General features: G+C 41.0%; 1 protein-coding gene across 1 annotated transcript; it reads left to right on the top strand.

Annotated features, from left to right (window-relative positions):
• The first annotated feature begins 78,735 nt into the window (after positions 1 to 78,735).
• Positions 78,736 to 142,150, top strand: NUDT14 (nudix hydrolase 14). Its single transcript, XM_050897548.1, has 5 exons — positions 78,736 to 78,816; positions 110,043 to 110,086; positions 124,789 to 124,853; positions 129,701 to 129,938; positions 141,521 to 142,150. Exons 1-5 carry the CDS (start codon positions 78,736 to 78,738, stop codon positions 141,780 to 141,782), a joined length of 690 nt encoding a protein of 229 aa, XP_050753505.1. The 3' UTR covers positions 141,783 to 142,150.
• The last annotated feature ends 2,029 nt before the right edge of the window (positions 142,151 to 144,179 follow it).

The following is a 144,179-nucleotide window of genomic DNA, read 5'->3' as shown; positions in this document are numbered from 1 at the left end:
GTATAGAAGCTGTGTGATTTATTGTGCACAGCACAGCATGAAATACTCGCAGCAAACTGTTTGCCTGGGGAAGAACTGGGCCTCTTTCTGTCTTAGGGGACCTGTGATCTAGCTAGCATTTCCTGGGGTTTGTTGCTTGAATTACACTTCATGACCCTGTCTCCCAAACATGTTTTTACCTTTCAAAAGTGTGTGTACGGTGAGACTACCTAACACCCCAGGCTCAAGCTTTAAACTGAATTGCTTAATAGGGAAGATAGGTCAGGTAGTGCTATTTCTGTTCCTCAACTACGTAGTCAAGTGCTTCTAGGACATGGAGTACATCTAGAGCATTCATTCATGTGAATGAATTTTCAAATAATTTTCTGAGAATATTTAATTTTTTCCCTTTGTTGTGTCTTCAGGAGTGATTTCAAACTGGGTTGACTGTATCCCTTCTCTGACAGATAGAGCTTGCGCCATACCTGCTGTATTCACTCAGAGCTGAAGTCAGTCATTTCATTGCTTAAAGAGTCAGGTCTGTTGTGATTACTTGCTCACTAAGTTGGTGTATTAGTGGAGAGTAATTAATATCACCTCAGTTTAAAAACATAAGGCCCCAATAAGGGGTAGACAGCAATCTGATCAGTCTTGTTAAGACTGAGATGCCTCTGAGTATACCACAAGAATGAGGTTTAGGCACCTTCAAAATGTTAATGTCAAAAAAATCGGTGTCTTTGGAGAACAGGCACCTCCAGAGACAAGCAGCAAGCAAGAAGGATTTTCAAGATCCAATTTTGGTCTTACTGGCACTAATTCCAGTGTTAGCTTCTCAGTCCTCTTCTGACCATGGCGACAAGAGCCTTTCCAGGGAATTGTGTGCACTTTAGAGCTGACCTTAAAATACATCTGAAGAAATGAGAGTGGGTAGGAATTGCCAGTGATGGAGGGGAAAGGAAAACAGAAAGGAGCAAGTTTGAAGAAAAATAGAGCAAAGCATAAAATTATCCTGGAAAGGTAGGTCTTTCCAAGGTCCTGCCTTTCATAAAGCTTATCTGGGCAAGGTTATCAGAGGTTGGAGACAAACAGGTTACTACAGCCTGCATGCAACTACATGCAACACAAGGCCTGTGAGGGAAGCACACATCAGCTTGAGTGGATCTGTTCGCACATTGTGTGTTGTCTGTAAGGCGTCAACCGAGCTCTCAGGAGAAGGGGAAGAAGTCACTGGTGCTTCCTCACTTTGGTTGAGGTTATGGAGCCTGCCCATGAGCTCACAGGCTGGCTGGAAGGAGGAGGGAAGAAAGAACCTCAGAAGACAAGATGAGGAAAGTACTGTAGGCTAGATGTAAGTGGGACAAGGTGTTGGTGATGTGGGGTGGTACCTGTCCATCAAGGGCTTCTTGTGTCACTGATAATTTCAGGCTTTGAAGTGAAAAAGTAAAGAAAAAGTTCGCTTAGCACAGGACTTCTGCCTTTGCAATGGCTTCTGCTTGTGACACAGGGCTAGATCTGTTGCCTGCCACATACAATAGGAAGGGACAAATCAAGGACTGTAAAGTAACACTACCCCATCCTAAAAAACACTAGGGGCAACTGCAGGGGCATTGATGGCTGAGAAATATATCCCTCAACTCACATACAACCACCTATCAGTACCTACTGCAATGTCCTGAAAATATAGCACAGCACCCTGGAGACACTCAGCCTGTGGAAGGACCGTTCTCCTAAAGTGGCCTTACCAAACTACTACCTGTATCAGCCGGCAAAACTGTATAACGGCAAAACTTTGGGGCCTCACAGATGCTCCTGAGCAGGTTCTGCATTTCCTCCTGACCACACTGCATTCAAGATGCGTGGACCAGACTCTTGCTGTCTCCATGGGAGACAACCGCAGGATCAATGCCACTCCCACCAAGTTTCTTTCCTTTATGGAGAAATGGATGCCTAAGTTGTCTGTAATTTCCATGTAGGCAGTTCAGTCATTGCAGCAGTTGTTTTCCTCTCCTATCAGGTAAAAACACATAAAATTGGTTATAACTGGCTCTGTCTTTCCCCATACTAAAAATCATTAAAGAAGGGGACCAAGGCAAGAATGACATCCTGATGGCAGAGTAGAACACCCAGACAGTCCTTTCCTTTTCTCTGTGACCTCCCTGTCTGCTTTATTGCAAACACTTGTCTCAGGTTGAAGTGCTCCATTTCCTTCCTAAAATCTCTTTCTTGTGCTAGTAATCAGGGCAATATAAAATGTTCCTTTTAGACCATCTGGAAGCCACAGGAAACATCAATTAACTGCATATATTTGAATCATAAGTACATTAGGCTAGAAATGTCTACATATTCTAAAAATTAAATTGTATAAAGATTTTAAGGCATGCAATATTTAATTAAATGCTGGCCCCACAGCATAGGGATCAGAATCATGTCCCTGGGTCATGGTGCAGGGTTTGCCACAAATCCACGCAAGCCAGTCCCCACCAGAAGTGCAGCTATAAAGTTTTTTTCACATAGTGAGCTCCCTGTCTAGCTGGCGCAGCCACATCACAAGCATTTCATTTATAGCCTCTTTTGAAATGCAGAGGATTTTATTGGATATGTCCAGCAGATCTGCTGAAAAATAAAGGAAGTGTGCTCCCTACTGTCTAGAAAACCCCAAAGCAGAACCTGCCAGTTTGATTCAAGCACACTGGTCTAAAATACCAGCAAGAATTTAAAATTTAAACCAACTCCTTTCTTTGTATGCCTGCAACATGCCAGGATGTGTGTGCATCACAGCCCAGCTCTCAGCTGGGGTAACTCAGCTGCAGTCAACCCGAACACACCTCAGAGTGGAGCCCTTGGGTGGCCTCACGTTGCAGTGAGAAGGTGAAGGAGAAGGAAGCATGCCATTCCCACCCTTCCTGCAGGGAGCATTGGCTTTAGCTTTGATTCTTGCCTTTGCTTGACGACCTCAAGCAAGTCACCGTGCTTCGCTTTCCCCTTCCTTGTGATCAAAGCAGGACTTGAATGCTGTTACTAGTACATGATACTGTAATCAGTATCAGTTGTACAGGAGCAAAGAGATTTCCCTGCCAGTGAGGGTAGCACAGGGCCTAGCACATTAGTTACTGGTTGCTGCTTTCCACAGCTTTCTGGAGAGCTGGAGGGAGCGGCGAGGGAAGGGCTGACCGCTCCACCATCACTTCCCTGGCAAAGCCCTGTGCTGCTTGGAGGGGGACTGTGCTAACAGGAGAAATCGCACAGAAAGCAAAATGGTTTCCCAGAGTGGGGCTGGCCACTTTTAAACCGGCATCAGGCCTGTCACTCTGTAGGGCATCCAGCAATTACCACCCCACAGCCAAGGCCCCTGCTCCCAGCGCAGAGGGGTCTGAGGCATGCAGTCCTGCAGCAGCTGACAAGCTGCACGTGCACCACAGCAGAGGAGGGATGCTGCTCGTTTTCCAGCTGCCCTCTTAGGGAGTGCCAAATAAATCAGAAAAGTCTAATGGTGTGGTTGAGGGCCAGCCATGGATACCTGAATGCGAGTGCACTGTCCTCTACTCTGTGCACTAGTGGAGTTCATCCTAGCCAGGAACAGCATGAGGGCAACTTCACTCTGGGAGCAATTTCATCCTGGGCAACCCTAGCCGAGGGCTCTCCTGTGAATGCTCCTTCTGGGATTTCAAAGAAATGGATAATGAAAGACACTAAAGTGGAGACTGGATTTGCTGAGTCTTGCCCAATTCACCTGATGCTGCCCTAGTCAAAAGTGGGATGACAGGTCACGTCTGTTTGGACTTCATTTCATTTGGGAGCAAGCCACAAGAGACTCTAACAGTAGGGAACTGTATGGTGGATAAGGAGTTGGCTAAGGCGATGTGGCAATGGCTGATGTTAAGGTGGGAAATACCATGTCAGAGAACAGTTGTTAATGGAGATCATCAGAGGTGGTAATGATTAATGTTTGCATTAGTGATCTGAAATAAATATTAAGTGCATTATTAATGGCATCTGTTGATGACACAAAGGTAGGAGGCATCACTCATAGAGAAAAGAATTGGGGATGCAGTCTGAGAAAAACTGAGTGAGCTTGAGCTTATTTTATTAACACTGGAGTATTAATAAAAATAAGATGAAATTCAGTAGTACAATGTTCAGGGTCTGGCAATAAGGAACTGATGACAAAGCCTTTTTCTATAAGCTGGGAACTCATCTGCTAGAATTGAGTGAAGCAGAGAAAGACCTGTGCATATGAGGTGATTACAGGATGATTATATGCTGCCAATGTGATGTAGCTGTGTAAGAAGAAAATGCGGTCTTAAGTGGTGTCAGAAGAGATACTAACTGTTGTACACAGTGACAGTAAAACATCATCCCTGAGGTATACAACAGTCTCTGCTGAAGACAGATGAACTGCACTGGGAAAGATGCAGCGACCAAGCAGGAGGAAAGTCTGTCTTGTAAGGGGAGGCTCTGAGCATTTTGCCTTGTACAGCCAGGTGCAATGAAGGGAATGCGACTCTATCTGTACATAACACAGGCAGCCAGTACAAAAGATGAAGAGGAGCTATTCAGGTCCATGCACAATGTTGTTTCAAGAGAGAACGGGTGCAAAACGTCCATTAGTAAAGTGAAAGTGGAAGTTAGGAGGTCAGAGCTCTGGGAATGAGCTGATCCTGCAGACGTGTCTCCGTGGCAGCAGAAAGAGAGGAAAGGCGATGCTGGAGTGCCATCGTCTGTCCGTTTACAGCATTGCAAGGATCTCAGGAGGAGGATCAGCGCTGCAAGGATGAAGCAGGATTTCTTATGCAATTGGTTAAAAAAAATCCGTGTGTGTTATCTTTTGTACCAAACCAGTGCAACAAATCCTGACTCTCACCTGACAACACAGCTGGACGTGCAGCTCTCCCAGACAGACACACTGATACATGCAAAAGGAGCAGAGGGACGACGCACCAACCTCTGCTGGTTGGAAGTGTCCATATTGCAGTCCAAACACAGCAGAGAGAAATAACAGCAAAATATCTACAACCTCGCCGAGAAGAAATCTAGGAAAAAAAGGGGTGAATAAGCCAAACTCACTTCCTAACTCTAACATCAACTTAAAAAACATGCAGTTTTGTCATGGATGGAGTGATGCACTTCACTCTCAAGAGAGAAGCAACAATACATTTATTGATATAAGACAGCGAATTAACAAAGTTCAATGGTAAATGACAAGTGTCTGAGTTGGTTGGTTTGCAGCAAACCATCACACCACCTGTTACCTTTTGTTGTGATAGTGGGGATAGCTCAGAATGAATGTCTTTCTGCGGCTCATCCCTTTTGTAGCTATCTTACATGAGGCTCCGTGACATGTTAAAGAAAAACTGCAAACATTTTCACTTGAAGTACATGCTTTGGCTCATTAGTTCTCAACAGTATTGATTTTCTGTCTTGTTTTCTCAGTTAATTGTTCCAAACAGAGAGGGGCTGCCAAGGCTGTAGTGCTGATACGTACCCTCCTAATCGCACACCTCAGAAGAGGATGGAAGGTCCATTTTTAAGCTACTAAGTGTAACTGTGGCACAACTCAAAAACAGACGTCTCTGTTTTACATTTGCAAACATTTTGCAATGCAGGCTGGCATCAGGGCCTGCCAGCATCTGCAGCAATGCTGCCAGCCAGCTTATTAACAGGCCAATTGTCTATGCAGTGGTTGCTCAATATTGTCATATTACACCAGAGCCTAGATGGCTCTGCAATTAGAACATCCATTTTCAACATTCTTTGCATACATTTATAATATTTTCTTCTTATGAAGTGCCCTGCTACTCCTCTGTTAAATGCTACATCAACCATTTGGTGGAGAAAAGCATTGAGAATAAACTGTCACTCAGTACCACATTTCTGAAAGCAAATCCATACGTGATTGATTCTTACTTAGCACTGCCACCAAGTTTGTGTGAAAGGAGTGCTATCCTGGTTTCAGCTGGGACAGAGTTAACTTTCTTTTTAGTAGCTGGTACAGTGCTGTGTTTTGGATTTAGTGTGAGAATGATGTTGATAACACACTGATGTTTGAGTTGTTGCTAAGTAGCGCTTATCTTAAGCCAAGGACTTTTCAGTTTCCCATGCTCTTCCAGCCAACAGGTGTGCAAGAAGCTGGGAGGGAGCACAGCCGGGGCAGCTGACCTGAACTAGCCAAAGGGATATTCCATACCATGGAACGTCATGCCAGTATATAAACAGGGGGGAGCTGGCTGGGAGGGGCAGATCGCTGCTCTGGCATCGGTCAGCGGGTGGTGAGCAATTGCATTGTGCATCACTGGGGTTTTTTTTCCTTCCCCCCCTCCTTTTTTTTGTTATATTCCTTTTCATTACTATTATTGTTATTATAGTATTTCATTATTATTATTGTTAATATTATATTTTACTTTAGTTATTAAACTGTTCTTATCTCAACCCACGAGTTCTGCCTTCTTTTCCGATTCTCCTCCCCATCCCACCGGGAGCGGGGCGGGACGGACAGGGAGTGAGGGAGCGGCTGTGTGGTGCTTGGCTGCTGACTGGTGTTAAACCACGACAAGTGCCCATTGCAGGCAGAGCTTTGTGGGATGTGCCAGGTGAGGAGATCAAACCCCTGAGACACCAGGTCCTGTCACATTGCATGCAGCACTGACAGCCCTGGCAAGGATGAAGTGGAGGAGTGGGGAAATATGTCCCTCCTTGCAAAAATTGTTGGAAGCCTGGGCCGTTAAAGAACTCACAACAGCGTGCAGGACCAGGCCAGAAAAAGGCTGGTGTGTGAGGTTCTCCCCCACCAAGTGGCCAGCCGGCAGGAGCAGTGGAAGTGCTCGGACACATCAGTAGGCTTTTGGTACCTTGCACCGACGGTACCTCAGAGTGCCTGGGCCTCACTGCAGCTGGCAAATGAGCGCTGTTTTTCAGAGCAGCAGTGCTATCCGGCAGGTCTGCAGGAGAGAAACTGGAGCATTCCTTAGCTTTTGCTCTGCGTTCATGGCCAGGGCTCCCTTTGAATGTTTCTGGCTCCCTCTGAGCACAGGCAGTGCCTCTACTCCTGCCTGCCCACCGACCCTGCATGCTGATGCTGCTTCTCCTCACCTCCTCAGCCCCTCCTGCCCTGCCCACCAGGCAGGCACCAGTAATGGCAGCAGCACCTGCATGAGCACCTAGGCAGACTTCTGGGGCTCGTGTCAAAAAGTGCGACTTGAAAAAAAAAACAACCAAACACCCCATGAAGTGGCCACCTCATGCTGACGGCACCTAAACTCCCTGAGTGTGAGAGGAGCTGGGCTGCAGCCGGGCTGAGGGGGATGCCCAGATCCTGCAGTACATCAGTAACGTGGCATCCCTAACGCCGACCCCCCAGCCCTGCAGTGAGCAGCCCGTGGCGCCATGCCCACCTCCCAGTGGTGAGGCGAGGGAGAACAGCCCTGGCTGACCTGATGGGAGGGCTGGATGTCTCCAGGAGAAACACGCACCTCCCTTAGACATTAATTAAACATCACCTCCTGCGCCACACGCCACAGGTAATTGCCCTTAATTTTGCATGTTTGTGCAAAGGGGAAGTAATAAAACCGGTGCCTTTGTTACCTGCCAAGAGCCTCATTACTGTCACGGGATGCAGCCCCATGCATTGGTCTGGGAGTGAGGGCGGGTGGCAAGGCCTGTGGTGCAGGCTGCCGGGGCAGGCAAGATGGCCCCAGCTCTGCACGCCCTCCCCCTTCCCCATGGCTGTCGGGGGTCTGTGAGGACTGACGGTATCAAATCACCCCCACAGGGGGGCCCTGAGGTCCCCCTGGGCCAGCAGCCCTGGAAAGAAGGCAAGGCTTTGCCACCAGGCCTCTACCCAGAGCCACAGTGTAGGAGCAGGCCATGTTTTCAGTCAGCGAGCAGAGGACTTTCTCCAAAGCATCAAAACCAAACCACCTTTGATGGTGTAGGAAAGGGTGCTGTAGGACATACCTTCCAAGAATGTGCGCCAAGTGCATGGGAGAAGGGCTCCACATGTTTGTTCACAGTGCTGAAGATGTACGAGCGTACACAGTGGCCCCCTTATCTCACCTGAATGCAAACACCTCACAGACGTGAATCTAAGACATCAGTACTGCTCCACACACCTCGTTCCTTCCGGGTCCCGCATAAGAAGTATAGGGTTTTGTGCACCCCAGCACATACAGAGATGAGAGGAATTCAGATTACCCACAGTTCTTAAATCTTTTTCTCCATCTGTTACTCACCTTTTACACCTAACCATCCTCTCCACCCTACTAGGCATTCCTGTTGATCCCTTCCCTCCACAACAGCTCCATGCTCTCTTCCAACTCTTACCCCCAGTTCTTTGCCTGTTAATCTGCTTTCTTTTCCCTCACCTTCTCATCCATGACAGTTCAGGTCATGACAGACATGAACAAAATGTGTGAACCTTGAATTATGCTTTGGCCATCAGAATGGACCAGCAAACAGGAAGCCAGAAATGTTCCACAGGTACTTTTCTCAAGCTTAGTTTCTCTGTCTAAGCTAGAATGACCAGCTGTTACTGTATTCCTGGCTGATGTGAATAATATCTCCACTGAGGAGAGGCTACACAGGATCACATCCTGCTTTCCTGTGACCTCAGTCTACCTGAAGCTTCCCCAGCCCTTAAGAAAATGGCCTGCACTGGAGGAAAACTACTGAGCAAGACCAAATATATGTTTCTTGATGGTCACCACCAACAGCCCATAATATTGCAGAGTATGTAGAGTTCACCCAACAGCAGCATGGATATAAACAGATGCATTTTACTAATTTTGCTTTGACTACTGAAGGGGACACACACATGCTTATTTTCCAAGTTAAATTTCTGTAGTTCAGTCCTGATGACTTCATCGAACTAAATCTCCCTGGGGCTTTACAGGTCTTTTTCCTCGCTTCCTGGCTCTTACAAGACATCTGCCTCTAGACTAATTAAAATAACCATACCAGAAAAAATATAAATACAGTCTTACCATGCCCAGCCAAATCTCTGTCTTGCCTGGTGTCCTCCTCCTATGGTAGTCAATAGACAATGGTTAGGGAAGGGCGAAAAACAGACCAAGAAGCATGCAGCGATCCTTCCCTGGAGACTGTCCTACTCCCCTCTTGCCTATGATGTCTCAGGTACTTCCTGAGCCAGAGATGGTTTCTTTGTGGTAGGACTCAGCTACCAAGGAGGTAGTTCTACTGAGTCTTGTTTCTTCCATTAATTACTCTGCACTTTTGAGTAGAACAGACACTTCACCTCCATTTTAGTTTTTTAACTGTGTTGCAAAGAATGTGTTGATTTCAGTAAGTTAACATTTTCTGAGATTTGTCCTCTTTACTTGATCTTGGTTACACTTTCAGTTATGCACTCCTTATTTTGAGTTCAATGACTGTCACTTATTTGCTAAGGCTGTGAGAGAGTGGCCAAAGAGGTTAAAAATACAGTGAAAGTACTCTTTAATACGATTTTCTATTATCTTTTGTCTGAAGATGTATCATATTATGCGTTTTAGGAGATAATTGGGTCTTACCTGTCATGAATAACAGAGCAAAAAACTCAATCACAAGGTGAAATAATACACTGAAATTGGCAACCAGACGTGTTCACTACAGAAGGGATCCAGTATTGTAATATCTGGACAGAGAATTGGGATCTTTATGTAGCCCATGTTTACAGCTCAGCCCAACGAGTTGCTGAGATCTGTGGCTCTGATCCAGCAAAGCACATGTTTAACACTAAGCATGTGAGTAATCCCATTCACTTCATTTGTACTACTTACACACTTCAAGATAAACAAATATTTGTGTGACTTGTTGGATGTGACTCTTACTGAGCCAGAAGGAAAGAAAGATAGGTGATTATGCAGTTCCATGGGGAAGAATGTTTTGAGATTTTTTTTTCTTGTTCCTTCCAAAGGATGCTGTATGAATGACAACCCCAGTAAATGCTCACTTAGTGCTTGCGGATACTGCCACTGAGTCTCTTTTGGCTGATAGGGACAGGAGGCTTTAGGGATTGTCTCATCTCTTTTTGTTAATGTTTTCAGGGTTGTGTTTCCTTTAGTTTAATAGCTATCAAGACTGGAAGAAGTTTTCATGGGTGCTTTTCATGGTGCTCTGTCACTCTTATAATTAAGCAAGCCCTTCTTGTGTCTTGTAAGAGTATGCTGAGCTGGTCCTTATATGAGGATTTTTTTTCCCATTAATATAGGTGCTTGTGTCCATATGCGATACAGCTGTAGCTGGTGTGTCTGTGTGTTTATGCACATAGGTATTTTGAGCTGGGAGAAGCCTCTGTTGACTGCACACTTGATCTCCCCACTGAAATGAATGACGTGAGGTGCTGTAAGCCACATTATTCCCATTCTTGCAGCAGCGTGAGCTTGCCAACGTTCACATTACAGGGAGACGACTTGACCCATCTCCACTTACAATGTGCACACAAAATACATTTCATGATTTTACTACAGAGTGTATGATTGCCTCCATGGGTCAACCTATCATCTTTCATAAATTCCAAAAAGAACAACACCTTCTGGGCAGCAGCCAAAATAAGGACTGCTGAGGAATCTGATATTTGTTTCATGTTCATATCAGGAGGATTCAAGCAGTGATAGATCTTCTATCACTTCACTCAAGTTTCTTACTCTGGGTTATGGGACGAGAAGTCAGTTGCTCAAAGCAAAGCTGTGTAAACTTGTAGAAGACAGTAAAGTTAGAACATACCAGAATATAAAGCATTATTATAAATCTCCTTCCGCAATTGGTCTTTCTGCTTAAAACTGAATACCCTCTCTTATACTTGTCCATCTGCTCATTTAAGGGAAAAACAAAAATATATAAAACCAGATTAACATTTTTTGTATTCACTTCTGTGTGACAGAGTTCATTGCAGAGGCTTGTTGGGATCATCTGACTTCTATGTTTCTTCTGGAAAGGTTCTTTACACTCTTTGCAATTTACAATTTACTTTTTCTCCATAGATACACCATGTTTCAGTGTTTGCCCTAAAGACCAAGGAAGAGTGCAAGACAGCTATATCCTGACAATAGCTTTGCTATCTGCTGCAGCTGCAGCTGGCATAATAAGAAGTGATTTCTTTTGGGGTATATAAGATAATTTTTCTCCAAGAGCTCAGTGATGTACAATTAAACTTACAGTTTAATGAGACAGAGAAGGCGGTAAGAAATGTCATATCATTCCCATGAATTAGAAAGGTATAAAGCACTTCCCAATAGGCCAAGTCAAACTTATCAAATTTTAAATTAACCATCATTATACTGCAGAACTTATCACGGATTGTCCTTCCAAGACCTGTTAAAACTAAGATTTGAAAGATCACATAAATAATATCATGTGCACAGTTTTAACCCCCAAATTTTAGGCCAATAGAAGGCCTCAGATGATGTCTAATTAGGCACATGGGCCACAAGTGAAATGCAAAACCCCAACCATTTTCAATGGAGCCAAAATTCCAGTTAGAAACTCTGACACTTTGGTCCTTATAACGAAACTCTCATTTTAATCACAAATTTTCTTTAATTATTCATGGTCCAGTCTAACTGTCTTATATAACCTGGACTGTTCTCTTACTCAAATATGCCTAATTGCCTTAATCATGCCAAGTTCTCGATTCAAGAATGTCTGGTACAGTAAGTACCACAGGCCAATGAAAAATATTTTTACCAACTTGAAACATCTGATCAAATGAAATTTTGCTTATAAAATGTCTTCTGTGTTAATTTTAAAATGTTTGACTGTCTACGTAGAAAGCATAATTGACATGTTAACTGCCAAAGTGGGTAAGAAGAATGGTCATAACAGGGGTTTTTTGTTATTTCATAGAAATTTGTTTGCATTACTCATACTTCAATTTCCTTTTCACTTCTTCTAACAACTCTATTAATCTATTGTTAGTCTTCAGATCTCTTAAACACTCTTTGTAATGCTTTTGTTCAAAGGCAGCCCTACGTCAGTCAGTATAATTCAGTTCACCCTAACCATTACCAACAACTCTGTGGACAATATTCACTTTTAGCTCTTTTCATAGCTGGATAGATATTATCATCATCTTACAGATGGAAAAACTAAGTCTCTGGTATTTCTCTTTGTCTGTTTTGCTTTGCTTTAATCTACTATGTTTTCACATGTACAATCTGGGTTTTAGCTGCCAAAAACTTAATTATTTCAGGAACAGTGAGGGTTAAATAGTGAGTACTATACGGGGAAATTTAACGTAAAGCCTTCTTCCTTGACATCCCACCAGCCTCTGCTTCTCACATGAACTGCTGCTTCTCTCCTATTTATCCCAACGTTACTCATGTCTGACCTGTTCCCCACCCCAGACTCCGTCAGCAGGTAGTTTCCACCACGACCAGGGCAATTTGTGGGCTATGCAACCACCCCATGAAGGAGAGAGTGAGTCAGCCGAGAAGTATCTGAGGGAAAATTAATTTTCAAGATACGGTACTTTTAAAAGGATAGATATGGGTTATCTGAATCACAGGTTATACATATAAAAATATGGCATCAAAGAAGCTCCCTTAACAAACATTCTCTCCACCTCTGCTTGCACCCTTTATCTGACTTGAGAAGTAAATTACGTTGCAGCACCAGGAACAAACAAGAGACCTGTTAGTACAACACTAAGCACCTCTGAATCATGATGAGCCGAAACCCCTGAGGACCACCGCAGTGTAAATGCTCAACAGCAATAGTAAAAATTCCAGATCAGATGTGCTGTGTTTCCCTTTTCAGAGCCTACATAGGAGATCTTCAACAGTCTCTTAAGGTCTCTGGGCTAGCAAATTCCCTGGACCAGATCTGTAGTTGGTGTAATGTGGATCAGCTTTCCTCACGCTAATGGAGATCAGGCACATAGGAGTAATCAGGCCTTCTAGGTTACTTATTCCATTTCCTTGCCATTGCTGGTAACCTTGCCATCCAATCGCCGACATAAGCTTATCACAATCCATTTTAAAAATACTTACCTCATTTGGGAGAATATTCCAATACTTTAAAGAAACTGGATATTTTTTTTCTTTTATAAATTTCCACTATCTCAATTCTTCCCTTCTGAGAGATCCCGTACATGCAGATTATGGTTTCTTAAAATGTTTTCCAACTACTTTCCTTTTTTTTTTAATATAGGAAACATTATCCCTAGCCCTTTAATTAACCACACTGCCCATCTGCTCTGAGCTCTCATCAAATAACACCATTCTCCCGGCTGTGCTCTTCATCTAGTGTTCAGAGCTATCACACTATCTGGCCTCCACGATAGCCAACCTTCTGTTCCAGGCCAAGGAATCATCTCTGCTTCCATTCCCATGACTGTGTTACTCACAGGTGCTTTGCTATTAAAAGCCTGCTTTCTATATTGAATCATTATTTTGATCATTAGCACAGTCAGGATGCAGCCTAGCTCTGAGGACTCTCTTAAGAAGCAGAGGCAGGCAATATCAATGTAATAATAGGTGCAAGTCAGTAGATGGCTCTATTACAAGCCATTGCGACAGTGTTGGGGTCTGTGTAGGGGGGTGAGATCTTGCAGACCTGCATCTTCCTTTTTGGAAACCGGGTTCATACCCAAATCAGTTTCTCCTCTGCATATGTTAGCTGTAGATTAACTGTCCAAAGAATAAAGCCCAAACAAATCCAAAACAAATCAAATATGTCAAAACATGACAATCCCCATATACTTTTAAGTCAAATGCTAAAAGAAAGTGCTGTGGCACCTCTGATTATTTGGTCATCAGGATGACAAAATTAAAATTAATTACCTCCAGCTTCCCTCAGTTTGTCCTTGCGGATGTTGCCTAGAGTTTGAAGGTGTTCAGAGAGGCCATAGCTTTTCAGTATCAAACTGGAGCCACTGATCTTTGTTGCATAATAATGTTTAATTGCACATAACTATAAGAATGGCCATACTGGATTAGATTCATAGTCCATATTGTCTAGTATACTGTTTCCAACAGTGACCAACAGTGAGTGCCTAGGGAGGACTATAGGAACACGTCAAGTAACTATGAGATTCCCTGGGTGTCCCAGCCCTCGCCCATTCATAGTTCAGGGATGTTCTAAATTGGGGTAGTCTTTACCTATTCAGTAATCTTCAACAGATTTCTCTTGCATGACCTTGTGCAGCTTCATCTTGCATCCATTTAAGGCTTTCACACCAACAACCTCCCACACCAAGAAGTTCCACAGCTCGTCTACACAGTCTGAGGTGTGCCTCCTTTCATTTGTTCAGAGCCTTTCCCTGCCATCTTCATATGACGTCCCTAGCTCCTAGATTAGAAGACTGAGTGAACAGGCAGGCTCTGCTCCCCTTCTTTGTGTAGCTCCTCATTTAAGAGACTTCTGTTGCATTTTCTTCAGTCCATGTACTTTCTGTCCATGTCCATGTCACAGGTTCAGTATTATGGCTAGATATATACCCTGGCCAGGCAATTCACATCCCCATGTGCTTTGCTCACTTCCCACAGGTCAGTAATCAGGATATGCTACAGCTTTGCCAAGAGGCTAAGGGGAACTGTGGTGCAGTTCATGACATCTTATAAACCCATTCCCACCAGCACTACTGCACTGTCTAGCCCGAATAACGGGTTTTTCTCATTTTCTGTCTCAAGTACCTGTTCAATTTGATTTTGGCCCATCAGCAAGAGCAACCTTCACCACAAGCTGGACCCAGGTCTTAGACTATATTTCTTTTCAGGCCCAAATGACATTCAGTGCCGTTAAAAGGCAATGGTAGTTCAGGGAGTTCCTGCTGAATAATCATGGGCATCAGGCACTCAGCTGTCTCTTGTACCCTTGGAAATGTCTCTCTAATAGTAACAGGGTGAGGGAAGGAAGAGTGTTCCCTGCGGACCCTGAGGCATCACTAATTCAAGTATGATTATGTCCGCCTATCCATCAGAGCCCTGTTCCCTGCACTGCGTCCTTCTCAGTCCTCTGGCTTTGCCTGCTCCTTCCCTTCTTCAAGTTCGTGCCTGACTCTCCTCCTGGCTGTGGTTCTGTCCTTTGAGACACATGCATCTTTCCTACCTCAAGCCCTCCAGATTTCTTTCCGTGATGTATTGATAAATTACCCACCCACTATCCTACATCTGCCTTTAGCAAGAGAAATAGTTAAGTCCCCGGAGCTAATCTTCTGCATGGTAAAAACCATATCCAGAAAGATACAGTTACTTCAAAATCACTCTGTGAAGTAGTCAAACTTATACTTAAATATCTGGAAGGAGGGGACACTGGCACTGAGCACATCGTAGGCGTTTCAGTTCTTGTCATTGATATGGGAAACATGCAAAAGCTGGCAAGAGACCTTTATTAAAAAGTGGTTCGGCTCCTCTGGCTGTTTTGTTATGTGGACAGGACCTGTAAGGCTTTGTGCTGAACTGCAATAAACAGGAAGCGTTAACAATAGCTCCGAGACAAGAAGGCTCCCCTGAAAGTCCGTGGCCCAGATCTTTGGCTGGTGCTAATCAGAGTCATTCAACTGGGTTTTGGGGAACTGCATTAATTACATCAAAAGTAGTCCCAGCTCACGTCTCTCGTGGAAAGAACAGGTGACAGTAGTAGAAGATGGTGGGGAAGCATTTTATTTTCCAGCTGAATGTTCCTCACAGGTCAGAAAAGAGCTTGCTTTCCAATGTCTTTTCACTCCACACTGTAAATATCCCCTGTTTTGTTGGCATTTTTGGATCACCCAGAGGAGGTGCTAGCCTGGTGCATCCTCTGAAAGGCTGGATCACCCAAATAATCGTTTCACCACAGGAAAATGATTCTTTTCTGTGATAGTTCCCAAGTAACATCTGATTCATAGTCTGCAAAACAAACCAAAGTAGCCTGGTACCCATGGACAGCTTTGGACAGGAGTACAAGTGCAAAAGTGCAAGGCAGAAAAAAACCTAATTACTAAAATAAGTAAATAAACATACATTTCCACTTCCCATGCGTCACCTTGCTCAGGTCAGCCACCACTTGTTCCCACATCTTCGTTTTATCTCCATCTATGTGTCTTAGAGGCAAGGGATTTTTTTTTTCTTTAGGTAGGTGCTGGTACCTATCACAGACTGACTCAGGCTCTTGGCTGCCCTTAGGTGCCGCTACAGCACAAATAAATACATCTGGGTTTAGCTTGGTCTTCCTCATGTGTGAAACCTAGCCTTTGCACAAGCTGTCATGGATGTCAGAGTTATGGGTGGAAAGCACTGAATTCATCACAATTACACCAAACAAGAGTCATAAAACTCTCACAGCTCCCCATGGAACAGGCTGCCATTTGGGGGTTCCAAATTGTTAAATTCCAGTGCCGCTATATTCCTGAGTCTGATCAGTCCCAAGCTACTCCTTTACTAGCTGCTTCTTCCATACTTAACATATTTTGATCACCTCTCCTTCCTAGAAATGGGCCCTTGCAGTTCAGCTGTCCTGTTCCTTGTGTGGACAGCCTCATAGACATCCAGTTGCTCGATCGAACACTTCCCTACCTCCAGCCTTGCAGGTGCAACACTTCCCTGCCTCCAGCTTTTCAGGTGCTGCAGGTTACAGCTTACGCCTTCAGAGAAGTGCCAAAGTGCAGAATACTCCAGACTTTACAAAGGGTGCTAAATGTAGTCATCCTTCACTTTCACCGGTGCAAAAAACACAGATTGAGGCGAAATGGTAAAAGAGCAGTATGGAGCTCTGTGCTGAAGTTCACCACTTCTGAGCCTTCTGTAGGTTTTGGTCAGTGATCCTGAGATGGCCCTCACTGCAGCTCATCGCTTCTCCCATGGATCAGGGGATCTCACTTTCTCCACCCTATATGTAGCCAGCTTCTCTGATCCTCAGCTGTGAAAATAGCTCCTTTGCTATAAAAGCTTGCCCTCCTGTTTCTCTCTTCTGACCCAGTTTCCTCTCCCTCTTCACATTTTTTAAGGTGAGAACATCCTGGTTCCTTTGTTTCTCCATCTGAGGATTCTCCCTTTCTCTTCAGACCGCAGAGTTTCAGATCCCAGGCCAGATTCATCCTCTGAAACTCTGGCATTCAAGCAGAGCCCAGAATAACAGCTTATTTTCCTTGCTGTGTAGCATTTCACAGCGATACGGGCAGGAAGAGTGAAAGTGTCAAGGATACTTCCAGGCTGCAACAGGCTCAACCACAACATTCAGTGATGCAGCAATTTCATGAAAATAACCCAAATTCATCAGTTATGCAGAGCCTCTCCACAGCACTCCAGTGACTAAATTAATGAGGTTAAACCAGAACAAAACTCGGTCCCCGGGATAGGCAGTGACTTGCCCACAGCACCGGAAAGAACAGAGCTAGATTTGTTTCGTGCCCAAGGACATGCAATTTCTGCCTTTGAAATCATTTCCTAGAAGGAAAGAGATAAATTAAAGGCCCTGCTTTCCTCTCACTATGGGAAAAATTCTGATCTTGTTTTGGCTGAGGCACACTTGTGAGCTAGGTCAAAATCATTTACATGGGCATTTCCTGCTCACCTGTAGAACCACTCCAGATCGTAGGTGCTGCCAGCCAGGACCAGGGCAGGGGACAACCTAGGCAGCAGCAGTGGCCAGACACAGACACACCAGAACATAAGACATATATGTCAGAAACCGATCCTATGGAGTGCTTTTTTGCTATGTGTTCAGTTCTCTGGGTTTATCCCTGAGCAACTGATGCCAGAACTAAGGCAATGGGACCTGTGGGTGTGGAAGGAGCCTCTCTAGGGATCCAAGTACGAAGTCTTGGTGCCTAACGTTGTGCACCCAACTCTGTAAACTGTGGCCAAAGTATTTTAACTAGGCTGGGTAAGGGCTTGCTTCTCATATTGCTTCCTGTGCTTTCGTGCATTGTTACTTCTAAAGTTATTCAAAACATCTAAAGGAGGCTGAAGCAATTACATTGCAACTAAAATAAAGTCCTAATTTTGTAATCCACTTCCCCCCTCACCCACACAGAAAAAATCCACAATGAAATATAGTGCATGAGAAAATACAGAATATTCCACCCACCCTTCAACAGTGCATGTATGAGCACAGACAGCACTATCAAAGCCAGCACCAGGCTAGAGTGCTTTTCATTAACTCAGAATATATATGGGCAGAAGCTTGATAAGCAAATAGCAGTGTTCCCAGCACACCAGCCAAGCCCTATGAAAACGAAAAACAATAAATTTATTGAAAGCTTTTTTAAAATAGGAGGAAATTATTACTCATTTGAATTCTGTTCATGTTAAGGTCAATGGTCTTTTTTTCAGATTCTGATTGTTAATATTAGATGAAAGGACATTTCCTTTACATTGTATTTATGAACTCTAATGGCACAAGGAGGATAACAGCCACATACATTGCACACCAGAAACGTTTCTGAATTTTGCATTGTTTAAGAATTAGTTCATTACTCATTTTCCTTTGACCTTTAAGTTAAAGCCAGGGTTATTTAAATACATTGGGCCTGATTCTGGTCTGGGATGCAAAAAAAAAATGATACTTTTATTTTTACCTTCTAGAAGTTTAGTGTGTGTGGGAATACATGGTTTGCATTCAGTCAATGCAACTTAGACTATTCACATGGATAAGACTATGGTTTGAAAAATACTGGTCTGCAGGGATTCAGTTCTCTCACATTCTGTGTGATGGAGACAAAATTTCCAAGTGGTTGTAGGATGGGACTAGAGCTTCAGTAACTTCTGTTGAGTTTAACAGAACAATCCCTGTTTATGGCCCTAAGGTTAAGCACCACAGCATTCAGCTGATTGTGCCTAGCTTTGCATGTTAAAAAATACCTGTATTGCATAATTTTGTGGGTATTCAGAAGTAAATTTTTGATTGCTCATGTGAGAGCTTTCAAAACGTTGCACGAGCACAAAATTATGGTCTTAGATTTGCTGCGGCTTTCTGCTAACAGCAAACATAATTTGACAATTGAAGGAAGCCCCAGAGCCTTTTGTGTGGTCTATATTATGGAATAATTATCCACAAAACAATATACTCCTGGTGACATTTCCATTGCCCAAGAAATTGCCACCTTCCACTCTGCTGGTGTTACTGTCATTTCATATCCTCATTAATGACAGTCAAAAGCTTTCTGTTCATGTGGAGGGAAAAAAAAAAAGCAAAACCCTCAGATTTGCCTGTGTCTAGGTACTGGATATTGCTCAAAATTCATTGTTGCACAAGGTGATTGCTAACAGGGACCAAAGGGTTATAAACGGTGTCAAACCTTCACCCAGTTGTGGAGTCATTTCAGATTTACCCTGCTGTCTGTGAGAACAGGGCTTGGCTGGGGGTATTCCCAAATGCTCCCTCCCTTTGCACCAGCTGCCAACGCTGTATCTTTGTCAGCGAGATAATTGAACTCTGTGCTTAGCTCCAACATTGCCGTCAGCTCTGTGACTTCCACAAAACACCTGTGAGTGGCAGCTTCCTACGCGAGGTTGCGCCCATCTTTTCTTGGGAGTCCAGCGCACCCTCTCCTGACTGGGGGAGGGAAGAGGGGTGGCCAAGGCCTTGGGGCTAGCAGCCCCTGATTCAGCCCCTTGCTGGTGCTTATCTCTGCCCTCCACTCCATCCTCGTGGCTGGTGCCTGATGCAGTTGCACTGTTTGCTCCAGCAGTGGTTGTACCTCTTCACCTGGCTGCTGAGACATTGCTCTTGTTTTTCTGGTGAGAGTGATACCAGAGTATGTCCTCTTCCTCCTGAAGGCACAACAGCCTGCAAGCAGCATGGCTGCAACTCTATAAAACGGGAGTCCAACTCCTTTTCCCTCTCTCTTTTCCTTTTCTTGTAATGACAGGATAAATCGTGGCCTTCTCTTGCCACGGAGGGCAAACTATAGCCTGGCAGCACATCCTCATGTGCACACACCTCCATCACAGCCTTTGTGGTTCTGATGAAAATGGAGAGTATTTTGACATTTGAGAGTCGTTTGGAAAGATTTAGAAGTTTCAGAACTGTACTCCATCATAACTGGTATCAACACAGCAGCAGTTCAGTCTATATTCTCCTGCAGTACTTCTTAAAGGCTTCTAGAAAATACATGAAATTAGTAAAGGCATTTTCTGGTTTGATTCAAAAAACTTCTCTGTTCTCAGATTCAGGGTTCAGCAATAAACTCTATGTTCGGGTACCACTGAGAAACTTTAAAATATGAAAAAAAAATTGTCAGCACTCTAACAGAATGAGACAGACAGCATTCTCCTTTCACTTTCTAATCCCCTCTGCTCACACATGATGTACAACAGTAAAGCCGCACAGCAGTTTTTCAAACAATTCTAGTTTGTGAAGAACTGCACTAAAGTTTTAGTCTCAAGTAAAATTTTAGGACCTCATTCAGATTTCAGAGTTTTGGCCTAAAGAAAACATGGGCTGATACATTACTAGTAATGTTCTGGACACTCACAGCTCATTTCAAACTAGCAATAATATAGCCTTTGTGGTAAACAGTCATAGATTTTGTTTTTGTTAAAATTTGCAGAAAAGGCATTTGGGGGATGCTTTGCAGCCTTTTGAAACAGGGCAAAGAACACTATTTTTCCCGTGAGCCTTCCAAACTCACATATCTAAGGGCAGCTTAAAGTGAAAGACATAGTGAGGGTGTCATGGGGCTGCCTCTGCTCCAAAAAAACAATAATACACAAATAGTTCAGCTATTGAATAGGATTGGGTAATCCTTTGTACTTTTAGTATTTCACCATCTGCCATGTCTAAAAAGAAGTATATGTAGCCAGGAGCACTGTGAAAGATAGGCAGGCGAGGGATCATGACCCCTGCTTTTGACCTTGATGCTGAGAACTCACATCTCAAAAGAGATCTAGGACTGCAAACCTGTCACTAGTCCTGCCCTTCAGAGGCAGACAATTGGCAGGGCACAGATTCATCTCTGTAAAAATGAGAAACTGTTGTGGCGGGCCTAAGGGGAGGGGGGAACGAACACCAGAGAACAACAACTGCGTTTCGAAGTACCCAACTTATTCCTCTCAACCCTCCTATCAGCATTTCCCTTCTCTCATTTCCATACTGAAGGCAGATATAAAGCTGTGAAAGATGTTCAAGATGTGGCATCCATTTGGAAACTTCCCAGGCAGTTGTACTAACATGTTTTTAAAGACTGCCTGTAGGTCTTTCATCTGGATTAGCTGCACATTCTTTCCTTGACTCTTTTTTTGTACTGAAGAGCTCACTCGCTTTTATCCGCTGAAGGACAAAGTTCCCCTTAAATCCCCACCTTAGAACTAGCTAATTTACACAATAGAGGAGGCTTGCTTACCACTGCTTTTGCATCTGTATTTACACACGAGGGGCACCTGGATCCAAGTGAAGCTTCTTTTGGGGATTGACTTCCCTTTGCAAATCAGGAGTACATTCCAGAGCTTCACTCACTTTAAGTTCACACCAAATATTCAAGTTCAGCTGGCTTATTCATGGGAGCAAGGCAAGCAAGAGCTGGCCTCCTACTTGACTTCACATATGAGCAAGGTCTGTCTCTTCTTTTTTTTTTTTTTCTTTTCCTTTTTTAACTGCTAGAACAAGTAAGCAGAGGTTTCTGCTTTCAAAGAAAGGACTGGTGGATACATCACACTGATCTTGTTGTCCTGGGCTACTTCTCTTTCATTAGGTTGTTTTTTTGTTATTGAAGAGGAAAATAACATAGATGGAAAAAAATTCAGGAAGATCTATGCCAGACACATAAAGCTGAGGTGTTCATGTTTTGCAAATTGTTTCTTCTCCTGTCTGCTCGTTGATAATGGAGTTTTTGACACTGAGCCACAGAAAAACAAAAAAAACATTGCCTGCCTTGGCCAACCCATTGAAACAAATCATCTCCTCTTTCCAGTCTGTTTCCATTCCCCTCATTAATCCTTTTTTCCTGCCCAGCTTAACTCTCCCGTCCTGTTATCTTCGCTTCATGTTTCACCCAAGACAAGGGTGATGCCTACCATAATAAATTCCTCCAAGAGACCTGGCAAAAAGAGAACATGACAAGAATCTGCAGGTAGACAGAAAGCTGAATGGCTGGCCTTAAGCTATATTGATATTTCTGTAGTGATATATAAAGGAACTGCAGTAAAAAGCTAGACCTTTGGCTCAGTAGGGCCAGTTACTTGTTTTTAGATGTGGCTGCTAATTAGTCTTTCAAAGGAAGATGAAAAGTCGCTGTATTACATTGAGCCCCAGTGTAATGCTACACAGAGGAAATTTTTCCTCAACCTTACAAAATCAGCAAGATATGTCATGCTTATTCTGGTATTTTCTTAATCCAAATACCTACAAATGTTATCAATCAACATCAAATAACTGAGTCCTACTCAAAATCCAGGTCAACAAATCTGTGTATGAGACTATGTAATTGTGTCATTGATCATGATATGTTGCCCTTTAAAAATTTTAGTTTTCCTTCATTTTGGAAAGGTTGAAATAAATGATCTGATTGTCTTTGACCCAGCAAAGGGAAATGAAATAAGAACAGCTGGGTAGGTCAAGAAGGAGATGAGTCATGTTACAGTTAACTCATCAGGAAGGGCCAGAGATCTGGACTACAGGAATTAGGACAGCTGAGTGGGAGTAAAGCAATTGCAAGTTTATTAGACTCTTATCCAAATTCCTTAAAATGGGCTTTGGTTCTCGCAAAGACAGGGCCAAATAGAAGTCAGCAGAAAACTGGTAATATTTTGTTGGAAATATTTGACAAAAGTGGAAAAGAAATTGCTTTTAACACAATGTTCAGTGGAAAATGCCAATCCTTTATTTGAAAATATGGGCTGCTGTCTGAAAAACTGGAAGGTTTTAGCAGAAGAATTGTTGCAGCAAAATCCAAACTAATTTAGCAGAAACGAAAAATCGATCAGAAATGTCAAAAGATTTCTTACCCTGACTTGATGCAAACTTTTTGGATTTTTTATTCCTGAAGTATATTATGCAGACCTAAATCTGCACTGAAATACTGGCAAGCATTATGAATAATACATATGCTTTCATTTTACTATTAATGGTATTAATGCTAGAAAGAGAAAACTGTGCTCTTTTACATGTGTCTGATTACTTCCACTTACTTACAAATACGGATTTGCTTTAATAGTTATCTTCTAGAACAGGACACACCCTTGAATGCTTCACACTTTTCCCCCTATAAATCATGTGTAAACTCCTTCCCGGGGCCAAAATCATCTTTCTGCAACACTGCTCCTGATCACTTCCACCATTTCTGCTTCTTATCCACTCACTTGGTACTACAGTGTCCACAAGTGATGTCCTAGTGATGTCTCAAATCAAAACAAAGCAATTGTGGATGAGTGAAAAAAGCTTTGAGTCCACAGGACCTCAGGTAACACTCTAAATACAAATGTGCAGCATGCCAGTGGAATAGCTGAAAACTCTTCAGGTCAATGAAGATCAGGTAAAATTGGAGGCAAGCAAAGGCAGGCAAACAGTCTTTGGATTAAGCACACGGGTTTTTTGCTCTATGATTTTGCCTCAGGATCATTTTGAAGTTTATAAGGTTTTTTTAATTACAGCTCCAGTGTTTGAGGTTTTATTGGGATTTTTGGGGTTTCTTTTTTTTCTGGGTAAAAAGAATATCGAAATATGATAAATGCTCAGACAAACTGGCAGGAAATATTTCCTGAAACCAAGAGAAACAAAGATGAAGATGAAAGTACCAGCAACTCACATTGCCCTTACTAGTCACTCCAGTGCTGAGGGTAATTGTTTTTTCCCGAGGAACAAGAAGGAATGCATGTGCAACAGCAACATCTCTGAAGGACCAAGGACTAGCACTGTATTGCCCAGTACATGAACTCCCATCTGCTCACTGATAAATAGCTGCATGGTGGGACGTATTTAAGTATCACACAACTTCAAGAGAGCAATGAGTGCTTCAGATCATTGACTATTGTGGTGTCTCCATCCTTGGAGATACTCCAGACTCAGCTGGATATGACCCTGAGCAATGTGATCTAACTTTGAAGTTGCATCTGACTTTGAAGTTGGCTCTGCTGTGAGTGGGCATTGGACCAGGTGACACTGAGAGTCCCTTCCAACCCAAGTTGTTCTATGATTCTCTCTAAAGCTGCTCAAATTAGTTACTTGTATAGCTAGAGTGACATAAAGAAAGACAGTGATAATGTTTTAGTACAGAAGCTATAGGCAGCAATATGAGTAATGTCTCTTTTTCCAAAGGTGAAGACAAGATGTGAGAGTTGCTAAAGTCATGATGATCTAATGATATAAACAAGGCAGTTGTTTGGAAGGTAAGATAGTATCTTTTTATTAAGCCAACTGATAAGGGTGGAAAAACAAAGATAAGGTTTGGGGCATGTGAGCCTTTTTCAGGTCTGCTTTTTTCATGTCAGGTCATCTTCAGTTGATCTTGTAAATAATCATAATTACTGCAGTGCTAAACTATGAAGAGATGGTGACTTTATGCATGTAATTACTCAAGAAAATGAAGAATGTGAGATTAAGCTTTAAAATGTGTATTAAGGAGATGTACAGCCTGAAGCAAAAGGAGCATTTTGTTTTGAAATAAAATACAGTGTAAAGGCAAATTCTGCAAGTTGGATTTCAAAAGTCATTTTAATTTATAGGTTTATGTTTAATTTCCTTGGGATACTCCAGTTTGCACAGGCTGTAAAACCGCTGTTCAGTTCACTGGAAATGGTGGTGTCTGCTGAAGAGAAGCCGTTGTCTGGGACAGCAGAGGACATTTCAGGTCAGAAGTAAAAAAGTTCTTTGCTAGCAGTGATGGCCTTCAAAGAGCTTCCTAGAGCTGTGCTTACCTCGTGCCAGCCTTATGAGTCACTCTTTTACACAAGCAATAAATGTATCCAGATTATATATACTTAAAGCAAGAAGCCAGGCTTTATACCTTGGTTTTTTAGAGATGTCTTATTTCTTCAACTGTTCAACATTAAGACACCTCCCAAGTGCTGTGTGGCAGCTGTGTATATCCTGCATTCAGAGAGCTGTCTGACCTGGTCAGGGCTGGTCTGTAGCTTGAACAAATCTGAACTTCCTATATTTTTGCCTTTAGATTACCCTCTAGATTATTTGTTAAAAAGTCCCTGGCATACAGCAGCAGAATGAGTTGTTTAGAGTCTGAGGAGAACCCCAAAGCCTCTTTTCCTCTGGTTCCTGACTGTCTCCAACTCCACGCAGCTCAGCATCCCTCTTCTGCTGCCTCTCACTGTGTGGATTAACTAAAGGTGAAGTTATCTTGGTGCGGGGTGTGGAGGGTCTCTTGGGACTTGTTTCCAAATGCTGATATTTTTAAAGAATCCAAGGTTACGTGAGGAGTGGGCTATACACGTGCAAAATAAGGTAGCAATTCTGAGAAAAGTCACGATGTGCTGGTTGGAAAAGGCACAAAGGACCCACATCCAAAGCCCACCGGATCAATGGAAGGATGTGCAACAACCTAATCTGATGAAGCACGGGGCAATGAGACACTCAGAAGCTGAAGCCTTTGATACATGAGCCCTGTAGCAAAGATTCCCTGGATGCCATGAAGGTGAATTGAGGTTAGCAGGGAGCAGATAAACACAGGAGGGCGCAGACTTCCATCCACCTGATGAGGGAGCACAGTTTGCTTTCATCTAAGCGGGGCCCTGTGTTTTCTAAACATTTCAGATGCTGCGTTCTTGTTTTGGTTTGGTTTTCATTATTAAAAACGCAGCAAATGAAACCCCCAGAAAAGAAGCAGGAGGGAGAGCTGCTCCCACATTTTCACCTCTAGGTGGATTGCTTGACCCTGCCGACAGCCCCACCCTGAGTGACTAACAAAAACATAAATCCCTGTGGGACACAGGAAGATACTGGTTTTATGTACCAGCAGAGCATGCCTCAGGAAAAGGTATGAAATCATTGCCAAGGAATCTCAGCATTTGTATGCAGCTCCAAAGTAATCACCATCTTCTGTTTATTGCCTGGGTAAAACTCTTCATTTCTTGGGTGCTGCATATTTGAGTTCCTACCTATCGCAGACAAAACACATTTTGTTCTTCTTGCAGCTGCATCCTGTATACTCAGAGGTGCCCCATGCTCTCTCAGATTTTCCCTTCTTTTCTCTTTATTGGCATCATTTTCCTCATTGAAGAACTATAGCAACATTTTGTTCGCTCAGGAAACAATGACATATACCAGAGCTACCATGAACATCCTGTTATCTGTAAGCAATGCTCCCCATGCTTATTTTTCACAAAGAATATTTCAAAATTTCCAGAATAAAATGGCTTGAAAACTCATTAGTTAACATGAAGCCATCCAGTCTTTATCAAGCCTGATATTTCTCTGAGTACGATAAGACTCTGAAATCCACCCTCAGTGAATTATGTCTACAGGGCATCAAGGGCCCTGTAGGGAGGGAGAAAAGTTCCCCATAACTTGCAGCTCATGATTTAGGCAGGGACACCTGTACCAGGTGCCCTGCCTGGAGAGCAGAGGCCAGTCAGGCAGCATAAACCACTCCATTCCCTGTGTACATCTATTACACGCATAGTTGTTTCAGTGATGCACCAGGTTCAGCACGTTTTCTGCAAAGCAACAGCTGATGGAGAACATCCTTTTGACACCTACACAGACTCCAAATGTTTAAAAACATGGTCTTTTCAGTATGAGATGAGAAACAGCGGATGTATGACTTGGACCTAGCTTCTGGTGACTCAGTCCTTGGGTGCCAAGGCAAGAAGCACGCAGGTCAGGAAGACATGTCCATGTCCAGACCCTACAGACACCCTCAGTCTGGGCAACGGCAGATTAACTGCATTGAGGACACTACAGAGAGAGTATCTGTTCCTGGGAGCTACCCAGAGCAGACCTGAGCAGAGGTCAGCACAAAACACAATCGACCTGAGAGGTTTTCTTCAGCAACAAACCCTAGTCTTTCTTATCACAAGCAAGTTTTGCCCCGGACAGTGCTTTAAAAAACTCAGATCCATCTATGTGGCTAGTGTCTCCTGAACAGCCTAGGTGTAGTCCATCCGCACATGGGCTTGTGCACACCATTGTTATGACTCAAGTTACCCAAGAAGATTATCAATGAATTTTTGCGTGCCAACTAATAAGAAGCCACTGGCTGGGTGCAGGTGATGGGTGCATTTGCTCAGACTATAGCACTGAGAGGGTGACTCAGATCACCCTTTCAGCAGCGTGCTATGATGGGAATACTATAAAGTGCACACTGTGTGAATGTTACAACCACCAAATGTGTTCTGGGTCCCTGTGACTAGCCAGAGCTCTAAGATTTCAGCAGGGATTGAATTTTGTAGCAGGTCCCAGGGAAATGTGGGAAAGTCATCCTTGGTATAATTCCTTAGACCTTGGGGTGAACTGAGACCTGTGTAAGTATTAATCCCAGGTAATTATTCTATAGGATTTTGCTAGAAGAAGGTACAGAGATTTGATACTTGAGCACTCTAGGGCTAAGGAGAGCTGGGTTTAATGTCCAGTCTTCTGCAGACCCTGTCTCATGGGTCACATAGACTGGCTGGGGACTGCTGGGTGACAGACACCATCTCTTCTCTGGTTATATCCCGGGAGACTGGCAGTAATTACATGGCATCCCCTCTCTGCCTGTCCCCTTATGCTTCTCCTCCATCCTCCACCTTTCCAGTCCAGTGCTTGCTGCCTGCAGCCAGCAGACCCAGGAGCTGCGGCACAGCCTGCACACTTCATGGCTGTACTCCTCGACATGCTCCTGTTTTCAGGTGGCACGGCTGCAAAATGCTGCTCTACCAAATTTGTGTCGCTTGCCATCTCCCTCTCTGGCTGTGCCTTTTCCAAGGCACAAAGATAGGTTTGTTAACACTGCACTAACTACTATGATTTTAAAAAATCACACCTTTTGCCTTGTGCTGGGAAATCTGTGGGTGTTGGAGCGAGATATATATATACATACACACATATGTTTGTGTGTATGTATGTTATAGATATTCTGCATATCTATGTATGTATATATATCTGTATCTACTTACATATATGTGTATATGCATAGCTTAAGCCTTATCTGTAGAAGCAGGCTAATATGCCCCTTTTTTTGAAAAACAAACATTTATTGCTGACTTGTCAGGCATATTCCTTTTTGTTGTTTTTTTAACTTGGCCAGTTCTTCGAGTACAATAGTACATTGGCCATCTGTGCAGAAGAGAAGAGGGGTTTAATGAATAGACAAAGCAGGGAATGATTGACTGATTGGGACTGTTTCCCAGTCTCATTCATACCAGCCATACAATGGAATCACTCCCCATTTACACCGCCAGAAGTGAAAGGAGAATCACGTCTGTTTTGAGTTCATTCCTCAGAAGCTAAGATCATCCTCCTGGGCAAAATACTTTAAAGCACGTGCTGCTAAAGCCAGGCTATCTAGTTTATTCAGAACATGCCCAAGCCTTTTATACATGCTAGTAAAATTAGCTTCTCCTCGGCCCCTCTGATGGTGTCACGCAGCAGACGTGGCCTTTGTATAGGGCTAGGACAGTTTGTGTCCGGACAAACTTGTTTATGCAACCCAGTATGCCCCTTCCTTTTTTTGTCCCCATGTATAATGACAAAGTTCTAGGCACGTGGGCAGATCACTTACTTTCTCCTTTTGTCAGAGTACAAATTTACAACAGCCTGTTTGCATACCGTGCGCTGGATTTTAATCAAGTTCACTGTAAGGAGAGATAATAAAAATGAGAACCATGATTACTTCACAGTTGATTTCATTTGAATAAAGAGCTGCTCAATGACAGATGGTTTCTAGAGCTGCTCTATATGTGAGCTGCCATGATGTTGAATAGTAAGAAGAACAAGAAAGTATGCTGCTGTGGTCTTTGGGTCCTTACTTTGTCTTATCTATATTCATGTTTTATTCAGAGAGGAAATTAGATTCCACACCGTTTTTTATTCAGAAGAGAAGGTTGGAAAGGGATAATACACAGTATGCAAACCTGCCAGCTTCTCTCGGATCAGGTCCACATCCCTCTACTCTGCCAATACAGCTTTAACAGTATTCTCCACCAGCAAAACGCCTTATTGTGCATGTAGCTTATATCAGGAACTGCGCTTTTGGCAGTGTGACTGGTTTCACCTCCACCCTCAGCCCAGAGGCAAATGTGTTATCTCAAAAGAGCAAAGCAAAGGTTTTTGTTTGTAAGACCTGTGTGAGGAAGGGATGTCTCTATGCACTGCCTGATATGGCTATACCAGCAGCTCTTTGCAGCGCAGACATAAACTGTGAGTCTGTTTCCACTGGCTTTGCATTTGGTTACTTCTGTTGGTTACTTTTGCCATATCTACTACAGTATTACACAAAATTGTTGAGGACTTTCTTTTCAGAGTTTTATTCCGTGCCAGAAATGTCCCTCTGGCATATATTGAGGGAGTATATAACCTGTCCAAAACAAAGATGCTTGCAAACTCTTCCTTGCCTGAAAAACCAGAGGTCTGCTGGTCACAACTATCATTTCTTACCTCATCTTGCAACATCTTGGTGACATATCCTTGTTGGAATGAGTGGGTTTTCATCAGCAACTTAGAGTAATTTTTTTCTTCTTAAACAGAATATTGTTTGTTCTCTCTCACCTTTTCTGATCTCTCCCTGATTGCATGCTTACCTGATCCCAGCTGCATTATTCTGATTGACTCTTTTCTGAGCTGCAATGGAAAATCATTGACTTGATGAACTAAAATGCTAGGCTTGCTTTGCATTTGGAACAAGTTTTCCAGAAAAGGTGAAAATCTGCAATTTCTGAGCATCCAATTAATAGTTAGGAAGGTCAACATTTGTAGGGAGAAGGAACAGCTGTTGTGCTTGGAAGGGTTAGACAAGTTCTTAAGCACACCACTGAACTTCAGTTCAGAAAGTACCAATCTTCAAAACTAGGTACAGGTTGAAAACTGTTGCTCTGAATTCAGTTAATACATCAGGAAGCAACATAAGCAATATCGCTTGAGATGAAAAGTAGTTGGTGCCCGTGGCTTGTTGGTGTCAGAAGGGATTGCTACTAAAAGTTGAGTCCAAAAGGATATTACCCTGTGTGGTTCAGAGGGAAAGAGACAGGTGATTTATCACCTGAGGAACACAGAGGTATTTGCTGAGAATAGTTACTGAGGGATTAGAACATGCCATAAACCCACTGTCTTTATTGCATTCACAAATTTTGCATCCAATAATGATTAAAATATTTCAGCTCCTCAGGCCTCATTAATGGGAGTCTTTCCAGTGGCTTTAAAATGCTTTGAATTGTGCTCACATAGAGCACATTCATCTTGTAAGCTTTTGGACTAAACTTTTTTGGCTGTTGAATCATGGGTTCAGCTAGCGACCACCTGTGACTCTTGAGATCACTGTGATTATTAGCTTAGGCAAATGCACTTGTCTTCCATTCCTCCTTCCTGCCTCCATTTATCCTACTGGGGTATTCACCTGTTGTGTATTGTCGAAATCCTTGATTAGGAGGTCTCTGGGTCAGGGCCTGTCTTTGTGTCCTTTGTTAGATCTCTTCAATATTAATCCCTTTCACATTGGCAGTATATGAAAGGTGGATTCCTCACAAATTCTTATTAAGTACCCAATTAATAAGAGCAAAAGCGTGTTAAGAGCACAGCACAGAGACAATGCTCCATTCAGATGCTGCATGAAATCTTGATGCTGATACTGTCAGTTGAGTGAAGTCTGTCTAGGGCTGGGGATGAATACCATGATGAGTACTAGGAGAGGATTATTAACAGAGCTGGAAATTTTTTATTTATTTATTTGGAATTAGGTGTGTGTATGATGAAATAAAAATAACAAATGATTCCTTTGTTTTTCACTATGCACCATTTATACAGATTTTATTTTAGAAATTCAGACATAATTTGACCCTGGGAAAAAAGATAAATTGGCCTAAACATTAGCCCCCAAACCTGATCATAATCAAGGGCTTTATTCTGCTTTACACCTTCTCTAGAAGCATACCACAACACAGAGCCTTTTATGGCCATTTGGAGGAACTAGCATCCTCTCCTGGGATATCTCTGTGTTTCTAAGGGACTCATCCGTTCCCATGTGCCAGAGGATTAATGAAGTTCAGACGTCAGACCCAAAATCTGAGTAGAGCAGAATGCCTAAGAGCATCAGCGAGGAACCTTGTGGCAGATAGGCACTGAATAAAAAGGGGGTTGTATTAGTCCGAGAAGAGAGCTGGGAGCGAGATGACTCTTTGGGGTCAGTGACAACAGGGACCTGGCAAGGGCCAGCTGACCATGAGGGCAAGCAAGATGAAGGAAAAGGTTCTGGTAGGCCTGGTTGGCACTGCAGGTTGAGAGAAAACCCTAGGTTTTACCTGAAACGCCAAACTAAATAAGGTGCCAAGCTACAATATTTACTTTCAGAATAGATGGCTCCAAATTTCTGGAAGGAGGCTCATTATCTGAGGCTTCCAGTGGGTCCATAGTGAGAGGTGCCAAGCTGTGAAACCTGGCTCTGCTTCCAGGCTCCTTCCCCTTGCAGGGGTCCAGACTTCCTTCTTCCCTCGCTCCAAGGCTCCACAAATACAAACGTCAGAAAGCACGGGCATGCATGGAGTGCCTTGAGATTCTGACTCTACCATAGCAGTGCCTTGAAAAAATATTCCCACGGTGCACCTCCGGCTGTGGATGCGAGGTGATAAAGGCAGGCCTCTGTGCACTCCCAAAGATGCTGGGTGTTCATTTTGCCATTCATTGCCCTATAGAGCAGCCTTTAGGCTGCTCTGAATGGTAACAGGTGCTTCTGGCCCCATTGTGCTGTCCCAGCTGTCAGGGATTTCTGGGGACCAGTGAGTGAGATTGTGTAGGAGTTGCTTTAGTGGCTCTTTGCCATTCAGGAATTCTTTTGCGCCAAGGGAATCCTCCAACAGCTGTTTGGGCTGGCTTGGTGACAGCTTTGTGCTGCCGGAGCTGGGCAAAGCAGCCCCAGCTGGGCCAAGGATCTGGCTTCTTGCATGTAACTTGCTTATTTAGGCCTGTCGCCCTGTTTTGTAGGTAATCTCTGCTACTGTTAGTGAATGCAGCAAGCTGCTCAAGTTGGTGGCCTTTGCCAAAGAGCAAAATACCAACTGATGTAATTGGAATGTGAGATCTGCAACGCTTGAAAATTCTGCCAGAAACTAGTTAAATGGAGATGGCATCTCATTAAAGGGAAGAATGGGGTCTCTGTGCATGTTTTCTGTCCTTAGTCCGGGCAATGGATCTCCAGCAAGTTTCCTCTGCAAAAGATAAGCTTTTGAAAGAGAGGATGTAGAAGAGCTGGATCTGTGGGTGAAACGTGTAGGTGCAGGCCTACTGTATTCAAGGATGTGACATCCAGGTGCAACAAATGAAGACCTGGCTGAGGGCTACACATCCCTTATAAACAAAGATATGCTTTGCCATGCCATACTTTTGGTTTGTGCATGTGCCCTGAATGTCTTTCCTCATCTCTTTGTGCTATTGCTTATTCAGTAGCCACGAGGAACATATCATAAGGCCAGCTAGCGACAGTGTCTCCATATCTACTGAGTCATGACTGGCAATGCACGCTTCGAGGATCAGCTGTTTGATTATCCAAAGAGCATGTGGCTTTACTCAGCTGCTCCAAGCAAAAAAAGCCAAGAAGGACAACTGACTGATTGTCAAGAAGCGTGGACAATGAGGCAAGAGGGGGAATCCATGTGACTGGTTTCTGAGTATGGCCCTTCAGTATCCAGTCAAAATAGAATGGGCTTGAGCTATCTGATGACCTGCATATGTAAAAATATTTGTCCTTATTCAAAAGGGAGTGGGACACCATATACTGTGAATGGAACAACGCATGCAAGCATTTGGAAATCCAAGATGTGCCTTGTAGCTGATTCATATGAAATGACATTATCTCCCCCAGTGCATTGTTGATGGGCAATCAGGTCCCAACAAAGCTGTGAGGAAAATAAAAGTGGCACAAAACAAACTCCTTGCTAATGAGCAAACCCAGTATTTGTCTGCTGCTAAATATGTAAATACTGAAAGAGGTTAAGCAACAGTAGCTTAAAAAGAGGTATTTTTCAGTTCATTTTTCTGTATTTTGTAGCCTAATGGATTAAAGTGCAAAGCTGACAGGCTGCTTTAAAGAGATGTTCCTTGTGGGACATTAAAAAGTCTTCATATATTACACTAGACAAAACAGACAACCGCATCACTGTCTTTGCTCTGAGCGAAAATGGGGGTGCTTTTTATATTCAGTGCTACTAAAGGATATGCTTTATTCCGGTAACTGCATGGAGGAAGGATACGCAATAGAGATAGACATCATCTAGAAATTACAGTATTTGCCATTATTTGAAATACATCTCCCTCGGGAGGATGGTAAGTGCATTCGCTTCCCTCACCTCTGTTACAAACACAGTTACGGAATTATGTGGCCTGGATTCATCCACAAAAGCAATGCCTTGAAGGGACCTTCCCAAGGGAAGAGAGGTAAATGTGATCCCGTGGTTCCCAACTATTTCCTCCTGGACCTCAGTGAAGATACTGCCTGCAGATGGTGCCCCTACGGGATGCCAGGCTGGATGGGCCAAGGCAGGGCCACCGAGGGGTTCTGTCCCCAGGACAGCCTTCCAAAGCTTATCTGGAAATGCCAGAAAAGACTGGAGCCCCACCACATCTCCTGCGCTGTCTCCAGGCTGTCTGCCGGGGAGCACGGGGGATGCGTGGGGTGTCCAGCCCCTGTGGATGGGCCTGACTTTCCACGGATCCCCTAGGATTTGTGATGTCCCTGGAAACCTCTTGGATGTGAACCACCCACCTCTCTTCTTTCTCCAGCCCCAGTAGTGAGACTTCACCACATTGACCACACGATGGATGAGGGCCTGGGCTTGGATAATGGGCACCCTCCAGACGCTCGCTCGCCCAGGGCCTTTGGCATGCCCCTTGCCTGCTGCGGGGGAAGCCAGTGCCCGCATCCGGGGAGCCGAGCTGGGGGGCAGTTTCCCACAGGAGGCAAGAGAGGCTGGGTGGGTTTGGAGCCAGGGCTTGCAGCTATTCGAATGCAGAGGTAAACTTCATCTGCACCCAGAGCCAGCGCGTGTGGGGGTTGGAGGGAGGGAGGGATGGACTTTCCCTGAGGTGATATCCTCCCTGCGAGGGACTCTCCAGGGTTTTTAAGCGTAGGCTGCAGAAATCGTTTTGATTCGTAGATACATGTTGCTCTTCTTTGAAAGAAAACAATCCCTCCCCCCACCCCCCCCGGGCTACTTTAAAATCTTCTCCCATAAGTACTTTATCCAAAGAGAGAAGACTCCTCGTTGTATTAAAAAGAGCCCTGCTGGGTGTGAGCCATTGCACCAAATTAAAAATAAACCTGGAAAATATTGCCAAAAATAATAAGAATAAAAAAGAGCCTGTGTGGTGTGAGAAAACATTTTGCGAGCAAATTAAAATAGGAAAGCAAGGGGGAGCTTTCCTGAAGTGGAGCCCAGATGATCTCTTAGGGCAAAGCCTGAGTGTTGCTGACCCAGCTTCTGCCCCTCTACTCCTGCTCCAGTGCTACACAGAGTCCTCCCAGGTCTCCTGGCTCTTCCCCATCAAACACGGTGCCTCCTCTGCCACATGAAACAGTGTGCCAGATCCATCCCACTGCCCTCATTGCCCCACACCAGAAAATGTGACAGCTCTGTGCGTGAAGCTTGGTGCAGATTTACCCTGCTCCAAAGCTAGAGCATAGTACAGATTAGGAAGAAAAGCTCCACGTTCCTCTGAAAGTCTAAGTTTATGTCATCGCAACCTGCTAATACAGGAAGAGGGCCAGCTATTATCTTTTCATGCAGTGCTCTTTGTCAGCTTGAGCATGAGTAATGTCAGCTCACTGATATTTTTCATGCTTTTATAAAATGCAATCAACACTTTGGGAACAGCATGCATTTACATTTTCTCCCTCAGTCTCAACCACCTTAAAAATCAGCAGTACCAAATGCTAGGCAGTTACCACAACCGTGGTCAGTCACTGGTGATGATCGACCAGATAGGAGAGAGAATACTGTTTTCTCAACACCACTTTTATCTCATACTTTAAACCTCCATCAAAGAATTTCACACATATTTCTCTACATATTGCAACTTTTTGTAAGGGCTGGACTTGGATTGTCTTTTTAGTTAATTGCTGCTTCTCTTTATATTTTATTTAAAATGCGCCAGTTCTAAGAAGCTCTGCCAGGAGGTCATTGTCTCAGGTACTGCATAAATGTCAGCTATGTTTTGATTTGCTCCTTTATTTCCTTTTTTTTGTTAGGATTTTCCTCCAGGCCATTCCCCTTTGAGGTACAGAGTCCTTGAGCCTCTGTTCCAGCTCCTTTACTTTCCAGCTCAGCACCCTACTATTGTTAGTGATGTAGTTCCAAAATGCACACATTTCTTACAGCTGAGACGATAAGAATTTTGGGGATTTTCTTTGAGTAGTCTCTCTTCCTTGAGGCTCACAGGAAACTGTTGCCCTTCATAGGCAACAAATTTGCACCGCTTTGATTCACAAATTCATCTCCCCTGTCCTTGTGGACCTAATCCTGTAATTGGATCCAGACACAGAAGCTACATGTACACTGGTAAATTAAACATGCCCAGCAGTGTTCCTGGGCACTGCGGCCAGTTGGCATGGAAAAGGCAGTGTCTGTGCTAGCGAACTGTCTAGTTAAAAGTGTTCACATGGTAACCACTTACTGGAAATGGTCCCTGGACTGATCTAAGTGCTGTGCCTAGGAACAGAGTTAGAATGGGCCAAATTCTTGTCAGGGATGCGCTGACAGCCTGCAGGCAGTCACAGCCCAGCACCTGGGGATGCTACTGCCATACTTGAATTTACTAGCATAGCCGTTGCCGCCCGAGTATCTTGCTACAGAGACAGTGCTGTGGGAGCAGGCCATAAGGATCAGCCCACGACTTTATCTGGGCGAGTTGTTAGCACCGTGGTGCAATCCACATCTGCTGTATTTGACCAGCATACCACTGGTGGCTCAATTGCATGTCAAGGTACATTCGTCTTAAGTACTGTAAGATACACCGTGAAGCTTAAGCCATTTCTAAATGACACACATTATCTGGATACATAGGTAGGTAGGTAGATAGATAGATAGATAGATCAGGATTTTTCATCCTTTGGCTCTTCTCCAATGTCTAATTAGAGAAGATGAGGTGGAAGGGACCTCAAAGGGATCTCAACCCTCACTGCAGAGCATTGCCATAAAAATTCTTACACGAGGTCACCCATGAGTCCAGGTGCCCCAGGACCCTGTCTTTGACAGAGACCTGCAGCAAGTTTGTAGAGTCCAAAGCAGGGCATGATATAGTAATCCTTCTGTGGGCATAGCCTCCTCCCAGCTTTTGGCAATCAACAACTTCCTAAGCCTTTGCATTCAATAGACACTAAAGGAATTTTTCGTCATGAATGTTTCTATTCCTTTTCTGAAACCAGTTATATTCTTGGCCTCCATAACACCCTGGGCAAGGAGTTCCACAAATCCATTAGATGTGGTATGAAACAGTATTTCTTCTTGTTTGAGTTTGCTGCTTGATCATTTCTTTGCATGTCTCCCAGTTCTTCTATTGAAGAGCAGCTGCCTTTATTTACTTTTTCTATGCCATTTGGGATTTAAAACATTCTTCTCAGATGTTGCCTTTCATCATCGCTTTTTTCCATAAGGAAGATTCCAGTCTACTTGTTCAGTCTTTGCATAGAAGTTATTCCTCCATAACTATCATACGCTATTCTATCACAGTTACTGATCTAGTCTAGTTCTGCTCTGTGTTTCTGAGATGGGGGGACCAGACCGTTTCAATGTACTTGGATTTATGTAATGGCTTAATAATATTTCCTTTTTTTTTCTGTATTCTTTTTCCAATAATTACTAACATCCCATTTGCCTTTTTGATCACTACTGAGCACTGATGGTGTGATAGTTTCATAGGACTGTCCCCACTGGCTCCAGTTTCCCTTTCCTGATTGGTAATAGGTATAATAGAAGCCTTCATTACATATATAATATTCAGATTGTTTTTCTCTGAAGTGCATTACTTCACACTTTCCAACACTGAACTCCATTTTCTGTTTTATCATCCGGTCACTCAGTAACACCAACCTCTTCTGCAACTCTTTGCTGTCAGCTGTAGTTTTGACAGGCAGGTCCTACCAGATTCATTGGAAACCCCCTATGCTGACTCTTTATTCCACTTTTGATTCCTCTTTTTTAAAAAAAGTCAGTTCGCAGAGGAGCCCATCCATTCCTTTGCAGACTCTCTGCAACCTACACGCTATTGCTGTCGTCCAAACAGGAGCCTTGTCATAGACTTGCCATTCTTCTCCAATTGAGGTTGAACTAATGAATTAAATCTCTTATGCATGTTGCTGGGAATAAGATTGGACTTCTCCTACTCTATAAGCGATATACTGTGCTCCATTGGCCCCCTGCAGCAGTTTTCATCTCCACATATCAAAGTACTTGCAAAGATGGGGGAGTATCAATGTCTCCAGGTGACAGCCAGGGAAACTGATATCCCTTTTAGCAGTAACAGTATGCAGTGTTCTAGAGTGGCCTGAATGCTATTTGTTGAATAAATTAGTTAATGAGTAACAGCAATAGTTGCTAATTAACATACTCAATGAATATTTATGCTGGCATCTTGCCAGTTGTACATCTTATACAATGTGTCTTTCACTCTCACTTTCCCCTTATTTATTTCATACCATGAGCTCCCATCGGAAACGACCTATCTTGGCTCTGCCTCGCCAGCATCTGTCGCAAGGAAAGCCGACTTCTTCTTCCCACCCTGCAACGGCCAATCACGATCAAATGTAAACCTCAAAAATCATCCCCAGCCTCACTGTATCCCTACTTCCCAATGTAGCAGTTGATCAACGGGCCCTCCACAGCACCCCTAGGATTTACAGAGTCAAACTGTACAGGGGAAAGAAGATCTCAGCTTATGGGACGAGACAGAACCGACAAGAAACCTGTGGGATTCAAAGTTACACCTGCACATTTTTTGCCACTGACACAGACCAGCGTCAGAAGAGGTGTGCCTTCAAAATGTAAGTGTCCTGAGATATTTAAAGCTTCATAAAGAAAATCAATAGCTTAATTTCAACCTGGAATCCAATCTGCAGCCTGCATAGCTCCAGGCCCATCACTGTACCCCACAGCCTGGATTAGCTCCAGAGCCTGGAATAGCCCCAAGCGTGTGCGTTACACTCATCTCACTAATCAGGCATTTCAACTCTGTACTCCCTGTAGTATGATGAGGTAAGAATTGGTGTTTGTAATTCAAGAAACGAGGGAGTCTGTTGGTGTCATCTCTCCTTTTGAGATGTCCAACACATCTTTGATCCAGAGAAGAGCATCATACAGGCACAAAACCCAAAGCCTGATGGCTTGTGTCCAATACTACCCTTAGAGATGAGACTCTAAGCATTAGCCCTGTATTAATCTTGCCCAGGTTACTAAAAAGCTAATGCTAGCTGTGAACAGTAAAACAGCTAATGCTGGTTGTGAATAGTTGCAGAAAGTCTCACTCTACCAGTGACTACGATCTCACATTAGTGAACAATAAAATAGCAAATAAAAGTTTCATGATAACAAATGCAAACTCATGCTTACAGGGAAAAAACCCCACCCTAATAATGTCTATCCAGTAATGGACATTAGCTATTACCACTCAGGAAAGACACCGTGCAATCACTGCGGATAGTGCTGTTAAGTACGTAACTTAGGGTCCAGCAGCACTCAGACAGAAAAACTGAACATCAGGAACTATTAGGAAAGAAACTGAGAAAACAAAAAGATGCCTGTCCTCATCCCTGTGTTGCTGTGTACACTGATGGCGTGTGCCCTCTTCACCACTGCAGGCAGGGCTGCTTGCTGTGCCTAGGAAAAACAGAGTAGGACCAGAAAGGTTCACAGATCAACAGGGATGATCAAAGCTACGGAAAGCCTTCAAAATAAAGAAGTATCATATGGGCTGGGACTGTTCAGCTGGAAAAGAGACCACTGGGACGGCAGATGAGAGAGGTATGTGAAATCAGGAATGGCCTGGAGAATGTGATAAAAGTATGTCTCTCTCAGTGCAAGGACTGGGGAGCCTTTACGTGATTAAGTGTCAGGTTTAAAGCAAACACACTCAATGCATAACCACATTGTGACACCCATTGCCGCAGGATGTCGTGGAGGCCAAAAGTATAAATGGGTTCAAAAAGCAATTAGAAAATTCTTGAAAGAAAAGTCCATCAAAGGCTCCTAGACTGCAGAGATGAAGATACAGCCCTGGCTCAGGAAGTCCCTAAACTCCAGATTGCCAGAAACTGGAAGGATGAAGTGGAGGAAATATCGCTGTAGTTGCCCTGCTCTTGCGCTCTTTTGCTGAGCATCCGCTACGGACTGGTCAGAGACAGGATATGGTCTAGGTGACCCCTCAGTCTGACTCAGCACTGCTGTTCCTGCAGTCTGGCTCTTTTCCAGCTGGGCTAATTCACACGGCGGCTGCTTGGAGGCTGTATTTCTTCATGTCCTGCCATCATGTGTTATTCAGGCTATCCAGAAGAGAGGACTGTCTCTGCCAGTGGGGGCAGACCCTCATTGGGATCACGTCAAAGGAGCATAAGTTTTCGGACACAATGACCAGAGCTGAGGAACTTGGTACTATGAGGTCAAGGGTCCTGACATAGATGCAAAGGAAAAGCAATGACAAGGACAAGAGCTAAAACAGACCCTGGGCCTGCCATGGCCAGATCAGCACTGGCTACATCACTCTGGCAGAACCTCATTGGGGTGTAGGAAATCACACTCAGATCCATTTCTTCTGAGGCAGGCCCCGTCTCCAACCTGTGCCACACAGGGTGGGAATATGGATGTGTAAGGGATTTTGGATCCACGCCATGCCCAGCACGCAAACGCTTTCTGCCGACTTCGCCTTCTACCAGGGCATAACAGCTCTGGGTTTTGCACTGCAGTTCTTCGCTAAACAAAAGAGGGGGCGAGTGTTGCTCTGGGCTCCTGCCAGGCTCTTCTCCGAGACTTCCTGGCCTTCCCATGGCAGATGCACAGAGCTGCAGGAGGTTCAGATAAGGCCTCACTCCAAAAAAAACCCAAAAAACCAAACCACTTGAGCACCCAGGTAATGAGCAGCACCTGTGCACCTCTAGGCACATGGCGCTTCCCCGCAGAGCCCGTGGAGCTGCTCCACGTGCTGGAAACTATGCCTGCACTTCAGCATTTTGCTGTATCGGGGCGTAAAATTGTGCAGAAAAGCCCTCCTTTGCCTCACTTTGCAAAGCTACGTTACTTGTGAACATCTGCAGATAAGCAGTTTAAGTGCATTGTAGCAGTGCGGCTGTTTTTGAATTACTAAAAATCTCAGCACTACAAGCTTTGTCTGTGATAAGCCTAATCTTCTCTTCTCATCATTATCATGCTAGAAATCACGCTGGAGGCCTCTATAATCTGACTTCATTTTGCATTAACCATAATTGTGAGAACTTGCTTTCTGCATGCGTGTTTGGGCAGAGATTGTTTGCCAATGACTTTATACAATTATTTTACTCCCAAAAGTATGCCAGAATTAATTTCTTTTGCTTGATTTAAAAAATAAAAAAGGAATTATCTCAGGGGAAAAAGAAAAGGAGAAGAAAAGAACGTCCCTGTTGTACAGCATGACTCTGAAGTGTACAGTAATAGCCTTAGTGGCACAAATTACAAAGTTAGAGATACTGAATAACCAGGCTTTGACAGTCAGCTTGGTGTACGTTGCCTCAGTGAACATTGCTGTGACAGATGAAGTCCCAACACACCAGCTCTCAGGGGGGGAAATATGTAATGACATGTACTGCAGATCTATCTTCACCTTTGTTACTCTCTATTTAATACAGATACAGTGTTGGGTTTGGACATCCTTTTTTTTTTCCTTCCACTTTTACCAAAATCCAGACTGTCTGTTCACTCATTACTTTTTCCTTTACAGACTGTCAGGAGGTTTCCTTAAGTCTTGGGACTGATCCTATTCCTACCAAACCAACAAGAGACCTCACACGAGGTGTGGGACAGGGGCAGGGGTTGGGATGGGAGCTGCAGAGGAAGCTCTGCACTGCAGAGGGTGTGGAGACTGAGCACAGGCTAACAGCTCTCTGGAGTCAGTCAGGAGCTACAGGGCTTAAAGAGCAGAGCCAATATTTGCTGTTGCAAAGCAGACCTAATGCTGATCCCAAGCCTTTTAGATCCCAGTCTGATACGAGAAAAAAATATTTCATAGTCTTTCCATTAAACACCTTATCAGCGATGTTAAAGCATCTGGAGTGACTGAGTGCTAAGGAGGAGACACTCATCATGAGAGAGGTTTATAAAGAGGAACACCTAAGAACATGAAACCAAAGATATTATTATGGCTAATGAAACAAAGGCATTTGATTAATTACTGACATGGTAGAAGTACATTTTTAAAAGTGATTACTATAACTAGAGATGTCGAACGTGATAATATGCACTAAACAACATACAGTAGGGCTGGAGAAGATTTATGAGATTCCCCTGCACCTTGGCTGCAACAGGGTAAGTTCATCGAGTCCCAGGAGTTCACAGGAAGAGACCTAAAGAGCTATGAGTCTTCTCCGAACCCCTGGAGAGCCACATTAACTAACCGAGACTGCCAGTGATACAGATAATACACTGTGAGTCACCTAGGAGGGGGAGAAGGCGGCAAGGCTGCTGGGCTGATGGCCTGTTCCCAGTACAGGGGGTAAGGTGGCTTGGCCCTGACCAGAATGTCCAGGGAATTGTCTAAAGGGGGGCACATGGGGCAATCGCGGTACTCACGCTTTGATGGGTCACTCCTTCCCGGCAGTCCCCATGGAGCGGTTTGGAGGTGGCAGCATGTCCTGTCACGGAGGGGCATAACTGAGTTTTCCTGAAGGGCTTCACCATGGGAAGATCTCCAGCACACGTGAACCTAGATGTCTGCTGGTGCTTTCCACCGCCCTGGTCAAGGCATGGTGGAGTCATATGGCCTCCCTGTTTCCTTTACATTGCCTTCCAGCACTTGGCCCTGCACAGTTTGCTCAGGGAACACCATTACACATGAGCCTCATCCGCTGCAGAGGAGGCAATGCATCCCGCCTCCATTTGCTGCTGCAACCCCAAAGACATGGGGAAAAATTGGCCCAGGGAGGGGAAGCCCTCTGATGAAGGGCTCTTGCAGCCTCCTGCTTCTAGATCAAGATATCTCCAAAAGCTGAGGGCTGTCACTTGCATTAAAGATATAAGTATTGGAAAATGGGTAATTTTTCATCAACATCTTATACATTACCAGTTGCCACACCTGGGTCAGATTAGTCACTGGTGGCTAGCAGAGCAGTCTGGAGAAATACCACTATCTGCTGCCCTGTTATTATCCTCTTCCACAGACACCAGTCCCTGGCTGCTCTCAGAGAGCACCAACACATAGCCTAAACTCAGGTTACATGTTGCATGTTAATTTGTAAGCTAATTTTGCTCTCTTTGCTTTATTTGTGCTCTGGCTCTGAGTTCCCATTCACAGTTAGAACTAGCCATGCATATTTAGACAGTGACAGTAAGGAGGGGAGAGCTCAGGACAGACAGCCGCCGAGTCTTTTAACATTTCCACCTGCATTCAAGTTGAGGACAGTACCTAGAAACACTGCTGCTCTCTGCATTCTGCACGGAAATACAGCTTTATTGATTACAGGTAGAGCTGCAAACAAAGCATTTCTGAAATGGCAAACAAATGGTGATCACAGAAAGAAAAACAAGGTATAAAAAAAAAAGAATCAGATATAAGAAGGCAAGTTGCAACAGTGAACGCTGGGGATTTGTCTAAGGGCCAAAAACTAACCCAGTGATGGTAGGTGCTCTTGGACAACTGCAATGTAAAGATTTGGAGCCAGATTCTCTGTCAGGGTAAGCAAGCAATGAAGTAAATTGCACTAATCTGATTTATAGCAACAGACTCTCTGCCATTAAAAGCATAGATCCCTCCAGAAGAGCAAGGGGCATCTTTTATGAGTTGCTGCATGACAGCAATTCCTTACGCACTGGAGAAATATCTCAATGATTTCACTGGCAGACACATGCCCGTAGGGACGTTTCAAAAGGTGAAAAAAATAACAATATCCTTAAGCTACCTGTAACAATTGCTAATTTCCAGCTACCTTCTTTTTTAATCATCGAGACTGGCGTATGTTGACATTCCTTTATCATTGCTATTAATCAGATTTGACTATCTCTGTTTAACTACCACCTTCATATGCCCCATGGCATTTTTTGCATTTTGTATGACAGCTCCATAACCTTAACTGTGTTGGCCTGCGCTAACGACACCGAGTGTAACGCGATAGGTTCAGATAAAGGTGCTAATAAAATATGCTTGCAGATGCCCTTTAACATAGCGGTGTTGAAGGAAGATTATGGGTCCTGCCCTTGCCAGCAGAGGTCACTGCAGAATGGATGTGTGAACATTCACCTGGAAACCATTTTAAGTCAAACACGCAAAGTGAGTTTCCTTCTTCCTTCTCAGACACCGACGTGTGAACTCACACGCATTAAGCCTTTTTTTAAAAAATTCAGACTTATGGACATCTGAATCCAAACAGTGCCAAAGCCTCCAGGTAGCACAGTGGATCTCCCCAGAGCTCAAGTGACCAAACACAATGTATTTCTAACGCTCACCTCTCCCAGTAGGCCAGATCACACTGGTTTTAGGCAAGGGTACCCACTATAACCAAAGCAATACAACATTTTCTCAAAATAGCAATATATTTTAATATCATTGCTAGCAGATTGGTTACTTTTGATAGCAGACCTACTGTGTAAAAAAAGGGGGGGCTATTTTTTTATTATTATTGTTCTTTATCTCAGTTTCTGAGGCCCTGAGGTTGAATGCTGTAATCTCAGTGAGATTTAATTCTGATTACCCAGTATGGAAACATTTGTCTCATTCATGTCTCTGGGGTATATAAACACAATGTGAATATGGACTGTATGAATTTCCCAGTGCACCCAGGGTCATACAAGGGTTGTCAGAGTAAGGACTAAAGGGGATTGGCATGGAAGATCAACTCTGCTGGACATTCAGTTTTGTCATGGGAGCTTTCATGATGATTATCTGACCTGCTGTATAACCCTGATATAAAATCATCTCCCACGAGCTCTTCTCCATCTTCAGATGTTGCAGAGGAGATTTCGGGAAGTCATCCACCCTTGATTTAAAGAGAAACTGAGAATCCAACTTTACTCTAGTAAGTAGTGGTTAATTACCTTCAATTTTTTTACTTGACTTCTGTTCTGGATGCGTCTAGCATCAACAACCAACCACTGGATTTTATTATGGGTTTATTTTCTGCTTGAAACATCTGTTGTATTTTCCCCATGCTCATACTTGCAGACCGCAAGCAAGTCACCCCTTAGCCTTCTTTCAAATAGACGAATTCCACTGAATTCTCAGTCTCCTACCATAAAGTTTTCCAGGTCTCAAATTGCTCATGTACCTTGCCCTGATGCCTTTCCAACCTGTCAACATCTTTTTTGAAGTGTGGACTTGAAAACGGGACAGAGCGTTCCCACGGTAGCCCCGTGCTTTTGTGCACAGAAATAAATCCAAGTCACGGCTCCTCCTGTGTGTGTTCAGGACATTCTGCACAGCAGCACCGCACAAGAAGCTGACATTTATCTGGTTATTTCCCATCACCCCTACATCTTTACAGCTCCCCTATGGCGCAAGGAATGGAGTCCTTTTTGGAGGGATCTTTGACGCCCCCCCCCCCCCCCCCCCCAGCTCCATACACTGTAATGAAAGGCCGTCCCTGAGCTCAGGGAAGAAAATGGCTCCCCTGATCCTTGGACCATTTGGCTTAGGACCAACCCCAGGTTTAAGTTAGAGCCTCAAGGGAGACTCCCCAGCTGCAGCAGCACAAAAAGGATGGAGCTGGGAGCAAGGGTGGAGCCTGCATTCCTCAATCTAAAAGGAGACTTTTAGTCTCTTCCTCGCCTCCCTTTCTTTGAAATGTCTCTCAAGAGATGGTTAGAGAACAAAGGCAAGGAATGAATAAAACACACATTATCAGCACTTTGCATGAGTCCTGCAGGGAAAGCTCTCTCCTTTTCTCCTCCCTTTCTTGTTCCTCTCTTGCCATAGTGACTCTCCCAGCTCCAGTTGGCTTGGCATCCATCCTCCTTGCAATTCTTTGCAGATCTCCCCTTGGAGTCACAGGAGATGCTGGCTCCCTTCTCTGAGGGCCTCACTGCTTTGCTGCTGCTTATTAGCATCCCAGTTAAAAATGCCTCGATTGGAATGACACAAATGGCAGTAGTGGAGGGAAACACACAAGAATGGGAAAAAAATGCTGCACAATGATAAATGTAAAGCAATAACTGTTTGGGGGGTGGTGCACACCACTGACTCACTGGGGAGCAAAGCAGAGCCATATCACTCACGGCCATCAGGAAAAACTGGAAGGACTCATGTTACATCCTAGAACAATGACATTTTTAAAATTAATATATTCTTTCTTTTCTGTCTCTTGAAGTATACTTTTGAAAACTACATTGTCCAGTGCTGCACCATACTTCTTTTTTTTTACATAGAATTTTAATGGAAATTACTTCCTTTCCAATCCATAGAGCTTTACACACAGTTTCTCCAAGTGTAACTCCATTAGTACCATGCAATGGAAAACCAAGCCCTACATCTTGTCCTAATTGGTCAGAGTTATTTGTATAGGTCAGGAAATCTTTTGAATGCATTCTTTTATTAGCTATTAAGGGGTTTGTGTCTTTTCCAAGCAAGTTCTGCAGAAGATGAGCATTTGCTAGTCTGGAATATGTCAGCATAGCTCCATGAATGATGTAAAGGCAAATCTGAATAATGCCATCGGTGTTAATTTGCATGATTGCTTAATATAATCACAGAAAAGGTAGATAGGGATGGATTGTCCATTGTTTTTTGCTGTACATGAACTGGGTTCAAAACAAACAAGAAGTGGTAGTTTTGCATGCAATAGATGATAGTAGATCTATGGAATTGCTTGCCAAAGGATGTTGTGGATGATAAAAGTTTATAAGGGTTCAAGCAGTGACTGGACAAGTTCACAGCAGAGAAATGCACTGAGGTTACTAAACATACAGAAACCACACCTAGCTCAGGGAGTCCCTGACCTGAGAAGAGCTGGATGCTGGAAGAGTATCAGGGGAACGTATCTTATAGGTTTGCCCTTTCCTTACTCTTCCTAAGGCATCTACTTATGATTACAGTCCAAAACCGGAGGCCGGGCTAGATGGACCTTGGCGTGACCTGGTATGGCTACTTTTCTGGTTTTATGTTTGTGGTACAAATAGTGGTGATAAGGAGGCTGTAGTTGTGTTTGCATTTCCTTAAGTGTTTAGTTCTTATGAGAAAAATGACCTAGATACTTGTATTTATTTCTACCATTACAGTATGTTTGGGGTTATGCATGGCTTTCAAGAAGCAGTGTTGGTTAGTGGCAATATTACTTATATTTTCTGTGGATGAGTTTTGTCTTCTTTATTCACAATCTCACAAGAAAATCAGGACAGTAAAAAAAAAAAAAGGGGGAAAATTAAAAACAAAGAAATTGAGTACACGTGTTATTTTAACCCAAAACAAGTCCATGACAGCTTAGTACACACAGACATTTCAACAGGCATGTTGGCTTTATAATCCCTTTTTTGGCATCAGCATAAGTGATGAAAGGTAGCCATGTGTCCAGATAACTCCATATGAGTGATTAGAAAACCTGGTCATTTTTCCCATGGCACAGGCCCCTACCTGCCTGTTTAAAGACAGCCTTCATCCAAGATGCCTGATGAATGCCAGCTTGTTGCGGTATTATCAGTAATGTCATATACCTGTGAACATGCAGCCCAGCCCTGCAAGAAGCAAGTGCCAGGGAAGAGGATGAAAAGCAGCCCCTAAAAGCTTGAATACTCCAGATGGGCAGACTATCCCCAGGGAATAGCTCTCCTCTTTCTATCAGCAAGCAGAGGGAAACAGTTAAAAGAGACAGGCCTTGTTTGCATTAATATTTAGAGTGTTTTGGCCAAAACGTAGCTAAATAATGAATCTGAAGGTACTAAACACTGTTGTGTGAAGCTGGAGCTCAGACCAAACAGAGCAAGAGAGGTGGCAGGAAGGCATCTTGGGGAAGCAGAGACTCTGCTTGGCCCTGTGTGCCATCAAGGTCTCTCTGGAGGACTCCACAGAGATCAGACTGCGAGACCATGACGAACCTCAGGAGGAAACATTGGTGCCAAATTAATGGCCAGTGGAGAGCTGTTATTGAAGCAGCTAAGGACTGCAGCTTAGCTGAGAAAATCCAGCAAGGGCTTGTCTATCCAGCAAGCCAGAATCACCTTGGCTGAATTAAGCAGTGAAAGCCGGAGAGGCATGGCTTCCCTGAAGGGCCGGAGATCACCTGAACTTCCCCAAAGCCAGTCAACAGGAGCAGCGAAGGAGGAACAGGCACTGAATGAACACCACCGTACGGGATGTTCGAACTACAGGTGGAGAATTGAGCTCAAAAACTACTGCCAAGATGCTGCTGGGGGTGGGAAACAGCGAATCTCACTTAGCAGCTGTAGATTAGATCTAGATGCAGACGCAGATACTGTTGGTTTATTAATGCATCTATTCTCGAACTGGGTGGCATGTCCCCCCCAGGGGCTGGAACGCATAGGGTTGAATAGTTTACTTCTGCGAGGGAGAATGCAAGTCTGAAGCAAATCCCCCACACTGCTTCCCTCTGCTCGGATCAACCAGACTTGCTCTTCCAGGGCGCCAAGACCCACAGGCCACATCCGACATCCACGTGGAGCCCCCACCTCTGCATCGCCTGTCCTCCCCTGGCCGGGGACGTGCCCAGCTGCTCTCACTACGGCCTTGGCACTGGCCTGGCCACGTTCCCGACCCTGCACCAAACAATCCCCAGTGAGTCTTCCTGCTCCCCCAAGTTAGGATATTTTCCCTGGGGACTGCTGTCTGAGTGTCAGTTTTTCCAAGTTGAGGCTATGCCAGCTTTTCATTTCCTTTTCCTTCCTCAAACACTAACTCAAGCTTTGTCCGTGGGAAGCTTTGTCTCATAAAGCACCTGGTGAAGATACTAGTTTTCCTAGGCCTCCAGGCTAGGGCTCAGGCTGGTGGTAGCCATCACACCTGATGAAATCACTAGGCATTTAAACCCATCTCTGCTGCTGCCAGTGGCAGCTGACAGGGGGTTTGCAATATCAGGGTATCCAATAGCAATTTGTAACAAATGAATAATGTATAAAAACTGACCAAAGATTGAGGTACCATGCCTGATGCACATAGTTGGTCCCACTGCCGAGAAAGGCAGTCTACACTGACCAGAAATCCTGACTTCTTCCATTCACTGCCACCCATTTTACTTCTGTTCACGCAAGTATTTGAGTTCATTCCTCTGCTTCTCACACTGTGGTGCAAGAGGTTGGTCCTGGCTCTTGCTCAGGAGGGTGTGCTGCAACAGCCATCTCCTTGTCTTTGCCCAGGGCAGAGCTAGAGAGCTAGTATTCACCGCCTGGGCACTTCGGTCCTGCATGAAGAGCATGGACACCCACCTGCCCATGCTGCTTTAGTCATTGGTGTTCAAAACCGTCCTTCAGTTCCTGGGTCATCTGGGAGCCATGTCAGTACAGAAGAGGTGTGAGGATGGGTCAGAAGAAAGTTCTTTGGTTTCTAGTAATATGATGCTGGCTGAGGTCCTGTCAGAGCCCATGGGTCTTTTATCACAGCCTAATGCTTGGGCAGAAGCTGCCATTGGGATTGTCTGATGGGAAACTGAGGCCAGAGGTGGGTTTAGTAATCAATGACCAGAACAACTCACCAAGGCCACAGTAGTGGAAGTGCATAAGTCATATAATAAGAAAGATCACCCAATGCTGGGTGAAAAAGAGGAAGATATTCTGCCTTAGCCTCTCCTGAGGATCACCACAAGTTTAAGTCCTGAGTGTAGGCTCAAGAAGGCTCTTAATTTTGTGATGAGAAATTGAGAGATCTGATTTGATGCTGGAGAGCTCAACACCGGAGAGCTGGTGACTTTCAATAAACACGCCCTACCAGCAGAGCCTGCCACGGCTTCACAAAGAGCTGAATTTCATTCTAAACACATATATTTGTTTTGGAAAGGTGTCCGTAAAGCCGACCGTGGTGCAAGTATGCTGCTGGCGGTGAATTTTCTGGCAGAGTCCCTCTCTTGGCATGCAGCAAAGTTACTAGTCCAGTCCCGTTGTTCATGCTGGGCCTGAATCACCAGCATGTTGCTGCAGCTTTGTGCTGGTACCATTCCAGAGAAACGAGTGAGCGGCTCCAGAGAGCCCCTGAGCCATGTCGTGCTCCCGTCTGCATGGCAAGGACAGTGGCAAAGCTGCCCGCCAGCGGCTGGCTCTGTGCAGGAATGCCCCTCCGGCCATGTCAGCATCCTCTCAGTGTCGTTTGCCACCTGCCTGTCTGTGCCTTGTGTTCTCTCCTGGTCCTACATCAGGCTGGGTGGGCAGGGAGCAGCCCTGTGAAAGGGAGAAACAGCTGCTATGCCTCCTGCAAACAGTAAGAACTGTGTCCCAACTGTGTTACAGAGTGATGATGACAGGAGTGCTACAGTGGAAATTGGGCGGAGAGACACAAAATGCTGGTGAGGTTTGCATCTGACCTATGCTCAAGGTGAGTAGCGCCCTGCTTTATTGGAGGAAAGAGTCAAGTGGTTTAGAGTCAGATGTATGCCTTGTACATACAGGCAAATAATTATTTTGAAGCTAAGACCCTCAACAAGGACTTGAAATAATACGATTTAGTTCTCACCACTGCCATGACTCTCGTGTGTCTCCAAACAACGTTATTTCTCTGGGTTTCAGTTCCTTCCCTGTGGAATGGGGAATATCATCTTCCTTCTCCCATCCTTTGCTGCTCCTGCCTATTTAAACTGCAAGTTGTTTAGGCCAAGTGTTGTTTCTCATAAGGTGTACGTACAGTGCATATGCCTAGGAATAAAAGTGGAAGCTTAGGACTCCTATAAAACTGACAAGTCCCGATCAGGAACCTGCTCACCCTGCGGGCTGTGTCTACCAAGTGGCAGCATATGTGGTCAGCGCTTTGAGAGGTATTAACCTGATGTTTCCTCATACCTTCAGTCTCTTTAACCCCGTGTGCTGCCAGACATCCATGGCTACAGCAAGTCTCCCTAATCACTAGCTGCTGGCAAATACACAATCAGTCACCAGCCACTTTTGAAGCGTGTCAGACACGTAGTGGATTATGCGCTCCTCTCAACCTGTCTGCACAACAGGCTACAGCTGCCAGCTGCTTTCCTTGGAGTGACACGGATGAGAGAGAAAGAAGGGAAAAGGAGAAAAAAGAGTAACTGAAAACCATATTCTCCACGCTTCTTTTAACTCATTTCCCTCTTGCCTGCATACTATTGTCTTGCTGTTGCCCCAGTTTTTCTCTCCTTTTCATTTTTCCATTGACTAATTAGGCTATCATTGAGTTAATGAGGTTAGTGAGTTTTTATCGCATGACAATAAAATATGTTCCTAAAGTGTCTCCATACTGGTCTTTCAAAATATAGGACTTTTATTCAACATGTCTCCTACTTGATGGTTTGGATCATTTGAATACACTGACAAAAGCACCCAGTTCTGGAACCCCTCAGTGTAATCCACCCTTCCTTCGCGAAGAAAACTGACACTGCAGTTTTCCTTGGGAATATTCCTGATTTAAAAAAGGGTAAGATACAAAAGAGCACCAGGGAAAATAAGCCTAACCTTGTTCTCCTTTATAGTCTCCCAGCACAGCTCTGACACCACTGACCATGATGAAAGTACTCGTGGTTGATGCTGGCCAGCAGCATTTGAAATGGAAGTTGGGTAGTCTGAAATGAAATCTAGCTGGTCTACAGCGGGTACGCATGAAAAGGGAAATGTGCAAGTTCTGAGGCACGCTGGCATGGCAAACTCTTGTGAACAAGGTTACTACGTAAGTAGCTGGACATGTTGCAACAATATTAGCAGGGTAATGGTGTCACCATGACTCTCGTGCAGCATCATACATATTTTGTGCCAATATTTTAGGAAGAAAATTTACTTCTTAAAATTTTTATCCTCCTGGTGCAAATCTACATGCAAATCCTCTTCTTTTAAAATCAATGTAGCTGGGTATGATTTTGAGCACGAAGGCACATGAGCATGGCTGAATAAATTCCAGTTCAATGGGACTGAACTAGTAATACAAAACAAAGTGCATGGGATCGCTTGGATACAGAAAAAAAGAGGAAAGAGATCCTCACTGTGTGCAACTTTTCCTTTTGAAAACAAAACGAATGAAAGCAAGCAAAGGTTAATCATTCCATGTGCCCTCAGACAAAAGGTGGTTGATGAAGACAAGAAGTCATTCTGGGAGTTTGATTTTTTTAGCACACAAATTTTTGCGAAATTCTGAATTTGGTCAGCATCTACCACATCAAGCTCCCCAGCTTATCTGGGAGCCCTACAGCCCCTCCCCGCGTGTGTAATGAATAAATAAAGATTGTGAACAGCAGAAGCCACATTTCTTCTGAGTGAAGTCTGTCTGCACAGACACACCATATGAATGAAACCATTTTCAATTCACAACTCTTATTAATTTGGTAACAAAGGGGGAGAACACAAGATTGGTGGGTACAATGAGCTAATTGGATAAAAGGCATGTGAAGACACTATACCTATAATGTACCTTGTTAGCATATGCAAATGAGATAATTATACAGGCTGATAGCAGTTAGGCACAGTAATACATAGTCCATGTGAACTGTCCACAAATACTTTTGAGATCAAGAAATGAAAGTAAATTCTTTAAACATCCTAATTGGTTGCCAAAAGGAAATTCATTCCAGCTAGAACTTAATTCAGTGTAAAGTAACGTAACTCATTTGATCTCAATGAAGATCAAAAAAACACAACCATATCCAGACAATCTTGGATTAGGACGCATTGTTTGTATATATTTACTACATAAAGTTATTATGCAAAAACAACCTAAATGAGATGAAGGCCCTGTGAAATCATTCATTACTATTTCTCATGTGTTATTAGTGAGCTGAACTCCGTCCTGTTCATGCAAGGAGACACTAGATCTTCCTAAAATCTGGGTTTGCATACAAGATTTCTACAAGTCAATGGATAGTCAGATGTTTCTCATTCCCTCAATTGCACTCAGTGATTTTGCACTTCAAATTTAGGCCAGCCTCTCACCTTTCAAACTATTAATGTACCTCAGAGACATTTTCTAGGGAATTATTCAGGTAGACAACATTTTTTCTACTTGATTTGCTATGAAATGACAAGCACTGTTAAACCAAAGGTTAATCATTGATTAAGTTTAATGACACTAAAAGAAACAGGTCATGTGAGAAAGCAATTGCACTTTCATTTTTGCTGTCACAGGTCATTTATAGCTTTTGATTCAAATTCCACCCCACGCAAAGAGTTGCTAACAACATCCTACTTCAAATTCTAATGTACTACAACTGCAGAGCAAGCATGCGAGCTGGCAGTAATCAGGGCATTTGTAAAGCATACACAGATTCTTTCATTCATCCTGGCCATTAAACTGTTTGAAAAGATTATTTTACTGTTCCGCATTAAGAGGCAGTGCTTTTGACAAGTTGTTTTACAGAGAAGTACCCCATTTTATTTGTACACAAATGTTCTGCCATTTTCGTGCATTTAAGAACCTCAAACTCATCATCACTTGCAGTTCTTCCCACTTTGGTATGGACTCAAAACAAAAAAGCAACACAGCAAATGGAAACCAGCTTGAAAAGACAGCATTTATTTTCTCTGTGACCAATAGCTCTTGTGCCCCAAAATACATGAGGAGCTGAAAAGTCAACTGTCTCTATGATTCTTTCAAGGATGGCTACATCAGCAGGGAGCTGCTCATAGCAGTAATAGAGCTTTCTTCTGATCTCATCCGCCTTTGTACCGTGGTGTATCCATTTGGTTCCAGGATGTGACTCTTCCTTTACACCAGCATCAGGAAGATCAGAATCAAATCTTCCACCTGCTGAGGGGGAGTTAATGGGCATTGTTAATCCAATATGCATCTATGCTTTGGCCTACTAGCCAAAATAATTAGCCCTCTAACAAAGAAAAGAGCCTTTGAAAACTTAGACGTGGGCAGGAAATAAGCAATAGAAGTAGATCATGAGGCTTATAAGGCTATATAAAGCCTCTGTAAGCTTTCTTTTCTTCCTTTTCATCCACGTAATATGAAAAAGAAGGGCCTACTGCTCTAAGCTTTTGGGCACTCACATCAGGACCCACATATTTTATGCACAAATGTCAAAGAATTTTCAAACCTGACCTTGTTTGAAAGAAAAAACATAAAGACAGCGATATTGGCTTGACCTAAAAAGTCAGGGTTTCTGTTACAAAGAGCACTTACAGGCAAAGGGGAATTGTGCTCTCAAAAAACTAATGGTGGGACAGAAGAGATGAGATTGCCTTTATTTGTAGATTGTACATGAATTCAGGGATGAGTCTGGCTCTTTGGAACTAGACCATTGCCAGGTGCACAGCTGCGGAGAACAGCTCATCTCTGAAGCACAGCACTGAATCTTCATGCAACGGGCAAACCACTCCAGATGTGATTTGATGAAAATGGGTTGTTGGTATAGATCAATTCTGGAGTATCACCAGAGTTGATATCAAGAAATCGGCTTTAAAATGGTAGTAGAACTGATTCAACAAAAGGAACGCCTTGAAGTATTAAGATATTTCTCTTTTCAAAGAATGTAGCGAGCATTGGTCAAATATATAAAACATGAAGAGAGCTCTAGTTCTGCAATATTGACACTTTTTTTTCCCCTTTAAATCTAATTCAGGAATGATCATAAAAAAGTCTGCATTAGAAATTCTCATTTTCAGTGCTGCAGCGTTGGAGCACTGCCATGGGCTTTTTGAAGAGTCTCTCCACATCCACATCTATTTTCAACCTTTCAACCCAATTCTATATTGTTACTGCTGAGTGGTGGAGCTGCCTTTGAAAACATACAAAGCAGGTGATTTTCAATTGTGTAAAGCCGTGTTTGGCTTTAGGCATTTGAGTTCATGGGAATAGCCTTTCAAAGTGCCTGGTCCAAAGCATACTGAAGTCAATGGAAAATCTCCAGGTGACTTCACTGGGCCTTGGATCCAGTCCAAACTCTGGAGCCTCGAAGTCTGGAAGTCTCAGCTGGGCTTGAAGTTAGTCCTAATTGTTCAAAAACAGAATAAGAATTTTGCAAGGTCAACCTCCTCCACACATGCTGTGTCCTATCTTGCAATGATTTGAAAGTCTCCTCCAAGGCTGCAGACACTCAGCACCTCGCAGAATGAACTCCCATCTTAGGATAAACCTTCTTACAAAAGTCACAGCAACAGATGTACAGTGGATTCATTACGTTGTCTCAATCCTTCTCTGCCAAAATTCGTCCAGCTGTGCAGTTTAGTCATCTTTAGCCACAAGTTGTGGTTGCGGCTCATCTGCTGAACTTAGAAAGCCACATGGAAATTCACTTCTAGGAGACTATTCCCTCCAGGAATCAGCTAAGAAAAATAAATAAATAAAAACAAAAATACAAAAATTTAAATTAAAAGTGTGATCTGATCTCCGAAACAATTCTTTATCCATAAAGTTCCCACCCAAGGAACCAGTTATATGCGTGTTTCAAGGAACCATATTGTTTAAAGAAACTGTAAATGTCACACAGTTAAAAGAGAGAGATGCAGCTAGATTTAGTTAAACAATTGACTAATAACTCAGTCAACAATATTCTTATCCTAGGTAGTAGTTATCAGCTTAGACAGCTGTTACAGTCTTTCACTGTAATACTTAAAAGGCAAACCACCAAATTCAATACCATATTGTTTGTGTAGTAGTGTTTGTTTAAAGGTAAATCACTCATAAAAGTGTAATTTCCTGCTGATACATAATGGCGGATAGCAGCAGGAAGCCGGTCCGAGCAGACTGAGACCCTGAGATATGCAGTGCTAAATCGCCAGCAGTGCTTTACCCCAGCTCTAAAATGATTGTGTTTTTACACCCAGTCACACCTAAATTAGCACCAGCATATTAGGCCTTCTTGCAGATGCCTCTTTTCTTTTTGTGCAACAGCACAAGATAAGAAAAAGTGCTACAATCGACACAATGAAGTCGTTTCTCCAAATAAAGATTCACTTCCTGCCGGGGAGACCCTGCTGGGCAAAATTCCCTCCCCAGTCTGTTTTTCTTATTGATTTGTTACAGAATCATACTTATATTTTGGGTTTCCTTCTGCTTGCTTTCGGCTGACACACTACCTCATAGGATTTCATCATTTTTGGAACTGCTAATTGAAGCTCCCAAATTCACAGTGTTTCATTCACTCGTTTCTGAGTGTCAGCAGCACAGACAGAGAGCAACTGCTGTTGGCTTTGGAAGAGCTGCTCTAGATTCATGTCAGTATAACCAAAACCCTAATTAACTTGTAAGCATGTACTAACTCTTCACCCAATGGCCCCTCAACTTATGTAGGGGCTGGCAGTACAAAAGCAATGGGGATGCTCCCAGGGATTAAGCCTGAGACACTGACACTATATCAAGCATAGGATGAAACATGCCCCAGGAGGAATCACCTATTCTTCCCCTCTTGGTCCTTCGAGCTGAATGCTTTTTGCCCAACTTTATCTGCCTAAATCTCAGGTTGCTGAGTCCAAGCCAGCTCTCTACGTGATATATTTTCAATTACAATCAATGAAAGGGGAGGCAGAAGGCAATTCATGCTGTGCACTCTGTGTACCTTTTTTGGGCAGAATGAATCAGCATCCATCTCTCTGATGGTCCCTAGTGCCCAGGGCAGGTGGATATGTATTTTACTTTCCTGCATTTCTCTAAAGAGATATCCCGGGATGCCATCAATATGCCTTGATGGCCTGATGCCAGAGCACTCCCCATGTGCCATAAGAATGCACTGGATAAAATCTTACAGCCTATAGCTCAAGCCCATGCAGAGCAGGGAGGAAAGGACTCGCACTGCATCTCTCACCCTTTCTCTGCCAAGAGCCTAATTGCTCAGCCAGCTTAAGAGAGGAAGAACAACTTATGTCCTCTGCTCTCTTACCCGTCTGTACCTGAAAACCTGGACCCAGCCAGACCTGGATCTAAGCCACAGTGTTCAGAGGAAGTTTTGACAGAATGAGGAATGTTGAGCCTCATTTGGTAGGAAGGGCAGTTGCTGTGGAATTTGTACTGGGACTCTCTTGTTGTTTTGGACAGGAGAGACTTCTGATACATGTATATGTAGATATTTTTTACAGAATTCCTTTTAGCAGGAAAGGAAATAGGAGTCCTGCAAAGATCACAGAAAAGTGAACTACTCTGCTAAATTTAAAATCATAAAACATTAATAGAAGACTAAATTGGAAATCAGTTCCATCTTCCCCCATCTGCCAAGCTCTGCTTTCTCAGCAGCAAAGCACATAGCTCAGGGAAACTCTCCCATCTCTCTCCATTAGGGTTTGATGTTATCAGCTTTTTCCTGTCACATACAAAAAATTACCTTTAATTAGCTTGGTTTACAGCTATACTACCCAGCCTTGGAAACTTGTTTTGGGATATGAGGAACCAGTTGTCTTCTCAAGTGTCTTATGAATCATCATCAGCAATAAATACATCAAAGTCCCGCAGCTCAGGAGGGCTGTCTGGCATAACTGAGGCCAATGCCTAGTCCTGGGGATGGAGCTCCATTGAACATGCCATTCCCTGTGCACAGTCCCACATCCAGTCCAGTTCAGCCATCAATGCCCGTAGGCTATCTCAGCACTGAGAGGAACAAGAGCAAAAAGCTACCTTGCCTTCCTATGTCAGCAAGCGTATACCAAATAATGACTTAGATAGAAGACTTGCTTGCCTAAAAATGATTTTTTTTCCCCCAGTTGTTTTGTTTGGGGGTTTTTTTTGACACAAATACATTTAGGAACACGAGTTTCCAGTGCAGTGTGAGCTGCTGACATTCCCTGAAGTTCATGTTGTTAGAAATGAAGGGGGATTCATTTCCTGATAAGTTGGATGAAATCCTTTTGCAGGTTGCATAGTTCACAACTAAATATAGTATTTGTCAATGCTTTCCTTGCCCGGCGGAAGAGAAGATTGTCTATTGGTTTCCTCTTCATTAAACAGTTGCTAAAATAAAATGTCTTTGCCTAATTGAATGCCTCTGCAGACTTAGTCAGGTGCAACTCCTATTTCTTCAAACAAAAGGATAACAAAGGAAACATGCAACTGCCATATAACCTTGTCATTTGCTTTGAGGAGAGGAAGAGTTACATGCCAGTCACACGTTTCCCTCAGTCCTTCAAGGACAGAAGGAACAGCTGTCAGTCTGGGGGCAGCAGGATGGAGGAGGATCACACACTATATAAAAGCAGAATAGGATTTGGAGTTAAATTGCAATCAGCAGGGGAATGGTTTGGAAAAGGCTATGAGGGACACAGTTTTGTCATGGCAATTGTCTCTGCTGGACCATCAGGTTTCTCCTGTAGTAGGTGGTACCTCACCCAAAAAGTTCTCTTGAAGCCAAGTGAGATTTTACAATGACCCTGGTGTGAGTGAAGATGCCTTAATTTGGCATCACTTGTGCAAAATGGACCTCTTTGGTATGAGGATCGAGCTACTGGCCTGAGTCAAGGATGGGTATATGTCTGTCCTTTTTTTAATAAATATTATTTCTTATTATTGTTTGCACTGCAATGCTGACTGAGAACAAGAGCTCTTCATACTTATAGAGGCAGACCCTGCCCCTCCAGACTTGCATTTGAAATCAGTGAGAGAGATATGGTATGGCAAAGATAACAGAAACGGAAAGGAAAGAATTAGGTTGTCAGAAACCACACAAGAGGTTAGTGGCAGTACCTGAATGTTGATTTTAGGATGCTAATGATAGAAAGTAGGAATACAGGTAAATAAATAAGGAAACCTCTCAGTTCATCACTTAGTTGATGATAAAATTCAGGGTTTCTGAATAACACTCTTACTCATAATAACAGAATTCAGAATAACACACTCTGTCAATAACATACATAGACCCATGTTTTTGCAGTCTGCACTCCGAAAAAGCATAGGAATCTCGGGGTTTTCTTTTCTTAATTCATCAGGTCTGAATTTGTTCTCCCTTCAGTCACAGCAGGGGTGACTGTGGAAAACCACTGAGTTATACCAGAATGGCATTCAGCAGAGAGCAGAAAAACAGCAAGTCACCTGCCTTGCAGTCACAGTGAGACTCTGCCTGCATTGCTGTTGTAAGATACCTTTGCTAGCCTGTAAACTACTTCCACGTGAACCTGAATCTGTCCCCTCTTCCCTTTCTCCCTATCTTAAATGGTACAGCACCAGCAAAGCCCCACGCTGATCTCTGGCTGTGGCAGCCCATGCATTCATAGCTCCCCGGGCCTGAATGCCTTCTCTAGCAGTAAAAGAATAAATAGAGACAATGATTGCAATTCACAGATTTGTAATCATACAGTTTTTAAGGCCAGAGAGGCTGTCATGATCTCGTGATCTGATAGTCTGACCTGTGGCATAACGCAGGGCAGAGAAATTAATGCAGAAGCTCCTGCACAACCCTGTGGTCTCAATTTGTGGTTGTTGGTGGTTTAGAAACTATGGCTTGCTCCAGTCTCCTGATGATGGAGAATCACCACATCCCTGGTCAGGTATTGCAGTGGTTTGCTACACTCAGTGAGTCACCTTAACACAAATCCTCTTAAGCCTCACAGGCCTTCTATCCGCTTGCAAACTTGGAAACCAAGACATTTTGCAGATTCTGTTTCAGTACAATACAAATAAAAATCTCGTGTTGGGTCTATTGCTCAGCCTAAAGCATCCAACAGAAATCAGAGCTGGTGCTCAGAATATATGGATATTGTCTATAAAGTGTCACTGAGGAGAGGAAAACCTACTTTCTACCTAGATCACAAATTCACAAGCTGGTGTATTATCCAACCCAGACATTGTTATTTAAGCCAGTCTTGGCCTCAGAGAGAAGGTCTGACTTTGCCAAGAGGCTTCTAAGGACATTGAAACTGAATTTCTCTTCCTATTTGAAAACATCTTTTACTGAAACACTGAGGAAAATCACAAACGCAGGAAACAGCAGCTACAGTGCCGCATGTTTGTCCATATAGAAGGAATGTGATGGTATCGTTTTGGAATGTGCTTTCTTTCTCAGGTTTTTGTTTTGGTGGTAGGAATGTCACTTTCTTAAAAAGTAAAGCACATTCTTGGCTGTTCTCTCCCTCCCTCTCCTTCCAAATTTTGCCTACAAATCAATATTCCCATCTCCTGCCATGTGTTTTTCCCAACCTGTCAGATATCGTTCTCATGTTACTAGTACAACCATCTGATGTCAGGCATCCCAACAGGCAATTATAAATAGTCATTTAATATTAGCTAGAGGGCTTACTTCTATAGATGTAAGTTTCAAGATATTCTTTGCTATTTTAACTTGGAAGTGTTATTTACTTGCGTTTGGCGTAGAGGATTTGACCATTTAAAACATGTCCATTTCCATCATGCTGTGGTAAAACCCCAAGTGAAACCTTAGCCCTCTGAAATGAACCATAAATACTTCATGTTATCCATTTTCAAAGGAACCCAAAGGCATGTGATGTCCTGTTCTCCATGAATCTGACTGGGCACCTCTCTTTTACAGCCCTGCCTGAGAGTGCCCATTTCCCAATGGACATATCACAGAATCATAGAAACATAGAATGGTTTGGGTTGGAAGGGACCTTAAAGATCACCTAGTTCCAACCCCCCTGCCATGGACAGGGACACCTTCCACTAGACCAGGTTGCTCAAAGCCCCATCCAGCCTGGCCTTGAACACTTCCACTTGAATACATCCTTATAGGCGGATAGAATTTGTCAGTGCAGATGAAGCTGGCCAAGACATGGAGATCTCCTTTGCCATGCTTTTCTGTGGAACTGTCACTTTTTTCCCCATTTAAACCTAATCCATGTGTTATGCACTTCTACTACATCCCCTATTACATCATGCTTTTATGCTTTTACTTCCAATTGTTGTTAAGACTAACTTAAGGTTAAGCGATATCCTAAACCAGTCCCTCAAGACCCCCAAGAACTAATGTCCCAAAGGGACTGAGATGCTGGAGAAAGCACCTGCACTTCCAAGAGGCAAACCCTGTCTCATCACGCCAGGTTGCTGTCTCTGGGAGCACCTTCCATCTCATGGAGGAATGAAAATTCAAAATTGTCCAGGAGACAAACCTTCAGACAGAAGAATCTGAGAGTTCAACACTATTTTTCTCATCTGAAGTGGCTTCCCGCTGTGGATCTCAGTGTGCTTTGCAGATGATCAGGACAGAAATGATCCTTCCAGGAAACAACATGGGGGAAACTCTACATGATTGGAAGGTTCCCTTGTCCACACAGGGAAGATGAGTGTGGCTTTCCCAAAAGACAACACTAGTGCCTCAGGAGCTTGTCCTGCAGCAGTCTGGGACCTCTTCAAATGGCAGGTGGATCCCTGCTGGTTGGAAGGACAAAATGAGCTTCTTGTCCACCTAGCAGCCAGATTCACAGTGTTTAAATTTTGATATTGAGAAGGGCAATGTGTATCAAAACAGTGAGTTTCAAAAATCCTACTGATCCCCAAAACCAACATGTTTTCCAAAGTGTGTGCTTCAGCAATGAACACCTGGTAAAGAATACAGTAGAAGAACAGCAGGGCATTGCCAGCATGGGAGGCAATTCAAATGCAAAAATGTTGATTCCTGTGTAAACGTAAGCTGACTCCAGAAAGCTGAGTCTTAAAGTCTTCTTGTCCTAGTATATCTCATGTCTCAGAGATGACATGGTGTGTTTCCTAGGTCTTTATTCTCAGAGAACAGCAATATTAACATCAGTCAAACTGCAATTTCTGATCAGGATCATCATGTCTATAGTAATGAATGCAGTGCTAGTGAAACCCAACTCACTGTCCTTGATCTAATGTTCTGTCTGATCTCCAGGGTCATTTGCAATGAACGCTACTGTGGCCTTTTATCATAAAAGTCTTTCCTTTTATTGAAGAATGTTTGACAAAATGCTAAGGATCTGTAATTGGACAGAGAATCAAAACTATCTAATATAATCAAGGACACTGCAAGATCAAACATTGACTTTGCACTAGCAAAGTCCTGTAATCCTGCAAGCACCAGCTAATACATTTTCTTAAGTCTTCTATACTGGCTACAAAATGATTATGCAAAAACAGAGGCTTCCTACTGACTTAAATCAGGATTGTGTGTGGGTGTAAGGGTGTGCTTTCACTGGAGCAGTTTACATGGCAGAGGCCAGAAACCCAACTCAACACTTCTCTGTATTCTTTAACAACTAGATAAACCAGTAATAAGTTCATAATTGCAATTCCACGAGGTAATTTCATGTGCCTGGGAGATGACAATATGCATACAATTAAAAGAAGAAAGCTTTTCATCCCTGCAAACTATATTACTGAATCTGGTAATTTGTCTGGTCTTTTCTATTTGCAGCACACAAGCAGAAGGGAGGGCAGGGGTCACCCTGCGCAGCGTGGAGGTACCAAGAGGGGAAGAGGGAATCCTCAAGGGTGTAAATTCACTGAGTTCAGTTCAACAGAAAATATGGAAACTCAGCTCTCTCATATGCTACCTCTTCTTAGCAATTTTCAGCTTTTTGGTTGTATGCAAGAGGAAATGTCTTGGGATAAGGTTCTTAGATCTAGTATAACAAACAGGGTATGAAAAATCTCTTTGACCATGAAATAACAAAGCAGCTCAATTTCTGAATTATTACGTTTAAGCTGTCTTTCAACTTTCCTTTTTCCTCCGACAGCTTTAAATCTCTCTGTGGGTGGAGGTCTAATGTCAGCACATGCAATTCTATACTTTAATCATTTTTTAACGACAAGATCAAAGCAAGTAGGTTTTTATTACTCCACTGTCCGATACTTCATAACTTAACTATTGAATGTCAGGCAACAGCTCTTCTCAATGCGCTGCATTAAAGTAAATCTTTCCAGCTACACTCCCCTTCCACCAAGAAATGTATTAAAGAAAAAACAAGAATATTTTATTAATCATATGAAAATTAGTAGTAGTACAATAGAATATAACAAACTTGTTTCTACATTTACTCTGGGACTGTGTGAGCAGTAAGAAGAAACCCTGTAGCAGATATCGTTAACATCTTCATCTTATTTTAATTTCTAACACTTTTCTTCACTTTCCCTGCTCCTACACAGGAACCCAGAGAAATTAATACCTGACCCATAGCCAGACTGTCTGTGTGAGTAGTCCCCTGGGGTATTATTCCCCTGGCCACGGCACTGCAGAGCCATCACACCAGAAGAACGAAGGCATCTTTTACCCCCTGATGTCAATCCCTCCCTAACTGTGCCTGAATCCTGTCTACGTTGCTGCTCACCCTCCGCCACCCTGTCTATGGGATTTCCTCCCATCCATTTGCTAGTGTCTCACTCTCATGGCTGGGTGTCACGGGAATAAAGTTTTCTAGACTGACTGCACCCTTGTTCGTTCTTTTGTTGACACCACTGGCTTCGAGTTTGGGACAATAACCGCAAGACAGGGCAAAATTTTGATCACTCCTTTATACTTCTGGAGAAAAGATTTCACTTACAATTATACATGACTTGTTAACGTGTTCACTACTGCTCACAGGGAAGTGACATACTCTCATTTAGTAGTCCAGAGGAATCTTAACAGTGTCTTACTGTGACTACAGGATAAGCTCTGAGCTAACTTTTCTGCACATGAATCACTTTGGGCACCCAGGCGGTCCCACTGACCCTTGCCATTCAGCTGCTCCACGTGCACGTGGATTTGCCGGGCGGCATTTCCAACCGAGCAGAGCACGCACAACGCTTGCACTTTGTTGTCAGGTTGAAATCCTCCCAAATACTTCTCTGTCACAAGCTGTTCCAATTAAGAAGGCATGCAATAATATCCCTAATTACATTTTACTTTGATGAGAGATCTAGGCATTTTTTTAAAATGCATGTTGTATAGGGTTAGGAGAATCTTCATTTCCATTCTTTGCATATTTTGGCACGAGCCGTGTCTCCGCCCTTCGGCGGGCTCCAGGCCCTGCAGGGGCACGTGCATCTCTTCTGCTACGGCAACCCAGGCTCTGGATGCCAGACACCAGCAGAGCGATGCGGGGTTATTTTTTGCTGACTCACCCTAATGCTAAATCTGCGAGCTCTGACAGCTCCAATGCAAGAAGAAAAAAAGACCCTGAGCAGTCCGGGGGCTTGGATGGAGGGGTCCTGCTGTAAAATGCTCCCTCAGAGCTGTCAGGTTCAATCGAGTGCTTAGAAGGAGATTTATATTTTGTTGATTACAATGGTAATAAGCCACAAACACAAATTCAAAGAGTAAAAGTCAACCAAACCCATGTTCTCTTTGAGTGAGATAAAATCTCTACCTTTTACACACCTATCTATTGATGTGTTCCTGGATAAAATGTGTAATTTTAATTAACTGAAAGTACCTGCCTTTTATATTGAACATGGTGCTAAAAACAAAGAAAATCATAGAGCAAAAATGCCATGTTGGCTGAGTGCATCTTGCTTTTGTGCTGAGAAATTGCTATATGCACTGCTTTCCTCTCAATCAATACACATTAGTGCGTAATTGGGGACTATAAAAATATCCACATCACTTTGCTAATTCTCTTGCCAAACAGGCACAAGCATTTATATGTTAAGCTTCTCTGATGCAGGTTCCACAGATACATTTCTTTCTATTACTGAAGCAGCTACGGGGAATGCAATTATCCCTAAAATAAGGAAGGAAAAGAAGAAAATCTAAAAACAAATGTGTCAATACAGAACTAAAGTTAAGCACAAGGAAATTAGATTCTTCACTGTAATTGTTTAATACTGTTCTAGTATGAAATATTATGTCAAAACGGACTCCATTTGACACACATATTTAAGTACAGATGGACATATACATATTATATTTATCTATGTATATCTCAAGAATGCTGTGTTTTTGTTGGATCTCTCAGGATTATTTGGTCAGTACAGATCCCTTGATCACACTAAAGAAGAATTTTAGGTCAGGAATTTATATTTACACTGAACCAAAAATCTGAGCAAATGGGTATTTCATTAGAGCTAACTTTTAATCTCCATCCAGACCCAGGTCTCAAACACCCCTTCCTGGATATCCTCTGTTGTCTCTGCCCAAGGGTTTTGCCATCTCACTCTCTCGTTCGACACCACCCTGTTGTTTGGCTAGCGAGACACGTCGTTTCTCTAACTAGATCAAGGATTTTGCCAAGTCCTGTTGCTTCCACTTCTGTAGCATATGTAGAATTCCTCCAGCCCTCTCTATCTCAAAATTCTTGGCCCTGCACAACTGTTTTATTTTGGCTGCTAGAAGCCCACACTAACCTAACCAGATTTTGGCTGGCAACACAGATCTTTTTAACCGTGTCTGGTTTTCCCTGGGCACATCCTTGTTTACTGAGTCTGGTGGTGGTGGAATCAGTACAGTAAAACTCAGCATATAAAGACACCGAGGAAAATCCATGCTGAGTCTTTAAAACAAATAAAAGTGCCACAAAACAGAGCTGAGGACACGGCTTAGCCTAAGACTGAGGTTTTCTTTGGTTTGTTTTTTTGAGGATACCTGTATCTGTCTACTGACTACAGCTTCTTTTTAATGTTTCCAAAATGTAAGCATACGATGCACAATTTTAATTTTTCCTGCCGAGTTTGCACACAGGTGAATGCCCACAAGCAACTGTCTCTGGGTAATGGCAAACATGATGCAGAGTCTCTGCAATTCTCCCATTAAAGCTGACTCAATTGGGCTATTACAGCTAATAATGTCTGTTAATATATTAGTGGATTGCTGGTTTAATGTACACTGGTAGATAAATGTAGATCTTGGTATTGGTGATGGCAGTGATAGAAATATAACAGTACAAACACACTGTCTTCTGCCGCAAATCACTTCTTCCTCTATTACCTTCCCCAGTGTTCTAAGTAAAATTCAGCTTCAATTTTAGTAGCAAACCTTTAAGCAAAACTCAGATAACATTTATCCCATGACCATTTTTATCAGTATTATCTTCCTTCTCTGCTAGGTTAGAGCACTAACTTCAACAGTTTTCCTATGCACAAGATGCACAAGATTGCTTTCATTTAAGAGTTGCCTCAGTGGTTTACTAAAAGACAAAAGTTCATCTTTTTTTTTTTTAGAGCTTTTTATAAAACCCATTTTGGCTGAACTTGGAAAATGTGACTATACAATGGGAAAGGGCAGGCCCTGCTTTTTTTTTTTTTTTGTCTGAACACAATGGCAGGATAAGGGAGGCACCCCTCATTACAAGGAATACACTTTAATCAAGTTGCCCAGCACCAAGTATTTGTCTTCCACCACTCTAGATGCCAATGTTTGTTTTCTGTCTGGGAGAAGAAACAGACAACACTTTTCATTTTAACAAAAATCTTTCAGAATAAAGCAAACAGATGACCTAATTTGGAGGATCTACTTCTTTACTTGGTTTGCAAGTGACTTAGGAGGTAAAGATGACTGGAGGTCTCCCATTACAGTGTTGCTGGAGGAGATTTAACACCTTCCTGCTCAGTTTGCTAGCTGAGAAGCGTGAGATCGATTGCTATGATGTTTGACTTGACTCTCTCTGCTTCAACAACATTGCCATTACTATCACATACAGCTTGGCTTGAGTGGGAACTGCAAAATATGCTGCTATGACTAAAACTGCAGTTGGAAAGGTGGAAATCTCGTTTTATTAAACACATGTAGGCACCTGTTAAAATTACTTCTGCAACTAAAACCAGGACTTCATCTTCAGTCTCACAACGCTCTCATTCTCTGGTATGATAGCATCCAGTGTTGCCAGTTTTAAGGATATCATCACAAGTCTTCTGATATGTTTCTTTATCCTACAGTACCGGGTATATGTATATAAGTATATGAAGACAAAAATCATAATCATAAGAAAGACTAATCTTTCACCTAAATAATTCATTTCAAGCCTCCAAGTTTTTGCAGAAAAACACAAAAGCCTTAAAGACTCATAGTGCAGGGAAACTGAATTGATTATTTATTTTGAATCCTCATTATATCATGGCCAATCTCCAGGACTTTGGGGCTACACTTTTTATGTTGTTGGCTGATGATAGCAGATACAAACAACATTGAGGGCTTCAAGCATCTTGTCCTGTCTGGATGTAGCATCTGATAACAGCAGAAACTTACTTTATTATCTGTGACCAGGTAGAAACAACAGCCTGAAGACTCCTATTCTGTTCTAGGATTCATCTCCTTTAAAGCCAGATCTCCCACCCTTTTCTCCAAGCAGCACTTAACTCCTCAAAATCAAGGGAGGAAAGGGTAAGAGGAAGGGTGAAGAGGCAGAAACATGAAACCTAAGTCCTCTGTCCCCTACATCACCTCCCATACCAAGGGAGCAGCCCTGTTGTCAGTGAGCTGCAGGCACAAAAGACGCCAGCACTGCAGGTTGTCCTCCTGAGACTCTCTACTGGGAATACAGGAGGGACACCAGGGAGGAGGAGACAGCAGGTAGTGGAGGACCAGAACCAACGTGTTTTCTGCCATGCACTTCTCCCCAGATAAATCCCTACTTGCCTTGCATCACACAGCCCGTAGCAGCTGAAACTTGGTGGAATCTGTCAACTTGCCTACAAACTACCAAAAAATATCGTATTAACTATCAGCCACCACGAGATGGTTTCCCTTGGAACTTGTGCTCCAGTGGTGAATGATCCCCACTGTTGGAAACACATATCTTATTTCTCATTTAAACTTGCCTCACTGTAGCTTCCTACTGCTAATTCTTGCTATCGCAATGCCATACAGCATGTCCCTGCAAGGGTGAATTAGGCAAAAATGATGCACAGAAAGATACTGCAATTTTTTTTGTGAGCAGAAGCTGGGACCGGCTCTTCTGCCTGCCTGCACTAGAGAACACAGCAGGTATTACTGACAGCATGGAGCTGCTTTTGAGGCCCAGGCTATCTGTGCAATGTAGCTATGTACAAAAATAAATGGTCTGTTGTAAGGATCTTGCAGTAATATCTGGCAAAATATATACTGGACACTATACACATTGAGGGGGCATTGACTGGTGACAAGCATGGGATTCAGTCTTTGTCCCAGAGCCATCCATGAATGGATCAGTCCTCATTTTCATAAAATCCTTGTTTATTCTACTGGCCCACTAATTACTACTATTAAAGCAAAAGGTACCATGTATGGTCTTGCATGTGCATTATTAAAAGCATCAACAACCTACAGCTGCCAGGCACCTAGGTGTGTTGCAAGGTGCTGCATGCAAACTTCTACATCCATCAGATGGGCACTTCTTTGATTATCCCTCTGTTTTACCTTTGCTATCTCTTAGGGCAGTTCCCCTCCATGGGCACTGCCCATACTGATATCGGCTGCCTACCTGTTTTAGCCATCAGTTGCTACCAGCTCTGCGCTATTCATGTGGCAGAGCTCCCATTCCCGAGCAGGTTGGTATGGTTACGGACATTTTCCTGTGTTGGAGGGACCAGGAGTGAAGCTGCTTTCAGGTGCTTTTGGCCCACGTCACCTCTGTGGCCCATGGAATATCCAGCTCCCTGAAACCACATCCCCTGTTCGCTGCTGACATTGGGAATTCATCTGGATTCAAAGGTACGAGATGTAATTTAATATGTACTTTTCCTCCCAAACACTGTAAACCACCTTGGGATTTTTTTTACCATTTCAGAGGTGACATCCAGGAGGATGTAGGATTAATTTTCCTCTACCAAAACCAGCAACACTGTCAGCAGAGAGTTTGTCCCATAAGCGGGACATGCAGCACTCCTGGTGACATGAACAATGGAATAATCTGTAGAAATCCTGCTAAATCTCACCCACAGCGAGGTGTCAGAGATCCTGAGCTGGGGCAAAGGAGTAACCCACTGGCACCCAGAAGAACAGATTCCTGAAGACATCACTACATATAAAGCAGCCACTAAGCTTATCAACTCCAACACAAGAGTTTTTAGATCAAAACAGTTCAAATCAAACATCTCATCATTCATCAGTCATGTTCTTTTCTCTTTTTTTCTTGTTGTGAGAAAATGTTTTTCTTCCACCCAGAGCTTTTAAAACAGTTTTCATTTAGCAGTCTGTTGTCCCTGCTTGGGACGTGCAGAAAACAAGTGCAGAAATACGAATTTATTTTTAATAGATTGGAAATCTTTTTTCTGGTCAGCTACGTTACTGAGTCAGCTATCCGTGTGCACTGCCAAAGGAAGTAATAGAAGTTGTCTTTACAAAACAGAGGGAGCACAAATCAACAAGAGAGAAAATCGGGTTTCTCTTGAGCCACCAGCAAAAACATACCTATCAACGATGTAAAACAAGACAGGGCTCACTGCAGGCTTGCAGATTCCCCGTACTGTATTGATGATATCTAAGTTGCACGACTGCTTCGCAGCTCTTTTTCCTTTAATCCAAGTAGTATCAGCCTTCAGACTGCTTCTCAGCGTATCCGTCTGCTTGCAGACACTACTGCATTGATTTCCATCTGGTGCATGTTTTAAAAGTTTTCCTTGCAACCTTAAGGATTAACTGCCCTTTTTTTTTACACAAGTTTAGATTCTGAAGCACGCTGAAGAAAACAATCACAGCAAAGAAGCACCAAATCTCTTGCAAACTCTCCCCTGATCATTAGGCATTCAAAGATATACCAGCAGCTGTTAATGTAACGTTATGGATGTTTAGCAGGACTTCCTGTATCTAATGAACATAGCTCTTTCAGTGAAGAGACAAAGTGCAATGCTGTCCCAGGAAAATAAAAACGATGTAACATTCAGTCAGGAATGCACTTACTACATGGCCCGGAATCGTGAATTGATCTCATGCGTCTGTACAACAAAGATCTCATCTGTAGTCCCCATGCACTGCAGGCACTGGTGCGGCTTCAGAACGAGCATGATGATCCTGCTCCCAAAAGGAACTGATTAGGAGGGATGTTCCAGGAGCTATTTGATACAGGCAGCACAATCCAGAATGCCATTTATAGAGTAAAAAAAATAAAATACAGCAATCTTAAATATTTTTATGTCTAAGAATGCCAACAGCATCATCTAACTGACTGTGAAAATAAAGTTTTTTTTAAGCACTCCTATAAACATGGTGTTCCTGGATTTGAAGTAGGCAGAGTAGATGGACGGATGTTTTGGTATGAGCATGGCACATAAGAGAAAAAGGTTCAGTCTGTTTTCTGCTGCTTTCCTCTTGATTTTAACAGGAATTATACATGTAGGTCCATTTAAAACCCTACTGCTCATTTCTCTATGCCTTATTGCACACAGAATGTATCCAGGGATACGTGAAGCAAAATGTAAAGTTGTGAGGCGAGCCAGTGCTGTTGGAAACAAGGATGATGCGTAAGAAAGGCTTTCAGCATCTTTTGCCAAATAGCCAACTTGTGGCAACAGTGCAAGCAAGGGAGTGAAAATGTATCCGGAGTTTTGCTTCGTCAATACCATAAAATAAACCCAAGTTAAAATGGGTGTTGCCCAATCCAATTGTCAAACATTGCTGCCGCAATACAAAGACAAACGTTTATTGGCTTAACTTTGAAAGTGCAGTAAATGCTCTTCTATTCAATTAGATAAACAAATACAGTCCTGAGCATATAACAGGGTCCTTTCAAGTAAATTATGCTTCCTAACTCATGTGTAGAAGAAAAATGACTTTTAATGTTTATATTCCTGTAAAATAAGAAACCATCAAGGCTCTCCTTCTGTTATATTCCAAATACAAAAAAAATAAAGAAGGTTTAAATAATGTCCATTTTACGACAATCTGAGCAAAGCAAAGAAGTATAGCCAGGCTGACATTCTAGTTTTTCTTCTCACTATTACGAGACAGAAGGAGAAAAAATTCTCTGTTCTGTTCTCATTTACAGTAGCACAAATCCCCAGGAACTGCACTGACTTCAGTTGGTTATTCTGGATTTAGGGCAGACTGAAAGAGATTACAATTTGGTCACACATGAATGAAGAACAGAACATCCACATTCACTCTAAATATATTTTCCTTTCTTATGTACGCAGAACAGCAATGCTGTCCTTAGCAAGGACAGATTATGTGCTATTGGTTTACCTGATCGCCTAGAGATATTTATACAGGTACCAAGTGGGATGCCTCAGTGAAGGAAGTACGTAGTTACCTTCTCCAGCAAATGCATCCACATCTGTGTCCAGAGAACTGCGTTCTCTACAGGATCAGGGCGTTAGGCAAAAGGCTAAAATGCATACATACAGCATTAGGCATCCAGTGATGAGAACCACCTGTTTGTGAGTCTGTTCTATTGTTTCTGCCAAAGATTGGCTCTAAGTCATGACAATCTCTCATGCAGATATATTAGCATACATGGATTGTATATCTTTAAAATACCAAGTAGAAAACTGTAGTAGTTGTAGAGCACTATGGTTAAAACAATATATAATTCCTGATCTTGATGAAGGAGGGCATTTTCTTCATACAGTCTGCTTAGTTATGGGAATCTCAGATCTAGTTTCAGCAAAAAAGCAATGCAGTGAATAGCTCCCTATCAATTTAAAAGCAATGATACCCCTTGCACAGCACAAACCGACTTCAGATCCTAATACCCCAATGCCTTGTCCATCTTGTTCAGCTGAGGTGCAACATCCTTACGCACAAGCAGGTAGCCAAACTGTCTTTCCTTTGGTCTTGGCACCTATCAACATTAAATACATCCGCCTCTTCCATTCTGCAGGCTTTCTAATGAAGTGGCTGCAGGCAAGGAAGAGGCATTAAGAGAGGGAGCATTGCAAAAGTAAAGTGAAAATAGGCTGCTCCAGGAGATCAACAGAGATTAGGGTTGGATATCCCTGGGCTCAGTTTTACTGTAAGCATACTAATGCTCAAATCTTCAGTTGAAATTCTCCGGAAACCTTCTCTGCAGCATCCAAGAACACAGCGCAAAATAATAAATCCAGCAAGACAGTTCACAAATAGGAAAGTGGGGGAAGGGTTGATTTTTGTGGGTTTTGGGGTTTTTTTGCTGAACTATAACCAAAGAATTGAAAATGTCTAAATATGCAGAACATTTATTAAAAAAAAAAAATTTGTCAATGTTTCAAAGTCAAGCACTCAAAAGTTAGGAAATGTCAATGCCAACAGTTTTGAGAGTCCAATGCAAGATGCCTAGGATTTTATTTTTCAGAACCTTGATTCTTATGGAAACCCAAACTCTAACTTTCCAGCGAGCTCTCAACAATAGATCAGCTCAACTGCTTGCAGGTTACTTGGTAAATCACCTCAACTCTACCAGTCTGACCCCTATATTGCTTCCTGACTTCAACTCTCCTATACTGAAATTCTGCTGCCCCGTAGCTCCAGCCCACGTCCCGCACTGCCGTAGCGCTCCCAGGCTCCATTCTCCATGCTGTCCTTCAATCACACATGCTCTTTGATGAAAAGTTACACCCCCTTGAACTAAGTTGTGGAGAGCTTACCCTGTCCTTCCTCAGAACTCTCCTCCAACTCACTTCTAACCACAAGAATCTCACAAAAGCATTCAGGCTGTTTTGTTCTGTGTTTTGATACCGATGAGCACAATAAAGTTCTGGATTCCTAAGCACTGCTGCAATACAAATATATACAAAAATAATACAGTATGCCTAATGAAGAAGAGGCAGGAAAATGGCCAGTTGTGTCTCCTTCCCTTTCTATCTCATAAATCACATATACATGTATTTATATTTAAATATGTCAAAATAGAAGCCACGTACCTGCTCCCTACATCTGGTGGAAAAAAAACCCCTCTGACTAGTTTTTTTCTTTGGAATGTCTCAATTTACCAAACAGAAATATTTCATACAGAGAAGTATTCAATTAAATTCCTTCAGAAAACAGGCAAGCTTCCACTGGAGCTATGCCAGCCCCGGCTTCTGAGCAGCCCAGCTGGTAGTCTCCTGAGGACCAGGGCTTCCAGCTCCCACAGCTTCAACAAATCTTGCTAGGCAAACTGCCTGAAGATTAAGGACCCTTGGGCTTATAATGCCTGCAGTCCAGGGCAGGCTACCAGGCACAGCACACTGTCATGGTCATTGGAGAGCTCAGAGATACCAGGGTCGTGGCTAGAGTCATGGCCAACATTCAAGTATCCAACAACTCAGGCTCCAGTCCTTTTTACAGACAATTTCAAACTATTGGAACATCAAGGTTCCCTGAGAAATCAAAATACTTTTCTCCTTCCAGCTCTATTGCATACATATGGGGCAAACAAAAGCAGATTCTTCTTATTCCTTTACTCTCCTTCAGCTGTTCCTTATTATTGTATGTTAGTCTTGTTTGTTCCTTTATATGAATTAGTTTGCAGCTCTTTTGGGAAAGACACCATTCTTCTACCTGTATTTGAACAGTTTCTAGCATAATGAGACCCAGATTGTAGCTGTATATGATACTGTAATACAAAAAACAAGGTGTTATCATTTTCTTTTTTCCCTCATTAGAGAGGAGCTTATTGAAAAATCAAAGTCTTCCCTCTAATCATTTTCACGCTGTAGGCAACATTTGTTGGACAGTAATTAAAATAATTTAAACATATCTAAATTTTGCATGCATATTGTTTCTTATTCTTTCACAGACTATGTGTTTGTTCTTCCCCCAGCTGAAAAGCTAGAAATCAGGATTTACTTCCCATGTTCTCACCTCCCTCTCTCTACTTTATACCATATTGCAACTTGTCATATTACATTATGAATATCTTATGAACTGTCTAATTGACATATTAGTTACATATTTATGTCGAAGAAATTTTTTCCTCCACTATTTTTAGAGATTGATTTTACATGTCATGATAGCCATATCTATATTTATACTGAATATATTTAAATAATTTTTTTTCTTACCATATTTAGTGCAAGGATTTTAATGATGATATGCACTGCAAAAAGACCTTTGTATCAGCCCTTCATTTCACAAGGCAGATGAATAAATTTCAGCTCTTCTGGGAAATCACCTACTAGACACAGGTGAGTTTTCCACTACAGCCACGAGATAGTACTTGACTTTGCAAAGTAAAGACCAAGATGGTCCTTTCTCATTAAAAGAGACACACTTTGGTTTTCTGAAAACAAGGAGGAGCTAATGAAAACATCGAAGGGAAACAAACTGAAATATTCCTCTAACTTGGAGTGGTGCACATCAGCAATACCAAACACCATTCCTGTCTTGCTCATGCTGTCAGTCCTTATGAACCAAATTCTGCAAACCCATACATGAATAATTACTCTGAGTTCTTCAGACTGAGGCTATTCATGTGATTAAAGCAGCTCTGAACCAACTGATGGTGAATAAAATTGTTGGAACATAATGTTATGTACTGCAGTGCAGACCTCTAATTTTATATTTGGTAATAGAAATGTAAATTATTTTTAAAAAAAAGTCATCTCTCAGAAATGTTACTACTAAAATAAAAACAAATTTCTCCAGGGCTCTATTTACAATGCCAGAAGAATTGCATAAGCACGATTCCTGGCTTTCATGAATGTAACCAGGGTGGTTATGCCCCAGAACTGAATAATAATTAAAAGCTAGATATTGGCAGCTTCAGGCTTGCTTTTCTGCAGGAGCCTAAGGGGTAAACTTCAGAAGGCAAACTTCACAACAGCCACTTCATTACGGAAAGAACCTGCATCTGATCCCCAGAAAGGCACTCAAAACGAACGTCTCTGTGGCAATGCAAGGATGGCCCACATGAAGAGGACAAGCTTTCATGCTGCCAACTGTAAGGATTCCTAAAATGAGATTAGAAAGTATACTGGATTTTGGACATTTTCATCCATCTCCCTCACTAAGCCTTTACAGCAAAGGTGTCTGACCTGCCTGATACCCTTATGTGACCTTAACAAAAACTGCACGTGGCCTGGGGAGCTGACGAAGAGGAGGAAGTTCTGAAAGCAGTTTCCAGGCAGAAGACAATGGCTCTGTAGGCATCTCAGCCATCTGCTGCTGGATGGGGCTGAACCAGGCATGCAGCTGGATCCGGGGTCAGCCAGCACCCATTGGCCTCAGCAGCCTCTGCTGGCTTTCTTCTGCCCAGAGCTGGGGATTCAGGTTATCTGTCACCCCAACATCAAAGCCTTTCTACTATATATGTGGCATCGCCTTGGCACAGGACCTGTGCTTAACAGCTCACAAACCATAGGTTTGCCATAGTTTACATTTCCTGGCTTTTTTTCTGCAACCATGAGGGTTAGAAATTGTTTTTTAAAAATGAAAGCTGGGAATTGCAAGTCAACGTGCCTCTAGTTGCTGAGGCTTTCATACTCACAGTATCTTAGTAACTACAGTACTCACAAATATCAAAAGAAATATAAGAAAGTAATGATACTCTGCAATATATTAAGGAGCCCTCTGGAGATAAGAAAGGCTCAGGACTTGATGATTTTTGTTCATGAGCAATGGCATGTCAAAGAGCAAAGCAAGCCTGGTAAGGATTGACTGAATTTAAAAGCACATGCAGAAACGCACACACACACAAAAATCACTATGGAAAATGTGCTGCCTAACTGTGCATGAATGAACCCAGGAGCTCAGGCACTTTGCTAAGCTCCAGCAGGAAGAGGGAAGTACTGCAAGGGACATTCCTGGGTGCCCACCCACAGTAAACAGTGGGGCTGCTGCCTGAACAGATGGGCCAGGGCAGGTGGCAAAGGACTGTCCTGACTCCCTGCACACCCATACCCGTGCACACAGGTGGAGGCGAGAGGGTGTGCTTGCCTCCCGGAGCTACCACGAGCAGGAGAAGGGCAGTAGCACCAGGCTTGCACGGCAAACATTCCCCGTTGTGTCCCAAAGCAAACAGCAATAAAACAAACTGCTAATGAGGATGCAACCTGACCCTCTGCAAAGTACATGCCCAAGGACTGTGCGTCTGCCTGTGTTTAAGAGGAAGGGAAGGACCATGTCAGCGGAAACTTGAAGCTCAAGGGGATTTTTTTAAAAGAACAACAAAAAAATTTGTTTGGCTATTTTGCTGGTAATAAAAGTTACTCACAAAGTAACAGAGAGCAAACACTGCTCTGAAGGAAAAAGAAGTCTGTTAAACAAAGTACCTTACCCTGCGGAAAGAATTCCTTTTTAACACTAATGTTAACATTTCATTTTTTATAAGAAATCCCAGTGAATCTTCCCTTAAGACTCTTCAGCTCCAGACAGGACACTTTTTTCCTCTCTGCCTGTTGACCTACTCCGTTGATCTTTCTTTCCAGGAAAGAAACAAACTTTTACTCACGTTTTTTGCTTTTCTTTATTAGGCTGTTTGTCACACTGTTACACAAATGGTTCTCAGACCTGTTAGAGCCTGTGCAGGCAAAACATCTAGATTTTCGTATTTTACAACAGGAGACCAGCAGCTCCAGGAAACTAAAGAACCCATGAGGAAACCACTCATGACAACATCCACAACCTTCTATCTGTCACTTTAAAAGGCAAGAAAACAACATATAATACAGAAGCCACTACTAAGGAAGATAAAGGAATGTAATTAATGTAGTGAAAGGCAACCTGTCATTCTGACACCTTCCTGTTTTTTGGGGAGTCAAATTAACAATAACACTTAACAAGGAAGATGTTACGGCACAAGGCAGTTGGTTTATTGAAGCATATCATTGGCAGCTATTTCAATTAGGAGCGTAATGGTAAACGTGGATAGTGCTCTACAAAGAAACTGTGATGGCAGAGAGTAATCCAGGATCTAAGAAGTTTGGGATGTAAGAAGTTTGGGAACTGATGATCTAGGGACAGTATCATAGAAACGTAAATGATACTTTATAGAGTAGCGCTAATAGAAACCAAAAGATTTTGCAAGCAGTTAAACATAGGCTTAAACTTAAGTATTGGAACCATCTCACTGAAGCTAATAGACATGAACACAGTACTTGAACACCTTGGAATTACGAATGCCTATTTTCACAAGTTTCTGGAGGAACACCACCACTAGTAATTCTGCTTTAAAAAAGGAGCAGACACACAGGGATGTCAAGTAACATAGAACAGAGTAGTTTAGAGATCTGCTAGCTGATCATTATCTGAGGTTATAAATCCATACCGGGCAGCGCTCTGTCTAAGCAAACACGCCTGGTCTCTCAATGTCATTTGGAAGCAAGTTACTCCAGCAGAAGTGGTGAGTGCATGGCGGGCACGTCTGCCCTGGTGGGACTTTATGTGTGAACAGAGCTCTCCCAACCCCCGAGCCGAGCTGCTGAGTAGTGTCTCTGCATTATATCCCTGTCGTAACTTCTTGCTGTGAAGCCAGTGCATTTAGAGCCAGGAGAGAGCCACTGCGCCAGTCAGCACACACAAGTCACAAAAGCAGTGCAAGGGAACAGGAAAGCAGGAGTGCATCTCACCCATCCAAAAGTAAGTTATTCCCCTTCGTTACTGTCCATTGGAGTAAGTGGGAGCTGAGGGCCATTTCCTTCCCAGGAGCGTTCCTGGACTAGCAAAGGCAAAGCCACTTGCTGCACAGGGTATCCTGAAGAATCAAGAATTGTAATGAAATTCAGGTGCAGCTGCTCAACACTAGTCCCACTATGCAGGACACATTCTTCCTATTTATTTTCTCACTCAGATTTCACCTGTAAAACGGTAACACTAAGGCAGCTCCTCAATCTCAGCCTGTTAAATCCTTAGTTCAGCAAGCATATTCACAAAGAACATTTTCCGATAAAGAAGTCTACAACTTTCAATTGCAATTGTAACACTAGAGCACCCTGCAACGTGTTTTCCTGCGACACTGTGCTCAACTGTTCCAGGTACATTGGCGAGATCAGGTCTGTGACACATCACAACCCCAAAAACTTCCCACCTAAGACTAAGAACGGAATAAGCAATCCATCACACGCTATGACACGTTCCCCAAAACACACACACACTCAAAACCTTAAAGTAGTGTCAGAATGTTTATTGAAGAGGGCAATCTAACTGGCTGAACCGACCTGGGTACCCGGTAACTTTTAACATAAGCAAACAGAGATACTGTAAACTTGCTGTGCATGGAAACTGTGTTTATACTTAAGTTGGACTTGGAAGACTGAAATAATTTAATAGAAAAATATAGCTTAAGTTCCTAGGAGCTCTGAATGACCTCAAGATCATTCTGAAAAAACAGAAATATAGTGGCATATCCAATGATGCAAATACAGTTACACAAATATTTTCAGTCAGCTAATAAAATACATTTAGTTGCCTATGATTAGCTTTGCAAATATACTTTTAAAAACATACTCTGCAGTCCCACCAAACATTTTTGTCACTTGCATTATCAGAACTGATGGTAAGCATTCTGCAATGTAAGTGCTGCCTCATTTACTTCTTAGTGAGTTTTGTAATTGCTGGATCTGTTCTTTTTAGCTATACTGCTAAGATTCTTACTACCACATGACAAGATAATAAACTTTCTCAGTGACACACTGGAAGTAGAAGAGAAAAAAAGAAACAGATGCAAGAAATTTCAGATTATTCTCAGCGCGGTTGATATCTTGACAAAATAATTTGATCTACATAGCAACTAAAATAGCTGTACACTGGAACATCTGTGTGGAAAGTGAACACAAATCAGAGATCATGACCACAACAAATTGTGAGCTCTGTTGCTCATGAATCTAGAAAATCATTGTCAGGAATATTAAAACACCAAGGGGAATCTAACCTGATGTTGCATAACGATGATCAAACTCTTATGAAAATCAGGAAATCGTTAAATCTAATAGTGATCTGTTTAAAAAAATGATGTAAAAGGGGAGAGAATAATTATTTTGTAACTTTGTTGCTGAAAACAGCCAGATCAGTCTAATGAAGTGCATTTCTTCTTCTGCCATGGGCTGGGTGCGTGGCCACGACTGGAAGCTGACCAAGAGCGGAAGTCTGAGAAGCACCGAATGACGCATTGCAGGTTACCAATGAATCTGTATTTGTACCTTCATTTTCCACACCACTCATACAACTCCCATTTTGACATGAAAACAGCACACAGGCAGATGTAAGAGATTGTGCTTTTAGGAGCAAGCTCCTCATCCTGCAAAACCTGATGTACTTCCAGGATCGGAACGACCTGTGGCAAAATTTAGCACGTAGGTTACATGGGGCCTTCAGAGGAGGGGGCCTGGTTTGGGTTTAGCGCAGGAGTACCCCATGAATTTTGGTGTAACGTGTGGAAATAACTGACCCCCGGAGAACATTCGCCAATCTTCTGAGGAAACAGCATCACAAATAGGTGTTTTTGCAGAGTAAAGGCGACAAGGTGCCTGCGTGCTGCTGCCGCGTCCCAGTTTTGGGGGTGAAACCCAGCGTTTCGGCTGTCCTCAGAGGGAAGAGGGCAGGAACGCGCCGCAGCCCCGTCCTGTCGCTGCTCCGCGGGCCTGCAAGGGAGGGAGCTGCCGGGCTCCGTACCGCGCCAGGGGCCCGGCCCTGCGCTGCAGCCGGCAGCCGCCCTCCCGGCCGCGGGCACCGCCGCGGGCTCTGTCCGTACCGAGGCCGCGCCGCGCCCTGCCCGGCTAGGCTCGGCCCTGCCCGCCGCCCTCGGCCCGGCCGCCAGCGGCTGCGCGCGCCTCTTCCCTTCCTCCTCCTCCTCCTCCTCCACCTCCTGGCGGCCGCTGCCCGCGGCAAGGATGGAGGCCATCGAGGAGCTGGCGCTCAAACCCTGCACCTCCTCCCTCTACCTGCGGCCTTTCCGCCTCTGTTACCGGCAGGTGAGTGGCGCCGGCGGCTCGCCCTTTAGCGCCCGCCCAGCCCCTTCCCTCACGGCCGGGCCGGGCCGGGCCGGGCCGTCCCGTCCCCCCGCCCCTTCCCTCCGCCGCGGCCGGGCGACGGGGCCTCTCCCGCCTCGTCGCGGCGCAGAAGGGCGGCAGGCCGAAGGAGAAGGGTGGGCGGCCCGCGGGCCCCTCTGGTGTCCTGTCACCCCCCCGCCTCCGCCATTTTGGGACAGTGGCGGTGTCGCTGGAGGAGCGTGCGCCCCAGCCTTATGGCGCCCTCCCGCCCCGCACCGCCCGGAACCGCCCCTCAGGCGGCTGCTCTGCCTCTGCCCGCCCGCCGCAACCTTCCCTGGCCGGCGGGGAAGGTGGGGCTCTAGGTGGACGGTGGAGGTAGCCCGAAAGACCGGTGCCTGTGGAAGGGCAGTGCTGCGGGGTGTGCCACCAACTCCAGCTCCTCCATGGGTGCGCCGTGCCCCCGGGTGCCCGCTTCCTCACTGGCGTCTGGGGCTGTCTCCTTAACCCCGTTCTGGTTTTTTTGGTTCACCTTTGAGCAGGGCACCTCTTGATTTGGGCCTTGCTTTGGTGCTGATAGTTCGCAGATCAAGCCCGTGGCTCACCAGCCCTCAGCGCGGCAGGTTGTTACTTACATCGAGAAGTTATGCCGCTGCTCTGCCAGGCCAGCCTCAGCAGCGGCACGTGGGAAGCGGGGAAGGAAATCCCTTTCCTTATCATGTTTATATCAATGTGAGTCACCTTTCACAGGATCCCTGAGAACTGGTACCTCCAATAGTGGCAGGAATGCAAGGCGTGAAAGGAAAGTCGCTTCTCACAGCATGAAGTGCTGCATGTTCCTTGAACGTTTTCTGTGAGCGAGGTCATGTACCAAACCGGTTGTTTCTCCAGCTGCCGATGCAGTATTGGCCGGTCTAGGGTGAGCTTTTACCCAGGTAGAGGGGTGGAAGCGGAAATGCAGAAGAATTTGGACAACCCTAGAAATGCATGCTGCAGACCACATCTTCTCTTATTCCTTCTTTGCTTTGCTTCTAAACACATCAGCTGAAAAGGCAGAAGAGGGAATGTATATGGAGGAGATGTGTTTAAGTCCACCAGTGAGATAAGATACAGAAAAGGAAAAGCAACGGTTCTAATAGCTTGCGTCAAAGCAGATGAACTGATTTTTTTACCTTTTTCTCATACATTTTGTACATGATTTTCCTAAAGAAAGCTCTCTTCTCATTGGTTGGGATAAGTAAAACATTTTGATTTGTGAACAGCTGAAAGCTTTACACTGAATTATTTCTATCTTTTTAGTTATCAGAAGAAAACCTGAAGAACATTCTTTCATGTTCTGAATTTTTGCTGGCTTAGTTTATAAGTGACAAGTCTTACTTCTTAATTTCATTTTCATTTCTGAGTCATGCTCTACTTACATGAAAAATGGGATTTAATTAAAATGTACAAAACAGTATTACAAAATTACATTTAATTGAATATAAGTGCCTTAAATGTGATGAGTATGGTAAAGACGAAATAAGGATGTGTTTGGTCACGTGTTTTGATTTGACAGAGACCAGCATTGCCACCAAAAGAAGTAGACTTGCCCTTTCTGCAAATCTTGCCACTTCCTCTCCTTGCACAAGTGTTTGTGCAGCAACGTAGTGAGCTGAATCAGGGATCTGGTCCAGGTCAAACCTAATCTGGCCAAAAAAAGTTAGTTTTAACCTAAACAAGGTCTCTGATTCAATTCAAATGCTTATGCTGGCAGAGGGAAAGTGGTAATATGGTGGTTAGGGATGAGTGTTTGGGGGCTGGTTGAGGGCAGAGATTGTTTCTCTTGGCCACAGCACTGTCTTAAAATGAACGTTAAAATGTAGTTTATATGGCATCTGCACGGAAGCTGGCTTGGGTCTGGCCTACTGAGAGTATAAGCTCAATGAGTGCACAACTGTCTGCACCTGACCTGAGAGACAGGCCCTACATTTATTAAAAACACATTTTGCATTTAAAAACTGACTTACTAACCAGAGAAAATACTAAATATTTTTAGTCATTTGACTAATTGTTTCAAAGGCATTTAGGCCTGCTGAAAATCCCATTAAATACCCAAACAGTTAAGTGTCTAAAATCTAAGGGAGTTAGGTGCCTGATCTGCTTAAGAATTTTTGAAAATTCCACAACTCATCTAAAACTGAAAATGATTTCCAAAATTTAGCCCTTGATCTTTATGGTTTTATGCTGAGTAGGTCTTCCCCTTCTCCAACACTACACACCATCCCTCCTGCCCAGACAGACTGTTATGACAGATGGAGCCCAAAGTCATGGACTGAATGAACTCAACAGACATTTGATAGAGATGGCCCATAGACTGCAGGAATGATATCTGTGTCTGTATATTAAAAGACAGGAAAAGTGGTGGATCTGGGCATGACGTAAATGGTATAGAATAAGGGGTGGATATTGTCCTGGTTTTGGCTGGGATAGAGTTAATCTTCTTAGTAGCTGGTACAGTGTGTTTTGGATTTAGTGTGAGAATAATGTTGATAACACACTGATGTTTTAGTTGTTGCTGAGTAGCGCTTATCCTAAGCCAGGGATTGTGGGTTCGTGTCCCATCTGGGGTGCCATGTCGCCATAAGACTTGCTTTTCAAGGCCCAGGATAGTGTTCTGGGCGGTGGCATGGGGCATGGGATATGTTTCCAGCCATCCGGTGGTTGCTTCTACCATTGTAAGCACATGGTGCTTGCCTTGGCGGGTTTGTGGGAGTGTGATATAGTCAATCTGCCATGCCTCCCCATATTTATATTTCAGCCATTGTCCTCCATACCAAAGAGGCTTTAACTGCTTGGCTTGCTTAATTGCAGCGCATGTTTCACATTCATGGATAACCTGTGTGATAGCGTCCATGGTCAGGTCCACCCCTCGATCACGAGCCCATCTATATGTTGCATCTCTTCCCTGATGGCCTGAGGTGTCATGGGCCCACCGAGCCATAAATAATTCACCCTTATGTTGCCAATCCAGATCGACCTGAGCCACTTCAATCTTAGCAACCTTGTCTATCTGTTGGTTGTTTTGATGTTCTTCAGTGGCCTGACTCTTAGGTACATGAGCATCTACACGATGTACTTTCACAACCAGGTTCTCTAGCCGGGCAGCAATATCTTGCCGCAATGCGGCAGCCCAGATGGCTTGCACCTCTGCATTGCCAGTTACTCTGCTTCCATTGCTGCAACCACCCCCACAGAGCATTTGCCACCATCCATGAGTCAGTATAGAGATAAAGTATGGCCATTTTTCTCGTTCAGCAATGTCTAAAGCCAGCTGGATGGCTTGCACCTCTGCAGACTGACTTGATTCACCTTCTTCCGCATTTTCTGCAACTTGTCGTACAGGACTCCATACAGCCGCCTTCCACCTCCAATGCTTTCCTACAATGCGACAGGACCCATCAGTAAATAGGGCATATTGCCTCCCATTTTCTGGCAGTTTATTATACAGTGGGGCCTCTTCAGCACGCGTCACCTCCTCCTCTGGCGGTATTCCAAAATCTTTGCCTTCTGGCCAGTCTGTGATCACTTCTAGAATTCCTGGGTGACTGGGATTTCCTATTTGAGTCCGTTGATAGAAATTTAGCCCTTGATCTTTATGGTTTTATGCTGAGTAGGTCTTCCTCTTGTCCAACTTTTTTTTTATTCACTAGCTGGAAAAAGAAAGGAAACTTTTCTTCTTCTCAGTTCCTAATTGGTGCTGTATCTTAAAGTAAAATTAGTTTCCCCCTTCCACAAATTCCCTGCACCTGCTTGCTGAACTTAACCCAAATCTAATAATAAAGTCTTTCTGAATAACAGAATAATCTAAATGAGGAAAATTTAAATAATAGCATTTGTTGCACTGTGAAAACTGAGACTAGTTTGGATACTGACTTTACGCAATATGTGGCATCATGCTGTAATCAGAAGGCTTGGGGCAGTCTTACAGGTACTTTTTGTGAAGCTATAACGTGTCCCGTGTAATTCACTGCAGTCTGAAGAAGATTCATTGATGCATATTTTTGTGTTTATATAATATTGATGAAGGATAATTTGGGCCTTGAAGACTGAGATTTTGAAATCTATTTTCAAAGAGATACGTTGCTAAAATAGGCATTGATATTTCAACATAACTCTTCTCTCCAAGGACATATATAGAATGAGAGTATTTTATTAGTCTGGTTTTTTACAACTATTGCTTTTCTGTACAAACAGGAAATTGAAAGAATTTTTACATACAATGTGATTTTAAGATTATTTCTAAGCATTCATGAACACTTATTACAGCGTTGATTCCTAGAAACTTCATCATGAATGCGTACATTACAGCATTGATTCTAAGACATTTCATCTAAAAATTATGCTACTTGTGTGGAGGTAATTTTGATCCCGTCGCTATAGCTAAAACAGTTAAGTCTTCAGCAGTTAAACATAAATTTAGATATAGGCGATTTATATCACAGTTTACCCTGCTAGTCTGATTCAACCCACACCCGCTGAGTTGTAAACCACTGTTGTTCTAGCAGGCTTACAGACCACCAGAAATCTGCAGGATATCAGAAAGGGATCTGTTCGGCGGGTGAAATCTAAACAAAATGCTGAGTAAATACTGTTGTAAGCCCACACAGGTTACGCATGTGAACATGATTGCGGTCACACCGGATCAAGAGTGGAGCCAGACTCAGATAGTCTCCTACCTGTTCATCAGAGGCACTTAACACATTCAAAATTGTAGGCCCAAAGACTGGATTAGTGTTTTGGCCATCTGAGTATTTTCCTTGGGTATCTGGATGTTCAGACAGGAAGTTGTGGGCACACAGAGGAACAGAGCTGTATGTACTTAGAATCAAGTCAGGTGGTTACTATCGTGTTAGAGAAAACTCCAGCAGTGTCCTTCTAGGTTTGTGCTCGAGTCCTAAGTTCCCCTGTGTTGTAAGAGCTTGAGTGTCCTTTGGATTGAACCTGTTACATTTGGTTACATATAGAAATACTCTTCCAAAAGACCACGAGAAAAATGTAGGTTTCTGGCTATTTAGCTGTAGTGAGGATTGTCCTAAGTCATAGGAGTTCCTGAAGTTGCAGCAATTTATGCCCACGGTGGATCTGCTCTTCCAATAGAGGGTCATTAGATCTTTTCATATGAGGTCTTTCATCTTCCTCTTCCTCTGCCCCCTCATATTTTAAATGAAAGTGATGAGCTCTGAATGTTTCCTATAGACCATAAAAGTAGGTGTACACCCTTCTGAAAGAATTCTAGGTTTTGAACCATGCAGGTTGAGGCAACATGCAGCTTGGTGTTAGGCATCCAAGCAATGGGGAATAGCCTGGCTCTCCAGACAAATCACCGTACCAACCACTTTTTTAAATGGTTTGTTCTGTCTTCTTATAGTGCAAAGGTAGAAATGGAAGTGCAGTAAAGGAGTGATGGAATTCAGCAAACTGTAGGCAGATTTGGTTAGGGCCAATGTGGAGGGGTAAGGTGCAGTTTAAAACTGTGTTCTTCAAAATAGGCATCTAACAGCTCCTCGAAATGGACCTCACCTTCTGCTTGGGATTTTTAGCTGTCAAACCCTTCCTCAAGATGGGGCCCTCAGTCAAGGAAGCCATATTATTTTGAGCGGGGTGGCCTGAGGGTGAGAAATGGACAAGGTACCTCACGTAGCCTGATGAATATCCTTTTCATTTTGTCAGTAGGAACCCTGTTTACCTATTTTTGTTCTGCTTGGTACTGAAAGAAGGGAATTAATTTATCTCACATATAGGGTAGCATCTGGCTAGTTTTAATGTGTACTTGCCCCCAAAGTGCAAATTGATTTGTTGTCTAAAGTGGCTTTTTTTTTTTTTTAAACATATATCACCTCCTGAAGAATTGGCTTCTTTACCAGGAACTCCATGGTAAATCTCTTTTCACTTTTTCCTATTGAAGTTTTTCTGCTTTTCATAAATAATTTATTCAAGAGACCAGAGGGATGGCTAATGAGAGATTAACTCAATGCCCAAGGGCTAGGGCATTTCCCTGGGATGTGGTAGAGTCAGGCTGCAAGATCTTGCTTCAATTAATATTGCTTCCCACATCACAGGAGTGTGTGCTCACTGCTGGGAAACTTCAGCTCTCTTTTGTGTGTGTTAGCCAGGCGCTGGCCTATATATTAGACAAAGAAAAAAAATACCAAGTTTAAGAATTCTGCTGAAACTAAGTCATGAAGTATACTCTGAGTAGTAACAGTTGAGCAGAGTTGTTAGGATTTTGGGCAGCACTAAGTATCCAAATGGAAATTTGGATTCAAAGTAGTCTTAATCAGCACCTGAGCAGGGATTTCAGTGGTTCTGCATGTTGGATTTAGACCCTAACACAGGGCTTTGACAGACAGAGCTCTGGTGAATCTTGTTGTAGTAATTTAAGAAGTTACTGCATGCAATTGTTTGTCCCCGTGCTAGTGGTTATTACCCTCTGAGAATCAGCAGCAAGGCAAGTAGTTTTGCACCAGCTCTTACTCTGCTGTTCCAGTTCAAACCCACCTCCATCAGCCCTTTAAGCTAAATTACTGAGCTTTCCATAGAACTAAGTGAATTGCCTTTGCATGTTCTTTCTGGTGACCTCTGTGTTGGGGACAGTATCCTTCAAGGGGAGGCAGAGCATCAGCTGCGGGGGAAGCATCTAGCTGGGGGAATAGTATCTTGAGCTGTTACAGAAACTTTTGCCCAGAGCTCACATATCAAAGCCTTTGTGGATCTAGCCCAGACTCCTATAGCTTTGTTTTTGAAGGTTATTCTGGCAAGGGAGCTCCTGCCACTGTTTCCTTGCATTGTATAAACATATATGTGCATTCTGTCCAGGAACGTTTAGAAGTTTGCTGCTAGACTAATATCAACTGTCAGTTATTTTCCCAGTATGTATGTAAGTGAGTTTGTATTTCGAATTTGTGGAATGATGAGTGGGCATCTGTTTAATGATGTGGGATAAACCTCAAAAACTCTGTGCATATCGACTGAACCATACAGTCAGTAGTGGTAAATTGGAACTATTTGCTCTTTTGTGAGGTTCACATTCCTTCCACACTTCAGAGTAGTCCAGTGCCTGAGCATCACATTTCCTCTATTGATTTAATGTTTAGAATCATTCATTTTGAAGTTAAACATGAAAAATGTTCCCTTCAATTTCATTTTAATGTGTGATGTTTTCATTCAGTGTTAAGGGAATTCAGTTATCTCTTTGAGTGTTAAGGGAGAAGCCGCTGCCTGAGCATTCACACACCAATCAAGGAGTCGCACACACACCACCTGAGGCTTTAACTGCTAGGACCGGAGTCCCTTCGCAGCAGGCGACTCCAGTGAGCCAACGGGTGCCCCTTTCGACTCCTCACATGCACACACACTCGCCCTCGGGCGCCGATTCTTCCCTCAGGCTTGACCCTAGGTTCCCCGAAGCAGAATCTCTAATTAAGGCCTTCAAAATAAAAAGCGTAATTTAGTCTGTCTATGGTGCACAAATTCAGACAGCTCAAGCTGGATGCCTCTGGAGAGGGACCCCAAACACTAAAATCCCTGGGCAATTATACCCTTACAGTCTAAATTCCCGCTCCTCGTACCATAGTCTGGTCCAAAAGTAATATTCTGGTCTGGGGTCGCCTTCTCTCTCATTGGGTCCTTTTTCCCATCTCTAGGCAGGTTCTTTCTCTTTCCTGGTTTTTTAGGCTAGTTGTTACTGTGTCTCCCTTTCCTGGCTCCAACTGGCTCTGCGGCTTTCCGAATCTTCTTATTCCTCCAATCAGAGAATAGGTCAACGTTAAGCAAAAGCATTAAGCAAGCTATGAGTTCTGCTTTATCATGACCGACTACTTTTAAGCAGCTAAACAAAGTCCTTAAAGCCCTCCAAAACATATTAACAGCCTCTATAACTTATATACATTCCTGTGCTATTATAGCCTCACGATCTTATCCCATTATTGCCACGTGCTGTTTACGTCTTGTTCTGGTGTGGTCCGCATGCTCATGTAGCTCAGCTTTGCCACCTTCCACAACATGAGTTTTACAGTCATTCTAAAGTAATTTTCAAGACAATTGTAGATTTTAACACATCATGAACTTTATAATGGGTAGAAAATGTACTTCAGGAGTAGTACACAATTCATCAGTGAAGAAGGAATTTCTTATTTCTAATCTTAGATTTGCTACTGCTTTCTTTTGTGACCATGAGCAACCACTCCATTTCTGTGCCTTACAATTTAACTGTCTTGGAGATGTCATGAAGATTAAAATATGTATACATGCAGAAAGAAGTGAGGCCTGTATCATTAATGTCATGAAAACTTTGAAGATGAAAAAAGCAAAGCAGTGCAGTGTTACAATAATATCAACAATCTGATTTTACATTCAGATTTTTTTTTAATATGGTAATAGCAACATGAATGTGCCCAGCTGCCTGAAATATTCTCTGGAACTTCCGTCTGCTTTTTTATAAACATAAAACATTCTTTTCTGTTTTGACAGTTAAAAATGATGCTGTTGAGGGAGTAAACAGATTTTTAAGTTACCTGTTCGAACAAGTAAGTCTTCTGTTGAATCTTCAAAAGGCTCCGGTAGTAGGAAATATGCTACCGAGTAATACATTTATTTGCAGTTCATTTTTTCAAAGCAGTAGTGCAATAAAAGGAGATGCCATTTTTGCTGCAAAATTTATCTCATTTTCTTCAGCTTATCAAGTCTGTTGTGTCAGTATATAGCATTAATCTTAAATGCAAACATACCGCTTCTAGCTCAGGAAGACCCTGAGCTGCAAATTGCAGGAGGCTGAGAGTATTTTAACAATATATTCTTCCTTAGGCATCTTGGCTTCTGTGAGAGGTAGGATCCTGGATGAGGCACATTTTCGATCTGACTGATTGACTGCTGCTGTGTTAACCGGGAATTATGGTTGAAGCGCAGTATAATTCTTTTATATGGGTGAAAGAAAAGAAATGTGAAGTTTTTGCAACGACAGCATTAGGGAGTTAAATACTGAGGGAACATAATTTCCTGTGAGAGAGACTGTTCTTTGCAATTAGAGCACAGGTTTACAAAAAGAAATTAAGGAATCTAGGCGTATCTGCTTCTGGCTCTGCCATACACCTTGAATTCGACTTTGGAAATTTGTACAAGTTATTTTAGTATGAGACATTTATGAAATACTAAAGGGGGAAATGAGAAGAATTAGTTATTAAGAGTACTAGTTGAAAAAAACACTAGTACTTGTTTTTGTTTCAGTGAATATTACATTGTATTAGTCTTAATTTCTTTATCTAGCATGCTTTGACAAGTGAGCGTAGGATTCTTTGAAGTAAATACATGAAAAGTAGTTGGCAGTGACAAAACTTTGTATTTTTAGGTCAGTCATATTATGATTTAACAAACTTATGACAGCAAATGTCACTTATTGGAAAGAATAAGGCTCTGTCGAGCATCTTTTGTAGCATCCTTGCACAGGGGTGAAATGTGTCTACACTTGCATAAATGAACATTAAAATCTCATTTAATGTCATCAATAGCTAGACTACTTGGGTTACTGTGCAATAGCTATGAAGTTAAGACTGAATGTTAGGAGGAGGTACGTAAGTTGTAGTTAGCTTAAACCAGTATTTTTCAAGTTCTGATACGTAGCTCATTGGGGGCCATTGGACTACTTGTAGGTCATCCATGTGATTCAACTAAGAAAAGCAGATCAATTATCAGCAGATTTTAATGTGCTACCACGGTCTGCAGCTTCACTGGAAGATGTTTCCAGGTCTGCAGATGAAGAGGTTGAAAACCATTGGCTTTGACAATACCACTCCAGTAGCCTCATCTGCAAGGGCTTGTCTACACAGGACTTTCCTGATTAACTCCATGTCTCATTCTACAACAAAGAGTCTGGTTCTGTTTACGTTAAACCATTTTCAAAGTACGATTGCACTTTGAATTCATACCCTACCTTAATCCATGTTAACTTTCCAGTGCATGCCCTAAGGGAGCAGTAAACTAAACTGAATGACTGTGTCCACACAGGGGTTTAATGGAGTTTAACTGGCAGAATTCAAGTTCATCAAGGTACTTATTTCAGATTCATTTTCTTGATGTCCTGGTATAGACAAGCCCTAAGAATAACAGTGGTTTAGTTCTAAGTGAATGAACCATGTTATAAAATCCATCACTGAGATTTTGTTATATTTTTTGTGTGTGAAATACAACTACTGTGTGATATAAAGTAGGCTTTTTTGACTTGTCTCTCTTGTAGTAATTGCAGTTAGATCTGAGAAATAAAATAGTGTTCATGTTCTTCAACAACTGAGTGCTTTATTTGTGTTTCAGTTTGGATCAAAATACGTATGTTTGCTTAAATAGCAGAAACTTCTTTTTCCCAGTACAAAAAAATCTGTCATCTGAATCATAAATTTCAGCTATGACATTATGTGCATTTGGTATGTTTTAAAGCAGATGAACATTGTAACATTTTAAGTGTTTATAGCAAATCTGAATATTATGGAAATTAGACATTTTCTGTAAATGGGAATATTTTTTTAAATGTCTGGTTTTGATGGTCTATATGGGCTGAAACTATACTTTATTATATTCCTGAAAATACAAGTGCATTTTAAATAACAAATTTACCTCAACTGCTGCCATATTTAAAATACATTTTGTATTTTCAGCTGCAACTCATAAAAGGTCAGCTCCCATGCTTTGAAAACTCTATACAAGTTGATGTTGCATAAATAAGCATGTTTTACACTGCAGGCATATAAAGTTAACTGCGCCTCTGACTTGCATTCAGATTAATTATTCTTCATAATTTTTAACTAAAACAAGTTAAAGAACTTAGCTTTTTGGTACTGTCCTTCAGACATTGATCAAAATCTTGTTAATACAGTAACACTAAAGTTTACTGAAGTTTAAACAAAGTAAAGCTCAGTTTTTCTTAGTGGTCAGCTCATGTCACACTAAAGCCCTGATCACTGATCAAAACAGCATTAATTATTTGTTTCATGTTGCGGTTGCTGTGTCAAAATCCTTTAAATACCTCTTGGAGCTGAGAGGGAATCTTATGGCCTGTGACAGAGCAGCTGGTCTGGACATGGGCTGATGCCCCAGTTGACAGGTTGTTGGATTAGAAAGAATATCAAAGGCAGTGAGTAAGATTAGGGATAAGTGAACATCTGACAGCAGTTTGCAGCAGGGGAGAACAGATGATAAACAATGGGAGCGGGGTGCGTGGGGGGGGTGAGAGGTGAGAAGGCCATGGGAAAAGTGTGGCGGCAATCACTAAAGCTCCAGGTTGCAGAGCCTCATGAATAGAACAGGAAATGGGATTTGCTGGGACAGATGTGCTGAGCGGTGATGAATACATTATAGGGAAATGAGGCTAAACTCCTGAAGGTGAGAGATGTTCTTTCTCTGAAAATAGAAAATATGGGAAAAGAAAAGTTTACCCTGCTGGAGAAGCAGGCATTAATAGTTGAAAACTAATACAGAAAGAAGTAATGCTAATGGTAATTTTAATTAAATGGTTATTCCGCAGTAGCATTCATGACGAACTCTAGGTCATGTACTTCTAGCGTAACAATCTTACAGCACTATTACATATATAGTATTGCAAGTACTTATTTTAAACCTAAAATTGCACAAATGGTAGAATAGTTTGAATGATGGAACAGCGGGAATGGAGGGTCTGACTGGATAATGCTCAGACTCATGTTCTGTATCTGGCACGTATTATATAGCACTCACATAACATATGTTTGATCCTGCCACCATTAAAAGAGAGTTGTACTGAGTGATCTTGTGAGGTCCTTCCAGCCTTACATTTTTTCAATTCTGTAAAGTGATTGTATGCTTGTAGAAAATTATACATAACTGTTCCTGTTCCTTAGGATATTGTTTCTGTACTTTCCAAACTTCTTTAGTTTACATTCTTGATGGATCCTTTTCTAATATTTATGATATAATTATCTCAGAAAGCCAACAGAAACTTTTTGTGTGTTTACTGATAGGACTGTATGTCAGCTCACTGCTTAGAATTTCTTCTGTGGTTTTTCTTTTAATTTTTAAAGAAAACCTCATTAAAAAAACAGATCTCACATTAACATTTTAGTCATGTATTACTTTAGCAGAAGGGGGAGATGCAGAAAGTATGATTGTTGACATTGCTCTGAGAAAGGATCAGTAAGATTTGTTCTCAGACATCTAGAAGTTTATTCCACAATGTATTTTCCCAGTTTTACAAATACAAGCTTGCTAAAATAAAGTAGAAACACAAACTGTGAGAGTGACCAACTGGAAAACCTAAAGCTCAATGGTGTAAGCACAAGAGGTGACTTAGCCATAATGGGAATGCCCACCTTCTGTCTTTCCTGACCTCAAATCTCTCCTATGTGCTGCTCTTGTCCTCAAGATGAGGAGACATTTATCCAGCCTCCTTTAGTCCCTGTTTGCTCCTAGCCATGTGTACTGTAACTGTAGCTCTAGTTTTTAAGAGAACAAGGGATTCTAACTAGAATCTGGGATGAAAAGGTATGTCCAATAGCCCTGCTTCATGGAAGTAGGTGTTCATGTTGCAGAAATGTCATGTATGGTATTTTGACCACAGCGGCATTGAATACAGCAATTGAAGAGTCCGTAGAGCTCTGGAGTTCCAGAAGTTCCCCAAAGTTAGTCATCAACAAAGATTGTACTTCAAGTGGCCATAATAATAAAGAAATAAAATGGTGGTGAGCACAGCAAAACATTGATAAAAATGTATGCTTTACTGATTCTGATGAGCATAAGTACTATCCTAATAGTTCTGTTTTCCATAAAACTTTGATTTCTACATTTGCATGAAACTATAACCAAAGAACTTACCATTTGTTACAGGCAGTTCCTATTTTTAAAGAGTGGTTGAAGATTATTTGCAGTTGGCTTGCATAGTTCTTTAGTTTATATCCCAAGATTTAAACTGTTACAGGGTCACTGTCATTATGAAGGTTTCAGAAATACTGCAGTAAAACACAGAACTGTATATAAATCACTAATCAATTAATCACTAATTAATTCAATTAATTGAATTCCAGTTGTATATGACTTTTAAGCTACAGGTACATTTCTCAGTACCAGTGCTCTCTTCAGAATACATGACAGGTTACAAGATGTTTCCAAGTTACTTACTGAATCTTTCTGTGTATTATTTTTTCCCAATGAGAAGATATGAGGAGATGACCACCGCTATGGGAATCAGATTTCAGTTGAGTCTATCAAAATTGAGAGGTAAAAGTGAAATTAAGAAAATAGCAAAACCTGGAGCTAGCTGCATCTGTCAATTTGAACTGATTTTTGGGCGGGTGGGGAGAAAGGAGAGGATGAAAAGCCCTGAGGATCTTTGTGAGGAGGGTCTGTGAGAAAGTCTTAGGAGAAAAATCTAAAGATTGTTACTAAGCCTTGGCTTCTATTAGCCCCCTGCTGCTGTTCTTCATCAAGTTGTTTTAATGGCTTTCAAAGCAAGTGAGTGGAAAATGGTTTCTCTGGAACTTTAAGGAGACTGAACTGAAAACTGTCATTGCTTTATAAGTAAAACACATCAAAGATTGATGGAAGAATTGTTTGTTAAACACATTGTAGATTTTAATTAAAAAAATGGGAGATATCATAAAAGAGACATCAGATCATCATAACTACCTAAAGGTGAAAGTTTAATGGCTTGTCATCTGCTCAGGAACCTGTGTTAAGTATCTCTTTCACAGCTTTTGTGACCCTCTGTGTGTGTGCATATGTACAAGATGGTTTTTTTTTCCCCAAGAGATTTTTTTTCCTAATGTACAGAAGGAAAAGTACACAAGCATAAAAATGTAGGTGGTGGTTACTGTGCTTTTTAAATTTTCTTTCCCCTGTATTTAGGGATGCTGCCTTCTGGTATTTTTAATTGCCTAGTGCTTCAAATTCTTATGTATTTCTGAAATAATAGTTATTTTTCTTTGCGTTGCTGTGTATAAGATATGTTCTATGTGTTCAGTGTGTGCAAAATGCATTTGTATCTCATCTAGTAATTGCATGAGTGTTTCTTCTGGAACCTGGTCCTCTCGCTTTCCTCTCCTCTCCCCACCTTCTTTTTCCTCCATAATCCTCCCAGTCAGTAAACAGTGTGTTTTTTAGAGTTGTTTAGTAGATCTAATTAAAAAAAAAAGGCAAAAAAAAAAAAGTGCGCATAGAAAACATTTCTACTGAGACTTTGAGCTTCGTTCTTTTAAGCCAGATGCTTGTTCTGATATGTCATGCTGCATATGATCAAGGTGCATATTTAGTAAGCAAATACAAACAATTGTTTTAAAAGACTGGAAGAATTCCTCAGCAAGCTAATAAAGCACACCGTGCATTATTCACTATCCATCTTAAGATTTCAGAAATGTTCCATGATTTAGTTTCAGTTTTAATTCATGAGTTCTTTCTGGAGTTAAACAGCTACATCTATTCATGATTCCGACTCTAGATCTGATTCTTAATGTAGAAAATTGTTTTTTCCAAGAGCTTAATATGTGATGACTGCAGTTACTGGATTTTCTGCACGATATGCATAGAAATGGTATATATTATCAAAAAGCATAACATTATTTGAGTGATTCTGTAAGATTTTTGTGACATACAAGATCATTTAAATTAGGAGTACGAATATTGACTATGCAATCAATTACATAGAATTTAATAACTTGATGTTATTATTTTAAAGATTCTTTTCAATTGTATTTGTCATTTTAGCTGATGCTTTGGTTATCTGTAATAGTTATTTGTGAACTTGGAATAGATGTAGCATTTAGTTTTGCTGCATAAAAAGGTTCTAGACTATAAATGGGTCTGGACTATGAAAGGCCAGATACTGAGATCCTTGATATGTATTTTTATAAACTTTTGAAATTCCAGCCTTGCTGAACACAATGATATTTTTGCTCCTCTCATTGGTGAGGCCAGGTCTTCACTTGCATTGTTTCTACTTAATCCTAGTTTAGGCAAAGTCTAAAGAAATTTGGCTAACAGATACCTATTTTTTCTTAGAAAGTAGATGATTGGAGTCACAGCAATTCAGTGCTTTATGACCAGAAATTACATGTTCTGATAAACTGAGCTGGAAGTCAAGGTGTGGAAAAAATAGGGGAAACAGATGCATTTCTATATTCAGTAGAACATTGTAAATAATTTAAAAGTTTGTTTACGATATGAACCTATGTAGCTATTGTATATGTTCTTGAAGTACTCAAATAAACTATCACTGTTGGCTTCATTCAGTTTTGCTTTGGCTTTAAGACATACCTTTGTTACTATTTGGTCACTGAAGCTTGTGGAGCTTTTGAAGCAGCAGGATTAGAAGAAAAGTTGGCTATCAAGTCTTTTGGCAAATCTGTCTTAGAATTGCATATGTATGCCTGCACTTAGCACTCTGTTTCCAGCGTTGTAACATTTCTGACACTTCAAAATATTGGACATAGGTAGGCAGTTTCTGGCTTACTTTGTCTGCAAGGCTCGTGTTGCTCTTTAGAGTGACATTTCATAGCACTGCAGTTTGTACGGCCTAAAATTTGATCTGTAACTCATCTGATTTGTGTCACTTAGATAAGTTAAAGAATAACATGAGATCATTGGCCTCCTATTCAGTGAAACCAGTCAGTAATCATTAGTACAGAAACGACTACTGTAGTACTTCATGGGATAGTTCCATCAGATTTGAAACCTGATTGTCTCCCTGATTGTTTCTGTAAACCATCCTTTTTGTTGAGGAGTGATGGTTGACCTGTTGGTCTGGAGAACCCTGTTTCTTTTTATCTCGTTACTTTCTCTTTGATCTGTCCTGGAGTTAAAACCTCTTGGCAGAGCTCTCACAAGACTCATGGGAACATACGAGGCTCCCTAGAGCATTATGGTACACTCCATAGAGAAAGATTAATTTGTAAAAGTAATAATATAAATGTCAAGATTTAAGTGTAAGAATTATGTTGGGGGGTGGGAGAGTAGAGATTTAATCACACCCAGGGGCTGAAAAAAGCTAGTGAGGGAAGCTTTCACTAAACGGAAAAACTGTTGGAATATTTGCTTTTGAAGTATTTCTCAAAAAACCAGATGAATGCCAGTTGGCATTGTGTCTTCCCTCCCCTCTGTCTGTACATTCTTCTGCAGCCCTTATGATAGAGCAGTGGCATGCCTTCCAGTACTGCATTAAGTGGGATGACAAACTGCACCTAACAGTTGTGCCTTGGGGAGAGGATGAAAGAGAAAAGAAACAACTTTCTGCAGTGCTATGTTTTGTATACTTTTTGGTCAGAAAAGTGTGTCTTGCTCTTGCAAGGGAAGGTGTGTAATTGTCTGTAGTACTTGTGGGAGTCAATTCTTTATTCTCGGACCAGCCCTGCTGAATCTGTGGAGTGAATTTGTGGCCTTCATTCTTTTGTCTAAGATTTTAGGCTCTTCTGTATATGCTGGGTTCATGCCATTGCATGCTCAGGATAAAGTGTTAGAGCTTAAGGTGTCTTGGTATTCTGTTGAAGGAGCCAACAGAAGCAGCAATAAATAGTTTTAACACGCTCACAGTATTCAGTACTGCTGAGGAGACTTGCTAAAAATCCCAGGACCTTGTCTATGAAAACACTTGCAGTAAGCGGTAACCTTGAGTTCCTATGAGACTTGGTGTGTAGGAGACGTCCTTCCCTGCTCTTACTTCACCATGGAGACACTGCGGTGCTGCACCTGGCTTTGTTCCCAACTTTGTTGAAACTTAGGATCTCCCAAGTGCTGCTGCTAACCTTGGTCAATCTTGTTAATGCTGGTTCTTTGTTGGCGTGTACCAGACTTGTGTGTAATGCAAGGTGTACAGTTCATTGAGCTGTTCCTGCATTGACTTGAATTCTGCATCAGAAATATTTTGTCCTTCATAAGTTATAAATAAATGAATAGATTTGTTAATTACTTTTTAAAATCATACTTATGTGATCCACGCTGTTGCTTTACAGGTGCATTTGCAAAACCAAGTAACTTTGAAGTTATGCATGACGGATTGTATTCTGTGTTGGTGTTTTTTTTTAATCTAATTTTAACGATACAACAGTCTATACACAGTCTTTTTCTTATCAGTGTTCTGCTTCAGGTGACATAGTCAGTAGTTTTTGTTTCTGAAATTAGAACAGCGTTCATCAACTGCATAGTTTTTGAATGCAGCTTTACTATGTGTCTAAAAATGGAGTGGTCCAGTACTGTGGTAGAAGAGGGATAGCTTTTTTTTCTGCTGGCTCTTTGTCAGCAAGAGAAGATTTTAATCAGACCCTGTATAAGTTGCAGTGGAATTTGTTAGAATGACTAAAGAGGTAATGAGAAATATTAGACAATTGATGGTGGTGATTAGCATTTGGCTGAAATACCAGTGGCAACTTAAACTGTGGTTTTATGGTGTTGTCAGTGTTGTTTTCCTGAATGGCATAGCAAAATTAATGATGAAAGGACAGTTTCTTTCCTTCCTCTTTTGGATGAGGGTCATGACCTAGGGTAGCAAAGAAGAAATTATGCTTGTAGGCGTAGTGGTTGCCTTGGGACTGATGATTTTAAGATTCATTTTCTCCTTCTTACTATATTTGTGTTTGCTTCTCTCCCTGCTGTGCCTGCAGAGATGAGGTGAGAGCCCTAAATCCTGGCGAAGTCAGTGGGGTGAATGTCTCTCTGAGTCAGAGATTCTGCACGACATTGTCTTCAGCAGTCCCAAATTCTTTGGGGTGCTATACCAGTAAGTGGTCAAGAGAATCACGAGTTGTGGGAATGTGATTTGGACCAAAGCAGTGTTTGTCCAGTAGGTATCATTTGGAGTGTCCTCTTCCTAAGGGGTTGAAAGGATATCTTGACTAATGAGCACACAGGCTGAGTAGAGGAAGGAGTTCAAGAATATGAAGTGAGATTTCTCATTTATTGTGGGGTCTCGGACTTGCAATGAGTACTTTATATTGAATCTCACTCTATCTTGAAACAGCTACTACAGACATAATTGATCTAGGTATGCTATGACGAATGCAGAATTATTTCCCCTGCCTGTCATTAAATATCACTAGTCTGAAATTTCACAGTCAGGCCCTTTATCTTGGTAAGTCTGTGGTCAAAAGAAGCAGCTGCCAATGGACCAGACAAGATTAAAACAGGTTTCCTGGAGATGTTTTTCATTCTTTTGTCTCTTTAAAAAAATTTTTAATTAAAGTTTATTTTTCTTATAGTTAGCTGTGTCTCAGTAAAATTTAGCAATTTGGAAAATGTTGTCTTTAGTGACTTAGCAGTGTGAGTGCCATTTTTCAAAGGAATTTGCAGGAATCAGTCTCACTGAATTTCACTAAGGCTCCATCAGGTAGCAGAGCAGAAATAGTTTTGTAATCTTAGGACAAATATTGCAGTTTAAATCCCACCACAGAATATGACATTATTCAATAAAGGTGTTTAGACGTTATTTGGGGGTTCTGGTGTTTGCCTGAAATGACAGTGGTTCAGAGTAAAGTCTAAATTCAGATCTTCCATCTTTCCACTGAGTGCCTTAAAAGTGAAGGTTATTGAATGCTACAAAGTGCGTTCTTAAATCTTGTCTTTTGGAGTTGTTCATGAATTATTATAAATTGGAGCAGGGATATGAACCCATGTCTCTTGTTCCCCAGATTCGTTTATTACTGAACTACAAAGGCCAGGTTTGTTTGTTTGTTTCTTACTCAATGAATATGTAACAATTTATACAAATAAAGAAAACTCCAGAAAAAGAAATTAAACACGGAACACCTAGGCGTTCTCAGCAGCCCTCTGGTTGAGGTATTTCCCTGCCTTTTATTCTCTGAGCTGGAGCCAGCAGATGTGCCTCCTGGACCTATGTTTCTCAGCCTCTTAGGTTGTTCAGGGAATTTTATTTTTCATTTCCCTTAATGTTCACTGGATGTGTAATGTGTACAATAAACTAAAAAAAAAATATTCCATGCTCCTTTTCCACAGGGATGTGCTTTTAATGTTAGTATGACTTTTGCTTGTCCTGATACACAATTCAGAAGACAAAACGTTACAATTTCTGATCATGTTTTACCCAGGACAATTGTCTCTATTGCTTCTAGCTTCTGATCTTCTTCAGAGATATGTGTATTAATCCCATTAAATGTCATCAAGTCTAGTATCTCCTTAATTATTTGGCAGATCAGAATTGTAGAATGTGAGACATGAAATTACAGGTACAGTTGTCCCGTCTTTTGTGTGGCACATACCTCTATGCACTGGCAAAATGACTGGCAATGGAGAAGCTTTTTTGAGCTGAGTTGGTTTAGTCACTAGGTGACAACTTTAGTGTGGCTCAGGGTGTGGTTGCAGAAGTGTTTTTGTGCTGTTTGCACGCAGGAGACCGTGTAGAAAGCAGGGAAAGAGAGGGTGATACTATTTTGGTGGAAGTGCTGATTTAGGTCAGATTAAGCAGAAAGTATGGCAAAAGAAATCATAATGGTTTATATTTCCTGAGTTTTTGTCCCTTTGATAGTAATTTTGCAAATAAATAGTTATTGCAAATTGTGTGAGATTTTTTCTTTAACAATTACAGAAGAATATAGCGAAAGGATTACAAAAATGGCCTTTGTTGTGCAGGTTTTCAGCAAGTATGGATATAAGTGGCTCTGTGAGATGTGTAATACATCTGTTTGAAAATACAGTACCTATTTACAGAAAAGTATTTTGCTGTCACGTCAGCTGAATACACAGTTTGCAAATGATATTCTCTCTGTTAAAACGTCTTTCATTATTAGGAATATATTCCTTAACTATGTCCAGTCAAAGTTTCAGATTTCATGTTTTACTATAACTTTGTGGAAAAAGTAGTGTTCATAATTTTGTAAATATGGAAAGTGTATGTTCCTTTTATCCCTGCAAAATAAGAAAGTGTGTCACAGACTTCAAAGGGAAAACACAGTTTAGTGAAAATGGAAAAATACATGCAGCAAAATTCAATAATGTGACAGGAATTTGAGTAAAAGACAGAGCAGTTGAATACTTGCTTTAAATTTTGTCATTTATATACAGTAACACTAGAGTCTGAAAACTCTACCTATTAGCAGTTGGTTTCTTTCAACAGAACTGGCGTTAACTTAGTACCAGGAAAGCTCCATCTGTATATCAACATATAACCTTAAATTATATGCTGACCTGGCAGTAAAATTATGTGAGAAAAGTCATAAATTTGACCTTTGTGCATATCGTGTTTCTTAACACAAGCGCCATATCCTTATTCTTTGTAGTATAGATTTCAGTATGCTACTACATATTTGCCTTGGAATAAAGCCTGTTTGATATGTATATGCAATTGTTCTTAATAATGATGTGTATTAAAAACAGAAAAACAAGGCGAGAAAGGAGATTTGACTTAATTTAGTGTACTTATATGTGCTTAATTCTCATGTTTTATAAATTTCATTCAAAGGTAAGTGATCTTACTGATAGCTGAATGCCAAGCTAAACTGCAGCAACTCCATTGTTGAAAAGTACACACAAAAAACAAACTGTGACCTGAAAAGTAAACTTCCAGAGGATTACACGAGAAAGTTTACTTACACATCAAGTATCTTAGTTGTAATTGTTCTGGCAGTTGATGTACATAAAATGAACAAAGTGGCTTGGCCCAGTATTGCACTAACAGTTGAATAAATTAATGCATTCTCCATTGTTTATTTTACCTCCTAAAGTGTGAAAAAATTGCACCTTTGAACAGTAAACGCTATTGCCATAACCATCTGTTTGCAGTTTCATTACAAACTCCTACCAGAATAACCCTTGCTTTGAAGAGAAAATTGATATGGGTTGTAAAAATTACAGTCTATGACCTGAGGTTTTATGTCTCTTGAGGTATTCCTGGTGTGGTCTCCACTGGTATACATTATGATTTCTTCAAGAAGTACCTTTATGTCTTCCAGCTAATTTTAGATAAGAAGTCAAGTCCACGCCTCAAAGAGTTTGCTATCACATGGAGCTGAGCACCTCTGTCTCTTGTTCAAGATCCTTATACATAAAATGAGTGTAGTGGAGACGGCAGCAACTTCGCCCTGCCCTGCCCGGAACTGCTGTGTCAACTGAAGCTGGCATGTTGTTCTTTAGTTTATAGGGTGATTTGTCCCCATGAACTTTGCTAGTTTAGTCTTACTTCTGAAATTTTTAATATTGTCAATTAAAGCCAATTAGCAGCAGTAGTACTTGTGCTTCAGATAGAACGTTCACTTTTAATGTTGTTGAAAAGTCATCAGTTTGTGTATTTTAGGATGCAGATGCCACAAAGGCACTAAAAACAGTCATTTCTAACTGAAACATTTGAATGCAGGTAAGTTAAAAACTGCAAAATGCCATTATTTGTAATCATGGTGCTTTTAAAATAAACATTCTGGATAGTTTAGTAATGAAATCTTACAAGCTTTGTTTAAAAAACAAACACTCCCCCCCTTCCTCTTGAGCTTAAACAGTGGCTTGTTTAAAAAACAGTAAAATTCCATAACACTTAAATTCTTTTGAAGTAGTTCTTCAACATCAGCAAGTAATTCTGCAAATTGCTTTTGAAGATGAGGCTTCATTTACTCCAGCGTGTGCAGTCTGATGGAGTGGATTAGTGGGTGTGGACTGAAATTGTAATTTAGGCTTTTGTGTGTGTGTGTGTCTTTCTCTAGAACACTCCTTATCAGATATATCTCTATCCTCTTGGAGTAATTTTGAATAGACCAAGGCTGTTCTGTTTAATAGTCATTGGTGAAAACTTGGTATGTATATAATGGCATTACATTCATGTTGACTACTAAAAATCAATTTTTTCATCAGGTTTTATTGTAGAGCACTTTTTTTCTAATTAGATCAGTTCCCAGAATCGGCTTGCTGTGTAGTTGTACAAATGTCAATGATGGGGTAGGGGTAGAGCAGAGATGTGGAGCTGGGGTAGAAAAAGGGGCAGCCTGGGTTCCGATTGACTTACACTGTTATGGGACTGCACCCTAGAACTGAGTGAGTTTAACACCAACACTTTGCGTTTAAATTAGTAGTTATGTAATATGAGAGCCAAGCGTAAAACAGTTCCCTAATACTGATGTATACATTCAAAAGGAAAAAAAAAGGGCCAGGCACTCAACTAATGCAAATTAGAATGATTTTATTGATTTTATTATTTTTTTTTAATTGAGTTGCATGGTTTTATGCCAGCTGAAAGTGCTTCCTTTCATTCTGAAAGATATGTAATACTTATGAAATCTCTAATTATATAAAAAGAAGACAGCTTTCTCCCTGCTTAGCACAAATCAAAGCTTTAAAGTAGACAGAAAAACTATGGTAAGTCATTATTTCAAACGGATTTCATATGCAAAATAGTCCATTCAAGACAGGTTTTCTTTTAGATGAAAAAGTTGAATATTAATTGTCCTTGAATTTTTGACTGTTCCTTTGCACTGTTTTTTTGTGGATGAAGAAGATTTTTAGATACAGCATGGCAGCTCTCTAGCTTCTATAAACAAAAAACCACCCCACTAACTTATTAATCCAATAAAAATATTCAACAGGAAGCAATGAAACTTTTAAAGCATATGGAACAGGTATTTTTTTTTTTTCTTGTTTGGAAAACTTCATAAGTCCAAACTTGCTTTAGCTGTCTTTCTCTGTTTGATTTCTGTTCTTCATACAGGTTTCACAGTATCATGTTGACTACTGATGCTTTATTTCTTAAAAAAAATCCTGAATTATGGATTTTTTGGGGGTCAAAGCTGGTGGGGTTTTTTTTATTTATTTACATAATTTTTGTATGTTGCATAGTGCTGAAAATACTAGTAAAAATATTCAGACAGTGCAAGGTAATTTGGTCACTAATTGTATGATAGGAAACTGAAAAGCATGAAGTATTCAGTCCTGAGTTTGTCCTGGAAGTACAGCTTCTGTGGGCACATCATTGTGAACACTGAAAACATTATGTATTGATTATATATAACAAAGAGTTATAGCATTAATAATTCAGCTGGCAAGAAATGGTTTATATTAGATTATAAATCCTCATATGTTTCCACTGAAAACTGCTACAGATGTGACATCAGATTCCATTAAGCTGAAAAAAGAAATGTAACAAGGAAATCTCAGCTGATAGGAGCACTTCTGTAGCAGGTGGAGAAAGGAAGGGCAAGGTTCATTTACAGAGGGATGAGGGCTTAACTTTTAGCATCCAGTATCCTGTCTTGCTGGGTTTACCATAGGGAAAGTCCACTCTGTTTAGCCCAAGAACTGTGACTCAAGGAGAAGCAGCAGCTAATGCACATCTTCAGGGCATATTTTCCCATTGTAGGAGCATATATTTTATAAACCAAAAAGTACTGAATTACTGAGTTGCTTTTATTGTGAATTTACCTCTTGGCAGCTTTTATTGGTCATAAAAAGCTGAATATGACTGAAAAGCATTAAGCTAAGACCACTTAAGGAAGTAAAGGTGGCAGGAGGTTGCAGGAGCTGGCTGCGTTGGTGCAGATTTTTGTCTGTCTTCACAAGTCAGTTACTTGATTCCCCAGGCATGCTGCTCATCTGGACTAACCTGGTGAAAACCCATCTAATAAAGTGACAAGTTTGGTGTTCTCTTGCCATGCGGTTCTGGGCAACAAGTAAACACCTCAACAAGAGAATGCGTAGTGAATTTCCAGATAGAGGGATTGCTGTGCACATTGATATTAAACTGTGTAGATAAATTTATACAAGATTGGTTGAATGTGAAAATTAGTGCAATAGAAGAATGAGTTTTACACGTGTTTTTAAAGAAAAACATACCCTCATAGCTTTTAAAAAAATTTTTGAGAACAGAAAAAAGCAAAATCTGATTATTCCTCTAGGGAGTTTTACTGCTTTGTTACATGTAAATCATTAAACAGGGACCGCACACTTGCTTGGCTTTGCTGACTCTGGTTTAAGACCGTTATTTGCCAATTAATTCTCTTATCTGTTTCTCTTTGCCTATAGTGTTACTATTTTATTGCATGAAGAATGGTCATAATCCCTTTGCATTAAGGACATTAACTGCTTTTGTGTCTTAGGAGTGTGGAAGCACAGTAAATGGAGCAATGAGGACAGAGTTATTTTTATGTTATAATTGCTTGAACTTCTCGAGTTGGATTTTTTCACAAACATGGAACATTTACTTCTTGGATGACTGCTTTAAACCCAGTCCAACTGGTAGAGGCTAAGGGATCATGACTGTTGTTTGTCGATTTAACCCTCATAACTTGTGCATGTAGCTTATCTATACCATAATGTATTTGTCGTTTTTCCTTAACTGCCTCTGTTTGTTTACACCAACTTTTGTCTGGGCTCTAACTGAATTGTAAGATCATTGAACAGGAACTGTTCCCACTACATATGTTTAGTGCCTATCACAATGGGTCGTCAAACGTCATGTTGTCTCTCCTGTAATGTAAACAGTAAGAAGTTAATCATTGCCATGGATGGATTTTTTTTCTCTTTTAGTGGCATATGTGAAGTTAGTTTGCTTATTTCAGACGTATGTCTCCAGCATTTTAAGTGATCTGCCTGCATGGCCTATTACCAGTCTCCTAAAAAATCTGTAATACAAGGTATGAACCCTTTTTACTGAGGTGTTTTTGGTGTGACTTTACAGTTCTCGGCCACTTTGGCTTTGTCTGTCCAAGCAGAAGTTTTCAGTAGATAAACATGGGCGATGACATAGGGCAGTGCCTTTAAATTCAGTCGCTTTTTAGATTTTTAAATACTTAAGGCAAATAAGATAGGAGAAGCTTTAAGTAGATTTTGGATAAACATCGTTTCTGCTTTAGTCACGTGTTGTCTGTCCAGAGCTCATTACAAGAAGTCATTTAAATCAGTGCAAATCCAACGTAAAGTTTGATTTGTTGAATGGTCTGAACTTCCAACAGAGTAACTACAGGAAATCTGTGACTGTAAACCTGCGTGTTGAAGATTTATTTTAGACACCCTTGTGTGATGTTGTGAAACAATTATTACATAAAGGAAGCATTGAAAGAGGTTTTGTGAGTGTTCTTGCACCTGTTACACTAGCATGTTTTCAGTTTACTCTTCAGAATAAAACTTTTAATAAAATCTAAGAAGTATAAACCTTTAATTACATGTGTTTAAAACATACATGTAATACAGTTTGCCATGTAGGTGTTTCAGAAGCTATCAGTTAATTGTTTTATATATAAAACAAGCAAGGCAGACTTCTCTGTGCAGCTGCTGGACTTTAGCACTGGTTCCTTGAAAGGAGACAGATCAGTGCCCAGATAAGCCTTAGCCTTTCTCCTCAGATAGCCAGCTATGACGTAGTGCTTCTATATTATGAGAAGTAGTGAATAATTGTTTCACATTCACCATCTCCATGTCATTCATGATTTTACAGGCTTCTGCTATTGTCAGCTCTTCGTGTGACGCTGTACCTAGGTTACCTTTAGCTGCATGGCATGGCCTGCTGCACCACTATCCCTTTCTCTTCTCCATCTCCAAACTCAGTAGCATTGGAAAGGTGCAGGTCTTATTTAGAACTGGGGCACCACAGCTCTAATTCACTTCCATTATTTATAAACAGATCCCATTCTTTGGGAGCATCCTTGGCGATGGTCCTTGAGGAAAGGCCTACATCTGTCTCTCTAAAATTGTGTTTAAGTACTTATTCCCTCCGTTTGAAAAAGCTACATCTACAGAGAAATTGTTGTGAGTCCCAGCAGGGCTGTACACAACAGAAGAGACCGCAGCCAAACTGAGGGGGGTTTGGTTTGTTTGGGTTGGGGCTTTTTTGAAGGCCCAGGATGGTATCAGTGTAACACTGAGATGAGTATTGGTACATGTGGAGACACATTTACCTGACGTATGAGCTGATTCAAGAGCTGCTCAGGTGGCAGACCGTGTATGGGTGCTGCCCTCAGGGAAAAGAGGGAGGAAGGCATTCAAGCTACCCCAAATAAAGAGTAGAGGGAAACTCCCAGGTGACTTGTTTCAGAGCATGTCCAGGGTCTACCACATGTGGAGCACACCCAGTATCATCACAAGATCAGTGCCAGTCAATGTTTCTTCCTACATCATTAGCACAGCATGTCCTTTTTATCTTTATTGGCTAGCCTGGGCTAAGACTTAGGCGAGTTTCTCTAGAAAGCAAAAGTTATCCTTTGCGTAGGTATCCTGACAGCAATTTGACCATGTTGTTCAGACATTATATTGCCTAAGGTAGTGGAGGAAAGCAGACAACAGCAATATCCCTGGTGCAGTGATTCTTAAGGCATTTTAGCCAGAGACAGAGAGAGTGTAGGTGGGAAAAAGAATGGTATTTTGATTATAGGCTGCAGACAAGTCCAACTTACCCATAACAGACAGTGTGAACAGGCTCCTGCCTGTAATTATGGTATTGAGCAGGTGCAGGAAGAGTCTCGGGAAAATGATTTCAAGGATGGAAGCAGGACAGAGAATGTGGAGATCAAGTATGGGTGGCATCATAAACAGCTCTGCTGGTAGGAATCACATCTGCTGAACTTTCATCCACTGTCAACACTTCTCTAGCAGAGAGCTCTTTGCAGTGCGTGGTTGTCCTGGAATCACTTGAACCAAAAGGGATTGAGTTCTCCTTGTGCAGACTGTCAAGCTGGTAGCATACCGTTGTAATTCTGACTAAGTTGTCAATGCCATTATCAAGTCAGTCTTACAGGCGAGCAGGACTTGTGACACACTATTGCACATGCAAATAGTATAGAAATGGCTATTTGTGCTTGCTTTTCAGGGTCGGGGGAGGACTGTCTTTAATTTGGATGCCTTTTTGAGGGACAGTCTTTTGACACCCTTCAGCTGCCTTTTGTCAAGGGCTTGGAAGAGTATTCTGGGGAAGCATTGCTGTATGCTTCCCCTGTTCTTAAATTTTCCTTTTGCTGTTAGAGACAGGGCAGTAGGCAGGATGGACATCTCATCTGACCTGATATGGCTTTCTTATGCAATTTGTGCTTATGTAAGTAATCTGTCTTCTGTGTAATATGAAACGAAGTTGTCTCACATGCTGCCTCTCTTGGAAGACAGCTTTATTAATTTACACATACTATATGCACTAGTTCAGCATTGCAATATCACAGAACCTGATCACTGAGCACAGAACTAGAGTGTGATTACTTTGTGATTAAAGATTTACCAAATCAGATACGTGTTATACAAGGTTGTTGCAGTATCAGAACTGCTATTCTGAACAGATAAAAACTAACCTAAAATACTTTTGACATATTTGTCTTTATAAAACATCACAGGACACAAGTCCTATTTGAAGAACAATTTTTTAAATCTTTCTCAGATGTAATGATATACTCCTTTCTGCTTCCCATCGTCAGTGTTTAGATCTCCCAGCAATCAATTATACTTATTTCTCTCACTTCATTGAGAGATACTTTGATTGTTCCATATTAGACATTGGAGAATGGACTATTTTATAATAATGCAAATAGATATGTTTATTAAAATGAAGAGCGTTAAGGGTTTGAGAGAGCTTTTGTATTTCACAAAGATACTTCTCCTTTTTGGGTGTGATGTAGACCATCAATACTTTGAATTCTTTCCAACAATTTGTAACTGTGATGATAGAAGAGCATTGTCAAAGGCCAGGATATATGGAATGGAACAGTTTAACAAGTAATCATGGCTACTTGGCTTTTAAAAGCATGAATCTTGATCAGTTTCAGTGATTAATATTTTTGTCTTAAAGATAAGATAGAGATATTATATACTGCTTGATATAGTTGGTTAGAAACTGGTTAGAATTAATGTTCTGTAAAGTATGTAAAGCAGCATAAGAACCATTGGTAACTGTTTACATGCTATTAATAATTAGCAACCTTCATACTAGTCTGTTAGGAAAGAACCACGCATTAGGTACAATAGAAACTCAACTCCATACGGTTGGGTTCGAATTACATTTGACTTGGACAATAGGGCATGAATGGGGCTCATTTGAGTTTCTGCCACTGTAAACAATGAGATGTTGGAATGTTTCATTTGTTTATTGATTTATTTATTTGGACAGGTGCAGGTTGATCATATGAAATAATTTTTTATTCAAATATAGGCAGAAAATAGCTTAACAAACATTGTCCAGTCAGAGTGTATGATGATAACCAACATCTTGAATGGAGAGACTCAAATTAGTTTAGCCTGTGGCTGGTTTTGAATTTGGGTCTTAAACTAATCAAATTGTGTTCTAGAGAAAGCGCTTTATGTGCTGTCCAGCCACTTAGAAAATAAAAAGTATAGATTTTATTTTCTGATTAATTTCTTTTTAGTTCCTTCTTTTACTTTCTGTTAAAAATTATGTGCACGTCTGTGAGGTAGATTCTGTTAATGCTAATGGAGCTCATCCTTGAGAAGAGGTCATTCAAATCTGATGGATCCCATCTGGATGAGGATGATTCTCTAGGGTGTAATTTTCCTCAGCTATTTGAAACCCTTTCATAAGTGCTCCAAAGCAATCAGGTTCTATAATTTGCAAAATGATGGCAGGAGGAAAGAGCCAAGAAGATTGTTGCTGGGATCATACATTAGGAAGTAGTATCACAGGACTAATAGCCTAAATTAATGCAAGGAGAGCCTTGATTCAGGCTTTTTTGTCTTCTCCATCAGCTGGACACCCGCATTTCTCCCAAGTGGACACTACAAAGGGAGAATGGATGATGGTAGCACATCTTACCATTTGGGGCAGGGGAAGGTTGAAACTGTAGAAGCAATATGAAGGTACATGCAGAAGACATTATCCTTGGTCCACAGTTTCCCAACTCACTCATGTCAAATGGAAAATTGCACAGCAATCTTGAAACAAGAGAAAATCCCACAAATACATGTCTTACAGGTAGAAATAAACCTACAAAAGGATTGAGCGGACCTTACACATTTAATACCTTAAATTATCTTACCGCACAACATAGCCTATGCTATTAAGTTCAAGTGTTGCAATTATGTGTTGCATCATAGTCCTTTCAAAGTTGTTCCTTTATCTCTCACCAGGTGGAACGGATTGGATATACGCTCAGCTTGATAAACAGTGGCTTTAATATTTCAGTTCACACTGAGAATTTGCTGTCTTTATTTCTCATTCAACATTATATTGCATTTAAACAATGACAGGGTGTCGTGTTTTAACCCCAGCCGGCAACTAAGCCCCACACAGCCGCTCACTTACTCCCCCATGGTGGGATGGGGGAGAGAATCCAAAGAGTAAAAGTGACAAAACTCGTGGGTGACAGTTTAATAGGTAAAGCAAAAGTTGTGCATGCAAGCAAAGCAAAATAAGGAATTCATTCACCACCTCCCACCGGCAGGCAGGTGTTCAGCCATCTCCAGGAAAGCAGGACTCCATCATGCATAACGGTTACTTGGGAAGACAAACACCATCACTCCGAATGTCTTCCCCTTCCTTCTCCTTCCCCCAGCTTTATATGCTGAGCATGACGTCATATGGTATGGAATATCCCTTTGGTCAGTTGGGGTCAGCTGTCCCGGCTGTGTCCCCTCCCAACTTCTTGTGCACCCCTAGCCTCCTTGCTGGTGGGGTGGGGTGAGAAGCAGAAAAGGCCTTGACTCTGTGTAAGCACTGCTCAGCAATAACGAAAGCATCCCTGTATTATCAACACTGTTTCCAGCACAAATCCAAAACATAGCCCCGTACTAGCTACTATGAAGAAAATTAACTCTATCCCAGCCAAAACCAGCACACAGGGCTTCTCTTCTAATGCACACATTTGATTCCTGTCAATGCTAACAGAAGGTATGTGCAGACACCAATGGAAGAGTAGATTAGAGTTTCTCTTGAGGTGAACAACTGTTTATAATTAGAGTTGTGGGAATGAAGAAAAAACCAGCTAGCAAGCAGTCACTCTTCCAAAAAGCTTGGTAAACTCATAAAGCTCAGGAGCTTAATCTCTGAACCAGAGTGCTTGTTATCTAATCCCCACCAGCTGTTGTGTACTTGGTAGCCATGACATCTGTAATAGAGCTGAAGGGCCTGTCTATATTGGTTGGCACCTTTACCCACCAACTGAACTTGATTCTTCTTTCATTGCTCACATTTACCTGCTTTAAATCATTAACCAGTTGCTCAGGATTTGATCATCCATTTAACCATACTTTATAATAGAGAGCTTGTGCTGCTTTTCACATTAAGCATATTTTAGGTATGTAGGTTTTCAGCAGGTCTAGTTTTTGCCTTGCTAATAAGAGAAAGGTATCAACCAAAAGAATTTCCTCTGGTTGCATACTGATTCCTTACATAGACTTAAAACTGACCTAGGAGTGAAATCTCTTGAGTTGTATTTCAGCTGAAAAATACTGTCACACTTCTAATAAGCAGGGTAAAGAATTATATACATGTCTCTGTTAACTGCTGTGTATGAATTGGTATAGGTGATTATAGAAGATAGAATATAAATGTAAGCGACTGTATGTGTTCATTATAACTGTGGAAGAATGCTTGTTTTCAGGGATAAGTTTCAGCTGTGCTGTAGTGGATGTCATTCTTTTTAAGACAGCAGAGGACAGAAATTGGCCCAACTTGAGAAAATAATCCATTTTATGTCTCCCAGTTCGTGGGTGAGTGCTGTGACTTCAAGCCTACTGTTAGACAGTATCCTCACCACCACAAACAGTGCAGAGTAACAGCTGTTGTGTAGAATGGAGCGCGATCTCTTCATGTTAGACGTATCGTGGACAAAACTACTATTTTGGGCCTTGTAAGGAGTTAGAGGGAAGGATGTCTTGTTCCTAGATCCCCAATGAGTTTATTTAGGAGGTAAGTGCTGAGCTGTCCTCCTAAGATAAGACCATTTCTGGACATGGAAGAACATAGATCTATGGGTAATTTTACTGGTTAAAACTTAGCTGCTTATAGCTTCCTAGCACCTGAATGGTTAGATTGGGCATCTGAAGTTGATACTGTTGCCAAAATTGGGCCCAAAGACTACCATAGTCTTAAGTTAGCTGTCAGCATAATATTGTGGATCTAAGAGTTTGAACTGTCCTAAGACAGTTCTCAGCTTCTATACTTACTGTCAAAATCTACAATAATGGCCTCATAAATACAACCAGCTATACCAAGTTTTCAAAGAAATGCCTGTTAAATTTTGTTAAATTTCATTATAGTCGTTTTTCACTTGGAATTAATTTTACTGATGGATTTATTTGTTTTTTTCCCCCAGAATGGCACCAAGAAGTTCTGGGATTTTATGAGGACACATGACAGGTAACAGATGGAATCATGTTATTGCCTTTTGTCTTTATGTTGTATTAAAATCTCATGGTTCATTATGTTTTCAGTAAGTTTTGTCTGTGCTTGACTTTTCAAATATTAGAGCTTGCCACATGATGTATTCTACATTTTAATGATTACATAGAAGATGGAATTGAAAGTTTGGATTGCATGAAATATTCTTTTCTGAGTGTTAATATCACCTGAAGGAAGGACTCCGCCCCCCACATACTTAACCCTGTTGTTATTTGTGCCGTTAAATCGTCTAGTCCCAAGTATGTGACCATACTCTCTCACCTGTGAATATACAATCCCAGGTATTGCCCTAATAGAAAGACTGTTAAAAACAATCTAAAGTTATGGTCATAGTGTTTGATTTTTTTCACTGGCAATTACTTGGAATAAGGTAGAGATTCTTTTTTATGCTTGAGTAAATCCTAGTATTATGCTAACTTTTTTATTTTAATCCTCTCCATCACTGCTATAGAAGGATGTTTTAGGCAAAGCCTAATTCAAGTAACGTTACAAATGCCTGAAACCTTTCAGGCCCTCCATTCGGCACACCAACACCCTTTCCTAAGCACACGGGAAGAAATGTATGGCCAGCAACTTTGTTTTGTCTTTCCAATTGTATTTCTCCTATCAAGGAAAAAAAGCAGTTAACTCCTGACTTCAAAGATCAGTTCATGCAAAATTATAACAAATAGGGTATATATGAAACAGACCCAGTCTCCGAGTTATTAAATACTAAAATATTCATATGTCTTTTTTTTAAAGTATAAATATTTAATGTAGTCACTGAAAATTCAGGTACTAGAAGATAAAAAGCAAAGGTAACAACTTTTCCCTAGAAAAAGCTTTTCTAGATCTATTAAATGTAAAAAATGTAGCAAAACACTAATGGCATAAGAAATTGTGACTTATAACCAGAACCACGTTGAGACATGTATTCTTCTTGTGCGTGAAATAAGTAGGTAAAATCAATTGCATTTTTGGAAATTCTTCTCTGTTGGAACCCTCTAAATCCTTACAGTGAGTCTTTGTGTGTGTAGGTACCTGGGATGGACATAAAGTGATAGCAACACTTTTTGTCAATATAAAGATTATGAAGGCGAAAGTTCCAGGAAGACTGGGAAAATATTAGATAGATTAAAAATGCGTGTACTGTTTGAGAATGAGGACAGAAAAGGGAGTGATATTTCGATACTGAACTTCACACTTGCTTTTGGAATTTGCCTGGAAGACAGTTCTGTCTTTGCACTTTGTCTATCCATATGGGCATGTGCCTGAATTTATGATGGCAGATACAAAGGCTGAAATGATAATTGATTGCTGGAAATTTAATATATGCCCTGTACTTTCAAGCAAGTGAATCCAGCCTCAAGTCACACTGCTGAGAACATGACTTCCAGATGAATAATTTGTATTACTATTTTTGTTTAAACTTTAGTTTATCGCTCTGTGATAATGTGTGAATATATGCAACTAACTGAGTGGGGTAAATATTAAAGGATCAGTTTTCCATGAACTTCTTGGGAACAGTATTTCTGAAGGACTTTTGTGGACATTTTTAAAATAGTTGAGAACATAACTGTATAAAAAGGCTGCGGCCACATGTCATGCCAGTCATCTCTGGTCACATAACATTTGTTAGCTTCAGATGTACAACAGCTGCCATCCTAACTTATTAGTGACTACTGTTGAACTGTAGAATGTCTAACACTCTTTCACAAGTAAATTCAATGCAACTTCTGACACCAAAGGTAATAATGTGAACTTTCTGTATAGGAAATCCATGTTTTTACATAAATTCTATTTGTGAATATGAAGCCAATTATTATCAGATAAATTGGTCAGGTTCAAAATTCCTTATAATGCATTAAAGCCCTACATTTTACTGTATTTTAATAGGATAGCTGTGATGCTAGTTATATGGAAAAGTCACGTCGTCTCATTGCTGAAGATTATAGAGGACTTCATACTTAGAGGGCTCTTAGAGGTTCATTACTCTTAATGAAGGATAAAGTCTTGAAGAAGAGGAGGGGTTTCCGGGACACATGTCCTGTTGGTCACGATTTCCTAGTGCGTATGTCTTCTTCAGGAAGATTGTAGGTGTTTTCCATAATGAAGATCCCTTTTCCACAATACTTTCTCAAAAGTATTCTAAACTTATTTTACTTCTGAAAATGCTGTAACAGTGTTAAATGCTCCAAGTTTTTTTAATAAGGCTGTTTATCTAAATTGAACATACACATTGGAATGCCAGATCTGTAAAGTACACATATGTATATATTATATATTTAAATATAATTGATATGTATACTGAATTTAATGATGCTGAATAAAAAAAAAATACTGTGCTAATCATATAAAACCAGACATTGAGCCTAACTCGTGTCTTTATCTGTCATCCTCTTTCAGCAGCACAAGTAAACATGTGCTTAAGACTGACTTCCTTGCTGTATGACAGTGAACTGAGAGCTTATGTGCTGGGTTCCTTTGGGACCCCAGTGTTCTTTCTCATTTCAAATGAGGTCAACATAAGCCAATATTCAATAGATTTGTATCAGAATATAGACTTGATACAGGAAAATATTTAGCAAGAGAGATTAAGTTATTTTTATATAAATCTATCCTTTCCAACTGTTCAGATGAACAGCTGATTAAATTATACAAAGACAAAAACATGAGGACTGCAGTAGTCATTTCATTTGCCTTAAGCGTGAGTCACCTTTTAAAATCTCACTATATATTGCAGTAGGACAAGATCATTTAACCATATGCAAGCTGGCGTAACACTAGCACAAGCTAAAATAGCAGAATTTTTATTAGATATTACTTTTTTTTTCCTCTTTTCTTTCTTCTTAGTTGTTGCAGATCTGGGCTTGAGTCTACAGTGTGTGGCTCCTGAGCTTTCTTAAGATCAAGACCATTTAAAACTAGAGTATCAGTCCTGGAGTCACCTCTGCTTTACATAGTTTGTAATTTATGCTGAACAAATAATTGCTTACTCTCAATCCCTCCATGCCACTTAGAGACAAAAAAAAAGTTTTGTGCAAAATTATTACTGGTCACACAATAAACTGTTACCAAGGCAAACCTTCAAAACCTGTGCTGTCAAAAGTCAACTGAGTGTCAGTATAGACAGAAGAAGCAGCACTTCTTACCATATTTAGGTTTAAAGTGTAACGGAAGGAAGACCCAGGACACAAAGACATACCCATGAAGAGCAGTTAAGTCCCGGAACCCTTTGCCCGGAGAGGCTGAGGAATCTCCATCCTTGGAGAAATTCAAACCTTGACTGGACAAGGCTCTGAGAAATCAGACCTAACTTAGAAGTTAGCCTGATTTTGAGCAGGAGGTTGGATCAGGTGATCTCCAAAAGTCTCTTACAACCTGAAGGTTTCTACGATTTTATAAGTAGATTAAATACTTAATGAATGTTAAGTTCACATCTGACAACTGTCAAAAATTTGTAAACTTGTCAAGAAATCTGTCAACTTACAAGCCATTCTTCTATTGGAAAACAATGCGTTTACTATTGTTCTTGTCCTGCGGAGTTACATTTAAGTTAATCTTTCTTTGAAACATGCAGATGAACATTATCAGCGCTCATTGCAAGGTTTTATTACGTCGTTAGAAACAACAGTGAAGATGACTAAAAATGAATGAAGAAAAAAAAATCCTTGATTACCTCATTTCTGTTGTAATTATTGAACAAGTTTATTGAGGTGGTGCTCGGAAGTGTTATGTAATTCTGGCCTATTGTGTTAGGCAGTGACACACAGCAAAAGGTGCATTCTGCAGTTATTTTATGCACTGCTTGCTTTTCTAATTAAGTTTACTTTTCCTCTGAATACTCAGCTGATGTGTTTGCTCATTATTAAACATAGCCTTATGAAAATCAAGCAGAGTGCAAGCGACAAAAATTTAAATGCGAGGTGTATTTCAAGATGCTTCTTAGACTTGGGTCTATCGGAACTAGTTAGCAATTTGTGGTGGTGTGATTTGTGGGGGGAGGAGTTGTTAATTTTTTTTAAGGTCGCTGCTTTTAAAAATAAAAAACTTGATCAGGAGGACTTTTTCCTTCTGCAAATTTATGGTGATTTTCTGTCAGAAATAAAAACGTACCAAATATTACAAAGTAATCATCGATGCCTGTAACAAAAACTTATTCTCTAAAACCAGACTCATGTTCCAGTTATATTCTCCCTCATCCTAATTTTGCTATATTTAGTACAGTAAGAGCCTGAAATGTAATACTTAAGTTTTACATTCATCTACTTTATAAAGCAATAGAGCAAGTTCGTTTCAGGTTTCAGCAACTCCCCTTAAACAGATTCAAGGCTTTTAAAAGACATGATTTGGGAACAGATGAAGGTCAGTGTACAGTCATGTGCCTGCTTTTGTGCTTTGAGTAATAACGTTCGAGAACAGGAACATAACCGTACCTTTTGCTGGTTCACAAGTAAAAGGACAGCTTTCCAATTGCATTGTGAATGGATATAAAGCAAAATTATGGCTACTTCTCTATTTAAAAGTATGAAAAAAATCACCGTAAGGTACACTACATTTAAAAGAAAAACAAATATGAGGAGACTGAATTGCATGCAAGATTGTTATGTGAGTTCCTCTCAACTCTGAAAATATCATGTGACAAGGAAAAGGCATTTGGACTAAAAAACTTACAACTGTGCCTGTGCATGGTACCCTTTTTATGCTATGTTTTTACCTACAAAAACATGTCACAGTGGCTCAGTAATAGTTCCTGACTTAAGAATTCTTAATGGAAAAAACTTTACATCTTTTCTTATCTCTCTAAAAAGAGGAGGAAGTAATATTCCTGCCTTATAAGATTGGCTTCTTTTAAGTAAAGAGATTAATTTATTTCACATTTAAAACAAATTAATTCCTAATTTAATTGTTTGCCAGAAAAGAGGCTTTATACTTTATCTATGACAAAGACAACTGAAAAGCATAGTTTTCCATCAGGAGGGAGTTTGCAGGGTGAAGGAAACGAAGGCAATCTGCACCTCAACGTGTTGTCTCCTGCAGGTACCAGCGCTGGGGGTAAACAGAAAGAGGTTCTCGAGGCAAGTTAAAAATGAACATAACTCAGAACGGGAGGATGAATATACTCAACCAGTCGCTCTCTGCTCTGAAGTTACCTGGCCGAGTGCTGGCTTCTGCGCGCCGCTGAAGTCGGGGAGCGCGGCTGCACAGGGGGTAGCGAGGAATGGTGCCGCCGAGCAGCTGTGCCAGGAGCCTGCCGCACCCCCGGCCCTGGCCACGAGAGCCGGCCAGGTGATGGGTCGCTAGAGCCACGCCAGTGGCCTGGAGGAGCCGGGGTTGCTATTCTGGCTCCGTGGCTGTAGCAGGCAGCTATGGAGGCAGGGGGGAAGTCATGTGCCCTGACCACATTATAGGAGTGGATTAAATTCCTTCTCCTATTTCATACGCCAGATCATTTGGGCTTTATGGAAACTTAATCCCGTATGTATTTTTCTGGTTTATGTCCTAGTGTATTATAAGACACCATGAAATTTAACTCAGATGCTTCCTTTGTGCAAGAATTATCACAGTAGCTTTAAAATGGGTAAAATAAAGCTTTTTAACATCTTCATAGGTAAAAAAAAAATAATTCTTTCTTGGGTGGCATGTGTCTTTTATGTGCAATGATGTGCTGTTGTGCTGTAAACCTTGTCTGTCTTTGTAATGTCTCCTCCAGGGTGTCAATGGTGTGGAATTTTCTTGATTAGCTTCAAAGATAGCGCAGAAGATAATGCACTGTTTAAAATAAACTGGATGTAGTTCAACAAACAACAAAAATGATGAAAAGTTTAGGGAAATAATAGCTGAGAGAAGGTAATGATGGCTGGGCATGTTCATGCAAAGGATAACACAACTGAAGAGAAAAATTACTACTTATCACAAAAACGTAAAGGAATGTTATAAAGCAGGCCGGAATCATTTAATTTCATCAGTATCAATGACAGAACAAGAAATGGTGTCTCATGTGGAAAGTATTTTTTAAATTAAACACTAAGAAACCGTTTTTACCAATAGGCAATAAGACAATCTAGGAAGGCGTGTTTTGTAATCACTGTCATTGAAAACACTCAGGTCTAGATTTAGTATCTGTCTATCAAGGATGCTATCAGGATAATGATATTTTTCCTGCTATTAGAAGGAAAAAATGTAGTAGCCTATCAGTTTTCTTCAACCCAAGTAATTACACGATTTGTTTGCATATGATATTTGCAAATAAAATGCACTTAATGCTTGTGGTTTTTTGTTTTTCATTTTTGGGGTTTTTTAAGCGAAGACTCGACACATCCTCTGCTTATGTGCCAGGAATTCTGCAGGCGTATTTTCTGTCTTTTAAGATGTCCTATTATGTTGTTACCTTAGGATCCGATCTAAATAAAATCATAGCAACGAGGCAAAAATAAACATATTTGATGCTGTAAAGTTATCAGAGAAAAACACAAAATCAAAAGCCAAATTTTAAGATTCTCATTTCACCTTTTTAAGTATGTGATATGAAAGCACCATATAGCATATAAACTCTTCTCTGCTATATCACTGAAATAGGGTAAAGTGGCAATAAAATCTTTATTGAGGGCATTGCTTCATTGGGAAGTTAAATGTTTGCCTAATTTTAAGAACGGAATCCATAAAAATTCTTAAAACTAAGCAAGTACGCAAGAGTTTTGGCTGATTAGTCATAAATTTCTAAATACAGGTTTCTGGTATCCGGATTAGAGGCATCTTGTTTTTACACCTTTAGGGATTTCATTTTTTAGTATTTGCAATAATACGCAAAATAAGTGGATGTGTTTATTCTCTTACAGTCACTGAAATCAAGAATAGTCTTCCCTCTGCTTCCAGGTCGTTTTGAAATAAACGTGTTCTGTCTGAAGAGTGCCAAAAGTTTTTACATGGTCTAGAGACAGTAGCATGGTCATGGCCTGCATTTGGGATTGGTAAAAATAATCTTATGAAAGCTAGGAAATGTTCTGTAATCGGAGTGCCTGTATTTTTAGAATTTTATCTGAAAGTATCTCTTGGAAAAGAGGAAACTATTGAAACTGTTATTCTAGAAATGGGAAAATCAGGTAAATTGTGAACAACTGCCAGTTTCTCAGTCTATGTTTCTCACTAATGGTAGTGAGACTATACATTTATACCTGGCAAAAGATTGTGTTATTCACTTCATATTTGGTTTTTGGTAGGTAAGAAACAAAGTTGCTGGTTTGTCCATTACTTTAGCTGGGGCAGAACACTCAAGCTTTTTATTTTGTGAGCTGTCCTTGAAACCTGATATTGTTTTAAAACTTTGATTTTTTGCCATTTCAGAATGGAGACATACTTACGCATTTTAGATGGATTATTTATTGGTCTTACGATGTGATAGCATTTATAAATGGCAGTTTCACAAATAATTAGGGATTGGAACAAAAGCCCATCAGGCTCTGACATCTGTTGCACATAATGCCCACAAAGCTTTATTTAATCAAATAAGTTAGCATAAAACCTGAATTTATTTATTAAAATATTTTGTTGAAAGAATCCCATTGAGATGCAATGTGTCATTTCCAAGGGTATCCTGGGATACGGGCCAAGATATGACACTTAAAGAATGTTATTGAGAGCAACGTGCTTTGATGTCTCGTTTATTTTGCAGTTGAATTTACTTTCTATTTTTTTCTTTGTTATATGAAAACAGGGTGCTGGAAGGATTGTTTATTCCAAAGAAGTTGTCCTGCATCATATTTTCTGGTTGGGTACAAATTACTACTTTACAAGTAGATAGAGATTATGTTTTAAAAGTGCATGTGTATGGATTTGTTAGCACTTCTTAATTCATTCTTCCACCGGTCTGATGATTAACCAAACATATGCTTCCTGCTTTATGGTGTCATGAACAACTTCCTGCTGCAGTTCAGTTTACTGAAACCAATCTTCCTTTTGATTTTTTCCAAAGTAACATTTATTTTCTTAAGCATACATGTCTCACCACTTTATTCTGGTTTTACTTGGTATTAAATATTTACGTTGTATTGGAGAAAGCATTCAAATTTCATCAGAATACAGAAGTCTTCTAGACGTCTCTAATTATCTTTTGCCAAATCCACTTTATCTGTGATTAGTATGAAAGGCTGAATGTTTTTGTCAGGAGCTTATAGCTTTGCTTTTGTAATAGGCTGCATTTTAAGCAGCCAATTGGATTGGTGTTGGCTTTTGAAAAATGTAAAATGCTTTGAAGGAAGACTTAAATGAACCAGTAAAGATTGTGCAAGCACACACATTTAATCTCAGGACTATCTGCATTATAGTTAAAGCTCTGGGAAACTAAAGGAATTGCACTGGAGAATAATCAAAGGGTACAGCTTTATTACATGTCTGTTCTGAAAACGAAGGGACTGTTTTCTCTGGCTTAAGATACTAGGTGCTGCTCTGATAAAAGGAAGAAGACAGCACTTTAGATACCACATTAGAAGCTTTCAGGGACGTGTCCCAACTGTGAAATGGATGATTAATTTGAATACAGAAGTGACACAGGGGCTACATGCAATTCTTTCTCATGGTCACCAAAAATAATTTTGAAAGAACTTAAAATGAAGTAGGCCCTCCTGAAGGATGAATCCTCCCCAAGAATTGCTTTTGATTGTTAGCTCTCAAACAAGTTTGGGGTTTTTTTGATTATCACTTTAAAATTGAAAGTGCAGTCATTTCTGATTTGAACAAGAAAAGGACACTTGTTCACTAACATGCTTTAATCCTGACCTGGGGTGTTTCTCAAACATAATATTTTAAAAAGACTAGATGGAATTATAGTCTTGACATGGAAAACAATATGAAAGATCACTTTGTCAACACTGTATGAACAAAGAAAGACAAATTCATATAACTTCAAGAAGAAAAACAAATTTATACTTTAAAGCTAAAATAATTATAGGACTTTTAAATGTTTTATTTATTTTCTTACTAACTTTCCTTCTAGTATGATTCATAAGTCTTGACATTTTCTCCCTTGTGAGCCATATAGGCAAAAAAATTACATGTATGTTTTATATTCACATGCTCTCCAGCTGAGATGAATACATCTCTAAATACTTCTGTGGTTGCACACTACATTTGATTATTTTCTTGTATCAAAGGGATTTTTAATACCAAATATCTGTTGAGAGTCAAGGGGACTGATTAAATCAATTACTTGCTTTTATTCCTGCATGCTATTTTTGTGTTTCTTTTTTGGAATCTGCCATTCTTTTTTCATTGTCGTCTTTGAGAATGGTAACTGAATTACCGCAGGCTCTGATAGTGTTGTGGGGGTTCTGGTGTTTTGGTTTGGTTTGTTTGTTGCATTTTTTTAAAATCAAATAACATTACTTCCTAAAGTCTCCACTCTGGAGCTGAGATTATTGTTTGTAAGCAGCACAAACAATATTACAGACTTCCAACTAATTTTGAGGTAATTTTTAGCCTTTAAAAGTAGGTGGAAGTGGCTGAGGTTAATAGCTGGGAAGCCCTGGCTTTCAATGTTAACGTCAGTCTTTTTTTAGGTGCTTTATCTTCCATTATTCAATTCTGATCACAATTTGTGTGTGACGCACACATAGCCATGCTAGACACAAGGAGATCCTAAGTTGCTCTTACAATGATTAAAGAAAGGTCAGTTTCTTTGCCCATACTACCTCATCAATTACTTAGCATGCTATAGTATTAGTACAAGATTATCATTAAAAATCCTCATCTCCAGCCTTGAGAGTCCTGTTTTGTTCACAGAAACATGAGAATCTTGTCCTTTTCTTTGCTATTACTGTACTGTGATTTTTTTTTAACGATTTTTTAGTTTTGCAAATTCACATTTGTAAAGTATGCGTTAAGGTCACATTAAGGTCACATCTAAGAATAATGAAAGGCTGAATCAACCTTTATTTATAAAAGGATTTTAAAAGTTTGTCTCATGAAAAGCAATTAGTAAGTGTTAGCAGTTGCTTGTGGATTAACTGTAGCCCAGGTGAACAACTGACAAATCATCAAGACAGAAGATTACCAAACCAATGACCACAAGGTGAAATTACATTTCCACCTAAAAAAACCCAACAACAAAAAGCAAAAAAATCCCTCAGACAAAAAACACAAAAACCCCTCCAAAACACCTAACCCCACCCCCCAAAACCTTCCTTTAAGTATTGGAGCTCTAGAAGTACATGTTCTTGTAGCTTTGGCAAACCTCATTTGCTGATCTTAATTGCTAGGATGTATTTCAAAAGAATTAAGTTTCCGTCCCTCCATATGTGTGTGCACATTTTAACAGGATGTGAGTTTTCATCTGTCCCCTAGCTCGTAACTGCTGTGGTCAAATACTGCATTTTTTACATTGCTCCTAGAAACATCGCCTTCCTTTCTCAGGTTTGAGTGTGTGAAGTTGTAGTCGTATTTCTATATAAATGTCTGCTCTGCTGGAATGTCATAAAGCATCACTCACCACATGTTCAGTAAAGACAGAGCTGTACTATGTTGGGGGAGGGAAAAAATTTGGAAGTAGTTTTCTAGGCCAATGGCACACAACAGAGTAATTTTCTAAACTCTTATAAGAGGTGTTTTCAACTGTAAAGGTTGTATTCAGGTGGATATCTTCCTTTCAATGAGAGTCTTAAAGGTGGAGAAGGAATTAAGATTCTGGACTCCTGTGTTGCAGATGTCCATGGGTCAGTTGTATGTGATTTCTGCACATTGACTTAGACATTTTAGGGAAGTCAAATATCCAGTAGAGAATCCTAATACTTACCTATTTCAGTCAGGGTTTTCTTTGAAGTTTAAATTGTTAAATGCTACGTGAGATCCTTGACTGAATAGTTGGAATCCCTTTAAGAAAACATTGTGTTAGATACCAAGACCAGGCACACCTTAACTGCAAACCTGAGTACAATAAAAGCTCAAGTACAGGTTAGCTGGTCTTTGTAGATAAGTCTTGCTGACAATTTAGGTACATATCTTTCTTAAAATATTTTAAGGCTACCCTAATTGTTCCTATATTTATAGAAAGAACAGTATCCTACATTATTGCACAGTAACCTGTTTACATGCATGCTTTCTTTGGGAAAGTCTCCTGTAATTAGAGTAGTGATTTATTGTATGTATAAAGTGAGGAGGAGCTACTGCAGAGGGAAGCCAAGGACAGGTTGGGCTGAAGGCTGAGCAGGCCTGTGGTCTTCACCAGCCCTGGAAGACACTGTACAAACCTGTGTCATCTGTTAATATGTTGTCTTTCTGTTTGGTCGTAGTCCCTAAAGCAGCCACCAACAGATGCAGTGCAGAGGAGCCAGAGTCTCCTTCATTGGTCCGAGGTGATCTTAAGTCTTTCTTACAGAAGCAGATTATAGCTCCAGAATGACACATAAGGCACATTTCGAAGAGTTTTCTTCTCAGCCACCTCTTGCCTACAGAGGTGGCAAGCCCACTGGCAGTGGCAGGTACTGAATGTGATGCCTGCGTGCAGCAGTTGTGCTGTGTGCTCGCTGAGTCCCAGGTGCCGGTCTGTGGCTTAGTGGCATTGCGTTTGCATTAATGACCTCTCCTTTTACACCAGCAATTTCCCTGAGTGTCAGCTGCTGGAGGAATAGCCAGCAAAGATGTACAACTGTGAAATATGGTAAAAAGTAATAATCTGCCGCCCAAAATGAAAAGGTTGGCAGGTCTAAGCTGAGGCAGTGTTTCATTTGTGCAGACGTGTTATAGCTTGTTTTTAAGGTATGGAGGCAAGTTTTGGATCCATCATGATCCTTTTACCTCTAAGTATTCTTTTCCTTTGTAAAAAATAACAAAGAAGTGGTCTTGTGCTCCTCTTTGGGACATGGGCACGTGAAGCCTGTTGCTACGTTAGGACCTTTGATGTCCATTTCAGATTAAATTCTTGTCTGAGATTCCTGCCTTTTTCAGGAAATTTGTCTGGGCTTTTTTTTTCTCTTCTGGTGGTTCTGTGTGATTTTTCTCTGACAACATGCAGCTTGGGCTCTATTTATCTTCTGTATCTTTTATTTGCAGAGATGTTCCCAAAAGTCATTGTGAATGTTTTAATTTTTTATTTTATATGTTTACTCTTTATTGATCACTTTAAAGCTTATAGATGCATATATAATATTCTAAAATAGGATTGGTTGGATTATTTTAAAGGGAATTGCCTTGAGACATAAAATACGCTTGTAATATCCTGTGGTATGATAACTCTGAAAGATGTATTTGCAACTCTGCTTTTGTAGGAGTCCTTTTTGGTAGCCTGTATCATCTGTAAAAATAGTAATCTCAAAGTAATTTTGTAGCGAATTCTTTGTATGATGATTTAAAACTCCAGAAGATAAATATTTTCCTTATCTTATAGGCCAGACCACACAGCTGAACCCACATATTTGGGTCATTGCAGCAGTAAGGAAACCCATTGAAAGCAGTGCCTCAGGGGATCCTCCACTTAGATCAATTGAACAGTCTTGCCTTAACTTTCTATAATACTCAAATAACTGTCCTCAATGCAGCTTCAAATGGGTTTTCAGAAGTTACAGACCTAGTGACCTGTGGAAATATTTCATGTTATATTGTTTCTTGTGGAATAAGAAATACCAAATGGCATTCATAATGTGACACTCCTCCTAAGAAGGTGTAATTCTGAACTTTCTCTTCCATGACTCTCCAACTCTGACAAGAAATATTAGAACTTGTGTGTTGTGGTTTGTTAAAAAATGTAAATTTATGTTCAAAATTGTTTGTCAGTCTTTCAGAAAATTAGAAGTAATTAAATAGAAAGTTCTACAGATTTGTGCCATTTCTGTACCCTCTCATCTCAAGATGGTGTGAGAAGCAGACAATTGTAATAACTTGATGCTACTCCTTTCCAGCTTAATTTGATCTTGTTCCTTAATTTGACAGATTGTTTTTAATTTTCCCATCTGTTCCATAAAAATCTTAAGTGATTGACTCTTAGGAAAAAATAATGTCTAATAGCTGAGCCATTTTTAATGAGTTGGTATGAGTTATTTAATGAGACGTGCTGAAGAAGGCAAGCCAAGTGAAAGATTGGGCCTGGGGTGGTGGTTGTAAAGAAAGGTAAAGGGCAACTGTATGCTTCAGGAAGTCTCTACTCTTCTCTTTAACCTCAGCTTTAGACTGCTGCTGTCTCCAATTTCAGGCAGTGCACGTCCTTAGACCCATGGACAAAAAAACAAAGGTTCAGTAGCAGTAATTCCTTTTCCCCTTTTATTTAGTGCAATGTCTACCCTCAGACAGTACTGCTTTGGGGAGAGGAACAGTCATGCAAAGGGGAAAAAAAAAAAAAAGATCAAAGAATAATACTTAAGTAAACTTAAAAACATTGTAGGCTGTGGTTTAACTTCATTTCTTCTAGCAACCTACTCCGTAACTCCCAGATATTCTAGTGTTAGGTCAGAAAGAACCCCCGGGCCAGTAAACAGAGTGAATGTTCTCCTCCAGCCTCTCTGAAGGCTAAAACCTTTGCTTTAAAATTGCCTGCAAATGACATCTCGTGGGGCAGGAAGCCATCAATATGCAGTACGGGTCTTTGAGAATAGCAACCATGAATATAAATGTTAACATCTGGACTTCTCCCTTCTGTTTTGGTTTTTATATATTATTATAATAAACATTAACATTATTTTTAATAATCATCAAATAGCAGTTTCTCTGGCAGCTTGAGACTTCATTATTAAATCAAATAGTGAAAATAAATGTACAGCTCTTTTACAAGGAAAGTTGAAAGTTTGACTCAACTCTGCAAATATGCCATTGTTAGTCTAATCTATTGTAGAATTCATAGAATAATGAATTAACTTTCCAATTTTATACGGTGAGGCATAACAAATGAGAGAATGCTACCATGGTAATGAGCAAAATATACACTTCTTTTTGCAGGTTTTAATGGGCTACCAACTAAGGAGAGAGACTTTTGTCTGCATTTTTTTTAGCTAGTAAAACCTGAGAGTAATTTAAGTGAGCAGAGAACATCAGTACTCCATGCTTTCAGAGCATCTCCAAATACTCAGCCTGTCAGATTTCCCTATAACAAGTATTTCAAACAACCAAAGAGGACAGGGGAAAGATTAAAATGTGACTTTTAAACCACTGAATGTGGTAGCAGTTAAAACTGCTTCTGGTTTAAATTTGTACAAAATCGGACCTGGATGGTGTCTGTTTTAAGGCCCAAGCTCAGCAAGTAGCCACAGATAAGAGATGCTCTGTGCTTATACAGAAGTCTCTGGCTCTGAATGAGACTGGACTGTGCCTAAGAGTTAGACTATCCTAATCTGGGACTGATATAAGGGAAGAAAATGATTTTATTTTTAAGGACTTTTTTTCATGTTTTTACTATCTAGTAGCAATGTTCCTAGAGTTGGACTTTTTTTTTCTGTTGGGGAGAAGGAATTGATTGGTGGCTTACTTTGCATGGCAGGAGACAGAAGTGACTTAATTTTGGGTAAATTCTCATGGGCTTTGGGAACACAACCCATTATCTATCCCTCTTGATGGATTTTGGACAAGGATCTTGTTGCATTTTGGCTTTAGTAATCTTCTATGTATTTATGCAGTTAAAATTAAATTCACAAGATGTAAGTTTAATAGTTCTGCATTAATCCTGCATAAAGCATTGAACTTTTGTTTTTTATCTTCTTCCTCAGTGTGTCAATCCTGATCTTTAATACTTCTCGGCAGTGTTTTGTTTTGGTGAAGCAGTTCCGCCCAGGTAATCCTCTTTTTTTAGATTTACTTTTGCTCTCTAGTGAAGCAAGCGTTTAAGGATTTAGCAGTTAAAAGTTGGTACATCTGTGGTGATAAAATCTTTGTTCTATGTTCTGTTTCTTTGTATGATAGCCCACCCTTTTCAGTTGGTCAGAATTTCTAACCAGGGAAATTTCCATTACTGATAAAACGAATGATTGGGGTAGCCTTACATTCTGCTTTTGGGCTAGTCATTGTCCTCTTTTGGATGAAATTACAAACAGTTCTACAATGATCATGCAATAGATTGCTTTTATTTGAAGTTTCTTCTTGACCTGTCTAGTATTTAGTAGGCAGCTTCTGTGCAGAAGCACAATATTTCTTTTTTTTTTTTGGTCTTAAATATTCCTTTTTTTTAAATGTGTTATTGTGCATTGTATACTTGGGAATTTAAAATGAGGGAAATTCAGGACTGTATGCTTTTTCATCAATACGTGGACAGCTTCATTTTACCAGTTATTATTATGAATTTAGGTTAATATACTAATTATTTTTCTGAGGTTTTGTATCAGTTATTTTAATTCAAAGCAATATTTACTTTCTGGAAGTTAAAAATGAAATGCATATTCTCTGCATGTTAATTAAAAAAATCACGAGATATTTCACTGACTGTTGCTAAGAGACCATTTCAAGACTGTTCATGGTAGACTTTATAGGAAACTTTCTAGGGTGGTGTCATGCTGTCCTTTCTTACTGACAGTGATTGACAGGCTCTTCAGTGTTGTGCAGCACTGTTATACTGACAGTGCATACTTCTCATGAAGCACTATATTGACTATTATAAAGAGAAAGTGTTCATTTGTTTATCAGTAATCCAATATCTTTTATTTGCCAGCCGAATAAAATGGCTCATATAGCTGTTGCTCTCTTTGAGCCAATCTTAGGCAGAAGCCTTCATGTATGTGCATATATATATATGTACTGAACAGCAACGTGTTCATTACATCATCCGTATGGAAGTGTCAAATCTGCCTCAAAAAACTGGACTGTTCGTGGAGTTAAACTGTTCCAAAGGCTGGAGCTGCTTAGAAACCTGGCCTTAGGGACAGTGGTCAGTCAGACACCCCATAGCAGTTCAGTGATCACAACCATGCCCTGACATTACTCACATCACTATAATTATATCTCCATTCCATAGTTATTGTCTGCCTTGGTGCCTGTTCCACAAAGCAAAAACAAAGGCTGAGACTTTTCTCATTGCTAGCTCCTATCAGGGTCCCACCAGGAAGGTGATGGCTTGTTACTTGTGAGCAAACAGCTGCTCCTCACTCACCAAGCACGTCCCCCGCACGTGTGCTGGTTGACATATGTGCTTGCCTTTCCTTAGGGTGTGGTACCATGGTCAGATTTTCCCGTTGAAGTCTGTGCTGCTTGTAAAGGCAGTCATCCCTCCCTCCATGTACATGCCCACTCCATTCCCTTTGGCAGCACCAGCCCTTATGCAGCCACAGCAGAGGTCTTATATGGCTGCAAACAGAAGATTTGGAGGATTAGGCAGCTTATCTGACTGGCCTGAAAGAGTTCGTGCTGGCTTGAGGGGTGGCAAGAGCACACAACCAGGGTGAGGCAGACGAGACCATATTATTCAGCGTACTGTGGACTTAGATCATCTTGAATGATCATAAAATCACACATTTGGAAGGAACAGAGAGAAGAAAGTTACATGTATATCTCAGTAGTTTCCATATTAGTTCCTCACCCGTGACTGATTGGCAAAGGTCTTGGACAATGCTCATTTTGGTAGTCAATTGACCACACGTTTTCAAATATAATAAAATAATATGTTCCTGGGAAAGGCTAGGGTTAGGACCTATGAACATGTGCCCTGGTTTTTTCACTGTAAGTATGATGACCTTTCAGTGGATTGTGATGTTTGTTTTTGCATTGAGTTAAACAGTATCAAAGATTTGAATCATAAGCCATGTTCTGTTTCAGGAGGTACAAAACACCGGTGCAAACAAAGAGAAATCAGAAGTTTAACGAAAAGCTAGCACGTTCCCCAGTCAGCTAAACCCCACTAACCCCTCAGTCCGTACTGTTGTTTTCTTCTCGTTAGGGATAGCAAACAAGTCCCTGTATGAGTCATCTAATAAGGCTGCTTTGAATAACAGTTATGATCTTATTTGATGAGTTTGGTTGAGCCATCTATCGTTTGTCCCAGCTTTGCAGAAAGGAAGGCAAGTACATCAGTTCTGCTGGAGCTTCCACTCTGAGACTTCTTACAGCTGAGTGGCTCTGGGGTAATTAGTCAAGATGTTTAATGAGGACTAGATGGTTGTTTGAGTCCTCACTGTGCTGCTGCTCATCGCGTGTGTCCATCTGATGATGGAGGAGACAGCCCAGTGATGATGAAGTGGCAGTTTCTGACCAAAGTAGTATAAGCCATTGGAAGACAAGCAATCAGACACAGGACTAGTGGGTGGGTGACTGTGCTGGGAGCTGAGCTCTTGCTTCTAGTTTCTGCTCTCCAAACTCTTTCTGCATTTGCAATAAGCTGACAACCTGTGACGAGGAAGAGGAGAGTCACAGGTTTACTTCCGAAGAGTGTGCGCTAGGCCACAGCGCACTGATAGTGTGCGCAATAGGCCACAGACTGCTTTTCCATTCGGTACTTTATCTCCCCCGGTGCATCACTTGTGCAGTCAATTTTGCACCTTCAGAGAGGTATGGGGGACTCCTCTGTTCCCTGATATGAGCAGGCAGCTTGGTTTTCTAGGCTTTCCTTTTCTATGAGAGATAAATTGAGTTTGAATCTTTGCGAGCCTGGTGATACTGAATTCATGCTCCGACTCCTTGGTGAATGCTCAAATATTAGGACTCTCTTACAGAAGTGGCTGGTACCGCTTCTTTTCTTCCTTATCTACGGAGAAAAGCTGTTGCTGGGCTTTAAGTGTTGGCATATTGCAGGACTTTGCTCTGAAGAGGACTGCTGGATTAGGTCCTTCTGGGAGTGTAGGTTTTGATCTACGTGGAGCCCAGTTGTGCTGAGGGAGAAGGAGGACGGCAGGTGCCTGCTGGAATGACAGGATGGGTTTCAGGCATTCAACAGACTTGTAACAGAGAGTTACTTTAATCACAGTTTCATATTTCTATACCCCACACTCTTACCTGCATCCTGTTTTGATGCCCAAGTCCTTTAGTGGGATGCCTGTGTTGTTCCTTTTCGTATTTACTGATATGGATATGTCAATACTAAAAGCAATAAAACCTTAAAAGTACTTGGCTCATCTCAGAGAGATCTTGGAGGTAGTTGTCATTTATGATAATTGTCATAGCTTTTAGAAGTTTTTGGAATAATGACAATGGACACCTTTCAAGGATCTGTCCCTCAGAGTCTGAATTTTTTTTTTGCTGCCTTCATGCTGCATTTTAAAAAGAAAACTGAGCTCTTTCAAGTAAGAAACAGAGGCTCCTTTCCTTAACTGTTTCAATCTGAAAGGCCTAGATGTACCTACTACAAACAGCTTTGAAAGTTTTAACTTCTGGAGAAAGGTTAGGTTTTGGACAATAGACTGATGTAGACATGTCCCTTTCAAGTGCTGATCTTGCTATACTACACTTCTGAGGTGTCGCAAGAAGCACTGCAGAAGGAGCCTAGGCACAAATTTCTGGGGTGTAGACTTTTCCTCAGAGACCAAGTGCTTGAGAAGTCACTGTGGTAGTTTACTTTTATGTGACAACATTTCTCTAGAGACCTTGTTGAATATCACAGTTTTAAGAAATAATAAGCTGAATTCAGTAACTGGAAGAACAAAAAATTGTCCAGTAAACTTGAGCTCTTTTATATACCAGTTCTGCAAGATTTAGAATGGGAAATAAAAGATAAGCTCATTTGAAAACCATGTTACGTGTATATGAAATATGCGTGTAAAATATTTTAATGAAATAAAAATAATTTCAAATATTAAAATAGTTTTATTCAGGGTGTTTTATAACACCCTCATGGTAACCTTTCATGAAAAGCAAGGGGATGGACATGAGGAAATTTCAAAGAAGAAACAAGTGGGATTATACCTGTAAGTTAAAGTTACAATGATTTGGAATTGTCAGTAGTGATTCTTCATGTGTTAACGTCCAGTCCTGCAGTTCTCACTCAGGCAAAATTTCTGTTGACAATAGTGAGAGGTTTTGCTTAAATAAGGACTAAAATCTGGCATTTGCACTTTCTTTAGGAGTGCATTACAGTGGCAGCTGTTTGTAGATTAATTCAAGAAGTCTTTTTCAGACTCCACACAGGAATCTGTGCAAGGAACTGTATGTTCAAAAGAGGATTTTTTTTTTTTCAAACAAACATACATGCTTTTCATACCCTTTCTAAATAACAGCTGAGTTGACAGGCTGAAAGACTCATCATTGTGCACATGGTACATAATGTGCAACCCAACTTTCCTGCAAGATAACTGCATACTTTAAATTAAATCCTGATATCCGCATTGCCCAACAAATGGAAGCTGTATGGCGCTTCTGGGACTTAGACTTCTTGGATGAACTAGCTTCCTTTTTTTATTTTTATTTATTTTAATGTGTACATGATTTCATTCCAAGTGATGTAAGCACAAATAGAGTTTAAAGAATAATTTTACAGAAATGGCAAGAGAACCTTTGTTCTCTAAAATTCCAATTTTAGTGTGTCATAATTTTGACAGATAACACAACTGAATTCCTTGTTACTCTCAAGTACTCTGATGGTTATAAATTTCCAGGCAAAATTTGTGTACCATCTTTTTTTCTATTTAATATGAATAAACTAACATCATCCCCCCCCCCCCCCTTGTTTCTTTTTCTATTGTGTGTTGGTTTTTTTTTTTTAAGCTGTTTACATGTGTGAAGTAGAAAGGCATCATCCTCAAGTCTTTCAGAATCAGGACAAGGAGAGCTTCTCTCATCTAGAGGATCCCTTACCTGCTGTGGTAGGAGTGACCTATGAACTCTGTGCTGGCATTGTAGACAAACCAGACCTTTCTTTAGAAGAAATTGCATGTGGGGAAGTCTTAGAAGAGTGTGGCTATCGTGTTCCCGTTACAGACCTAAGGAGGATCACTTCGTACAGGTAAATAGCAGTAAGTTAAAACACTTTGCATTTTGTTGTTTCACAGATGGCTGAAGTGGCCTGAATGTAAATTAATGTTCCCTGTTCCCTTATTTAAGCAGTGCGTTGGAGGAACATGGACATCTGAAAGTATATGAAACGTGTAATTTTCAGCAAGTGAGAGGAGTATTTACAGAGACTTAAGGAATTATAAACTCATAATTATGGGATTGAATTACCAGTAAGAATGATACTGTTGTGATTTATTCCAAAGACTATTAGAACTGGGAAAAGTTGCATTGGGCTCTTCAGAGCAGTTTGTTACAGCACTAGAAAACAGCCCGTCTCTACTGTGTCAGGCGTTTTCCATCTCTGATTCTTATTCTGATTAACAATAGAAGCTGCCCAAGATGCACTCTGATTTGCCATTAGCACAATTTTGCAGAAGCGTGAGAACCTGTGTCATTAGATCTCTTCATAATATTTGGACTGTAATTAAGCCTTCTTTGAATTGGACAATAATTAATGTTATATATGAAGATTTTGCTGATTTGACTATGAAAAATTTTACATTATATTTTTGCAGGGTTTCAAATAGTTATTGAAATAGATTTTTAACATGTTTTAAAACATATATTAGGAGTAAGAGGAAAACTTAATATGTAAGAGGAAAAATACAAAATGTGAGTTATTGGAGGGGAAAAAAACCAAAAAACCCTCAGGAGAAACTTTGCACACAGCTTTAATCCTATTATATCTCCTTCCCAGCTTTTAGTATTGTTATCCAAAATGCATGTATGTTTGTATTTTACAGAGAAAGCAGCAGGTTTTTTACTTTCTTTATTTTGCTTGACATCTCCATTGAACTAGGCCCTGTCATTGGTTTTTAATTTGGGAATTGAATACAAATCCACAGCTGTCAATCCTGGCAAATGTTATTTCCTGCTGGATTAACAAGCAGTGCTTCTGTTGAGGGGAGGGGGTGAATCACAGGAGCTGTCTTTTACAACTCCTTGACACTAGATTAAGGGTTCGTTCTACTGAAAGAAAAAGTGCCTTCTAGATTTATGAGCAAAAGCTGTCTATAGAATTTCATAGGTTGGGTGACACTGACGGGCTATAGCATGCAGATATATACATATGTACGTGTACGTATGTATGTGTATAAAAACACAAAACAGGAAAAGTAGAATATAATTTCTGTAGCTGTAGAGTTTGTAGCTTCAGTGTAGAAGTTTGACTCAACATTAACGATTTACACCTGGCTAAAACACCGTATGTTTTTTGGTTAATAAATGTCTTTGTATCTTACATGTTGTTGTTCTTTCAGTTGCTTTTTGTTTTTAAGTGCACTGACTTGCAAAGAGAGAATACAATTGGAGTTTTCTCTGTTGAGACCCATGCAAAGGGCACTTAATATGTTAATTCCCCAATCCTGCTTTGTCTATGTGGGCACAGCTTTCCGCCCACGGAGGTCCATGCTGAAGTCAGAAGGGCCTGTATAGTATTTACTTTTTTAGATTAGTATGAAAGGTTGAAGCCTCAAAGATGGTATTTTACAGTTTCTTTTGTTGGACTTCCTGTGCTCTGTATTAGAATTTTATTCTAAATGTTCTGGTCTTCCTATTGGGAGTGTCCTGTTCTTCTTCCGTCAGCCAAAGATGGGCATATCTGTCTGATCCTTGAGGATTTGATGCAAAGATAGGAAGTAATTGGTTCCCACATGGTCTGCTAAGGACATTTTTTCCATAATGGCTATATTACATATAAGAATTTCTGGGCTATTTCTAAGTGTAACAGGTTTTTCCAAATGGTTTATGCTGCTGTTTCATGCTGTGACTGTCCATACAAAACATTGACATAAAGCATTACATTAATGCCTATGCATGCTGTTAATACTTGCAATACATCATGCACTTCTACTGTTATCTGCCCTCCCAGTGATCCATGTAGTAGTTGCTCTATGTTATTTATTGATCCAGTGCATCAGGTCAGAGAGAAGCCTGAGAAAACAGAATTGGAAGGAATTTTGGGAGGATCTCATCTAGACTGCTCCTCTTCCAAAGATCAGGCTCAGCTGGATTTAAATCACTTCTGACAAATGTGCATCTGTGCTTTCTCTAAAATCTGATCTTTTCATAGCCTCTCTTGGGGGGTTTCAGCATTATGTCTGAAGTGTCTAACTATCTGTACCATGAGCAAGTTTTTCCTCATGTCTTGCCTAAATTTCCCTTTTTTTGCTTCAAGTCTGAGACTTACTACCCTGTTCCCAGTGGACATGAAGTACTTCTGCACCTTCCATGTATTTGTTTGAACATGTCTCCCCTTTATTTTATTTTTGCCTATGCAAAACTATCTTAGTTGATTTAAAATTTCTCTTTAGACCATGTTTTCTAGATGTCTGATCATTCCTTCTGCTGTCCTCTGCTTTCTCTCCATCTGGTCTGCATATTTCTTAAAAACGTAGTGCCCAAAGTGGAGCACAGTTTTTTAGCGGGGGCTTTACCAGTGTCAGATAGAGTGGAAGCATTATTTCCCTAGTCTTACAGATGATTTTGTTTGTATGCTGTAGTATGATGTTTGCCTTCTTTGCAGTGGCATTATGTTGTTGACTTATGGTTCACAATGCCTCCCCTATCTCAAAACTGTTTTCTGCAGCAGTACTGCACTGTCATTCACCTCCTGTCTGTATTTGTGCTGTTCGTTATAGCTGCCTGAACACAGAGCCTTGAACTTGCCTTTACTGAATTGCATCCTGTTTTTTTCAGGCCATTTCTCCAAGTTTTTAGGATGATTTTGAATTCTAATATTCATCTCTAGCATTCTTACAAATGATCTATCTCAGCTTTGCTACCTGCAGTCCGTATTTCAACATACAAGTCCTAAAACAAAATATTGAATTATATTGAATGGAGGATAGTCCCCAGTGGTATCCAATTTAGTTTGTATTTCCAATTTGACAGTGATATGCATTCCATGAGTACCATTTTCATACTAGTTTTGCACCTATTTCACAGGTTTTTTTATTTCTAAGTATATCATGATCTCCTAACTTCTTATTGAAACTGTCACATTAGATAGCGTTCAAAGCCTTGATAAACTGAAGTGGTATTGCTTGTGTTGCTGCCCCTATCCACAAGACCTGTTATCTTATTATAGCTGATATTTGTTTGACTGCACTTGATATATTCCTGACAAATCTGTTAGCTGTTATTCCTTTCTTGATGCAAATAAAACCACATTAAAATATTTAGATAACTATAATTAATAATTACTGAGTTAAGTCTATTAGATTTTTGTAGACAAAAACTCAGAGTTCTGTGCACGGTGAAAAGGCTTTCGTACAAACAAGGGTTTCTGTGTTGTGACACCCTTTGGTCTGAAAGCAAGGAGTTGTCTTGTATTCCTAATGACACCCCTTTCTGGAATCGTGGTCATGAGAAGGAAATTGCCTGACTAGAATAAAAACAGGACTTGAGCTAGACCTGACAGAAGGACATGGAAAGCAGAAGACACATCAAATGTAAAGGGAGAAACGGTTTTGGCTAGGGAGGTCAATACGGTTCTGCGGCTAATGGATTAAGGAGGGGAGGGCATGGACAATGCGTAGGGAGAACTTAGACTAAGGGGAAAAATGGAACAGAAAATCCTCAAGTAGAAGAAGAGGAAGAAGAGATGAAGGAACAATGCTGAGAAAAAACATGGGCTGAGAACTAAATGGACCTGGGGAAAGTACATTCATTGTGGTGCAGAAGAATTCTCTTTAACGAAATGAGGAAAGTACGTAGACTGTATTCAAGCAGAACTTTGCTCTGTTCTCAAGCAGTGGGATCAGTAAAGATTGGACATAATCTGAAGATAGCTTTTTTTTTTCTCATTTATTATCAGGGCCTGCAGCAGTGGTTTTGGGGGAATTTTTTTGTGTGTGTTTCTCAGCTAACCAGAAAAGATTAACTACAATACTGCTACAGATACTGCAAAAGCACATACAAATAAGCCATTGGACCCCATTCTTAAGCTCTGTCAAAGCCCCTGTGTCATGATACTCATCAGATAGAAGTCAGGCACTGAATTACGCAGATCTCAGACTTAATTACCTTGAATGATCCACAGAGTAGCTGTGGAGTCAGTGAGAAATCAGCAAAAAAGCCAGGAGCTGGGGAATTTACGCTAGTTGAGTAAGAGTCTTTGGAACAAGTTGTTCCAGCAGCAGGAGGACAGTATGGCATGGGTGAATGAAGGAGACTGGATTGGGGGTGGATAACGAGAAAGACAAACATATGAAGAGGGACTTGACTGGAGGAGGTCAGAGGAATCACACTTTGAAGAATCAGAAATATCTGTTCCTATTACAGAAAAATGCCAGCCAGAAGGTGAATTTAAATGCAGATGGTTCATTTTGCTGTGTAGATAGAGGAAGGAATCATTCTGAAAAAATCTGTATTGTTTGCAACCTATGTGGCGAGTTTCCTCTTCTCATCATAGCTACACAAACTGCTACTTTTGTGCTTGGTGTACAATAAGTAACCTTATTTTGGTATTACAAAAAGTTGGGTTTCTATTCTGGCAGCAGCTATTCCACTTTTGGAGGCTTCCTGAAAGTTTTGATGCCTACTGGTGTGTTGAGTTCTTGTCAACTATATGTATGGCCTCAGTCAAAAATAGCATAGATGGTAGATGTGACGGGTGTAAAGGAACCATTTAGCTCAATAATAAAATGAAGCTAATGCCATAGTAGTATAATTGTAAACTGAGGCTTCATGAAAATGGTTGCCAGTTAAATTGTTCATTTTTAAAAGCTCTAAAAGGAATCTGTGAGCTTCCCTTCAGGTTTTTTTTTTCCTAAATGCAAAATTTTGTAAGTGAACGACTTTGGACTTACTCATATATGAGATATAATGAATTTTCTATCTGTCACGGTATCCCAGCAGTTTTCAGTTTGAATCCCATATGAAATTCAGCTGTGAGTTAGTTTCTTAGGTTGAAGTACTTCCAGCTATCTTCCTTGAGTGTTGTTTCCTTACAAGACAGCGGCAGGGAAATATGTTGTTGTTGTTGTTAAAGACGTTATTACCATTGCAACTTACAGTATTTTCTTTTAATTCTTGAAAATTTTGGTCTTCTTGGAGAATATTTATAAGATTATGTGGATTTAAATAACACCTCAGAGTATCAGGATAAAGTTGAACCAGAGCTTCTGGTTCAACTTCCTTTTCCCTTCATTCCGTCTTTATTTTCTCCCAGAGGTTGTAATAAACTCTTGGCTAAGAATTGGATACAGTAGGAGCTGCAGGTTCTCAGCCCCGCTGCAAGAAAATCAGATGGATTAGTTTAAGGGCCTAACTATATTAACATAGGTACTTACTTTAATCTTCCTACATTTGATTTTTTTCCAAAAGTATACAACAAAGAGGAGCATTCAGAGAATTAATTTTGGATGTTCCAATTACTGTGCTATGGCTATTAGCCTCTGTGCAATGAGGTAAAAATGGTTTGTATTCACAGGGTTTTATGTAGAAAGAATAATAGCCTTGAAAATGTTGGAGTGCATTATAATTAGAAAGATCACCTGCTAGTACACCTGTTGGGTGATGGCATAATGTAATATAATTTTATGTTAATTACTTCTCTGCTTTTTTCCTGCACCTGCTGCTTATAATGTCAGAACTGTACAAAGGTCCTAAGAAGGGACAATAGGAGCTGCATGTCACTGTTCATCAGTTTACATGTTGCATGCCTAAATAGATCTTGATTTCAGCATAAATAATAGAGATTTGTGTCACATTTATTTGTAAACATGAATTATGTATTCACTATATACCCAAATTCTGCATCCAGATGGCTTACATCTTATAAAAGAATATATTGCATTTAGGAATTTTCACATTAACTATGCCAGATTAAAACCAAAAAATAGATTTCTGTGTTGATAGGAACAGGTAAATGTTGATTGTTTATAGATTTTATATTTGTTAATGTTAAGAAATGATGAGAAATTTAGCTTTTAATTGCTGCCTGTCAGAAATCTGAGGTAAACTAATAAGACTTCACAATGATAAGTCAATTCATTTGTTCCCTACGTTGCAGCAGAGGAGTAGAGTATAAGATATTGTTTATTTTCTCATACGTATTTGTTCCTTCAAATTAAAATTGTAATATTTATGAATGTAATAATTATGAATGTAATAATTGGTTAGCATAGATGAGCACCCAGACATGAGAAGAAGGCAAAGCTAATCTTGAGTACATGCTCTGAATGTCGACCCTGCTTACAAATGTGCACATGTGCATACACGCACACGTGTGCACACACATTCAGTTTGAAGAAGAAACTCACTGTTACTGAGCGTCGGCAAACATATAAGGTGGACTCAATCTCACTTGTGGCGTTTAGGCACTACTAAACTTTTTTTTTTTTAAAGCAGTAAGATACTGTTACCCACTTGTCATAAAAAATATGTCTGTAATGTATCTTTATGCTTATGAACTTAGATATGACAAGTGAAAAGTCCCATTTTGTGAGCTCTATTTCATGTGCTATGTATTTCCTCATGCATTTAATAAAAGGGAAGAGTTAAACAAAGGCTTTGTGATAGCTGCTATTGCTGTGTTTCAAAAACAGATTGGAGTGACAATCTGTCTCTTGTGTTTTCCCTGGTCTAAGAAGGAAGTAGATAGAAAATACTCTAGTTACAGCCTCGTTGTGCCAGCCAGTCCCACCCCTGGGCAGGAGGTGAGGAGAGGCACTTTGCAGTCGTTTTGCAGAAACTGCTTCTCCACTGTGCTGTTGCCTACAAGTGTGTTGCCCACAGCTCTGAAAGCCATAGCATGACTTAATCACAGTGTTTGAGTGTTTTATTTAAAATGAAATATGGGAATGCAGCATACAATCTTGTTTTGATGTGTTAAACTTACATTTAAGTTACTATTGTGATGAAAACCATACCACTTTGGTATCCTTACTTTGACATGCTTACATTCTTAGACTTGCTGTTGTCAAAGGTAATGGAAGTTTCTAACTGTCTCTGAAGCAACGCTAAAAGTTTAGTGATAGTAGACTTTTGGTTTTAAAAATCTCTCTCTGTTGACGTTACAGGGTTTGTGAACTTAAGCTCTAATGATTTGACAAAGAGTATTTGTCAGCCATGGAGCTGTTAATTGAAACAACTATAAACTTCTCAGAGGAAACTGATCCTCATGATAAAGAGACGAGGAAAACAGAGCTGTGTTTTGTATAGATCATTTGCATTTGTCCCACAGTGGTAAGTAAGAGTCAAGCACTGTACAGACACGTCAAAATACACCTGGAACAATCAGCTAGGTCAAGCCAGGCGTAGTAGGTCTGGGTCAGTATGAGCCATGACATGCCTGGTCTGGGCAACATGGTGCTAAACCCGTGGAGTGAGACTGAAGCCCGAAGTCTCACCGTGGGCCGGTGCTGTGAGTTCAGACCCTGCTTGCCCTCCCCCAAACCAAGCCTCTCTTGTACTGGGAAGGAGAGACACCTTTATCAGGAAGGTGGTTTTCCCAGGGTGAAACTCATCATTTGCAGTTCGGGTGTGCTGACCCCTGTGATTTCCACAGATGCAAAGCTAATGAATATAGCTGTAATCTGTTAATAGGTGACTCATTTCAGACCATGGCAAAAGCATTTTATTTGTAATGTGAAATACTAGGGCAAGGAAAAGCATATGTCACAGACTTGGGATAGAGGAAGAAGGTAGCAGAAAAAGGAATATAACCATGATTAAAGGCACATCAAAATGCCTTAAACATCATACTCAGAAAGTGCAAGTAAGTATACAAAAGCATAGGAAGTTCCTAGTGACAGATAAACGTGAAAGCATACTGAAAACATAATAGCTGCCTGTTGCCCATTTACCACTCAGACCCACCTTCTCCCTCTCTGCTCTCTTCCTCCTCCAGCCCCCGTACCCAAAATCACTGAAATGTATACACATTTTCCAAGGGTATGTGTTAAAACACTTTATTACTTCGACCACATGGAGGCTCGGAACAGCTTCAAAGCAACAAACCTGCTAACTTTTGATTTCTATAAAAATAAAAGGTACTAAGACAAATGAAATGTCAATAGCATTGATTTTTGGACAATTTTCTAAGGACAGGCAGGATACGTTAATATCTAAGAGTCTGGAAATGTTGTGAAAGACAGCAGTAGCAATATTGGAGAATATTTAATTTAGTAAAGGGCATCTCACATGGATCCATGCAAAAATGATCAACTGGCAGAGTAAGCTAGAGCATTTAGAGAAAGAAATATCAAATTAAAAAAGGTAAGAAATATGCCTTTTTTATGAATTAAAGTATATTCCTGTATCTTTCAACTTCTTTCTGAAATCATTGAAATGGACATTTAGTTAGACAATAAATAAAAGCAGTGAATATGTTTATAAATAATGTCATTCAATAATCTCCAAAGTCACCCATCTAAATAATGAGGTCATTCTAAGTAGTCTTAGAAATGTTAAATTTGTAGTTTTGGGGAGGAAAGAGTAGAATAGAATAACAGGAGTATTAATACCAGCACTCTTTGATTTTATTTATAGCTCATTTGGAAGTTTTTATTAGTTCTTAATTAATAACTCGTGGCAAAGTTGCACCAGAGAAAGATAAGTTAGGTAATCAAATAAGGAAGAATGAACATGTGGGTATGTCCTCCTTTGAATATGTGTTGTTGCAAATTTTTTGTTGGTTTCCGTGGCAAATTATATGCCAGTATACGTGAAGAAATTCCATAACTTTGGGCATCATAACAAAGGAAAGACATTGATGTCCAGTGCTTTCATCATTTAAAGTATATTCAGTGTAGTAGCCACTCTTGATGTATTTAGTTCATAAGAAGAGAAACATTGATTTAATAGAAGTATCGTATGAGTAAATACAATGAAATAACAGCATATTGAAACCACTCCATGCTATTTGAGCTACAGTGGCAAGAAACTGAATCTTACAGTGTAGCACCTCGGGAAGCAGTTTTCCTTTACTTTAAAGAAAATATGTGTGGAAAGTGAACTCCTGGGATTTCCACAGCTGCAGCTATTTCATAAGTAAATGGTCACAGGTAGTATAGAAGGAGATTATGCTGTAAATCAAGCCAGAATGTTCTTATAGAAGGGCTTCTTAAATAAAGTCCCTATGTTTTTGTATATAACCTTTACATAATATCAAGTGCATGTGGGTATACTCAATTTAGGATCATTTTCATTCTCCAGTGGGGCACCCCAGATGAAGCTCAGACTTGATACTCATCAGAAATAATCGAACATCAAATATATTATGCATAGTCCTGTGTTTTTTCATGGTACCTGTGGTGACTAGCAAGCTGCATTCTTTGTCTTGCAAATTTTACAGTATAAATTAACGTGTGTTTTTTATTCTTATTATCAATTACCAAAAAAACAATCTCTGAACCCCAGGCTTCCTATGTTTATTTAATTACTAAAAATGCAATTCTTGCAGAAACAATTGAAGAACGAGTAATCACTATATATAGAGAAAAACAGATCTGGATCTCGAGTTGATTAAAAAAAAAAAAATCCTTTCTGCCTCCTCACACCAGAAAAGAAAGAAAAGAGGGAACAAAAAATGGACAATCTACTATTCCATCACAAATACGTTCTCTCAGTGAGGCTTTTTCCAGTGGACATAGCTACGATAGTGAGGAGTGGGTAGCACACGGGTCAGTGGTCAGTGACAGATATCAAGGTGACTAAGCTGAGGGAGACTGTTCACTGAATGACTACAGCTTAAATAGCCAGCCATGATGGATTGTGAAGTAGATCTGTTTGCTCTTAATCAGTATTTCATTTCCAGTGTTGCTTTTTAACATTATATATTAGTGCTTGAGAATACCAAGAAAAATACATTGTATTTTAACACAAAGGGAATCTAGTAAAGTGTGCCATCATCCTTATGGCAGAAAGGGCACTGATAGCACATGAGCATAAAAAATGGCATTCCAGCTTTTGCGAGCTGGTTGCTGATAGCAACTTGATAAAAAATGAATCTACCTTACTTTTATAATGAGATCAGAATGATTAAGCCAGCATGGTGGGCCCAGTGTGCAACTCCTGCTGCTTTCAACGACTGCGTTTGTGTTGTGCTGTCTGCTGGTTGGATCTTCAGTTGAGGTGAGATGAGTGGCAGCATGGCTGGCGAACTGCATTACTCTTCCAGGCAGCTTCTCGTCGGAGAAGGGAAAAGGGAGCATGGCACAGGGAGTCCTGAGAAGGCATTTGATCTGGTTTCTCTTCTTAGATATACAGGAATGATCCTGGAGGGGTGAAACATCTTGTCCGAAGGCACAGAATGTATCAGAAGTAATTTTAGGAAAAGAATTTGCTGGTTCACTCCCTATTCTGTGTTTAAAAAAAGAGTGTATATTGATGTAAGGAACCAACTTCAATAATCACTATTAATTCTCCAAACAAAATATTTGCCAGTGTTCTTAGAAAACTGAGAGACAAAGTATTAATTCCTGCTATGGGGTGTGATGTATGCTGGATTAACTGAAAGATTTAGTTGACTAATGGTTGAGTAAGTATGGATATACATTCTAAGATCATAACGCTGCTGCAAATCTTAGAATCCTCTGTATGTATAATAATATGGAAGCTAATTTTTCAGCTTGCCCTAATGCCTCATTCATAGTTTCAGTGAACTTTGGATCCAGATTCAATGTGAAAAGTCGCTTGTAATCATGTGAAATGAAGAAGTTGTGATTACGATGTGAATATTTTCTTGGAAGGACTAAATGAGTGGATTATGTACTTATCCCTTATTTAATAATACCTAAATGAAATAGTCCTAAGGAAATAGAGGATTAACAAATAAGAAGTATAATACACAGCAAGCGGTCTAGCTGAAGAAAGACTACATAATCTGAAATATCCTCAGCTAAATCCACTGTAGCAAATTTAGCAGGGAGACTGAATTACTTCAGATACATGCGTGCTTACAGTGGTCCATTTGGGTCAAGGCTAAAGTTCAGGAAGGATAGAGAAAGACTCTCAGGCTGCCTTTCTGTTCTTGTACCTATCCAGTCCATGAGTAGAAGACTCCAGCTGTGAATGGACATAATCTTCTTAAGAGTAAAAAAATCTAAATATTTGTGTAGAAACAAGCAAGCAAATGTAGCATGATAGCATGCAGATACACTGAGGAGCTTCGTTCTGTTGTTTGTAAATCTCTGTGAGTCATCATGCAGTCCAGCTCTCACTGAGGTCAGTTGAAAAAGCTTCTGTTGACTTCAGTATACGTAGAACAACAGTTCACCAATTCAAAAACTATTTTTTTTATTTTCTCCCAAACTAACATTTTTCCAAAGTTGCAGAATATATTTGAAGACAGATCCATTTTATATGCAACTGTATTCAAAAGTGTTGGCATTTCTGCATGACAGTTGCAATCAATTTCTGTATTAATGAAATTCCATTTATAGGTTCTAAATGACATTAGCAGAGAGTAAGGACATGCGTTCTGATGTTGCTTAGTGACACAAGTTAAGGACCCAGGTTTCCATTCCTAGTTCCTAACTACCTTATTTTTATCTAAAACAAAGTTTCCTCTCTGTTTTTTTCCAGGTCTGGAGTTGGTGTGACAGGTTCTAGGCAGACGGTATTTTATGCAGAAGTAACAGACCAGATGAGAACTAGTGAAGGAGGTGGCCAGCCTGAAGAAGGAGAGCTGATTGAAGTTGTAGAAATACCTTTAGAAGACTCCATGAAGTTTGCTTATGATGAGACTCTCCCAAAGACGATGGGTGTTATCTTCAGCTTCATGTGGTTCCAAAACAACGTAGCACCCAAGCTACCAAAAAGTAAAATCAAAGCACCACGATTCTAAGAAAAGCTTTCATGCGGGTTCTGTGGATACAGAAAACCGCAAATCTGCCTGCCTTGATCAACTCAACTTTTCACAGAGCAAATCTTTCTTGAAATAAATTTGAAAGTAAAATCTGAATTAAAATCCTGACCCAATTTCCATCATTAGCAAAACACTTACTGGCTTCACTGGGGCCAAGATTTGCCTCTGAGACGCAAATGTTGATTTTTGCACAAAGGCTAAGTAAATGTGTCCAGTTCTCCTTTTTCATGGCATTGCTCTACCGCTATTTTGAGGAGTTGCTCAGGACCTCAGTGCAGCTGCTACACGAGCCTGTCACTGTGGTCTGCACTTAGTGGCAGCTGTGTATTCACTGTAGTTTCTGATATTTTGGGGGGGGGGATGGCAGCTAATAGTCACAGATACCCTAACTACGTTCCTGAGTTCTACACAGCTTTCAGGGAGCAGCTTTCTCTGGTCTGTAGCTCCTGTACAGAGAAAACGTTTGCATTTCTGAACATGCAGACCTTTATTTCATAAGCAAACATGTCTGTAAATCCTTCTGCTAATGTGTCATTGTGGCAATAGACCCGCTGTAAGATGATGTGCTTCTGTTTGTTCCCACTGTAATGCTGAGCAGCAGTGATGGTGATAGAGGGATGAATGATGGGGGCTTCTACTGGAACACGTTTCTTTGTTTTATGCGTAGTACTTGATTAATTAGACCAAACTTGGTCCTCTAGAGCGGGACTCGAGAGGCCAAATTCTTTTAATTTGACTCTGAGGTGTTCTGTGGTCTCAGTTTCCTTATCACCCTAATGGGAAGAATGGGACTTAGCCCTCCGATAACGCTCCTTGAAATCTAATGATCGGAAGTGCTTTATTGAGAGACTTTATCATCATTTGTGCAGTTTACATTGAAGCCCGTGCAACCTGCACAGACGTACTTAGCAACACAATTTGATTTAATAAAGTGGTCTAATTAGAATGTGTATTACTTGTTCTGTCAGCGTAGTTTAGATGTGGACAATTTGTCATGTGAAACTGTTAAGAGCATGCAGGAAAGAGAATCAAGTCTGGCAATTTAATTATGCACTGGTTTATGTTATTCACTGACTTAAGGTTAATTAACATGCCTACATTATGTGTTCTCCTAGGATTACTGAGGTACTAAGTATGTTTAGAAGATGAGTACTGCGAATATGCAAACTTTCATGTAGCAACTGGAACAAATGCAGTACAGATGCCTGGTGGTATCCAGTGGCTGATTTAAAATCACTGCATATCTAAATAGGTGTATAAATAAATAATTTTTTTAAAAGAAGCTTTTAGAACTGGTACTTGCTGGTTCTCCTACTGATGGGGAGGAAAGGTCCTTGGAAAGCCACTGAAGAAAGAGCAGCCTTCATTTGTGGGAGTCAGACACCTTTTGTGAAAGTTCAGACACATTTGCGTTGAACTGTGCTGTGTCTTTACGGTATCTGGTACAATGTGTCCTGATGCTTCTGAGGCCTTTACGAACTACTACAATATGTATAATAAATAATGTCTTTTATTCCAGACTGTAGTTACCGAAGTATCTATTTGATTGCATCAAAATTATTACACAGTGGCTTGTTGATCTGTTTAGTGTCAAGGTAGTAAGTGTGTGCGTATACATGTCAAAAGCCTTTTTTGCTGTATAATGCAGTAATTTGGAAAAATAAATCGGTGTAGTGGAGGGGGGTCAGAGTTTGAAACTTTTCAAAGCAGCATTTATGTATTCATACCATTTGCCCCAGAATTACAAATGGACAAAACTCCACTTGTAATGAGGCTCTTCATGCAATGCTGAGAGCTTTCCCTCGGTCAGACATTCCCTCCCCTGGCGCATCCAGGACCTGGAGTCGGTGCTTCACAAGGTGCACTCACATTGCATTAACGACCTTAGTGAGAGCCCATGGCTTTGACCCACCCATGTGGGTAACAAGCGTTCAAGGTGTGATTCATCAGACTAAATACACATTTCACTCAGTCTGTCTAGAAGTGCCTTCAAATCTCAGCACCTGCATTTGGTTTGAACTCATCAGACCACCGCTGGAAGAGGCAAGTCAGCCAGTGCTGGATCTGTTGTACCACCACGCAACATGCACATCATGAACTACGGGCTGCCAGGCTGCCAGAGAGAGCGCACGGCCATACCCAGCGAGGGGGAGGATGAAGGTCCGAAAATCTCTGCGCATCACACAGCTGCTGCCAGCCGGTCATGCCTTGGCTGCACGTCTTTCAGCTGAACGGTTTGAACCACATGCGTATTTTGCCCACTCCAAGGCGCTGTGGCTGTCCCTCTAACGTACCGTCCCTCCCCAAGAGTGTGTGTGTGTTGGGGGAGCGCCAAGGGCAGTGCCAGACTTGCCAAAATCTGGCCCAAACTACTGC

Source organism: Gymnogyps californianus, chromosome 5 (genome assembly GCF_018139145.2).
Source record: "Gymnogyps californianus isolate 813 chromosome 5, ASM1813914v2, whole genome shotgun sequence".
NCBI lineage: Eukaryota > Metazoa > Chordata > Aves > Accipitriformes > Cathartidae > Gymnogyps > Gymnogyps californianus.
This window is presented reverse-complemented; position numbering and strand designations above follow the sequence as displayed.

Bases quoted from the DNA above. Each gene is read 5' to 3' on its own strand.
- NUDT14 (XM_050897548.1), top strand. From the start codon at position 78,736: ATGGAGGCCATCGAGGAGCTGGCGCTCAAACCCTGCACCTCCTCCCTC. The intron at 110,087-124,788 runs GTAACAGATGGA...CTTCTTCCTCAG, and splicing joins TTTATGAGGACACATGACAG to TGTGTCAATCCTGATCTTTA. The intron at 129,939-141,520 runs GTAAATAGCAGT...GTTTTTTTCCAG, and splicing joins AGGAGGATCACTTCGTACAG to GTCTGGAGTTGGTGTGACAG.